Genomic DNA, 123,161 nt, shown 5'->3' with positions numbered 1-123,161 from the left:
AAGAGTACGCCCGATAAGTTTATTTAGATGCTGAATTCGCGCCTGAGGCTGGGGGAATGCGGTGTCGAGGAGCTTTTTGTTGTTTCTGGGGTGTTCTGTGAGGGGCTGGTGGGACTTGCGGGGAGTGCTGGTACCTGCGGTACAGCAGCGGCTGCCCACCCTCTCCGAGGGGGGAAAAGTGAAATCGGATCCCAGGCAGCTTTCAGGGGAAGGTATGGTCAGTAGCAAATGCAGTTTTAAAAGCCTCCCAAATTGAAAAGGAGACACTTTCATAGGATCAGCGGGGGTCTCTACCCAAATGGCCTTTTATCTTCTCTAAACTGGCTGCATTCTCTCACCTCTGGACCATCATTGTGCTGGGCGGCCTCCTAGGGCTCGTTTTGTCCTGGGAAACACTGAGCTGTCTCTTGTCCTTGATGCTAAGAAGACAGGGATTTAAATGACTTCACTTAACAAGGTACATTATTGATGTACTGAATTCAAGGAAGTCACTTTTTTCCCCCCTCTGCCGTGCATATACATGTATGTATTTCCTCTCAAAAGATATAAGCATAATCCTTTGCTTTGGTGGAGTCTCTGTTAATGCAAATCAAGTCAGTATAATTGCATTGCTAAATCTGTTTCTGGTGTTAAAAAAAAATCTAATATGATCATCTCAGCACATATTGTCTTTAAAAAAGCCACTTGTAAAAATATACCTTGTTACTGTGCTTTGATACACAAGCTGACTTTAGGATGAGCCAGGTTTTCTTTCCTAGAATTGTACCAGTGATCCAAGTTTGGGAACAATCTGGATGCCAGTGCACGGGGATGCAAATAATGTTAAAACTGTGTTTACCATTAGCTGGATATTTAGGGCCCCAAAGAAATTTCATGTGGTGAAACTGGTAGTTAAACCCCTTTTCATACTGAGCTCTATTTTTATGTGCTTCATATTTTGGCTGTCTGAACTCCCATCACGCTAATGCACAGCCTGTCCTTTGCTCCCCCCTGGAACATTATTACAGCTGTTTAAGATTAAAAACCAGTGGGAACAAATCTCCCCTGATTTTAGAAGCTTCTTTGCTGACCTCCTACAGTAGAACAAAAAATGTTATGATACGTGTCACTGCAGCCCTTAAAAGCACTGGATTTTAAGGCAGAAATTTCCTAAGCCTGCCCAGCAGGGCTAGGTGTAGCTAGCACAGATTTCCCCTTTTTCCCACTTGTTCAGGGCTGTTGGTGAGTGGTGGTGGCCTGGGGGGCACCTGGTGCCGGGTGGTGGGTTACCTGTGCTGCTGGCACAGTGGGGATGCTCAGCATGTCATGATGGGGCAGAAGGGAGGGGTGTGGGATTTTGGAAGGAGAGCAAGGGCACTTTTGGGCTTTACCTAGATGTAAATCCAAGGATGTTTTCCTAGGTTTAGGGGGTAACGTGGGGGCAGGGCCCAAATGAGGATCTAGTGAGAGGAAGTTGCAGTAGCGAGAGGGAGGGTTGGTGTCCAGCCATTAGTGAGCTGCGGTTTTATTTAGCTTCATAAATTGTAGAGGAGGAAGCAGCAGAATTTAATGCTTCCCTTTCGTGCTCTTTTCATGCTTTGGTCCTTGCCAGTTGTGGCTCCCACATCTGCACATCCTGGTAATAGGCAGGAGGTGGTGTCACCAACGTAACCGTGGGAAAGGGAAACGGAGGAAGGATAGGTCTGAGCCAGAGGTGGGCAGGAAGCATCCAATGAGTGCAGGAGCAGGTGGAAATGCTTAAATAGAGTGAAGGTGGGAGGTTGGTTGGGGTGTGTTTTGAATCTGGAAAAAGAGGGAAATGTGGACGGAGCCTCCAGAAGCGCAGGAAGGGAGGATGAGGTGGAGTTTCCAGTTTGGACACTAGAGGAGCAAGTGGAAGAGGTAAGAGGAGAACCATGGAATCTGTGAGCCTTAAATGCCTGTGAAATGGGGCAGGGAGTAATGACCATGGAAGTTGTGAGATAGAAAATAGATTAGATTTCTGCAGGAGCCGTCAGTGCTATAAATGAGATCCGTCCCCTCTGTGCAGTGTCTACTTCCTGCAATATATTCTTCTTTGACCAGTGCTTCATGTAATTAGTCCAACAGCAATAAGGACTTAGTGTTTCAAGTAAAATCTCATTATTTTTCATTGTTGGGAGGAGTGAAGTACATGTACATCTGTGCTGTAACAGGCTGAAGCTACAGGAAGACTGAGGATGAGAGAGGTTTCTGGTGCCCGCCAGCATCAGTCTGACAGTTGATTTTGGCACTCACACCACTGCTTTCTGTTTACAGGGACTTGCATGAGTGTGGTATCTGACTGTTACCTTTTAAGTAGTGCTTTGTTTTCTTGCCCACAGAAGTGCTCTGATTGAATTTATAAATTTGTTCCTTGAATGGTACTGCACAGAGCAGCTGGTAATGTCTAGGTGACAACTCATGAGTTACATCATTTGCTGAATGTGTTGTATAGCAACTTAACAGTTTCTTATTTAAATTTCCAATTAGAATATGCATATTTGTACCACACAGAGTCTTCACTTAGTGAGGACACATGTTGGGTGCTGCAGTGTGTGGTGGGTTCCTGGGTGTCTGTGTGTTACCATTCTGGGTGTTATTTCTCCAGGAGTAGTTAAACACAGAAAGTTTATTGATTGTCTGACTTCCTCTGTTGCAGTGATTAATCATTGTTCCCGCTCTGTTTGACAGTTCTACCAAGTCCGCAGTTAATGATATTTCTGTGTCTTAATATCACCAATTATTTCCTTTCATGCATCAGGGTACGTACACATGCTTGTGTGGGTTTTTGCCAGAAGCAGTCTCACCACAATCTCTTCCTCCTGTGGGACAGAGCATGCAGGAGAAGCTGCTGGTTCATGGGTTGTGCTGCACCTACAGCCACCTCTAACCGTTACCTTCTTTTTTCGGTAGCTAAAGCACTTGCTGACAGCATCCATATCATTCCAGGGAACACCTTCTGGCAGCAGGCTGCATCCTTGGGATGCAGCATGCAATCACATCTCCTCTTGCCAACCTGAGCTGCTGTATTCCTTGTCATTCCTCAGTAGGAATGTAGTCACATCTCAAATAGCCCATGGCATCACTTGCCAAGGGCTGGAGCTTGGTCAACGAGCAGCTCTAGTGACAGTCCTGGAATGTGTTCTCCTGGGCAGAGCTGACACACTGCACCAATTAAAAGTTAAGTGTCCTTTTATACTAAAATTATAACTAAATTGGTGGTTGTGGTGAGACCTGATCTGCCAGTGGAGTTTCACCATCCCTGTTACCTGTCTGATCCTGGCCTCTCTGACCTGGGTGGAATTACAGAGCAAGCTGTTGGTTGAAACAACTGAAATTCTTTAGTCGGGAGACAAAGGCAGGAAAAGAATAAATCAGAACTTTTGTGAGTGTTTTGTTTGGGTTTTGGCAAGGTTTACCCTCTAAATCTGCACGGGGTGCCCAAGGTGAGGACTGGTTTTGGATAGTGAGGGGCAGGGTAATGTTTCCATCTCCAAAACAGGGATATAATACTTGCAGCCAGAGTTGAAAGGATTAAGAAATGCTTTGAAGATGAAAAGCATTAAGTGCCTCTATAACTTTCAAAATGCTTGTTGATGTTTCTGTCCAGATAGTAACAAAAGTTGTAGGCCCAGAGGGCCTTGAATATTTTTGAAGGCAGCTCTGCCATCTTAATCCTTTACCGAGAAGGAAACATGTTTTCTCATTGTTACTGATCTTGGAGGTTGGAATAAAAAAAAGAAAAGGCATTTTAAATCTGAAAAACAGCAGTTTGCTGGTAATTTTTTCCCTGTATTTCTTAATATTAATACTTTGTATATTAATACTGTATATACTATAATAATACATCAGGTGACGTAGTGATGTGTAAAATAACAACCAGCTTAGTACAGACTTCTGGTTGATTGGCAAGCATATTATTTATTTATTTATCTTACTAACTGTTTGTCTGGCCATATGTTTTTCAAGAAGAACAGATTGTGCATGACAGGGAGATGGGGACATATCCAGAGGTTTATATGGGGTGAAAAATCCACGTTCTTTGAAGATTTCAGGGTGATGGCAAAGAGTTGCAGTCACCAGAACTGTCCATTTATTTAATCCCTTTGCAGATGAACACTGACAGAATACAGTGTTATTTATTTTTTCTAATGGGATGGTTTTCTGGCTAATGACAGTGGATTTAATACTTAGAAGAGTTAAATCCCACTTGAGTTAAATCCCATTGAAATGCCAGAACCATGGTTCTCCATCTCCAAAATCAAGGGTTTCACACAATTCCCCACTTATTTATATGGATATTTATAAATAAATCCGTTGGTGACTGTGAGGTACTTTCACAGCAAGTGATGTAAAGCACTGGGTATGAAACCTGGACCTTGTGCACCCTCAGCCAAATCACAGCACAAAAAAATATTTCCCTTCTTTTTCCCTATTATTTCCAGCTTGTTCCCAGCTTGTGAAGCTGAAATACAATAGAAAAATATAAGTAAAGAGTGCTGGTAAGTGTTTGGCTATACCTTTTTAGTTTTTTTAAATATTATTTGGCAGTAATATGTGCTTTAGTAATAATTACAGAGCAGGAACCAGCAGAGTAAAACCTCATCTGTTTTCCATGATTATGTCTTAGTTTGAATCCAGCTTCAGCAGCTTTATCCGAGGCCTTCTGAAAGCTCAAGACTGCAGCAGTTTTTCATCCTTTTCCACGTGGATTCCTTTTTTTTCTGGCATGAAACATTTCAAAGAGGCAGCGAGAGGTCCTGGTGGAAGGGCAGCAGGAATGGGAAAGCCAATCTGAATTTTTAATTAGGCTTTGAGCTGTTCCTTCAAAGTGTGAGGACATCCTTAGTAATGTACGTCTTGTTGCATCAGCAGAGCCTGACATTTCACTTCAAACAGGGAAAATGCAGCTGTCCTGGGCAGATAAAAGTTGCTGAGAGTGGAGCAGCAAGGTGGGTTGGCAGATAATTAGTTGTCCCTTGCTCTGCCTGTCCTAAGGATCCTGCCAGTCCTGGCGTGGGCTGGAGGGGTTTTAGCAGCAAGAAATCCAAGGACGCTGGGAAGTGATTGGGAATCTCTCAGCTGTGGCAGGGCTGATAACACGTGTGTTAAGAAGGCACAAAAGTAAATACAGCGTGTGTTAGCTCATTTTTCTTGGCTTAATTCAGCTGAGGAGGAATGGTTAGAGGGGATCTGAGCACAGCAGAGAAGCTGCTCTGCTGCCATTGCCTGGCAAGGGGAGAAAAAGCCTTGCTGTCAAATACTATCAAGAGCTTCATCTTTCAGACAGAAAGGCACAATGTGTTTGAGATGGAAAAAAATGTGAAGTAAAAGATTCGTGTGTGTGTTTCCCAGTGATTCTTTTATATCCATATAATAAAAGGGAGTATTAAGTATAAACAGATTTTTTTGTTGTTGTTTAACAGTTGGTGGGTTTTGCTTGTCAATTATGGGTGAAAAATTGGCCCAGAAATGCTTGGAGCCTTGGCAGTTCAGTACCCTCATGTGTGGAAATGCCCAGCTATAAGGAAATACCCCAAATTTTTGTATTTCCATTGTCAGGGCACTCCACAGATTGAACTGGGGTAGGGCTACCCAAGCATGAGCCTGGCTCTGTGTGAATCCTGGAATAGCTCTGAGCTTGTGGGGGCTTTGCTGGGAACTTTAACAAGGGTTGGATAATGTCCCAGGAATTATTTATTTGTATGTAGTTGAATGGAAAAATACTAATTTTTTTTTGTTTTTTTTTTTTGTTTTTTTCTGTACATGGATAATATAACAATAATTGAAATGTAAGTAACTTATCTGATGTGTCAGCCTTTGTTTTTTATGTCAAAAATTTTGCTGAGATTTTGACTACTACCTCCTGTATCATAGGCCTAATGCAGAATCAGTGTAAAACCATAAAGTACAGAGGGCCTGCATTCCCATCATTTTCCTGTACTTTATTGTTGTTCAATAACATGGTGTGTTAATGAAATCTGAAAAGATATCCTTGTACTCTCTTTTCCATGGAAAACAGAGTTTAATAACGTTAGTACTTACCCAGTATTTGTTGTGAAGACTTACCTTTCTGACATAAAATTAAGCCAAGTCATGGCCTGAATCTTGTGCTATGCATCCTTCCCTGTACAGAAATCTGTACAATTTCTGTACAATAGTTTGTCTAATTTAGCAGGGAAAATCTGTGTTGACTTTTGAAATAATCATGGTGCCACAAATCAGTAACACTCATTTCCAACCCCATGAAAAGTGTTAATGAAATCACTTTTATCAACGGCCTTTAAGGTCTCTGTAGAGTCTCCCAAGTGATTTTGCAAAAGTATATTTGAACAATTACAGTAATTAGTAAAAGCAAACTATTCCATCTCCCCTTACCAGCTTCCCAGCCAGAAGCAGCTGATAAAACCAGCTTTTCATGGTGCTGTTGCCCTTTGAGCCCATGGATTTGCACAACTTTGACTGTGTGATTTGAACCAGTAGAGCAGAACACCCCTAACACCTTTTTGATAAAAAACCTGTAATTTTCCTTTCAGCATGTCTGCAGAACTGTCTAGCCAATGCTCTCTGTCCAGTTTTGACCTTCCTTTGCACATATTCCTGCGATGCAGTAGGAATTTCTGGCTACACTTAGGATCGTCACAGGTGGGAATGAGGCCAGGGGAAAAAAAAAAAGCTTTAAAATAGACACATCTGGAAGTTGCCATAAAAAGTTTCTAGAAGCTGGAAAGCCTTAAGCAGAATTTCTTGTGTGTTCACCCTGGTGGGGTTATAAGAGTATTTGTTTGCCGTTTTTTGTGGATTTCAGACCAAATTACATGTGAAGATAAGTTCAGCTTGACAGAGATGATGTGATGGTACCACACCAAAGGGCTGAGGTGCTGCCACAACCTCTCTGACTCAGTCCCTGCTTCTCCTCCTTTCAGCTAAGGGAGAATTAGAAACATTTCCTCTTTGGCTGTGCTTTCACCTCAAAAGTGCTATCAAACAAAACCTGGGGAGGTGTTTGTGGTGATGGGGAGAAGGGACAGACTCCCAAAAATAGCTATGGTAGGAGCCTGTTGGCCTGACCAGGCTCTGAACCAAGGTCACAAAGGGCTTACCAGCCCTTGGGAAGACCATATGGAGAGCCAGGAGGTCTTTTATTTGCTGGAAAAAAAAGGAACCCCAAATTGTGTGGACCAGGAGCGCAAGGGTAGGATTTGACAGTGAAATGAATGGCAAGGTAGCAAGAGATCTTGGGTTTAACCAAATCAGAGCACTCTGCAGCAGCTCTTTCCCAGCAGCTGTGCCACCACGAGGATCGACTGTGTGATCCCTGGGTGCTGGTGGTTATTCTCTGTCCTTCCCCTGTGCCACGTAACGGTGGATGGATGCGAAAACTGGTTGGACAGTGCTACGGCCACAGGGAGAGGTTTCCAGCTGCATCCAGATGATGGTGTAGCCAGGGACCATTCCATGGCTGCTCTGTATCAGGTAGTACTGCAACATGGGATGGATCAGCTCCCTGATCCCAAAACCTGGCTGCTTTGTGAACAGGAAAAAGCCCAAGTCCTCAGCATGGACTGACCATGTTTGACTTGCTACTAGGAAGAGAAAAATGAGTTATGGGATGAATTTTGGGCTGAAGTGGATGCTGAAATGGTGTATGTGTTGGCAGGTGTCAGGTGAGGAGCCCTTTTTGGGAATACTCTACAACAGGCTCTGTGATATGACTACAGAATTGTGCACTTTGTTGGGGCAAAATCAAGTTTGCCTGAAGTGTGTTTGCTTTCAGTGGTAGCCTGTCCATTGCAAATCAACATGTGGGAAAATGCTGATGGAAGATTGGTAGAGAAGGAAATCACATCCAGGATATTTTTATTGCCTCCTTCATGGTCAGTGAACAAACATGTTATTTTTCGTCTTTTTTTTTTTCTGGTACGGGACTTTTAACTTTTGATTCTGGAGAAGTAAACACTGTTTGGAGGATAAGAAAGAAGCAGGATCTCTCATCATTGCAAGGAGTGTGAAAGGAAGGGGAAAAGTCACTTCAACTCCATGGATCCTAAATTGCATTTCATGTTTTGTTAGTGCTGGAGGCTGAAGCCAGTGTTTGATCTGCAGGTTCAGTTCCCAGTTGCCAACAGCTGATGTGGTCAAACCCTCATGGACCAGTGTATTCTAGAGAGGCCAAACCAACATCTTGGAGACACAATTTTTGTGTTGTATGGAAGGATAAAATAGAAGGATTTGTAATGTGGGAATAATACATTTAGCAGGTTTAACAATGAAAGGATATTTAATTTAAATATGGTGTAGGTGGTTCAACTTCCTTGGGCACATTTTTTCTGTAATATGAATTTCATAGTTCTCTTCCGTTCCTTTTGCCCGTGGCTCTCCAGCACTGCCAGGTGTGATGTGGGATTTATTCCCTTGGTCTGGCTTGGTAGAGTTCAGCTACAGAAAAAAGTTTACAGGGAAAACTGGTGCAGGCAGGAAGACAGGGATAAGTACTGGGGATGGTTGTGTGTCACATTATGCAGCAGTGGTCAGGAGTCTGTTTTTAAACCATAAATTCCAGTCTTTGATCTGTTCCATTAAAATTAGAAAATGTTATTCCTGGATACACAGTCTCTTGTGTCTTCCTTGTAGGAGGAAAAAAAAGGGAAAGAAATTAATACTCAAATATGTTGCAGGAGGAGGATGAAAATTGCAAACTTCTCGAATTTCTTTAGCTTTTGATGAACTTCATCAAGGTTGAGGTTGCAGATACAAAGCTAAGGGCACTTAAGTAACCAACCTTCTCTTGTGAGTAATTTGGGAAAACATGAAGTCTTATTTTGCATTTTTTTTATTTTTGACTGAAATGTAACTATAATTTTAAATTATAAAATTCTGGCTTTTCCTTTTGAATTCTGCTGCTGATCTATTTTGTGTAGTCCTAGATCATTTCAGTAGCTGTTCTGAGGGATGTGCTTGATGCTCTTAAAGTTGTTAAATTCAGTTAGTTGCTAATCCAGCTGTTCTTGGAAGAGGAAGCTCTGCTGTGCTGAACTCATGCTGGGAACAAGGATTTTATACCAAAAGTTGTGTTTGGTTTCTAAAATTTTATATACTGACATACTGATAATACTGTATTTTCATTAAAACTACTGGATGCAAAGCCAAAATTAAAATAACCCCAACATAATCATGATAAGAGATAAATGGCTGGTCATTTCTAATAAACAAGTTGTTTCTGTTTGGTAAGAAATTGAATCTAATGAATTTTAAAGTATTGATTCACCGTGACGTCCCGTAAATATAATTTTGCCTCTCCCTTTTTATTTATGTATTTATTCAGCAAGTGGTTGACTGTAAGTCTAGAAATACATTTTAAAAAAATATGTTCTGGTAATTGCAACCTCAGACTTTGAAATGCTGCTTTTTCCTACATATCCAAGAATAGAAACTCGGCCTCCAAAAATAAATGAAACCCAACATCCATTGCCATGGTTTTCAGTGCTTGAAATGGTGGATTTCTCTTTGAGGAGCAGAGGTGCAGCAGCTATTTTGGGAAGGGAAGATGTGGAGTCAGGATGAAATGAGTGTAGACCTGCTCTGTGAGGGCTCATCTGAAACATAAGACGTGCTGGGTGTGCTCTCTGCTCCGTGTGAGTCGTCTGGACGATTTAATAGAGCTGAAAATTCATGATAAAGAAGAGGAAAACATAAGTAGCTATAAAGAGATAATAGTAATTAAAAAAAATTAGTAAGAAATGCATTAATTTGGGATTCTTTGAAAATGTACTGAAAGCTGTTGTCCTTGATGTGCATTTAGTGTGGGTGAATACAGTGTAGGTCAGGCTCATTCCAGGCCCTTACCTGTTTTTTTTAATCCACAAAAAATGTTACTGCATGTTCAAGGCCTTTGACCCCAAACCTTGACTCGTTGGGAAGCACAGGGAATTCCTGTGAAGTTGTACTTCAAACTCTCTTGTGGAGACCAAAGGTGCAGCAGAGCTGGATTTCTGCTGCCTTCCCACGCCCCTCCACCATTTCCTGGCCTCTAGTTTGCTTGTTTTTTGTAATTTTTGCCATTCCCTGTCTCCTGGCTTTCCAGTACCATCAGTGTCCCGGAGACTATTTCAGCACTGGCTGAGCACTCGGTCCCACTCTGCATGACATGTGTGGGGCTGAGGTGGTTTGTTGGCAGCTCTGGTGTGGCAGGTGGCCACAACTCTCTGATCAGCACAAGAAATGGCATGGTTGTAACATCCCCTGAAATTTTGATGGAAGATATCCCAGAGAGACTTTTGTCAAGGACATGGAGTGATAGGAGAAGGGGGAATGGCTTTAAACTGATAGAGGGCAAGGTTAAATGGGATATTGGGAAGGAATTCTTGGCTGTGAGGGTGGTAAGGGCCTGGCACAGGTTGCCCAGAGAAGTTGTGGCTGCTCCATCCCTGGAAGTGTCTAAGACCAGGTTGGATGGGGCTTGGACCAAACTGGGATAATGAGAGGTGTCCCTGCCCATGGCAGGGTGAGGAATGAGATGAGCTTTAAGGTCCCTTCCAACCCAAACCATTCCATGATTCTCTGTGCCTGGCAGGGAGCTGGATGGGCTCCTAAGGCTGTGAGTGTGTAGACCTGAGAATCTGCAGAGCATGGTCTGCATGACAAAACCCAGCAGTTTTGCAACCTTCCACTCTTACTCTGTGTCCAGGAGGAACTGGATTGGAGTTTTGCCACTGCTGCTGGGAGACGACATTTCATTTTGATCCTGAAAATAGATTCGCAGCCTTTTTGGGATTCTTGCTCAGAAATGAAGTTAGAGCCAGTGTTAGCATCGGCCCCAAAGTCCAAAAATATATTTAAAGTATGGAAGGCTTGCTATAGCAAGTCTGTGGCTGCAGTGTGGCTTGATCCAGCCCCTGCAGAGGCCGGAATGCAAAGCTGGCCCACAGCCATACCGACGCCGGGGAGGATTGTCAACTTGTGGCCTTGCTTTGATGACGCAGAAAGAGAAAAGACAGATTCTTTTTTTTTTGCCTTTTGGTGGACAGAAAATAACTTTCACAGGGCTGGCAGGAATCTGTATCTACCTTAGTTATTCAAAATCTCAGGAGATGCTGAGCCCCTGTGGGCAAAAGAAAAGAGGGGGGAAAGATGGAGGAGGAGGATAAAGTGGCTATTTACTGCTTTGGTGTTGATAAGAGCAGGAGCAATGCTCAGGAATGGCAACTCACCTGTTCATCCTGATGCCACAGTGAAAGAGCAGGATCTGCTCTATTATTTTTATTTTTTTTTTTAACTTTCCCATTTCCAACCCACCAGAGCAGTGATGCCACTCTGCTCTGAGAGATGTTTGGTGCAGGAACACTGTCAGGGCTTGAATCATCCTTTCTGTTTATCCCTCTACAGTGCTGAAGGCAGACTGGTCATGGCCTGAGGTGCCTGTGTGTCACCAAATAAAGAAATTAAAGCATTAAAAAATAGAAAATACACCTTCAGCTGCTGTTGTGGGTACCAGGCCTTGGAGTGTTACTGCAGAGGAGCTGTGAAACATTCCCAGCTACTCATTTCGAACCCCAGTTTTCTAGTAATAGACTTAAAAATCTCATTGTGCAGTTGAGTTAGTGACTGAGTCTTCACTTTATAATCTCTTTATAAAATGTATGCACATTACCAGGACGTATTTAATAGACACACTGCCCCCATGAAAGGGAGCTTTGTGGGACGAGCCTTTTGTGCCTTTCTGGATCTCTCAGCAATTCCTGCGGAGCTTCCCAAGTCTGGCTGACACCGAGTGGCAGAGGAAAAGACCTTCTCCTTTCAGCTTGAGTGGAGAATAATGGGGAGCACGATGGGAGAGGGGGAGGGACCCTGCTCTGCTGTGGGCACACACCAGCCCAGCATTGAACACTCCAGTTCCTCCTGCCCCCAGCTGGGGCTTTGCATTTCCAATGACCTCGGGGCTTCTCAGGAAGCACAACTGGGTTTGTGGCAACAACAGGACCCCGAGACCACTCTTCTCAGCCCAGGTTGTAACTTTATTTCTAGTTTAGGCTGCAGATTTGTCTGTAGTGGCCGCTTACCACAGCAGCATTTTTTAATTTATTATTTTTTAAATTGAGATCTGATGTTGTCTTTCATCTTCTACTTAACCTCTCAGCTAGATTTTGGTGTGCTTTCTTCCTGTCTGTGGTTCTTAGTGGCAAAAAAGGTTTTCATTCTCAGAACTGAGGCTGCAAGGTCGTGGATGTGTTCAATTTGACCTGGCAATCATCTTCACAAGAACAAGAATCTAGAGGACATATATTTAATTTTCCATTAGCAAAAAGAGTTAAACCTCAAAAAAAAAAAAAAATCCCGGAGTTCTCTGATAAAGCCATCTTTTGCAGTTGCTGCTAATTCATCTTGTGCTCTGTGGGGTTACAAGCAGAAAGAGCTTCACCTCCTGCAAAGATGCCAGAAAATGTATTCCAGTTTGGAAACCGTGGAGTAAAGATGAAGTAAGGGAAGATTACTAATTAAAAAAAAAAAAACCACACATTTAATTAGGATTATAAATTGGATAGATGTGAGTCCTTTGGAGTAGGGTTTCTAATTTGGTCAGATCATAGAATCACTGAATCATTAAGGTTGGAAAAGCCCTCCCAGACCATCGAGTCCAACCTGTACCTGATCCCCACCGTGTCAGCCAGCCCAGAGCACTGAGTGCCACGTCCAGTCATTCCTTAGACACCTTCAGGGATGGGGACTCCACCACCTCCCTGGGCAGCCCTTTCCAATGTCTAATCACCCTTCCTGTGAAGAAAGTCCTCCTGATTTCCCGTCTAACCCCCCGGGTCTATCCCTGGTGGGAAAGGTGGTTGTGCTCTGTGTATTATTCCATGCTGGTTGCTGTGCAAATGCTGCTCACGTATTCCTAAGAAAGCATCCAGGTGAGGAAGAGCTGCTGGTGGTTGGGAACCTCCAGACAGATGTGTAGCTCACCTCTGCTCCTTGCCTTGGACACAGCTGCCTGTCTGATCCTGGGTGTGTGCTGATGGTTTTCCAGCTGCTGTCACAGCTGGAGACTCCACCATATCAAGAAAGAGCAAATCAATCTGTCTGGCTTGAGTGGAGCTTCTGCAGGTTCCCCAAGGGTAAAGCAGTTTGTTGTGGGGTGGCTGAGGGTGAAAGCTGAGGGCTGGGCTACACTCAGGTACCTTCAAAGGGGTGTGAAGGAAATTAAATTGGAAAATGCTGCCAGAGGAACATCATGCCCAAAGTTAGAGTGAAACAGGTGAAAGGCAGGGGTATGGGCTCTGTGTGCTTTTCTTGTTTCGGGATAAAACAAGATATTTTGCATAGATGTCATTAGTCTGATTAAGAATTTCAGCTTAAGAATTGAGAAAAGCTTTTTGAGCCAAATCAACACCATTTTGCCAACAGCCCCAGCATGAGCTTGTAGCATTTCTGTGTTTAAAACCAAATTAAGCCCTTTCTAGGTGTGCTTGTAAAGGGATGTGTTCGAGGTACTGCACATTTTCCTCCATCTCCCCTCAGCAAAAAGAAAGCTCTCACAGAAAGTGATATCCTTGATTTAATTCCTCTCGAATTGTATCTGTCTTTCCCTGTTTACCCCCCATTGCCTCTGTGTTTAATAAAATGGATTAGTTGGGTATATGTGCAGCCTTCTGGTATCTTTTCCCCTCCCTCTTTTTTTTCATCAAAACAGAAGAAAATCTGGCAAAGGACTAAGGCTTTCTTAAGTAATTGAGAGATTTTTATTTCTTTTTAATTACCTTTATTTATGACTCATGTTAAGGATAAAAGCTCCCTGGTTTGTGAACTTTCCCAGTTTCATTTGTTTTTAAAGTTTTGAGTACTATCTTTGGTTCATTAGCTAGAATGAACTTGGAAATTCTAAGAGGTAGAGGGTTAATTTAAAAGGAAGTAGGGATTTGTGTCCTGCAGGGTTCAGAAACGAGATGGCAGCACTGGAATCAGAAAATAGCCATTTTTTCCCATGATGTGGATCTACTGAAATTGGCAGTTTTCTAGCACAGAGTGTCCCTTTCCCACATTTCTCCTGATTACAGTTCCTCCAAGCCATGCTGTTAATAAAACGAGCAGTTGTAACTCATTTATTATATATCTAAATTAATAAAGTAGTCCATTTTATTGTTCCAGCACTGCAAATCCCACCTTTCAGTGACCTTTCCATGCCCACGGGCTCATGGCACCAACGTGATGTTTGTTACCTGTAACCTCAGGCAACTGGTTGAAATTTGTAATTTTTGTGCATTTGGTGTCTTTCATGAGGTTTTTAGTGGTTTTACAGGTGAAGTGCAACTCTTCTGTAACAGTGAAATTCAGTGAGCTTTGAACTGTGGACTTTGAGCTGTGAAAGCAAGAGGGAATTGAGGTTGCTGGTTTTTTAAAGGAGGTATTTGGGGTAGATAAAGCATCTGAAACTCAGTGGTTTGATAACAATCTCCTGTATAATTATCTAATGCTTTTGTATCCTACTTGCTTAGTGAAATACTTAGAGAAACACATCGTGGTAGTACTGTGCGCTGATTTTTTTTTTAATAATTCTTCATTATTTCACTGCATATTTGCTGCAGGTTTTGTGTTCTGCACATGATTTTGAGTTTTTTAGGAGAGAGTTAGTTGCACATTGAATTGATAGTCAGGTTCCTACTTGGTCAGATGAAGATTTCTCCTGAGGAATAATGTAATTTTCCTTTTCCCATAGCTATTGCGTGTTCTGCAGGCTGGGATAACAAATACTCATTTTTTTTTTCAAGAGAAAAAAACCTCACTATTATTGTTATTACTATTTTATTTTTGGTGACTGAAAAACTGAACCAGGAAATGACCCGAGACACAGTTTCCATGACACCCTCTCACTTGAATCCAGTTTTCAAGAAGATGAAAGGCCAAAGCAGTCTTTTGATAGTGAGCAGCTAATTGGGTGGCTGATAGAGGCAGGTTTTTCTCTGGGAAAAAAATAAAAGAGAAAAGAAGTGGAACAGCTGTGTTTTGGTACATGTGTATAATCCCAGATAAAACTCTCCAAGGGCAAGGAAATACAGTAATACCTCAGTGAAAAGAAAATTAAGAATTTTTGGAAGTATAAATGTGGCTTTTTTGGGAAGCTTATGTGTAAAATAAAAATCTACTGGAAGAGGTGCATTAATAAATGATGGATTTGTAAGAATATTTGGATATTTGTAATATATAATATTTGTTATATAATGTATGTGTAATCTCTGCAATGAACAGACTTCCCAGACATGGCAAAGGGGATAATTACTTAAATTAAGTAAAATACTTAGCACAAGGACTTTTTTTGATAACTTATTTGAATCTCAGGTCTGTTTGGGATTTGAGGGATAAATCCTGAAGGAATCCTATGAAGTTGAGCTGCAGACTGAGCTGTGACTGCTGAGGGTGCAGTTCCTGAGTTAAGTGGTGGTGTTTGCTTCTTCTCCTGGCTTCCTTAGGGTTTTTCTGTCCAGATGAGAAGACAATTGCCTTGTCTACTGTGCTTCTTGCCTCTATTCATGGGTTACCTTTGTTTTCCCCTGAAACTTTGAATACCTGGAAGGGAAAGCTGTAGCAACAGTTTGAGATCACTGCTGTCTTGGGACCTTGTATGCTTTCCATGACCTATTGGACCTGGAAGTGTTTTCAGCTGATTAGTGCTATTTCCATGCATTGTTTCTCCTTCTAAGGTTTTCGTGCAGAATATGCCATCTAGATTGGCATAATTCAAACTAAGTAAAATAGTTTGGTTTTTAGGTTTAGTAGAGTAGGTTTAGATTAGGTGTTGGGAAAAAATCCTTCCCTGTGAGGGTGGTGAGGCCCTGGCACAGGTTGCCCAGAGAAGCTGTGTCTGCCCCATCCCTGGAAGTGTCCAAGGCCAGGTTGGATAGGGCTTGGAGCGACCTGGGCTAGTGGAAGGTATCCCTGCCCATGGCAGGGAGTGGAATGAGGTGAGCTTGAAGGTCCCTTCCAACTCAAACCATTCTGAGATTCTATGAATATCAAAGCAAGCCTTTTTTTGGAATGCAAGAGATTAGGATCTCCCTAATGAAACCTAAGACAACAGTCCCTAAACTTTCACAAAGACTTTGGTGGTTTATGAACCTAAAAATTTGCTGCAGTGCTGCTAAACAACCAGTGGAGATGGGTCTGGAGGAGTTGAAAGACCTTTTCACCACACCATGCTGTGCTCATAGCTTCTGCAGTGGTAAGGGAGCAGCTTGTTGTCTGAAGGGCTACTTCAACCTGAGTAAATAAACCACTCTAAAACCAGCTTGGCTGCTGCTGTCAGGCAGCTCTGTTGGCTTCTCATACGGATATGTATGGACAGACTGGGGAATGAGCTGCTGGAAAGCAGTGCAGGAAGGGAGCTGGGAGTGCAGTTGTACGTGAGTCAGCAGTGCCCTGGCAGCCAGCAGGGCCAACTGTGTCCTGGGGGGCATCAGGCCCAGCATCAGTGGTCGGGTGAGGGAGGGGATTGTCCTGCTCTGCTCTGCTCTGCACTGGGGTGGCCACTTGGTCTGTTCAGCTGGAGGAGACTGAGGGGAGACCTCATTGCAGTTACAACTTCCTTGGGAGGGGAAGAGGAGGGGCAGGCACTGATCTCTGCTCTGTGGGGACCAGGGACAGGACCCCAGGGAATGTCCTGAAGTTGTGTCAGGGCAGGTTTAGGTTGGATCTCAGAAAAAGGTTCTTCCCCCAGAGGGTGGTTGGGCACTGAATAGGCTCCCCAGGGCAGTGGTCACAGCACCAAGGCTGCCAGAGCTCCAGGAGTGTTTGGATGATCCTCTGGGGCACCTGGTGTGACTCTTGGGGACGGTCGGGTGCAGTGCTAAGGGTGGAACTGGATGATCCTTGTGGGTCCCTTCCACCTCAGCATATTCTGTGATTCTGTGAAGATCTTGTTGGAAACAGCAGCATTCCCACTGCCAGTTTTCCCTGCAGACTGAGCCTGGGGGCTGCTCGCTAACTCCCTGATTGCGAGAGAGGAGCATGTAAAATTAATGCATGGAGACAGGGACACGGTCCAGCACTGTGGGAGTGCAGGTGGGATGGAGCAATGGGCGGGAATTTAATGGACATACTCCTTGGGAATTTAATGGACATCCTCCAGGAGCCTGGCTGTCCTGTGCAATTCCAGAGTTTTCTGCTGTAATGATCCCAGTGGGTTTTCACTGGCTCTCTCTGCTGAGAGAGCCTTTAATATTGTGAGAATTTTGGTGAGTGTCCTGTGTGAATTTTGAGAGAGGTGTTCCTTGCCTTCAGAAATTGGAAGATATTTCATTATTTATGACCAAAATGTGGTGTTTGCTGGTACTCCTGTGAGGCTGTGCAGTGTCAAGAGTGTCATTTCCCAGGAACAGTGCCTGCAGCTGCAGAAACTTCTGTGCACTTGGAAATTTTGAAATTTTCAAATCCAGTCTCATACCGGTGCTGTCAAAATGGAGCTTTCTTATGGCACTCCTTTTCTTTAAAGGCTGAAATTTTAATATTGATCCCAAAGTATGTTTGCTCCAAAAATAGTCATTCCATGTGCATTTTGAGATGCTGAAATAAAATAAAGTCAGTTTACTGGTGTGCGTGGGAGGCAGAGGGTGGAGTGTTCCTGTGCAGCTGTGACAGCCCTACAGGCTGTCCCTTTCTTGTAACAAATCTCTTTTATCTGAGATTAAATGAAGTCCACCTGACAGCAAAAAATAATAGCAAGGTGTCTAGAAGCAGTAATTTAATTCTAATTTTGAAATTCATGGCAGTTCTGGAATAGATGCTGTTGCCAGAGCCCTGCTGAAAATGCATTTATTCTCTTAAGTACTTTATATGGAAAATGTTTAGCAGGCAGGAAATATGGAAAAATTTTTTTTGGCACTTTTTTCCTGTTTATCTTCAGAACAGGCAGTACAATAACTGTTTAGTAAGGGTGTTTGTCTTAAATTGAGGTAAAGAAAAATGGTGTTTTAAAACTTGCCAGTTTTAAAGATGGTGATCATTGTGTGCAGTCTCAAAGAATTCATCCTTCAGTGCCTTCTCTCCTTCGAAACATGGAATAAATACTCAGAACTCTTTGGGTTTTTATAACCCAAATGTATGTTTTCATTAGGGCTTTGTCAGCAGTTGAATCTTTCAGGGTTGGGTTTTTTTGTTTTGCTTGGGTTTTGTTGTTTTGTTTGGGTTTGGTTTGTTTTCTTCCATCTTTCAGGCTTGTTTTAGTGCTTGAACTGGACATGCCAAACTCTTAAAGTAACTTTGTAAGTTGTAAACTTAAAATGCCACTGTCACTGTAATATTGAATGATAATATTATATGATTATATTATCATATATAATATGTGATAATTATATTATTACTGAAGCTGCTTATTTTGTCCACTCTTTTGACAAGGAACTCTTAGAAATCTAATTCAGGAACCTTCTTTCCCCCACTTTCTTTTACTCTTTATGCATTTTATAGCTCTATTTTGGGAGTCTCCTGCTCTTTTCTGGTTATTTAAGTGAGAGGATCACTGATAAAATAACAGATTAGAGTAGGAGACAGGTATTACAGCTGGAATTACCTTTTTAACTATTCAGGTGAAAGATGATTTGTGAATAATATCTTCAAAAATAAAAATGAAAGATGCAAGAGGTCAGTGTTACAGCATCTTTTTTTCATTGCTTTGAAGGAGGTGCATTTTATACAAGAAAAACTAAACCAGAAATTTTGCTGATAACTTTTTTGGGGCTGAGCAGGGAGGATTGTGTTGAGTGACGTGATTAGAGAGGGTAGTAGGAGGGTGCATATTTAATTTTGGTTTGGGAAAAGGGATCTTTGAGTTGTTGGCACTCTAAGATCAATCACCTAAACTTTTCAAAACCCTGTAGAGCTGACAAACCAAACCAAACTAGGACTCTGTCTGGAAACGCTTCATTCTCCGTCTGAACGCTTCATTCTCTGTTTTGCCAATGTAATGAAACAAGAAATTCCGACTCCTTTTAATTGTTAAATTTTGTCCTGTCAATGCATTCTAGACTTTGAAAAGGTTTTGCTCTGATTATCATGCTTTGAAGAAAACCTCTGTGCCCTTCCTTCTTTCAAATCACTTTTCAAACCACTTTTATATCAACGACAGTGGAAACGGGATGCAAATATATGAAAAAATACCAAATTAATATAAGCAATTAGTGATTGCTATGTTTATCAGTTAAAATACCTTCCTAAACTGCTGTAAAGTTCAGTAATTCTCATTTGTCTTTGATGATACATGGCTGACCTGGTTTATGCTGCATGTTTGAGGAGGATTTGGTTGGCATTCCACGTTTTTGTAGGATGATGCAGAGGTCTCCTCCTCGTAATTCTGAACATGTGGAGCAGAACACACATTTTTTAACTGGATAACTTATGTTTTCATTAGATAATGCTCAGACTGGAAACTTCACATTGTGAATAAGAGTGGGAGTGCAGTGGAGGAAGGAGCAGGAGGGAGCCATGTCTGGCACATGGAGACAAGGGGCGTCACAAGGGCAGGGGTGGCACCTGGAAATGTGAAAAAACCAGTGTGAACTGGTGGCAGTAGTTACTTCATACTTAGTGGTATTGTTCTAATTGCCACATCATGATTTGTACTTAATTTTTCTTCAAATTTGATTTCAATTCTTCCCACTTTTACTTACATACAGCAAGATACAGCAGCTGCTTCTTATTCTTATATTGCCACTTATTATTCAATTTGCAAGCACAGAGAGAAACAGGAGCTCATCGTATTATTTATAACCCTGATTTAATGTGCTATGAGACACTGGAGAAAGGGCTTTACCCTGCATGGAAAAAGGGCTCTCAGAACTTTCAGAACTTAGTTTTGAGAAATTCGACATTCTGTGACTTCTTCCTACCCCCGAAATTCATGCTCTTACTTTGTCTTATGGTGCTTTATCTCTGTTTGAGGATGAACATCACTTTTTGGGATCTTTTGAACTTTTATATTGCCTGATGATTTTGATTTTGGAACCTTGTCTTTGTGTCCTTGTTAGGAGTGAAAAGACATAGGAAGAATAAAAATCCAGCTGGAGAGGTGAGACAGGAGCTATTTTCAGTGTAAGTCTCTCAGTTCTCAGGGCTCCTATAGCAAAAACCATGTAGTGAAAACACACATGAAAAGCTTTTGGAAATTAAAATACAGATTTCATGCTGAAACAGAGAGTTTAAGTTAATTGGTGGGTATCAGCAATTTATTAAAGTTAAAATTTATTCATTAATTTGTTAAGATCAATTATCAGTATCAGCATAATAAACAATTTTCTGCCCTGTAAGTCTTTTTTTTCCCCCCTTCACTCCCTGACAGTCAAATACTGACACCAGTGTAGTAGTAACTGTGTGAGACAACAGGAATATTTATTCCCTGAGTAGCATTAATCTCCTTCAATTCTACATTAATGCCTTTATTTCTCCTTGGTGCTTGAACTCGCTAATCCTGATCCCAAAGTGGATTATGGGGTCGTTTCCACGTATTCAGAGGGACGTGCAACACACAGATAATTGCAGAGAAAAGCCAAAGAAAGGGAATTTATTGAGTTGTGGAGCTGGAGGTGGTCTCTACACAGCCTTAAATCCTTAATTCCATTGCAGCTTTGCCACTCGGTCCTGTTGGAATCGTGCACCAAATGATTTTTTAATTTGAAAACTGCTTTGACTGATCCATATTTTATGTGCACTGAATGGATGGTAGGAAACCTTGAAATACTATGAAACATCGAATTTCTAATTTCCAGTGCAAATATGTGCCTAGAGACTCTTGATTATTTTTAATGAAGATGACACTACACATGATCAGCACAAGAGCTTTTTAAATAAGAGAGTTCATCCAAGTGGGATCTTTTGAAGGAAATCACAGCAGAGGTTTATTTTGAGTAAAGGAGCAGCCTTTTCCCCAGAGGTTCCAAAATACTTTATTTAGACAAAGTTAAACACGACTCGAGATGAAAAAAGAGGTCAAATAATTCTCTTTGTTTTGAAACAGAAATTGGTTTAATTGTGTTCATTTACCAGGAGCAGTGGAGTTTGCTTCATAGTTTGTCAATATTTTGTGAAAAAACAGCTTGTAATAGTATTTATAGAAGGAATGAAAAATAGTAATTGCATCTGTCACTGTTTGAATTTTAATAATGTGTGTGCAGGAGTCCTTTTTGATCTTCTTAGTGGGTACCACCCAACTGTCAATGACATCACAGGAGGAAAGGAGTTAAAACTACCATTATCAATTTCCTGTTTTGTTTTGGTTTTTTTCCCCTGAAAAGCTGGTTCCCTCTAGTATAAATTCCTTTTCTTTATGTGTGGATGTTTTTGATTTTCTCATCAAATGATTAACCTTCTGTACTGAGTATATTTTGCAAAGGCTTCTTATAATAGGTGCTACCACATGGTAGTTAGTGCAGGTCTGCTGGGGCTGGACGTGGTGCATTTCTCTCTTAAAAACTCGAGAATAAATAGTGGGAGATGTGGGATAACCCCAGAAGAACACTCTTCCTGCAGTGACTCTGAGGGTGTATGGCTTGAATGGGAAGCCACAGGAATTTGGCCACATGGCCAAGAGTTTCTCTTACATTGAATTAGGTGGAAAAAGCTTTTCCGGTGGCCAAGGACACTGAAAAAACCCTGCATTGTAACATGAGGTGTCACCTTCAGACAGGTGATATGCCTTTAAACATTTTTTGAGAGGAATTCTTTCAAATTTCAGCTGCTAATTTGAGGCAAGCATTTCCAGTCACAGAAATCAGTCAGTGTTGTTAATCAGCAGCTCATCAGAAAGAGCACATACTCTGATTTTTAATTAGAGTTCAGTCTAATTTCTTGCCACTCAGTGCGTGAAAGATAAATATATTTATAATAATTTCAGCAAAGCTAATTTTTAGAAGGTTGGAATCTTTGTCTTTAACTAGTTAGGAAATACTCTTGGCTGTTTATTCAGTGATAGTGAATGATACTTGTTTCAATGGTGTGTATTTATTATATTTATTTAAGAAGACAAAAAAAGTAGCTAATATTCAAATAATTAGAGCAGTGATTAGAAATTCTGTTTTGTGATTTTTTTCACAAGACTTTAACGCTATTTAATCATCTTTCCTTGAAATATGATTTATGCCAAAGTTGCTGCTGTGGCAAGAGAACAAGCAGGGCCCGAGCCCTCTCCGTCCCAGCAGCCGCCTTGGTGGGACCATCCCATCTCACATGCAAGGACCTCAGAGCCCCCCCCCTTGGCTCTGCAGTTTGTAAAACAATGAGGGGCAAGATAAAGGACCCTGCTTTGCCCAACATCTGATGATTTTTTGCTCCTGAAGGCTGGATTTAAAATTCCTGTGCGATGGCTTGGCACGAGTGCTGCAGAAAGCACTGAGGCGAGTATTGCTCCTCTTCAGCGCCTTCCCTCATTAAATCTGGAGCTTTCTCTCCCTTTTTGGGGTTGGAATCTACTCTGTGCTTGATTAACACTGGAGGTTTTGTGAGAGTTTCGGTTGTTGGTTGCTTTTTGGTTTTTTTACTTGCTCCTCTTTCATGTAAATGATGTCTTGCTTTTTTTCCTTTTTTAATTAGAAGAATAAATGCTGGCATTCAAGCACAAATTGCTTTGAAGTGCTGCAGGAATTCAATACATGAGCTTCATCTAGTCTCAAATCTTTAATTTTTTTTTTTTTTACAAACTGATAACATCTAATGGCTCTGCTTATTCCAAAAGATTACATTTGTTTTCTGGGGCTGCCCTACCTCCTCCTGCCTCCTGAGATAACAAGTTAAACATGAGGAAGAGCAGTTAATCACCCAGCTCCCAGTTGAGTGTTTGACCAGGGGTGACTCATGCTGGACTACAGCTCCCTGAAAGGGCCAGGGAAGAATATTCCTGGGGACCAAGTGACTTCCTTCAGCAGGAGCCAAAGGTGGATCTCTGGATGCTGCGGAAAACTGGTTGAGCAGTTTCTTCTGGAGATTATTGCCTTAATTATTTGCTACTTTGCATCCTTACGTTACTTTTTGGGCTCCAGGATGCAGTGTTTGGTTGTGCTGGAGATACGTTTGTTGGTGTTGGTGGTGTCAGGTGGACTTCTGGCTCATGGAACATCACAGGGAGAAGCTTATCCATTGGTGTCCTCACTCCCTGAGTTCGTTCCACCCCTGGTTTGGTAGCAAGGGGAAAAATATCCTATTTCCAGCGCTGCTTGAGGGGTAGTTCTCTTTTCATTAGCACTGAAGTATAACAAAATGCTGTTTCCTAAAGCTCACAGAGACTCCCAGGGGATTTCACATTTCAAGGTCAAGAAGAGTGCAGATTAAACTGACTCTTCTCAGCTTTTCTAAGGGATTGGTGATTGACCCGCTGCTTAAATGTGGGGTCACAGCTCTGGCACTGGCATCGTGTCCTCAGGGAATTGGAGAGTGGCAGAGGTGGGACAGGACATCCTGAGGTCCTCAAGCTCTGCTCAGCCAGGACACTGCTCTTGTTATTTCTGGATCATTTTAAGCCTTGGGTCAGTTTGAGATGTAACAGTTATTTGAAAATAACTTCATATCCAGGTTGGAGGGAATGATTAAAATAATTAATGCAAAGTGTTTATCTTCTGGAGTTTATTTTTTTAACTTCGTTTAAAATTCAATTAAGAAATTAAACCTCATAAGAATTTAGGAGTGCACACAGAGTTGCTCCCACTTCCTTCTGCTTGGAAAAGGAAGTGTGGGGATTATATCAAAGAAAAATAATGCAAATAAGGTATGTAAACAAGTGACCTTAAAACTCTTCTACTTATTAATACAAATACTGTCATAGGAGAGTAACCTTGTACTTTTTATTACAGACACTGACTCACACAGGAAGGTAATTATGTCCCGACACTCTTTTTCAGGTTACTACTCATCTATTATTTTCTCTGATAAAAGTGTGTGTGTCTTGGTGGAAACACCTGCAAACTGTGTGTTAAAGCTTTAGACTTTGGTGTCAGTAGGTGCACTGTGAGACAGCTCCTGCTCTGAAGTGCTGCTGCAGTGCTTGTAGGGAAGGCTGATGGGGTATTTATCGTGTGTATGTTGATGGTTCCTGCTGAGAGATCCTGAAAAATGATCCTCTTGGACATTTAAAGAAAACAGTTCTGTGATTACATTACCATCAGCCCATTCATTTTATGCACAGACGTTTAGTGTTGTGATTTATGATCTACAAATCCCTGTATTTAAGATTGTCTTCTTGGATATTGTTTTTTCTGATTCAAGATCTCTTTATCTCAGTCCAGCCTTAGTGTTCCCGTGTTTCTCCAAATAAAACCCATCACCTTCTGCCTTGGTTGTGTTAAACTGATCAGGAAGTAAAATTAGTGTGTGTGTGTGTGTGTGTGTGTGTCCCTTTATGTTTTGGGTTTTGTTTTTTGACTTGACTGTAAAATTACACAATCCTAGCTGGATAAATTGATCCCTGTTTGTCCTGCATACTTGCATACTGAATTCATGACCAAATTGGACAAGCACAGTAATTTACACTGAAATGTTATCAAGGCCTTCTCACTCCAGGATTGCATCTATTTACAGGTCTTGGGCTGCTGCTTAAATGTTTCCCCCTTTTTAGTCATGAGCTTGAAAGCAAACCAGAAAAATGAAACCGAGAATTCTCCCAATAAATGCTCAGATTTCTGTTCTCTTTAAAGGGAAAACAACAAGATACAGTGACATGAAAACAGTTCAGTAATCAAAGAATTCTCCACCTGAAATAACCCATATAAATATTTTACGTTTCACATCCTAGAGGTTGGAATGAGGAGTAAGTGTAGGGAGAAAAAATCCAATTCCATTGAGAAGCCCATCTGCTTTGTATTTTAATGTTGGGTAGCATGACTTTCTTTTTTTCTGAAATGCTGCCATATACATTGTCATGAGAATAACCTTAGTCAAGTTACATTGGCTAAATGAATAATCTTTTTACCATGTGGAACTAATTTTCTTGGGGTATTTTCCCCTCTCGCTTTTTTTCCCTTCCTCTTCTCTGGACCCTTGAAAAAAGAAGACAAAAAAACCTGCCGGTTCTTGATTGCATTTTTGGCAGTTACTCAGTTTTCCATAGTTTTGTCTCTTTGCAAATGCCTGAAGTTTTCCAAGGGAACAAGTTTATAAGAATTGTGCTCTACTTTGCTCCTTTTCAAGCAGTGTCACACCTATTTATCATCTCCCCTTCTGAGTCGTGAAATGATCCCAAAGGCTTTTACCTCCCACAGTCTATATACAAATGCCAAATGTGATGTTTTTTACCATGAAAATTAAGATTAAACCTGAATCCCAGTTCTTCTGTTGTCCTCTGTGATGCACAAAACATCTTCCAGTGCTGCATGTGGCTGAAGGTGATGGCAGCTTGAGTCATAAAATAGGGAGTTGGTAAACAATCTCCATTAAGATAAAAATTGGGAAGAAAGATGGTGTTTTCCTGCTTAAAACCTCAAATATTGGGGAATGTGTGCACCCATAAAGGTGTGTATGAGCATGTGGAGATATATCTCTACAAATGTCTATGTCCTGAGTGCCAACAGGTTCTGTGCTCTGTTTATGGAAAAGTTGTGTCTGATGTCTCTGCTTTTTCTCACTATTGATTTTTTTCCGCATTCCAAGTAATCTTGTGTAAATTTTATATGTAAAATGAGCAGAATCCCTTAAATGAAGCTGCCAAAAGAGGCTTTCAAACGATGGTGTGGTTTAACAACACTCCCACAATGTGGATAACTGAGCACAGCCCAACTTTGCCCATTAGCAGTGACTGGAGATCTTCTCCCAGCACAATGAAGATGCCAGGAGAGGAACTGGGCCAGGACAGCAGAAATATAAGCTGTATGAGTTTTGGCATTTCCTCATTTTTTAATGGAAGCTGCTGCACGTGGTGCCTGACCCCTTTGAAAGCACTGACCTGAGCTCAGCCTGGGAGCCTGGCATCACATTTCTCCTCATCTGCCTCTGATACAGGTATCTGTTGCTGCTTGACAAATAATCTAAAGAAAAAAGCATTGATTAGTTAAATCCTTTCTGAAAACATGTTCTTTTTTGAAACCCACAGGAAGAGAAAGGCATTTGCAGTGTGGTGTTGGAATATTCCTTTTGTGCTCATCCCACTGAGTTTGCCTTTCACTATGTTTTCCTCCAATTTACTTCAGTTTCTTACATGGATAGTGTAAATTCTTGGAGAAAAACATGAAGCATGTCCTCGATCTCCTGGGAACCCACTATTTAATGTTTCTTGGTTTTAGGAAATGGTAACAAAACATAACACGATATGGCTTCAGACACTGTAAAAATAAACTCCAGACAGAAGCCACAGGTTTCCCTGAAAACAATCCCACTCGGTGAGTTTCATCAGAGAAAGGATTTGTTGGATATTTGTTTGCTCACCACTTTTGAAAACATTAACCTTTCAAATAGGAAACAGACCCTGGTTAGGAGCTGCCTGAAGTTTAAGAAAGATCCCAGCCCTGCTGAGCTAATGCTGTATTTTACACATGTATATTTTGCTACTGCACTTCTGTATAACTTTTTAAATATTATTGTTTTTTTCATCCTGTCACTACCTAAATATGACAGGTAACAGAAATCTATGCCCTAAACCTGCTGAAAGATGTTTTTTTTTTTCTTTTTTAAATCTCTTGTAGTATAGATGGTAAAGCAGCTTTGACATATTTACAGCTCAGTGGCTATTTTGCTAATCCTGGATTTGTTTTTCCTGGTTCACTTTGTCTCTAAAAATGTTATTTTTGTCGATGAGGAGATGGATTCATATCTCATCTGGCAAATAAAGTGATGTGCAAATGGTTGACTGCTCTGCAGAGCAGTTGGCACTTGTTTTTTGTTGGGGACCTTGGAGATTTGGGGCTGGTGGCTTTTTCTGTTTGTTTTGATGCTGTGCTGACAGGCAAAGTGGAGCTTTTTGAAGTGTTTTCTCACTGCAGTTCTTTGCTGCTGAGTTAATTTTAATCTCAAGCAACTGAGGGAGCAAGCCATTTAATATTTTACTTTTTACACTAAGCTTGGTTTAGAATCATCTCCCAGATCTCAAACTGAGTTGCCTTCAGCTTCAGATGATGAATAAAAGTCTCTTAAGCCTTGTTTTGGGACACCACAAAGCTAAGCCTGAGCTACCCCCTTATCTCTGGCTGGCTGGGAAACCTGACTCCATTCTACCGGGAGATGTGGGTTTGGGTGCTGGGCCCATCCATCACTGTCAGACCCCACCTGTGCAAGGCATTAGACCCTGATGGACCAAATCTTCCCTGTCCCAGCCCCCTGCCCTTGGATCCTCTCATTGCTTCCTGATGTATCTCACTTACCAAATATTTGTCTTGTTGTAAAAGCTAAAATTGAGGCTGGTGGCACCAAGAGCAATTACAGTCATTGAAGGGGATATCGAGGTACCACAGAAGAATATTTTCTAGGAAGTTGCAAGTGCTTTGACTCAGAGAAGTAATTAAGGAGCTTAGGAAAGCAAATGTTGGCAATGTGTGTTTGTAAAACAAACCCCCTGCTTTCTCAGGACTCCATGCAGGCTGTGATCATCCCCTGCAGGCTCACAGGGACACAGCTTGGCTCTCCTCTGTGTGTCCTGGAGCTGTCATGGATCACCAGGAATCCTGTGGCAGTCCCTGCAGATACCATGATTTTCTCTTTTTAGGCTTCTGTTTGTGTAGCTAAACACAAGTGTTGAATGAGGGAAGGGGAGGATTAAGAGCAGGAATGATGTGCCCAGCAAATATTCAGGTGTTGCCAGAGGCACAGAGGCCCTGGGGATGGTGCAGAGCTTTGTGCTCAGCCCCTGCCAGCACCACTGAGTTTAAACCTGATATAAAGCTGCAGGTGACAGGTACAGCCAGGAGACAAGTGTTATTTCTCTCCAGTGTTTGAATATTTTAAAAAGAATATTTGTAAAGTTATAATAAGCTTAAAAATGTTGTTGATAAAAAAATGAGGGGGGAAATGAAAAAAATAAAGTAAAATGTTGTTCAGGGTTTGAGGTGGTGTGTGATGAGATGTTGGGAGTGATGGTGGGGATGGGGGTGGCTCCGTGTCTGGTGGAGCACTAGCTTAGTGGGAAAGGCTGGATGCTGAGCCAGCACAGTGGTTGCAGCCTTTCTGCATTGAGAGAGCGAGTGGTGATGGGTTATGGCAAATAATCCTGGGAAGCATCTCATTAAACACGTGTGGAATTGTTCTGCTGGAGGGAGCTGATCCTGCTGCCATCTGCTCAGCAGAGCCAATTAAACAACGAGGGGTGGGGAGAATGAAGATGCTAATGGGCTGTGTAAATGCAACGGGCAAGATCTAAATATTTAGACTGTTGTAAGTTTGTGGAGCTGACTTTTGGGTCTGTGAAGTTGCTTCAGCTGAGGTTGCCACTGGTTTTCTGCTTAAAGTTACATCACTTTTTACCTTGGTGAAATTGCTTAAATACAACAGGGAGGTATTTTTTGTTTTGGGTGTAATTCTGCATTGGAATTCTTGAGTAGGGAGCAGATATCCTGAGTAGGGACTGTACCCAGGCAGAGCTGAGCTCGGGGACCTCAATGGGCGACAGATCACGTTTGTGTGGATTCCAAATCCTTAATTAATTTTAACTGTTGGTTTACTCATTATCTGTGCTGGCATTTTAACCAAGAGTCTCCTGTCCCGTCCCGTCCGTCCCCCCCCCCCCCCGACATGCACAGTGCTTTTAATTAAAAAAAATAGAAGATACTGCATTGTTTAAAATATATTAGTTGAATTCAAAATCAAGCACAAATAGGTTAAAAACCTTAGTCCAGTGGCCAAATAAATTCCTGCTGGCACTGGGACTCTTATATAATGTTCTCTGGCATGATTTTGCAAGTTCATAAACACAGCTACGTGTGAAAGGGGTGGAGGAAGGGTCAGCTTTGTGTTGAGGACAGAAAGCTCCATTCTCAGTAGCTGACAGTCTATTTCCTCCTCATTCCTTTTGATGTCTGGAGATTTAAATGCATGGAGAGAAAAATTCAATTCATTTAAAACATTTTGCATCAAAATGACATGCTTTAATGTATTTTCTTCTGATGTTTAAATTATCTTTTCATCTCATGAGGGAGAAAAAAAAAAGCCAACATGTTTGTAGTTAAAGTGCCCAAGCAGAACTTTAAACAAAGGTCTGGATGAAGAGGAAGTCTCAATGTACTAAGAGTAGATGCCTTTTTTTCCTCCCCTGCCCCCCCTTCTTGGCTCTCTGAGACTTGTAAACCAAGGAGATTTATTGCTGCCCTTCCAAAGGCTTCTTCAGAATTAAGAGTTCAAATTTTTGGAATTCCTCAAGTCCACAGGAGGGAGAGGGATAAAGGGAAAGTGATGATGGTAAGTGGGAGCAGAGCACACCAAAGGATTTTCCAGGCTGGTTTGGCCAGTTATAGCTTTAGTAGGAGGAAATCAGCTGAACCTGCTTCAAAAAAACCTCTTGGAGTCATGGAGCAGTGATGATTTCACAGCTAAGGGAGAGACTCAACAGGGCCTTTATGAATCACTGTCCTCCGCCACATGTGATGTCATGTGTTTGACTTAACACTAATAATCCATTCCATCAGTGAAATCCCAGCTCCCCTTGAGTCTGGTAGAGAAATGTCTCACAGCCTAAATAACCTCAGGATATTACTGTTGCATTTATTGATAGTGAATAACCAGTACTATTGTTGTTTTGCAAGATACTGTTCTCTGAAAACTCTGCTGTATTTTGCAGCTATTAAGACAGATGGCAAAGGAATATTTTAGGGACATTGTATGTTTACCAGTGGGGATAGCCCAAGCTGCCCTTGGAAATGAGAAATCTTGCAAGAGAAACTTGAATGTATCAGGCAAACTTTTCAGGGATTCCAATCTTATTTTTCAGTCTGGAAGCTGAATATTAACAAGATGTTGAGTATTTTTTCCTTCACATAACCAGTGCAAAGTGAACAGAGATGGCAGTGTGGCTGTCACCTGTGGAAGCACTCCTGTCCCTCTGGGAACTGATGGGGACCTTCCCCAGAGGAGGAAGCAGCTCTCACTTCTATCTTCTGATACATCCATTTTTGCCATTAGTGAGGTTGATCTGGTTATATTCAAAATCGGGTCTCATTTTCCTTTTTTCCAGATACCAAATATGTCTAAATTTGGCTCACAGCCTCTTGTGTTAGTTGGAAACAAGTACTTTTAAAAATAGTTGTCTTGGGTTAAATATTCAGCAAGAGAAGGGTCATAGTTTGCACAACAGTAGCTTTGTGATATTGTTTTTAGCACCTTATGTCAGTCTGATAATTAAATGGATGTTTTGGAAAAACCCTGTTATGTGCTTGCCTTCAAAACCAATGCAGATCCACAGATACAGACAGACATGATTCCCCTTGGGTAAACCTGGCATTGGAGACTCCCTAGGTCCTTCTCTGACCTGATTTCCTCCCTCATTTGCCTTTTGGAGCTTGTTTAATGTGGCATTTATAACAAAAAGTCTCTTACACATCCTTTCTGGTTTTTCTTGCAGAGGATATTCAACTCCTTTGTGTACACAGAGAAAATATCAAATGGAGAAAGTGAAGTTCAACAGGTGAGTCCAAAAGTCCCTTTCCAACTCTCACTGTGTCACCAAGGCAAAGTCAGCTTAGGGATTGCAGTTTTGCCTGGATTTGTGGCCCTTTCCTAACACTGAGCACATCAGATAACAGCCAATGGAATAAATATAAATGGAGATGGGCTGTATGGGCTGATGATGCATTTGAGAGTTTTGAATTGCCATGAAAAGGTTTTCCATCTGTTTTTTGTGGGGCTGTCCCTTGGAATCAAAAGGACCCTCATGTAGTATCTCCCATTAATTGACAGGCTTTCATGTTGAAATTGTCTCTTTTAAGATTGATGTAATTCAGAGCAAAACCACTAATGTCACTGTGAATGTGGAAATGATGGCGATTGCTTTTTGGAAATACGGGACAGCTACAGCCTTGTGCATAACAATTGTGGTTGTGGGGCTTTTTAATTTTGTGAGGGCTTATGAGTACACACTTGAGCATTGAACTCTTCAGTTTAACATTGAGGTAATACATCTCAGCACAGGCCTGCTTGCATTTTAATACATGTGTGTATTTTTAAAATTAATTTCAGATCCATTTAAAAAAAGATAAATAGATCATCTTATAGGCTTCAGGAAACTGAGGTACTAATTATGTTCACAAGTGCATCCCTTGTGGTAAAGGCGATAGGTTTTGGTCAAAGAGGTGGCTGCTGCCCTGGAACAAAAACCCAGCTTTTCCTTCCAGTTTAAGCCTAGACTCACTTGCACAACCTTCAGCAAGTAACCTGACCCTCCTGGACCCCTATCACACCAGTTTTAATGTTCAGTAAAAACAAAAGTGCCTCAGAGTGGGGCTTTCCCCAGGGAAAAGGGAATTACTCCTCAGCAGTGCAGACAGCCCGATTGTGCATGAGGGGTGTTGCTGGTTTCCAAGAGCAGATCAGTGCATGGCATGTTCATGGGCACTAAAACTGGTCATGTAAAATAGAAAAAAATTACACTCTAAGTTGTGCTTATTGTAAATGGTGAAATTTCCAGTCTTTTAAAATACTTTTACCAAGGAAAAGTCAAAGCAGAGCTGATTCAAATGGGATTGTGAGGGTGGGTTAGGTTGGAAAAGACCTTTAAGGTCATCAAGTCCAACCATTCCCCCAGCACTGCCAAGGCCACCACTGACCCACGTCCCCAAGTGCCACATCCACGTGGCTTTTAAATCTCTCCAGGGATGGGGACTCCACCACTGCCCAGGGCAACTGTGCCAGGGCTGGGAAGCCCTTTCAAGGAAGGAATTTTCCCAAATATCCAATCTAAATGTCCACTGATACAAGTTGAGGCTGTTTCCTCTCATCCTCTCCCTTGTTCCCTGGGAGCAGAGCCTGACCCCACCTGGCTCCACTCTGCTGTCAGGGAGTTGCAGAGAGCCAGAAGGTCCTTTCTGAGCCTCTTTTCTCCAGGCTGAGCCCCCCCAGCTCCCTCAGCCGCTCCTGGTGCTCCAGACCCTTCCCCAGCTCTGTTGCCCTTCGGCTTTGGCTTCCCTGTAATCATGCCCAGGTGGGTGCCAGCATACAAAGGGACCATGAGATTGTAATTGTCACCTGACTTTAAAAGTTTAAATCCCAAACCATCCTGACATCTTTAAGGAAGGGTTTCCTGGCTTTGTGTCGTGTAGGGCAGCATTTTTCTGGAGTAGTTCTGGGTGGTCTGAGCGCCGCAGAAGGGCCATGTGGGCTGGATTATACGTATCAGATGGCTTTTGAAAGCCAAAAGTGTTTTTGGGAAACCAAGAAACTGGATTAAAACTTCTTTGAAGTCCCAACTATCGATTCTCCACTTAGCAAAAGACTCTGCTTGTTCCCCAGTGCAGATGTCTGTATTCAGCCTAAGTAGATATAAATAGCTGTCTAAACACTGGAGGTTGTGTGATGGATTCGGAGCTGTCAGAGGAGAAAAATGAGGCCCTGGTGAAGCACAATTACTGTGGTTAAAAGCTCAGCAGTGAAATGGATAGAGGAATAATTGAGCACTTCTGTTTCATTAATAACCAGATCTTTTAGCCCTAATGAATCACCAGCAATATAACTGGAGTTTTATGAGTGAGGGTAGGACATGGAACAGGATCGTCTTGAGCGAAGGCAAACAAATGTAAGCAAATGAAATCCCCTGCCTCTCATTCCTGTTTTTGTAATTCATTAACATTTTCTTAGCAACTGATACCCAAAGGCAATTAATTATGGATTTATGTCAGCTGGGATCTTTTCTGGCAGACCAGTGGATTATTGTGGGGGTGGTGTTTTTTTTAATACCAAACTGTGTAAATAATGACTTTCAATTTGTTGAGAAAGTGAAAAACTCCAGCTGTTGGCCTTCAGGCCTAACTGTTCAATACCCTTGGCTTCCTTCGTGCCACACAAGAAGCAGTTTACCTGTTGACATTGAACTGGTTACACTTTTAAGGTCTGCAGTTATTACTATTGTACCTGACAGATAAAACCTTTTTTGCTTTGAATAGGTTATTAAAAATTGTGTGGCCATTGCCAAAAATAACTTGGATTCTTTCCCTGTAAGTTATTTCAATATCAGAGAACTCGCATATGATATGAAAATGTAGTGGTGTGAGTTAGTGATCTAAATAAAGTGGAAGAGGGGTAGTTTTCTTAGGGAAAATCTAGATTAGCTGATTTCAAGGAACTGTGTGTTCAGCATCCTGCCAGATGTCTGGTTTCTGTGGTGTGGAGAGTAGGAAATGGGGCTCCATGGAGGAGAAAGGACAGAGAAATGATCTCGAGCAGGAGTAGATTTCCCAGTTTTGGGGAGAGAAGTTGGAGCACAGCAGCAACAATCTCTCTGTGCAGAGAAAGATTTGTAATAACTTCTTGTATTTTTGTCTGTCCCAACAAGGTGCAGAGTGTTCAGACCTGGTTGGTGTGCATTGGGTTGGGTTGAATTTTTATTTAGTTTGTTTTGGGTTTGGCAAAGAGCTGTTGAACTCTTTGGAGAGGAAATATATCTGTAATATGCTGAAAAACCTCCATTTGGCTGTTGAGCACATCTTCCCTGGCTGTGAAAAGTGGGATGTTCACACCACGTTGAACTTTACATCGATGTAAAGTGATAAAAGGCAATTACACTGTGTTTAATGTACTTCCAGAATGAGTCAGGAATTTGGCCCTTTCTCTAGTTTCTGTTGTGTACCATGTTTGACATCCTCCTTGGAGTAAGTCTGGGGAAGCTTTGCCAAAGTTACTGGCCAGTAGAAAACCTCAAATGAGTCTTGGTCTCTTTGAGGAAATGCATACTGGAAAGTAGTTTCCTGTATCCTGATTAAGTATATTTTCAGTATCACTCAGAAAAGTAGGAATAGGGACTTTTCACAAGGGCATGCAGTGATGGGACAAGGGGGAATGGCTTCAAACTGAAAGAAGGCAGGTTTGGATTAGATGTTAGGGAGAAATTGTTCCCTTTGAGGGTGGTGAGGCCCTGGCACAGGTTGCCCAGAGAGGCTGTGGCTGCCCCATTCCTGGAAGTGTCCAAGGCCAGGTTGGACAGGGCTTGGAGCAACCTGGGCTAGTGGAAGGTGTCCCTGCCCATGGCAGGGGGTGGAACAAGATGATCCTTAATGTCCCTTCCAACCCAAACCATTTTAGGATTCTGTGAATGGTTTGAATCTGTTAAAGCAGAGGTGTGGGAAGAAACTGAAGGTGATTCTATGATCCTTTCTTGAATCACATTGCTGGTAACCTCCGTGCTCTTCAGGATTGGTACAGAAGCAGTGGTTTAAGAGCCTGGCACATTAGGAATAAATATATTAAGATTTTCTAAAAAAGAATCTATGGATGCACAGTTGTCATACAGCAGGAGGAGTGCCAGGTGGGTATTGGAGAGAGGAACTTTTTTCCAGATTTTTCTGGTTGACAGAGGGGATTTAAAACTAAAAATTATAACTAAACTCTTCCATTTATAAGCAATACTTTCTGAGGAACCTGACAGTGTTAAATCCCTGGCTGTGAGTCTGTTATGGCATCCGTGCCTGTCAACCCCACTGATGCATATTTTATATCCAGTCTTGAAAACATGAAAAATACCTTGGCTTTCAAGCTACAGCCAGAAATAAAACCTAACCTTGGAGCTCTGCTTTCCCTCAGAGCTCCCTGCAAAGGGAAGACTTCAGAGCTGTGGAGCTTTGAGGGGGGAAGAAGCTTTAAAAAAAAAAGCTTGAGGGAACTATGCAAATGAGGCAAATGTCTCTGGGAAAATTAGAGAACCTCAGTGATGTTGTGATGAAAGGTTGTCAGTGGAGATGGTGACAATTGAAGTGCATTACCCATGGGTGCTGCAGTAATAGAACCAGGTGTTACCGTCCAACCTGTCTGCAAAGCCAAAGGCTTTGGCTGCCTGCCAGCTGCCAAAGGAAAGATGGAAAAAAATAGGGCTAATGGCTGCATTGTTTGGAGCCAGCACTCATGGCTTATTGTTTTGTTTATTGAAATTAGGAAGAAAATACAGAAATCTGAAAAAAAAAGAGGAATGCCAAGTGAGGCTTCCCGTGCTTTTGTTTTTAAGGTGAGGTGAATCAACCGGAGATGATAACATTTTATGCCAATCTCAAGGTATCCAAATTTATTAAGTCTCCATTAAAATGCGTGAATTGGATCATTTTTGGGGGAGCAGGGAATGTTTGTCACACTTGGTACCCACCCAAGGGTGAGATATCAGCAACCTGCCCCTTGTGTGTGCCTGATTCAGGACACAGCTTTGCATTTTGCCTTAAAAATGTTTTAACAATTACTTTAGAATAGTTTAATAGTTCACTGCTCTGTCCTTTCATTATTTGTTATCTCTTTCTCTCTGCCCCTTTGAGGCTTTGTAACCAGAGTGGGTCTGGCATCCATCAGTATCCAGCAGCTCTTCAGCTCCAGGCAGTTTAAAAAAAGCAGAGTTTATGTTGGATAAAAAGTTAAAGGTTTTATTTAGAAAGAGGAGAAGGTGATTTAAGCCTGCAGCTTTTATTCTGACAGGCTCTAGTAATGAGTGCATCACTTTGCAAGCTGAATAAAGTTTGGGAGGGAATGATGTGAGTGTGCACATGTGCATGTGCAGCCGTGAGGAGCTGGGAAGGATGGATTGTTTTTTGCTGTTGTTTTAATCACTCAGGGCTGGAATGCCTGTTCACTGTCCTGGATTTTGTGCTCCACTGAAGCCCAACTATGGCAGAAAAATTAAGTTAGTTTCGTTAGGCTTCATCTGGATAGCACTTCTCAATTTGATGATTTAGAACCATTTGTTTTTAGTAATTTTAGTAATTTTGTCTGGTCGGTGTGTTACCTTTAGTTTCTTAACATAATTTATTCATTGTAAGCAATTTTCAGTAGAAAATTGTTTTTGGATCATCTCCCCATTGGTGACTTATTTGAGTTTGCTGTTTTTAAGGTTGTTTGGATTGTTGGGAGTATTGTCTTGCTGTCAGAGAACAGTATTTTTAGAGTTCTTTAGATTAAACAAACTGAATTCTTCCAACTGTGCTTCTGTCTGTGGGCAGGGAATGGATGTCTGTGGAGCTCTGGGAGGCTTCAGGTCCCTCGTTGCTGACATGCACTTGACTCTCTGCCCCGACCAGAGTGTTGGATCCCGTTTAATAAAAGTAACGTAACGACTTTGAGCCATTCAGAGGTTTTTCGGTGGGTGATGCAGTTTAGGAACAAAGCATTTGCTTCTTGTCAGCTTCTGAGGTACAGGATCTTCTGAAAAACAGATTTGTCAGATCCTTAGACTCGGCACAGCAGGGTGAAATTCAAAGGCTGGGGGGTGCTTTTATCGTTCAACCTCGAAGGTGAAAACTCATCAACACCGAAACCTCGTCTTGTACAGCCTTCATTTATCAGAGACCAGCCGTGATTCCCAACCAGAGGCCTTTTGTTCTGAGGCTCTGTGTTGGTTTTATTACTGCTAATGATGCTCATATGGACCTTTTCTCAGCAAAGTTAAGCTCTCTCCCCTTTTCATGATTTCAGGTAGAAAAACCAAGGAAAAAAAGTACAGATTCAAATATCTGGTTTACTTTGTGCTTAAGCACAGCCATTTCATTTGCCTAAACTTAGAGAGAGACTTTGTACCCACAAAACTAATGGAAATTTAGGAAATTTGGCTTGTGTATGTTTGAGACTCTGCAGAAGAATCTACACATTTGAGTACAGCCAGACAAAAAGAAAGTTTACTCTAAAACAGCTTATTATCTAACAACTGGGAGCAATTTAATAGTGTTAGATGTCTAACATGGAGCAGCCCATTAGTAGTCCTCTGGTGCCTTGGCAATAAATCATTCTACAAAGCTAATTAGGTATAATTCTGCAAGTCATTTGAGCAAGGTCCTATTAAAACCTGTGCTCCCAGGAGACCTGTCGTGGAGCTGCAGCATTCCCTGGGAACAATGCAGGCAAAGGCAATGCTGTATCAGAGTGGGCCTCGTTGTTCACATAACAAAGTAAATCATGACAAAATGTCCTGTTAGTAATAGTTAGGAAAGACATTTGTTAGTCCAGGGGATGTGGAAAAACCGACGGCATTTCTCGGCACTTGTAGTGGCTCCGTTAAATCATCCCTGCAGAGTTTGGGGTGTACAGGGAGCAGGAGAGGGGAGTAGTGTGGAGTAAGGAGCTGACTTAGCTCTGGAGAAGTTTGCAGAATTGCAAAATGCAGTGTTCTGAATATTCAACACCTCGGTATATTGCTCAGAGATTATTCTTTTTCATTTAGGATGTGTCTGGCTGATGATTAAATATAATAGAAGTATTGATGTGAAAAGGGTACAGAATGTGCAGAGCAAAAAAAAAATGCCTGATCTGTTTTATTAATTTCTCACTTTGATGAAAGACTAGGAGCACAAGTCTCAGTAAATGTTTCTTGTAAAATCTGACTCTGCCTCCTAACTGTGTTTACTGTCACGTTTGCTCAAGGAACAGCCGCAGATTTTTCCCTTCCAGTTTTCCCTGGCAGAGTCATTAGTCAGGCTCGTTGGGAAGGGCCTAATGAAGGAGACACCAGTGAGCTCTTATCTGACAGCACAGTGACTTCAATGGGCCTGTGATGTGTCCCAGCAGGCTCTGCCCTTGTTAACACCAGGAGCCTTCCCACTGCTTGGAGTCTGCCTGGCGTGGAGAGAGCTCTGCCTGAAGAAAGTCCTTCAAATCACGCACCAACCAGCTCTGATAAAGAGCTTGGAAATACTTGTTCGCAAAAATGTGTTGATTTATTTTTACTTTTATTTAAATTCTTTTAAGAAATATTAAAAAAAGGGTTGAAGTACCTAATTTTCTATTTCTAAAGTTTAATTCTTTTAAAAGGCCTGAGAATTGCTGGGGAGGGCCGACAGTGTTTGTTTTCACTTTCTGAAAGGAGAGGAATTGACTCTTACAATAGTGTAACCTCTAAACCTTATCCTTATTTATAAGTGGTTGCCTTCCTCAGAGGGAATTCTGACAGCAGAAGGCTTCAGGAGAAATTTCACTGGTGCAAGACAGTTGTCATTATTTTCTTTCTGTTATATTATAACATCAATTAGAGATTTTTCATTTTGTAGTTGAGGTTTGTAGTTGAAACTGTTGTAGCTTGTGATGAGGCTCACTGAGCTGAGAGATCGATGAGGAAAATCATTCAGGTGATGCTCAGCCAAGAGCCTGTGAAGCCTCCCAGGAGAGCAGCAGGGATTACAGCAGAAAAGCAAGAACTGGGATGGCTTATTTTGCCCAAATCTACATGAAAGGAGTAATGAAATACATCTGCACAGATCCACCTGATTGAGGAAGCTATTGATGGACAGAGAAATATTCATGGCAGTATTTGGGATTCCCTGGATCCTGAGGTTTCTCTGTAAACATATTCAGTGCAATGGGAGATTTACTGTTGTCTGCTCCTGAAGCAGCAGGAAAGTTCTGTGGAGGTGATGGCTTCTCTAACACTATTATTTGGGCTTTCCTAGAGCTTCATTAAGTTGACCTGTGGCCTGTTTTAGTCTCCATCACATCCTTGTCAGGCCTTGGAGCACTTCAGTGCTAAGCCAGTAGTACAGGCAGAGTCATCTCCGGGTGTCGGTTCTTAATGAAAGGGAAGTTTGATGCAATGGAAAGTACACTTTTCATACATGGAAAACTCTTTAAGTTCAAGCACCCACTTCTAGATAGTAAATGTATTTTATCTTTTTGCCTTTACTGCTTTCTGTGGCCAGTATTATTAGTTACTTGATTTGCAGTGCTTGAACCACTGAAATAAAAGTCCAATGAGCAAATCAGACAACTATTACATTTAACACATGCAGCTTTTACTTTCCATTGATGTTGGTTACCAAGAAATGGGTAATATAGAGAAAGTGACTTAATTTTAATATTTCTTTTTACTTCTTTTTGCAGTTGGCAAAAAAAATTCGAGAAAAATTTAACCGTTACTTGGATGTTGTGAATCGTAACAAGCAGGTAGTGGAAGCATCATACACTGCTCATCTCACATCACCCTTGACTGCCATCCAAGACTGCTGTACTATTCCACCATCTATGATGGAGTGAGTATTAAATTCTAAATTACTTATGCTGTCTCTTAAAAACGAAGAAAAATTATGATTTCTTTGCAAAATAGCCTGTATTTTCTGCTATTTTTGATAACTCTGAAAAAGGGAGAAGGCAGAACTCCAAAGGTGCCTCTTACCTTGTCCTCAGATTCTTTTACATTTCTACCACATCAGTGTTTAATGAGAAGCTTTAAAGAAGAACTGGGAGTCAGCTGGAAACAAAAAAAAAAAAAAGGAAAAAAATTTGTTCAACCCTTCACAGTCTTCTATACAAAATGAGTCTGTCTAAATCCAGGATACCATTTTTGCACTGAGACACTGCTTGCCTTGAATAATTCTTCTCAAGCTGGTCATGGGATCGTTTTTTTTCTCCTTTGAAGCATCCAAAATCATGAGTTGGTCACTACATCACATGCTAAAAATGCTGCTTTACAGTTAAACAAGTTGACATGCTGCTGTTTGATACAGAGGTTTACAGAAATTGAGCATATTGCTTGGAAACTGGATTTGTTCATGTTAAATTTGTTTTGTTTTTAGATACAGGGGTTTTGAATAGTCTAAATCTGGGCAGTTGGTTGTGTTTAATCATGTTTTATTATGCTACCTATTTGCAGAATAGGCACTTAGGTTTCCTAGTTGTAGGAAGGTGTGATAGAAGGTCTGATTTTTCCAGTAAAAGGGTAATAATTTTTTCAGTGTTCAACATTTTAAACATTTAGTTCCATATGCTCTTGAAAAGAACAAGAGTAACTTTCCATTTCATAGAATCCTTGAAACATTTGGGTTTGAAGGGACCTTAAAAATCATTTCATTCCAGACCTTCCACTTTCCCAGGTTGCTCCAAGCCCTGTCCAGCCTGGCTTTGGACACTTCCAGGGATGGGGCAGCCACAGCTTCTCAATTTATGGAAAGTTTATGCAAACTTGATTGTGGAGTTTTAAAAGCATCTCCCACCTGGATATTGTGATCATATTTTGAATTCTTCCACGTTTTAATTTGTGGACTAACTTGCTCTAGCTATGAGGAGGCCTGCACGTGTGGGATGTTAAATTGGACATGCTATTGCTGATAACAGCTTATCCTTGTTTAAAATGGGTGTTTTAGTTGGGCAGAAGAGTGCTGGCATTAGAGCAACGGTAATTATAATATTTTGCTTTGGAGCATTTATCAGCTGGTGCTACAGAAGAGGTCACATGGAAAAAGATTTGTCTGTGCTATTTGCTGTTTTCATGGGATACTTTGCTTTAGATTGTGCCTTGAAAATGTGTATGTCCTAAGGGCTGTGACTTTCCTTCAGGAGGGTTGTGAAATACTTGTGTTACAACTCCTTAACTGTGTGTTCTTTTTCTTGGTGCTTTGTCATGTGGCCTCTTCACTTGAGCAAACACTTGGGGCAAGAACAGTGTCAGGAGCACGTTGTCTTCAGGGTGTATTTTTAAGGTAGATTTGAGGGCCTATCCCACAGTGTTTAAGGCTGTTTTTCACATGGTGTTCAGCCTCTAAAAGAAACATTTGAAAATCTGATGGCACTTCATGCTGCCAGGTGATTGTTCCATCGGCCTTTTACATTGCTGTCCAACTTATTGACATTCCATAGGGAATGCTGCAAGTTTGGATTGGTTTTGGAAAAATTAACTTGTGAGGGAGATGCTGAACTATTCTGTAGAGAAAGGAATTTTTCTTCAGGTTTTTTTTTAATGGTTTGTTATCTTCAGTTTGTATTTGTTGTTACCATTAACAAAATTATCCATTTGTGGCCTTGTCTTTGCTTGTCTTTATCTTGAAAATCCAAGCATTGGCTTCAAAGAGGGTTTGCCTTGTTGCTTGAGATAAACTGTGAGACTTTGACACCTGGTGACTGTAAATAAATGATACAGAATAAGACCTAACAAAGCACCAACTGGGTTATAACATGAACCTGGTATTTGACTTGCTTGTTTAGTTGAGTAGTAAGATATGACATGGAAAGCAATATTTATGTTATTGCCATTATGTGGTGCTGGATTTACAGTGAAAAGCCCAAATAAATAAGTTTTCATGTGACTGCAGTCCACAGTGATTAGTTCTGGATTAAAATTACCAGCCTGACCGTGTTTTGGTTGCTATATTGTACCCAACATATATACTGGTTTATCTAGTGTAAGTTCAGCAGTTGTGTATTTGTTCCCCCACCAGGGCAGGTTTGTGCAATGAAACTGCCTTGTTTTGGACAGTGGTGAAAAGAAATAAATTAGAATATGCAACACCAACTAGATGAGGCAGTGCAGTTGGTGGCTGTTGAGTGGTTTTGGCAAGGGACTATTCCCTAGGCCGTAATTCCACAAACATTTAATCATACAATTATGCTCATCTGGTTTACCAAAGAGTCTGAATATGTGCTTGGGTAAAGGAAAATTAATCACACGCCTAAGTACATGTGCAGGGGAGGTCAACAGAGCAGGGACTGTGTGTTCCTCTCTAGATTTTGCTGATCCTTTCTTCAGATGTATCAGTTTGCATTTTCAGTTCTACTTAATCAAGGTTTGGGAATGGCAAACCGTGGTGACGTGGAGGGAGGGCAGAGCTTTGAGACATCTCAGAGTGGTTGGTTCAGAGATCTGGTACCTGGCAAAGCATCTGGGCCGTGTTTGTGTCCAGGTTGGAGCCTGGCTCCTTTTCCCAGGGAAGTGCTCAGAGCAGTTGGGAGGAGGCACTGCTCCAGCCAGCCAGACTTAATATGGATCAAGTGCTCCAGGCTCTTAGCAAAACTGATGGAAGATAAGGAAAATGGATGTCAAGTGACATGCATCTTCTAATCCTCCAAGAAATCCCTGCTGGAAAAATAAGGCTCTGTGTCTCCTCAGTAACAAAGGCTGCTGAAGGAGCCATGAGAAACGGATTTCATGCTGTCTCCAGACATTCCCTATCATGATTGAATTGGGTGGTCATTTACAAGACAATGTTTTAATTAAAGTGTCTTCCTCCTTAAGAGGATAAATACCTTTGTGCACAAGATGGTGTCTCCTGGTTTTCATGCCTAAAAGCCCTCAGTAGGTATTCAGGAAATCTTGGAACTGAGATGGGCTAATGTGCAGATGGGGCTGTGACAGAGTGTCAGCAAGAGGGCAGGGAAAAGAATAAAGAGTGTTTATTTATCAGAGGTCCTGAGCACCTGCAGCTTCCCTGCACCTGCAGTGGGAACTTATGGGATACATGTCAGTTGTGAGAAGTGTCTACATAAGGATTTAAGAAATGAGTTTTGGGAAACAAGTTTGGAAGCATTAGCTTTGCATGGTCTGACATGTGAGTGACAGCTGAAGTAGCTTTATTCTTAAATATGGTGTTGACCTGGATGACAACAAGTAGATAAATGGGTGTTGTATATCAAACATTTGCAGAAGAAATAAAATCAAACTCTTTCCACACAAAGGGTAAGTCTGACACGTGGGTAATGTTTGAGTCATCTACCTGTTACACAAAATGCCTTATTTAGGAAAATCTGTGATTGGTGCTAACTGACTCTTTTAGGAGGCTTCCAGAAGTAGCTTTATATAGTTCCAGTGTGTCAGGTTATAGTTCCAGTTTGCCAGGTAAGTCCAAGTTGTGTTTGCATCATAAGTACCTGTGAAGATACAGTTGCACATATGCACTTTACAGAACTGGGACCGTACAGGACAAACCAGTGGTTTCTCAGCATAGCAAAGCCCTGCATGGCTGCAGTGAAATTGCCTTCCCCCCAAAAAAAGAGGATTTAAGTTATTAATCAGATGCATTTGTAAGGAAACGCAGAGCTACCTATGCAGCTTTTCCAATAAAAAAACAGACAATGCTTTTAAAGGAAGACAAAACATTTTCCCTAACCCAACCTTGATCCTTCTCCTCTCCTGCCCAGTTTTGAGACCCATTGCTCTGATGTGCTTCAGCATTTCATGTCCTTGGTGTCCTTGGTGAGAGAAGGCAGGAAATCCAGTTTGCTTAAGTTGCCTTCAACTTGGATTTGAACGGGGAGAGAAGGACAGAGTGGCAGCTCTGGAAAGCCACCCCCTGTGTTGTCACTGCTGTGAGAGGGGGCTAATAAAGCTGTACCTCCACACTGGACATGGATACACCTTTGTACTGGTGGAAACATCCTCTGTACTCTCTGCTTCTACCCTGGAGGACAGAAATGAATTTCACTGCTGTTTTTTTATGGGAAGTTGTCACAGGTCTCCAAACCCCTCTATTTAGAGTCTCATTGGCATCATCAGTGTTCCTGCTCTTGCTCTAAACATCCATGTTTCAAGGCAGCTGGAAATCTATTTTTGCTTTTATTTAACTATGCTGATAAGAGCTCAGGGAATGCATTTATCTAAATTTCTGAAAGGAAATGGAATAGAGAAATGTTTGTTGGTAAAACAGGCTCCTTGGCAGTGTTGCATTGCAAACATTAATGGGGCTGTTTGAATAAGTGAGTTTACAAACCTATATTTGAAAATCATTTACTCCCTGACTGTGATACTGCCTTCAAAAGTGGTCTGGTTTTTTCTTTCTTTTTTTTTTTTTTTTAAACAGATGGTTAAATATTTGCTAATGCAGTTCAATTTTATCACAGCTCTTTCTGTGTTTATCTTTCCTCTCCCGAGCAGTTAAGTGGGAGATAACGGGAATCCCATTCAGTTCCTTCTGTTGCTGCAATATCTGAAGAGCTGCACTTCCAAAGGAGAAGTGGGTGGGCCACTCTGAATGAAATTTAAGATGTATTTGCTGTTCTTGCAGAGTATCAGGCTGCAGTAGAACATGTAGGGAGTGTACATAGTCTTGGCAGGACCTTGATTTGTCCATAAACTGCAACAGGTATTTAGGAAATTGCTCTTCTGGACTGTTGCTTTACTTCTAATGTAGCCAAAAGCCTCATGAAAAGGTGGGTTTTGGAATAGTTTCTGTTACTGGGTTGAATCCTTCTTCCAATAATACACTTTATTTACTCCTGAGAGCAAGAATGTTTGGAGTTTTTCAAGAATAGTTGAAATATTTGAAGCAACTTAATTGCCTTGCCAGAAGAAATTGGTTAACTGAACCATCAGTAGCTTTTTTGCCCAATTTATTAATAAAAACATTGTTTTCCAGCATTCTGTTTAGATGCAGTGGGGACCATATATTGAAGTATTTATGTAAAATAGGAGGTAAAATCTTACCCTGCAATCAAGCAAACAGGCCTAGTTGTGGATTTCAAAGGAACTGCTGAATTTTGAGCCAACTTACATAATTTCATTTGCATACTGATGGCAGCTTAAAGGGAAAAGGGAAAGGGGGGAAAGAAATGAGTGTTAAAACAACGTGAACCCCTCAGCAGCTGCTCAAGTGCCATTTTTATGCACAGCTCGCTAAACTGAAACTGTACAAAAGAGGCTGATTTACAGTGTAAATTCAGGCCGAGCACAATCCAATTGGAGCTCACTCGAGCCCTGGTTTGATGTGAGATTCAAAGCCCCTGCAAATTTATTTTATCTCCTCCACTTGCTGATCTCCTGCCCGTAAATCCTGTTGAAGGAGAATAAAAATGAGCGCGGCCTGATGGGAATTGAGTGTGTGAAGTTCAAAGCAGTTTGTACATCAGAGCCAACGTCAATCACATGAACATCTTGCGAGCCAGGCAGGGAGCGGGTTCTCCATGGGGAAGAGATCAAAGTGGGAGTCGCAGCTCTGTTTGCTCCCTCGGGATGCGCCTTCGATCGGGTCTTCATTAAAGCGAATCCAGAAGGAAGGGCTTGGAGAGAGGCAGGGAAAAGGGGGATGGGGTGAGCAGGCCTGGCTTGGAAGTGAATTTCAGCCAATGTCTTCTGCTTGGGTTTAAATAAGTACAAAATTATATATAAATGCAAGGGTTTGTTGCGTTTTCATTGGGAAGGATTCTGGAGGAGTTCCCAAGTGTTGGATGTGGTGTTCTCACCTAGAACATTTTGGGCCAAATCTCAGAGAAGACCTTGGTCAGCCATCGCTGTTTTCATCCACCTTGTAGTCGTGCTCCTTGCAAAAGTGGTGGACGCTGGTAAAATTTAGGGAGACACTGGTAAAAAATGAGGGAAGACACTGGTAAAAATTTACGGAGACATTGGTAAAAATGAGGGAAGACACTGGCAGAAATTTAGGGAAACACTGGTAAAAATTAAGGGAGACGCTGGTAAAAGTTTAGGGAGACAGTGATAAAAATTTAGGCAAACAGTGGTAAAAATTAAGACAGACAGGTGAAAAATGAGGGAAGACACTGGTAAAAATTGTCTCTGAGCAGAGAAAGGGTGCTGAGCAATGCTTTTCTTCAAATATTAAAATACATAAATTTATGGGCTTTTTAACTTCTTCCAAAGCTAGTGATGGGAAGGTTTGTATGGTTTGAAATTAGCGTGGAAAATGTGCAAGGTATGAATATGTTGTAAAGGTAAAATCGGTAGTTACAGCCAAAAATATAAACATTTGCTGTAAGTGCAACTTGGCAGTGCTGGGGCTTTAGTTTTAATTGTGGCTTTAATGGGGAAGATGCTCAAATATATTATTCTGAATTAAAACAATTTAGAAGCACCCAAAAGAAAAACATGGAAAATTCTCCAAAGTAATTAAAATGATGGCAAATATTACAATGTAAGCTTACCACAGTGCTGCCTCTGCCCAGTTCCTGGTCTTGTTTTTCTAAGGATGTGCACTTGTGATGGGAACTGATCTCCTCTCAAGGTCCAGTGGCAGTTTAAAAATACACTTCATTGCAAGGTGCAAAAAGTCAATTTTAAGGCAAACTGCACCTGAAAAGAGGTTTGAAGTAGATATCCCACCTTAGCTCAGTCTGGAGCAGCCCTTGCTCTTGGATGACAGGTCTGTCTGAGGGCTAGTCTTTAATTTATGTGGCTTAAAACAATTCTTCATATTTTATTTATACCACTTTCTCATTAACTGTATTTCCTTTTGCTACTCGTGTGCTGTAACAAGAAGGAGGAATGAGATGTGCTGCAATAATTTTCTACTCCCTTTTCCCAGCTCTGCTGCAGATTATTTAGGCATCCATGTCTTCATCTTCCTGAGGGGTAACACAAAACTTGCTTACTGAGAAAAGCTGAGGACTTTGTTGATTTTTGCATTAAAATGCTCCAATGAAGAAATGCAATGTAAATGGGGGGTTTATACTTAAAACTGTGATCCTCTTGGCCTGTGGTGAGGGGTTTGGGGCTGCAGGAGCTCCAATGGAAGGGAAGTTGGGGGTGATAACTTTATTTTTGCCTTCCTAGAAGGCATGGCAGAGTCAAACCTGATGATTTTGAATTCAACCCCAGTATTTACTGCCCATGCTCTGAGACGTGAATAATGTTAGTTGCTAACAAGGTATCGTGTTGCCATTGCTAATGGATTTTGATGGGAGCACTGGGACAATTTGCTTACATCCTGAAAAGTCATTATTTTTCCCTCAGAGTTTGTTCTTTAGTGTTGCTTGAAAATATTTCTTTAGCATGGAGATGTTTAATTCACAGTTTTTTTGGTTTTGCCCCAAGATAAACATGCTTTTTGTGAAACCCATCCATTATCAATCAATCTCAGGCTGGAGATTCTTTAGCCAACAAAAAATCAGCAGTTTTGCTCGCTTGGTAAGAACTGTGATTTTTTTGAAGTGGTTGCATTTTAATGGGGATGGGAAAAGCCACAACCTGGCTCTGAGCACTGCCTTCCTGCAAAATGTTGAGGCTTTTCCTCAATGGAGAGGACTTGGGAGAGCTGTCAGGGAGCAGGTGCCAATAATGTCAACAAGCAGTTCCCAGTGGAGTGATGAGCCCGTGCAGAGCTCAAAGGCATCACAGTTTGGCTGCTTTTGGTGTCTGACAGAGGATCATTCCTGGTCTCACATCCTGGGAGAGGGGGTGCTGGTCAGGAGGGTCCGTTTCTCACTCTCTCTTCCTTGCTGTGAAGAGCCAGGATAATGCAGAAGATGAAAAGGGACTATTTACAAGAGCATGCAGAACAAAGAGGAATGGCTTTAAGCTGAAGGAGGGCAGGGTTAGATGGGATATTAAGAAGTTGTTCCCTGTGAGGGTGGGGAGGCCCTGGCACAGGTTGCCCAGAGAAGCTGTGGCTGCCCCATCCCTGGGAGTGTCCAAGGCCAGGTTGGATGGGGCTTGGAGCAACCTGGGCTAGTGGAAGGTGTCCCTGCCTGTGGCGGGGGGTGGAACAAGATGAGCTTTAAAGAAGTCCTTTCCAACCCAAACTATTCTGTGATTCTTTGATTGTCCTACTCCAAAGGGGATGTTTCTTCAGGGGTCTCAGCTTGTTATCTCCTCTGTGCTGCCCTTCCCTGTACGGACATCTCTGTGTGTGCCATTGGGTGGGTTCAGCTTTGCCAGTTCCTTTCATTTATTTATTTATTGTCCATGTCTGTTGCGTGACAAACATTTCCTCAAGGCTCGTTGCTTGACACGAGGCCGAGCTGGTGTGGGGCTGCTCAGCCACGTCCCTGCAGAACGAAATGATTCTGAATTGGGCTGAAAGAAAGTCTTTTGAATTAGGAGAGGTTTAGTTTGCTTAAGAAGACTCTCTTCATGTGGTCACAACTTGAAATTTCCTTGTGGTAACCAGTTCCATCTGTCTGTGGGGTTTGTTCCTGCTAATTGTTGTTTCAAGGGGACGATTTAGAAGTGAATTGTTTTATTGTCTGTGACTACAAACCAGCCCTTACTACAAACACTCTAAGGGCAGAACTAGATAATCAGTGTCTTCCCATCCTTACCAGGCACCATATTGGTTGAAGTAGTTGGAACTCACTGGTTTTGTCTTGATGGTATTGAACAAACCCCTGCTCTGCCCAGTTTGTCTCCAAGACTTGTTTATTATCAGCTTTCACACCACAAAGGCTGGTTAGAACTCTTTGTCCAGAACAGGATGTTATGCAGACCTCAATTTGTTGTCATTTCATAGGAACAGAAAAAATGGCAGAAAAATTCTTAGTTTAGAAATAAAAAGGTTTTTTGAAGTACAAGAGTAATCACACTGTCTAATGTCATCAGAATATTCAAGGTCACAGAAATGTTATCAAATAAAATTTGCCTATGTAAATGACACAAAACTGCATTTAAGTCCTTGTAAGCTTTAGAGGTTTTCCCAGTTATAAATAACCCTTTTTATTTAAATTTTTTAAGGCATTGGTTTAATGATATTTTATAGTTTTCTTGTTAAAACTATGCACTAGAATACTTTTTGCATTAGAGTTATGAATGTATTGAATTATTTAACCAAAACAAAACTTCAGACTGTAAAATTCCTTCTGCTGTTTGGAATGTAAATCCTCAAGTTTTTGTACAGAAAACAGGTTTAAAATTGTTCTGTAGAATCCCAGACTGGTTTGGGTTGGGAGGGACCTTAATCTCATTCCACACCCTGCCATGGGCAAGGACACCTTCCACTAGACCAGGTTGCTCCAGCCTGGCCTTGAACTCTTCCGGGGATGGGGCTACCACAGTTTTTCCTGGACCCTTAAAATATACATAATGTTGGAGTTTCTGAAATACTTATTTTCATTAAAATATTAAAAATAAATGCTTCCTTTGTAAATACTGTGTAGGTTTAATAGCTAGAGTTCAGTTGGTAATCCTGTTGTTGTCTTTTCAGATTTGATGGAAATTTCAACACCAACGTTTCCAGGACCATCAGCTGTGACAGACTTTCAACCACTGTCAACAGTAGAGCCTTCAACCCTGGACGGGACTTAAATTCTGGTAAGTAGGAGACTTTGGGTTTTTTTCCTTCTGTTGTAAGGGGGTGTTTTTTTCCATTAGACTTGAACATTTCCTTGGCACAGAGAATTTGCATTGATTGCCATAGCAACAAGCTTTTATTTCCCCTTCAAACTGTCACCCTGCTCTTAATTTGAGATTTCATGATTGAAAGATGATACCTCAAGTAATGCCCTTAGTCTGAGTACTTGATAGAAATGTCATGAAGATTTGATTCCAGCCCACCATGGATAATTTTGTTGTGGTTTATGCACATTTTAGTTCTTCCTTCTTTTTTTTTTTCCAAGGCATTTTTCCTTCCTAGGCCTGTCTGCTTTGGCATCAGCAGTGTCAGCTGCTGGAGGGGCCATGCCAGGAAGTTTCTCTGATCTTCTTAGCTGAGTTCAGCTAATGTGAGGCTGCATTTGCAGTGATATGCAAAAACTACAAAATACAGGGACATCTTAAAATATTTCCTTTCTTTGTCTTGTCAGGGTGTTTCTTGACACATTTACAGAGTTAGAAATATGCTTAGACTCAAAATACCTATGACTTATCCCTGAAAAATTCAGCCTTTGGTCCTCTGGTGCAGCAAGGTTTGCTTTTTTTGCATCTTAATCAGCCTGGATTAATACAGGGATTTGAGTTGGTTTTAGTCATACTTTTGTCCAGCCTTTTCATCTTACTTTTCAACTTTTTATGGTGCCTAAGGGCTGTAAATTAGAGAACACTAATAGACTTTGGTTGTGGATTTAATTTTGGGAGGTTTTGTCTGTTAATTGTTGGGGGGGAAGTAATGCAGACTTGGGATGTTTTTATTTTATTTTAATTTTCATGCGTCTTTTGGAATAAACTTGACTGATGAAGTGGCAGAGCTGCCATTCCACCCTCACCAAGCACAGAGCATTTACATATTTTGCAACAAATTGGGTGAAAAAAACCCAAAATTTTATAACCTCCCTTACTGTGTCCCTTCTTATAGCTTTGCTTTTTGGATTTTTAATGAAATGTAAAAAGAAGTAAAAACCAAAAGCAAAATGAACAGATTCTTTTCCATCCCACCCACTGAATTCCACATCTTGGATGCAGGTGCTGGCCAGGCTGATTTCCTGACATGCATCTCATCCCCATGATTTGTGTGGTGTTTTCCACCCTAAAGACAGGCAGTCTTTGTTCACTCACTGTGATTTGCTGGGCTTTGTTTTACCCATCTCTTAATTAAAAAAACAAACCCAAACAACTTATTAAAATAATGTATAAAATCCCATGCAGTGATTAATCAAAATAATATCTGAAAGCAAGTTTACAGGCACTGTTGTAAAAGCAAAGCATTGAATGAATCACTTAATGTTTTTTATTAAATAAAAATCTTTTTCTACTGCAGGAGATGGATGTAAAAAAAATATTCAAGAAATATTTCTTATTTTTGAGTGGTGAAAAACAAATAAGTCACAGTTTCCTGTAACCATTTTTTACATTTCTGGTTTGAATTCTTACATAAATAGAGTATGTATTTAAGTTTCTTGCTGTCCTGGCTCTACAGTGAGACTCAAGTGCCTCCTCTTCCCTTGCCTCTGGCTTGAAAGCTTCCTGATGAAAGGAGAAGCTTCAAAAAATGGCATTGGCAGGAAAGGGCAACAGAAGAGAAGAGGGAATTGGAGGGAGAGTAAGAACAGGGAAGTGCTTCAGGATTTATTGACAGCAGACTTTCCTCCAGCTTTACTGTTACAGAAACACAGCCCTGGGGGGAGATTTTTATTAGTGAGAAAATGCCTGGGATGGAAGGAGTGGATTGATGCAGAAAAATGAGATGGAAACAGGGTTTTTTGAGAAACCAAAGTTGATCCTGGGTACACACTCAGTGAAATGAGAAGTGAAGTTTTCTGTAGGTGAGGTTCAATACCCTTAGGCCTCATCTCCTTATTGAAGGTGTTTGAAAGTCCGTGACATCATCACAGAGTCACAGACTGGTTTGGGTTGGGAGGGATCCTAAAGCTGATTCCACCCCTTGCCATGGACAGGGACACCTTCCACTAGCCCAGGTTGCTCTAAGCCCTGTCCAGCCTGACCGTGGACGCTACCACAGCCACTGCTGTGGTTGATGACAGTTCCCACCTTCCCTTCCCTGCTCCTCTGTTGAGAACATCTCAACCACGTGAGCTCCCCCAGCCTGTCCCAGAGCAGGGACTGGTGTGGCTTCAGAGGCAGCTGCTGCCAGGAGAGTCAAGCAGAATGAAGCTGGTGTGGAGCTGGACATTGCCCATATCCGGAGCACTGTCCCTGTGTGACTGCAGAAATATTTGGGGTTTGGGATAAACTGGATGTGGGAAGGTTTCGGGAAGTGAGGTTCAGTGTTTGTTTTGTGGGTCAAGGATATTTTGTTGGTTGTATCTGTAGCTCTTGCTTATGTAGCCATGGGCCAGGACCTGCTGTGCCAAAATATCAGTCTCTTCCCAAAGGAATTCTTGGTCTGAGATAACAGTTGGTTTGGGGCACACTGTGGATATAAACAGATGGGGGGGGCAGTTTTGGTTAGAAGGATGGAGTGCTGTCAGTGCAGCAGCATCCTCACAACTGGGGAGATGTTGCTAGGTTAGAAATGCTTTCAAAAGTACTTACTTAGTGTCATCTATCTCTTGAAACTCTTAATTTTATCTTAATTCATCAGTGCCCCAGTTCTGTGGAACCACTTACCTTTCAGGGTCCACTTGGGGCAGAGCCCTGGGTCTACACAGGACCTGTTTCTCAATAAATCTGTCAACATACACACATTAAACTAAAACAACCTTTGAAAGAAAATTACAATTAAACAGGAAAGAAGTTCCTCTAATCCCATATTTTTCTTTCTTCTCTTTAAAGTGTCGGCATGCAGAGCTGGTGAGGAATATTTTTATGCTCTAAAAAACCCAAGAGTTGTGGCACATCTGGGTGTTTTTATTGTGTATTTTTTCTCCTGCCTTGCTTCGCTTGTTTTGACTTAGAGGCAGGATGGGAAGCCACAACTTCCCCAAAATGATATCATACAGTCCTTCCCACTGGATGCAGCGTGGTGGGGAGGACCCCACATGCATCATCTCCTAAAGAAGGGGTTTGAAATCCTTCTGCTCCTCCAGCCCAGAAACAGAAGCTGCCATACTCTTCTCTAGCTTTCTTACAGTTTCCAAACCAGCCTGGCCTGCCCATCATCCAGGTTGTCTTCCTGAATGAGCTGATCACTTCATTCTTACTTCCTGAATGAGTTGATCACTTCATTCTTAACGGGAAAGAAAAAATTCCCAGGAGTCTCTCTCTCTTCCCACACAAGTTTTGCAGTTTAAATAATCCAGCCTCTAAAAAGCTCTGGGCAAAACATAAATTTAAACCCTGCTCTGCTCAACCTCCACCTCAATTCTTGAAATGTTAATCTTGGCTCACCCTGTGCTCACTGTAAGAAAGTGGGAGCAGAGTGGTGAAGTTGTAGGTGTTGGAAGGGAATGGAATTTGCACCGCAGACTCTGGGCAAGCCACAGGAGCAGAGCCTGGGAGAGCCCTTGGTGAGGACAGCAACCCCCAATTCTAGTCTGAACACTGTGTTAAGAAGGGTGAGTGGAGTTTATGAAACTTTCCAAGATCATTTTTTTTGCAGCACTGTTGTATTTATTATAATAAAAAGAAAATAAACACTTGTGGGTCTCTTCCAGCTCAGAATATTCTGTGACTTGGATTAATTTTAGGGAAGGGACAGAGAAGGAAGAAATAGATATATCTCTTTTCAACCTTTAAAAAATGCTTTTAACACTGTTTTTTCTTTATATTAGGTAGCTTTTTTTTTTAATGTCTCAGAAAGGTTTTATCTTGGTTTAAGTTCTACATTCGGATTACTTTTAGCCATTACAACAAAGTAGATAAGGGGAAAGTCTTTATTCTTCAGATGGAATCACAGGCTTTGGTTAGTTAAAGAGATCTGGGATGAATAGTCCTTTATTTATTAAGGGACAAAATCTTACCCAGAGCCCCAGTGTATTATGTTATCAGATTCCTTTGGAGTCTTTTTCTTTTTGAATGAACAAGAAACCAGTAAATCTTTCTCCTTCTCATCCTTAAGAGTGCTGATAGGTCTGTTCCAAGCCAGGCAGCTTCAGCAGTGTGCTCCTCCCCAGCAATATGCAGAGATGGCACCAAGTTGCCCAATAAATTTTGTCTGTGTTTTATTTGAGGTGTTGATCATTTAAAATCTTAGAATCATAAAATACCCAGAGATGGAAGGGATCCATAGGGATCATTGACTCCAGAACAAGCAAAGCCTTGGTCATGTTCCTTATATTGCTGTACTTAAAACTGATTTTGGGTGAGTTAAAATAGCTGGGAGGTTTTTGAGCAGAGGAGTTAATACCCTTCTTCCAAACCCTTTTAATCAAGGAATCTGGTCTCATTCCTTAAAATGAAAGGTTTTTTTACTACTTTTCCCTTCAGAGCTCCTAAGAATTGAGCTGGGCTCTGTCCTGGCTCATGCCATCAGCAGAATGTTAATTGTGTTCGAGCTGCAGAGCTTTTATTTCTGGTGAAAACATACGAGCTGGAATAAGGTTTGACTCGGAAAATCCTGGATGAGATTTGTAGGTCTGGAGAGTTAGAGAATGTCTTTACTTGTACAATAAACTGTTGTTTCTGGGGAGCACTGAAGTATGTTCATGATGATGGTTTTTAATGGAGATACTTGTCAGAGGAGAATGGACAATTAAACTTTCCTGGTTTTTGTGGGATGAGAACCGTGGGGTCAGCAGCTCATCAAATGTAATGCTGAAGAGGAGGGCTCTAAGAAACTCTTTTATAATGAGCAATTATGTTCAGTAGTTCCCTTTTTTTTTCCCCTGACTGTTTGTGCTGTTCTTTGAAGATTAATTAGTTAATGATTTGACTGTGCTTTGAAGATGTAAAGTGGTATCTAGAAGTGCTAAGTGTTATCATATCGCATTCCCTTTGAAGTTTTATAAACTCTATCACACAGAGCTTTCTTCCTAAAAGTCCTTTTCGCCTTGTGAGATATTTATAATTAGAGAGAATGATCTTTTCAACTGCTGTCATGTTAATACTTTCCAACTTTTCCAGTCTGCAGCAGGATTTGGGGTCAGATAGTGCTGCATTGGAAGTGGAGGGGACAGGTTTCTGAGTGACTTGGCAATGCCAGCTTATGGGCAGTCTGTATCCAGAACTGAGGAATTCCACTAAGATTTCTGTGTTTATAATGCTGGGACTCCTGGGTTCCTCCAGGTGGTGTGAGGTCAAGGCTGGGTCTTTATTTAGTGGTGATGCTTCACTTTAGAAAAGCAAAATGATCGTATGTGCTCAGTAATACAAAATCACAGAGTCATAACCACAGAATCCCAGACAGGTTTACGTTGGGAGGGACCTTAAAACTCATCTCATTCCCCCCCCTGCCATGGGCAGGGACACCTTCCACTAGCCCAGGTTGCTCCAAGCCCTGTTCAGCCTGGCCTTGGACACTTCCAGGGATGGGGCAGCCACAGCTTCTCTGGGCAACCTGTGCCAGGGCCTCACCACCCTCACAGCCAACAATTCCTTCCCAATATCTCACCTAACCCTGCCCTCTGGCAGTGGGAAGCCATTCCCCCTTGTTCTGTCCCTGCAGGCCCTTGTCCAAAGTCCCTCTCCAGCTTTCTTGGAGCCCCTTTAGGCACTGGAAGGGGCTCTAAGGTCCCCCTGGAGCCTTCTCTTCTCCAGGTGAACACCCCCAGCTCTCCCAACCTGTCTCCAGAGCAGAGGGGCTTCAACCCTTGGAGCATCTCTATGACCTCCTCTGGACTTGTTCCAATGTGTCCACATCTTTCCTGTGTTGGGGGCCCAAGATGTACTTTGGATTAGAATAGGGAGGTGGGTACCTTATCATACTTGCACAAATGAACCTGACCAGAAAATGAAAAATAAAATTACTCTTTGAGTTAAGATGAGAACTAAAGGTTTTTCAGCCATGGCTTATCTGCTGTGGTCATAGGAAAAAGAGAAAAAAGAGAAAAACAAGCAGAGTTAGGATAAAATTGGTGGTCTCTGGGGAGGGTGTTACTGAACTAACATACTCAGTGAAGGAAATATGAGCAGAACTGTGTGAAAAGGTAGAACAGCAGAGAGAGGCACTAAGGCTATAAAGAGTTTGAGTTTCAAATCCAGTTGTTTTATGGGGAAAATGAACACTTTTAAATCCAGATACTGTCGTGGGGAAATAATACAGATTGTGGCCTTGTGGGAATGACAAGTTTATCTTTAATATAGCAAGGATTAAAAAAAAACCCTAAACCTCTTAAATTATAAACTCCTTTATTTTAATACTGTTGGTAAAATTCCACTGGACAAGTTATTTCATCCAGGTTTTAACTGAGTGTTCACGTGTCAGATTCGAAAATACATTTTTCAAGTTCTGTAACTCATAACAAAAACTTAAATGCCAGAAATTCAGCCTCTTTATATAAAAACAACTGCCAGACTTCACCTCTAGAACTATGAAATCGTGGTGGCTGGACATAAAAAGGAGAATTTAAATGGTTTATAGTCTCATGGCCCTCCTGCCTGCAAGGCATTGCCATCCTGTGAACCAGCAGTTCAGACGAAAACAGGATGAGTGCTTTTAGGGGGGAAAAGTGGAGAGGAATCTCTGCTAGTCCTTGGTCTATCAAGGCACAAAATTCTTCAAAGCCACGCTCAAGTGAAGCTGCATTTTTGCACAGAACCCTACAGTCCCAGCCCAGGACTTCCACTGGGACTTGTAGGCACTGTGGGAATACAAAATTACTGTGGCAAAGAGGAGTGGGGAAACCCCAAGACAGTGGTTTTTCCAGGGCAATTCCCCTGAGCTGAATGTGGTGAGAACATCGTGGCCACAGCCAGTCTGGGAAACTTGAGTAAGTGCTAAACTGTTAGGGGTATTGAACTGAGACTGTACTCAGTGTGGATATTTTGTTGTAGAGTGTCTGGCTAAGGTTTGAAATGTGCCCTGCAGTCATTTCCAACCCAAATATTGGCATATTTGATAATGCAAGAGATCCAGGAGATGAAACTGGCCTATTTTCAGTGTAAGTCCCAAGGGGAATGCTCAGCAAAAGGTGAAGCGCTGGAAATCAGAGCCCCCCTCTGCCAGTTCTCTAGTTCTGTAATCAAAGAACATGAGAGGAGAAGTGGCAAGGAAATATTTTTTTTAAATGCATTTGAAGCTGATGGGATGATGATCCACTTTAACTGTTAGCTTAAAACTAAAAAATTCAAACATTTAGGCTTTATTTTCAGTTTGCTGCAAGCAGAGATGGTATTTTGCCCTGAGTGGAATATAATCCTGTTACTGCCGTGGTGGGAGAGGGTTTGTGCCTCCCATGCTAATGACTTCCCATTCCCTCTCTCCTGGATGTGTTTTTCCTTTTGTTTTAAGGGACTCAGCAAACCTAGTATCACTGGTGATCCTATGGGATGAACACCAATCCCTTCATGTCTCCAGATTGGCAGGGAGAGCAGACAAGGTCCATGCTCCAGGTGGCAGCTGGGACATTCCCATCACATTATGAGGCAGAAATCCCAGTGCCCATGGGATTTATTCCCTGAAAATGGCAGGGGAGTGGAACAAGATGGTCTTTATGGTCCTTCCCAACCCAAACCATTCTGGAATTTTCTGCCACCTCTGCCCCAAGTGATTCAAATGTGACTGACCCCATCTGGGCTGCAAGTGCTTGGGATTTTCGCAGTATCTGAACACTCTGTTGGCCTCATTTGGTGTATTAATTATTATCTTTTTAAGTTCTTAGTGCATGTGGTCTTGGCCCTGGGGTAGGTGCCTTATTTTGTTGTTGGGTTTGATGGTGTTTTGTGTTTTTACTAATCCAGTCAGTTTTGTCATATTACTAATATGTATTTTTTAATTGCTTTTATTGATTGTGTTGATTGGTGCTTCCTCAGAGATTATTTTAATAAGAAAGCACATTTTAAAGGTAATGAACGTGGCCTATAAACTATAGGAGTGTTTGAGATCTCCACCCTGTGGTTGTATTCTGAGCTTGGTTTCTACTTGACTGCACAACTTGGGAACATTTTTGCTAAGTGTCCATGTAGACGTTTTCAAACAGAACTCAGAATATATAATGTCAACAGGTTGGATTATGTTTTGGAGCTATTTCAGTATAAAGAACACATGATTTTTTTTAACATTAGGGCGGGGTTTTTTTCAGGGAAACTATATTGACAATGTATTTATCATTACATGTAGATGTAGGTATTTACACATGTTATGTATAATGGCCCTAATCTCTTCCTTCCTTGCGCTGGCCTTCTTGGAACACAGTTAAACTGCAGAGATTCAGGAACTGTCATCACATATTAAGCAAAATCTGTCAAATCCAGTGTTTAGTTTCCAAAAGCCTTTAACTGTTTGCAAATTGGATATGATGCTTTATCAGTCCTCAAGTAGAGCAACTTTTATTCCACGTTGTGATCCTGATTATCCTTTTCCAAGCACATACAAGAGAGGCCAGGAATAACAATAACAATACCTTCAAGTTTTGCCTTTGTCACTCTACTTAGTTTTTAATTTTTTCTCTCCAACCTCCAGTTCTTGCAGATAACCTGAAGTCTAACCCAGGAATTAAATGGCAGTATTTCAGCTCAGAAGAAGGGATTTTCACTGTTTTCCCAGCACACAAGTTCCGGTGCAAAGGCAATTACGAACACCGCAGCAGGTACGGTCTGTCTCCTTCCAATTTCCTGGGAAAAGCACTCAAATTGGATTCCTCAGGCACTGATTTCATTCCAGCATTGTGCTTTGCCAAGTTGACAACATTCATGAGTAACTTCTAATGGAGTCCCTTGGGTTTTCTTAGGTTTGTTTTTTAAAGCGCAAGTTTTCACTTCTAAGAAACTTTGAAGTAAAATAAAATTACGTACAGGTTCCTCACCTCTCCCAAATCAAATAAGCTGTAAATAGCAGTGACTTGGAAAATGTAGGTCAGCCTGTAGGGAAAATTTGACTTATATTTGACTCATACTTGACCCCTGATAATAAAGTAGCGAACATGTATTCTGCTGATTTGGCAGGTGCATCGCTTTGGGGAGGGGGGTAGAAGGATGAGAGACAGGAAAAGAGCATTTTTCCAGTCTCCACCCCAGGCTCAGGTGGCACATCATGGATAGCAGGGAAGCAGCAATATTGGAAACTTCCTTTTTCTACTAAAAAAATGTCAAAAAAAGGATGGCAGGGTTTTCCTGCTTGGGGGAATACTTCTGTTCTGTACACAGGATGCCAAGCAGTTGAGGTGCAGTATTTTTCCCTAGTTTTTGCTATCAGTACCATGGGACTGATAAAGGCTCAAGGCAGGAATCTTCTGAGAAGGTGAGGTGGTTTTAGTATCTCTGGTCACACATTAGCCAATTGTACTAGTTAATCAGTCTGTGCAGAGGAAGAATCAGGACATCCAGGGACATTTCCATATCAGGAGTGCACAGAGACTAAGGAGAATTTTGGTTACATGTCAGGGTTGAGCAGTCAAATGTTTACAGATGGTATTTTTATGTGCCATCAAAACTCAAAGTGTCTGAGCTTGATCAAGTTTTCTGTGGCCTTGGAAATGTGCAATCCTTTGATGTGAGAATGGAGGTGCCCCAGTCTTGGTCAGAATTTGGACACTAAAACCATTGGTGATTTTACCCAAGTCACTTAGTGTGGGTTGTAGTTTTTCCATAGCTAAATAAGGGATATCTTTTTGGTAATATTTACTTCAGAGGGTAGTTGGGGTGAATTAATTAGTTAATGCTCCACTGCTTTGAAGATCAAAGGCCCTGTTTCAGTTCTAGGTATGAATACAGTGTAGAGCTGCAGGCTGTTTTACAGTTAAGAACTGATTTGTGCCACTTGTTTGTAGCAGTGCCTTGTCTAAAGTCTTTTGCATTTCCTTGCCTCCTAATAAGATTTCTGTGGCTGCCTTTGATATAATAAAATTTAGATCCCCAAACTCGCACTTGGCTGTAACAAGTTTTGAGTCTGGACTAAAGAGGAAAGAGGCTCATCTTTCTTTGTGAATCCTTCCTCCGTGCTGAGGATCTTCCTAATTTATTCCCGGTTGGAAGCTTGGCATGAGAGCTTGCGAACGCTTTCACACATCTCTCAATATTGAACTGGATCTGAGCACCACTTCCCTGAAAACATGGGGTTTGATGTTAGCACAGACACGTGGCAGCACCAAGAGTTTTAACTCACATTGGCCATGGGGTGTAAAACTGGACAGATCCAAGGGGCTGTGGAGCATGACCTATGTAAGAGTCATTCCAGGGTACCAGGAGAAAACCCTTCCTTGGCCAGAGGCATTCCCTTGTTACAACAAACCAAACACCCTGGGCTAATGAACTCCTCACAGTTGCACAGGTTTTTACTTGTCATGGAACCAGCACATACCCACTATTGTACTTACTTTCACGTGTGAGTGAAGTTCCCAGCACCCAGGATTTATCAGGAGGCTTTTCTTCCTTGTCAAAGCTTAATTCAAAACTTGATGTGAACTGCTGCAAACAGTGATCCCAAACACTGCTGCTGCTTCAGCAAAATTGCTTATTCCTGGCTGAAAGCACTTGCTGTGACAAAGGGAGATGGACCTCATTTAGGTTAAAAAATCAGGAAGAAATCAGGAGGGTGAGAGCGAGGGCCATTTCTGTATGTTCATGTTCTCAGTTGGTTTCCCCATAGAAGTTTTCATAAAGGCAAAAATTCCTGTTCTAATTCATTGTTTCTTCATTGTTCTTTGTTTGTTTTTTTTTTAAATTCTTGACTGTTTTCACTTTAGTGGAAATGACAAGGTGTCTGATGACAGTGGTTTGGATTGTGTTCTCCCTCAGGCCCGTCTATGTCTCGACTGTCCGCCCTCAGTCCAAGCACATCGTTGTCATCGTGGACCACGGGGCCTCTGTCACAGAGACACAGCTCCAGATTGCCAAGGATGCTGCCCAGGTCATCCTGAGCTCCATAGATGAACATGACAAGGTGAGGCTTCTCCAGGCAAGGAATCTTCCTTGGTTTCAGCCATGCTCCGAGTTCTTGGTTGTCATCCAAAATGGTGATTTTAACTCTATGTCCATGGTCTCCTTGTGTCTGTGGTCTGCCTCTGATGGGTGATGGAGACTTGAGCTCACCTCTGGAAACCTGTCTACTGCAGGGGAAATACCTGAGGATCCACAGGGTGGGAAAAAGGTGAAAAGCCACTGATCTAAGGCAAAATCTTGTATCTGAGTAATCTTTAAAGGCTCCTTCATCCCAGCAGAGACTTTAGGTAACGGTCAGTGGTGTGATACTGTGAGGAGGACCATGCTCTGAGCCTGATGACTTGTGAAGTTCTAGATTGCTTTGAGCAACTCATTTTACCTCTGAACCTGTATTTTTTTTTTTTAAATTGAAATTATTTATTCTGCTGTGATAGTGGGGTGAGCTGAAACATAATTAGGGCCAAGAAATCTGGATTTTATTTCTTACTCTGCCACAGATACTCACTTGGCAATGAAAAAGTCACTTCACCTGTACTTTTTTTCAATACAAATTACAGCCAGGGGCCTAACTGGTGCTTCTGTAGGACCACAAGAAGTCTCCAGTTTAGTTTTACTTTTAGTAATTCTCTGCTGGTGGGACCTTGATCATTCTTTCTGCTTGGGTTTTCTTTTTGGAGTAGGAAGGGAGTTTCAGTCAAATCAAGTTGAAGAACAAGTGATGATAATCTTGGCCTTAAGTCTTCTCATTAACAGTATGGGAAAATCACTTGTAACTTGTGTGCTTTTTGAGGGATTTAATATTGTAAAATAATGCTTATGGTTCAGCAGAATTAATAGCACTTAAGTGTCAAAAGTGTTTGCCTTCATACAGACAATACACTTAAGACACAGATTACTGGGTCAGTAGCTCAGTGGTTATGAAACCTGTTACACAGGTATATAATTAATGCTTAATTCTGGGACTGTCTTGCATCAGTCATAATTTATAATGAATTATTCCACTGAATTAATAAGACTGGTGTGTTATATGTATATTAATGCAAGTGTTACCACTACATGCCTTAAATTATTTACAGGATAAAAACTGATGGCAGACTTGGCTTGCTTGGATTGAAATGTTAAAACAGCAAAATGCTTTGCCTGTGAAAAGTTCTTAAGGGGGTTGTTTATTTTTTTTTTCATCTTCTCTATGCACTCCACTTTTCTCCAGGCACTCCAGGCTTTCCTGAAAATAGCTTTCTGCTGGCTTTCCTTTCAGTTATCCCTGGCTCACTCAGGCTCCTGCCCAGAACAGTGTATTAACTATTGTGTAGGAGCAGAGCCAAGCTGACTTCACCGGAGAAACAAAGAGCAAAGTCTCTTTTCCTTGAATCCACCATAAGTCTAATCCTTTTCAAATTTGACGGATTTATGCCTCAAGCATTTATTTCCTAACAATTGGGTTTTAAACCCACGGAATCTCTTCAGTTGGCTTATCATTGTGTTCTCTATATCAGTGCTTTAAGAATCCTAAAAGGAAGGTAATCCCATCGAGTCTCTTCTCTTTCAAGATCTCCGTGTTGACCGTGGCAGACACAGTCAGGACCTGCTCCCTGGATCAGTGCTATAAGACATTCCTGTCTCCTGCCACCAGTGAGACAAAGAGGAAGATGTCCACCTTCGTTAGCAGTATAAAGTCATCTGACAGCTCCACACAGCACGCTGTGGGATTCCAGAAGGCTTTCCAGTTGATTCGGAACACGAACAATGGCACAAAACTCCAAGGAAGTAAGTCCCTTGTTGTGCAATCCTGATTATTTCTGAGGCTTGCAAATATCACATTCTCACTTTGACTGAGGCCAAAGGAGTGTAGTGTGCTGAATATTAAAATAAAAAGGGGAGGGAAGCACGTGTTTTTGTTAAGTGGCATTTCCTTGATCTGGAATCCGCATGAGCTGAATGTGGCCATTCCCTTTTCATGTGTGCCACTTGCTGACTCTCTTTTCCTTTGAACTGAAATATGGAAATGCAGGATTGAATTGTCTGACAGCTGAATTATTTCCCAAATGTGTATTTTGGGGGGTCAGGGGTCATTTCTGCTTCTGCAGATTCATTTAATTATTGCTGGAACGTATGTCTATAGATAATGTGCTTAACTGGAATCCTATGGAAGTGGCCCTTTCTTCTCAGGGAAATGGGGTTTTTTTGAGGATATCAACTATGGGGTTTATTTTATGGAATACCAAGTTGTCCTGGCTAAATTTTCCTTCATCACAGAATACCCTCGTGAACTTTGTGTGCTCATTATGAGCTTTCTCCTTCCCATTCCCAAGATGGGGTTTTTCTGTGTGTTTTTTGTAATGGGGATGTGGTGAAAGATGTGGAAAAGATGGATGTGGAATTGAGTGCCACATATGCTTGCCAGGAAGCTGTGGAAGGCAAATTCTGTGCTCCAAGTGCTCCTTGGAACTGAGTAACATTAGCAGTGCCACAGTGGGGTGGGGGAAGCAGCCAGATCTCCATGGGGATAGTCAGTTTAGATCCCACAGCCTGGTGTTGTGCCTGCTCCAGTGAGTACAGATCCTTCAGTTTCCCAGAGGACACCAGCCCAGATGCTGTACAGAACAGGAGAAAGAGGAAAAGTCCAGGAATTAAAGTGCTTTGGAAAGAATGAGGAAATGCACTCCCAATCCATGTGATTTTCTTTCTGTTTGTGAAACAGTGTTTTTGCTACAGTTCAGCCAAATGCTGAACTTCAGGCCATTGGTACAGTGACACCTTTATCTCACTGGGCACTACTTTTAGCTGAAGGGTAGGGCTGGCAAGGGTAGGATTTTACCATCCTCTGGGAAAATAGTGAAAGGGGAGCAACTCTGTCAAATAAAAAATAAACAATCTGAAGCTGGCTGGGATAGGATGCCTTAGTCAGCAGGAGTTATTCCAAGAACGTCAACTGTAGAGTCTTGCAGCATCCTCCTACATATCTACATATCTCCTACATATCCCCCCATCCCTGAAAGTGTTGCCCCACTCCTGGAAGTGTCCAAGGCCAGGTTGGACAGGGCAACCTGGTCTCGTGGAAGGTGTCCCTGCCCATGGCAGGGAGTGGCACAACATGAACTCTCTCCCAGCCCTCTTCCATGTTTGTCACTGTTTATATATTATGATTAGAAGGTTTTGGCATATTCTTCATTAATGTGAAAACACACATATCAAACAATTATTCTGGGGCACAAGTACAGAAAGTTAAATGCAAATGATTTGGATTTAGGTTTTCTCTACATGTGAAAGATTGTGAAGACCTAATATGCATATAGCATGTTTCAGAATTCCTAGGGTGAGGCACAATAGGTTTGAGAAGAGGATGTTTATAAAACATGTCTCATTTTCTTGTAAATAATCTTTACATCTTTTTTAAAAAAGAAAAATAAACCCAGAAAAAAAAATATCATTCATTTGCCCGCTAATTTTCTAACATCCTGTTCCCAGAGAACAATGTGTGGGTGTGTCAGGGAAGCTGTTGAGATACAGCCTCAATCCCAAATTCACACTGGAAAAGTTAGAAGGGAACAACTAGTGTGAGATGGGAGAATTGTGCTGTTGAACACGTCTGGATTTCTTGCGTTATTCCAGTTCCTATTGCAGTCCTGCTCAGCCAACCCTCATCCCAAACTGTGAGAAAATGCTCTGCCATGAGTGCCAGCATTCCCTGAAAACTAAGTAAATGAGATGTGTGTCTGTTGCATATGTATGTGTATATATATTTAATTACATTTTATATACAATATATATATTTATATAAAATATACAAAGACATGCTATAGATAAATGCAGTAATGGTGCTCTGAATATAAGGGCCTTTTCCAGCTCTCAGAAGTGCAGTGTATCAAATAGCACAAGATGATCAACTGTGGAATGATAAGATGCCCAGTTGACTCTGGTCCCTAATGCAGACTTAGGACTGGTTTATGTTACTCCTCCTAGCAGAGCTTTGAGACTGCGGCATCATGCCTGACTGCAGATCCAATATCTATGTTGTAGCCTAGGAAACACAGCAACAATTTTCCTTAAACTCCAGGCAAAGCTGTTTTAATACCTGGCTTTTCTTTTTTTCTCTAGTTATAGCCCTTAAAAAATTAAGGTAGAAATTCCCCCAAATTAATGGCACCTCTTGTTTATATCAGAATCCAGTTCTGGCTGAAATTCTTTTGAAGTCATGACGACAAAATACGCAAGTCAAAGCATTCTTACCTATTTAAAAACCAACACAGCAAACCCACCAAAGAACCCAGATGAGACAACAAAGTTGGGATATGACCAACTAACCCAGTGCTTTGGATTATATGTGGTGCATGATCCCTACCATTAATTATATGCACAAACCACTTTTAATCCTGAGATGTATGTGATGAAACAGGTTGGGGTGTAAGCAGGGATTTGAATTGACGTGTTCAAAGGCTCTGAGGCAGGACTTTGGCCAAGAACATCCTCAGCCTGAAAAACGTGTTCCAGTTCATGTGCAAGGAGCCAGGTCACATTCCCAAGTGTTCCGCTCTAACCTACTCCATAGGAAGGCACTGGGTGAGCAGCTCCAGGCTTTAGGATTGCAGGGTGGAAGGAGAAAAGGGGGCAGGAGAGGAAAGTTGCAGGTTTTTTGCTTTTGTGAAGCTGGACTTGCACACTCCTGCCTGGTGGCAGCCAGGCTGTCCAACCTGGAGAAGAGAAGGCTCCAGGGATACCTTAGAGCCCCTTCCAGTGCCTAAAGGGGCTCCAGGAGAACTGGAGAGGGACTTTGGACAAGGGCCTGGAGGGACAGGACAAAGGGGAATGACTTTCCATTGCCAGAGGGCAGAGTTAGATGGGATATTGGGAAAAAATTCTTCCCCTGTGAGGGTGGTGAGGCCCTGGCACCAGTTGCCCAGAGAAGCTCTGGCTGCTCCACCCCTGAAAGTGTCCAAGACCAGGTTGGACGAGGCTTGGAGCAACCTGGGCTAGTGAAAGGTGTCCCTGTCCATGGCAGGGCATGGAACTGGATGATCTTTAAGGCCCCTCCCAGCCCAAACCATTCTATGACTCTAAGCCAGAAGGTGCCTGTGGGGTCTGCTCAGGAGAAACAAACCCCAGTGCTCCTGGGTGGCTGGAAGGCACCAAACCAAACAGATGTTTGGTAAGTGCTAAGAATGAAAGTTTTAATAATTAATGCTGTAATTCATAAGGCTGCTGGGTGTTTATCCACTGTAGATCGCTGTGACTCTCACACATGAAGCTGTTGGCAGTGTGTGGCTGGGAGCAGATTAAGGGCTCTTAGCACATGTCTTGCCTGAGTTAAAAACCTAATGCACTTTCTGCTGTATCTGTGATTCTCTTTTAGATACTGACATGGTCATCATTTATCTCTCAGCTGGGATTACATCAAAAGACTCCTCTGAAGATGATAAAAAAGCTACTCTACGTGTCATCAATGAAGAGAACAGTTTCCTCAATAACTCAGTCATGATTCTTACTTATGCTCTTATGAATGGTGAGAGATGGTTGTGATTTCCAGTGGATGAACATTCCCTGTCCTTGCACAGCTTGTTTATGAAGCTCATTCAAATGTAATTCCAGGCCTTATTGGGAGCAGTTTGTTATGGATTTTGGCACTTAGAATCTAGAGGCTGAATCCAGATGTTCCTACTTTGGTATATATATATGTGCCACTATATGCTTATGTATCCCAGTGCAGCTGCTCAGGATATAAAATATGGTTGCCTGAATTGTCTGGTGGCAACCAGACTGAGTTAAATTTGATAATTATTGCAACTGTAAACCTTCCTGCCACTGCCCTGGTTCCTGGTGCAGCAGAACGGAAATACTTGTGACTTCTGTTTAAGTCCTTAGCCAGGGAGCATAAATGTGACATCAGACATAATCTGAAATGCTTTAATAACCTGGGACCCAATTTAAGAGTGAAGTTAAGTATGAAAATCACATTCCCAGTAGTTTGGCATCCTGTGCTTCTTCCAGGAAAGCATTTTCAGCACAAAGGCTGTTTGTTATATTTGCACATGGACTCTAACCAAGGAAACTAAAGCTTAAGCTAATGTATGATTTGATTGTAAATTTAAATACTCATTTGAGACTCCTACGTGCAAAAGGCTTTGATTTGTGCAGGAATTGAACCTGGGACTTGTGTAAAATGCGAAACTTTAATGTTTAAGCTGAAGAACAAAGCCTGTTATCTCCAAGGGTGGGTGAGACGCTCCTGGTCCTTTCTGTGGGTGAGCCACCGGTGGAGAACAAAGAGCTGTCCTGTGGATTTATGTGGCACATAAGTCTTTGTTAAAAGATCTTTGTTTAAAGTGGGGATGTGAACAGCATGGTAAATTTTTTCACTGTGCAACAGCATGTGAGAGGCAATCTTATTTAATTTTGTGTTATCTAATTACTCTTCCTAAAACCAGTCTTTAGGCACTTTACCTTATCACTTAAATAGTGATTATGTAGTATTTTCAGTCCTACAGGATGTATAATTTTGCTTTTATTTACAGTTATTTGGAGTAAGATACAGAAGCCTTGATGGAAATTCTTTTGTCTGCTTCCTTCTGTTTCTTGCATCTGTGTTTCAGAGGGGGTGACAGGGTTGAAGGAACTGGCCTTTCTGAGGGACCTGGCAGAGCAGAACTCGGTGAAATATGGGGTGCCAGACAGAACAGCCCTTCCTGTGACCAAGGGCAGCATGATGGTCCTGAACCAGCTGAGCAATCTGGAGACCACAGTTGGGAGGTTCTACACCAACCTCCCCAACCGGATGATCGACGAGGCCGTTTTCAGTCTGCCCTTCTCGGATGAAATGGGAGATGGTGAGTGCTGACATTGGATTTGGGTATAAAAACAGAAGGGATCAGCTTCCCTTGGCTTACATATTCCCAAATAGTGTCACCAAGTGATGTGCTCAGGTGTGTTTCCAAGCCTTTTTCCAGTAGGATTTTCATCTGCAGAAGGTCTAGTTATGAAAAAAATTTTTGGATTCTCAGGGTGAAATTTGTTCTTATGTATGTGTACATACACAGCATTAGTAATTTAATTTGTGGAGAGAAATTCTTTGTATTTGAAGGAAACAGTCTTATGACATTGAAATTACATCCATCACACCCTGTACCATTGCAGGGTTCAATATTTCAGTACTTGTGTATGGCTTGGGGTCTCACAGGTAGATTTAGGGGATTGCACAAATCCCCATAGTGGAAGAGACAAAATGTTGTTACTGTTGGAGCTTCCCTTTCCTATGGAGCCATCAACATGACTTTGGAGTCACCCTTCCTGCTGGAGTTCCCTTTATTCTGTCTTTGCACCCCAAGCAGTGGCTCTTCACAACCAATTTATCATCCATTCCCTGTGTCCAGGCTGTGGAGATGGGAATGCTGGGTACTGGCTGTCACATTATGTAAGAGTGGGATGGAAACCAGCTTAGCGAATGGCACAAGGAGAGATTATTAATTATTGTCCAAAACTGGCCATCCCTAGCCCTTCCTTTAGCTCCAGCACACTTGGTCTACCCCCAGCTCTGGGCAGAGGAGGAAGCCCGAGCTGGCTGGTGCTATCATGGCATCTAATTTTCAAGTAAAAGGAAAGATCCATACCTTAAAATTAGATGCCATGATAACAAAAACTGTGTGTTCCACCACTCATCCAGTGATCTCACCACTACATCCAGTAATGGAGAGACTGAAGGTGTAGATAATTGCAGAGACTTCTGGGAGTGGACCAGCATGTCGGGGGTGACGTGTAGAAACGCAGAAATTAGACAGTTTAATTAATGCTGAGGGTTAGCCTGCACTGCAGGGTGATCCTTTTTGGGTTCAGGAGGTTCAGCAGCTCCCATGGTGCTGGCAGAGCTCCCTTGACTGTACACACCCCCAGCCATGGGTCCCACTGCCTGAGCTAATACCTGCTGAATTGCCATCCCTTTCCCTTTGGGACTGGTGCCCTTCCTGCAGCTCAGTGGAAGGTCAGAGTTTTAGGGTGTACCCCTGCTAGTTCTAGGGCAGCTCACCTGACCCTTCTCTAGCACTGCTCCAGTGCTCTGGGAAGAGATGTGACATCACAGGGATGTCTGGAAATCCATCAGTGATTTTATATTGCTTTGACAATTGAACAAATTCAGTATTTCTTCATTCAGGACTTTGTATATACTTAGTCTTGTCTTGTATTTAGGATTAGTTGAGGTTATGCTGAATAGTTTTCAAGGGCTGCTGAGTTTAGGTTCTGTTGAGTCCCAAAACAGACTTAAGACTATTCTTCTGAGTCAGAACTCCTGCTCCTTCCTGCATTTCCTGAGTTATTAAGCTGTATTGTTGCCCTCTCCCAAAGCCATATCCAAGCATAATTGAAAATTTGAGCAACCGAAGGATTAGAAATGGTGCAACAGAGAAGGTTCATCTTGCAAAGATTTCCAACTTAAAAGCTTATACATGCAAATGAATTTTATATTGGGTTGAGGGAAGAGTTGCTGAGTTTCCAAACAGCAGTGGTGTAGAAAAGAAGAGTAGTAAGGTATTGCAAAGAGTTCTTACCTCAGCCATGAGATACATCCCAAAACATTGTGTAATTATGGGTATGATTCCCAGTACAATGGTGATACTGGAATTTAGTTAAGCAGAGCAGGTTTAATATTCTGAATATGCAATTAGATGAGCAATAATTCATTCCTAGTGTTGCTTTACAAGCACAGATTCTCTTCCTTCCTCCTCCCCCTATTTTTTAAATTACTTTAAATGATGTTAAAGGAACAAAATGCCATCTTGGCTTTTCATGTAAATGCATCTTATCTGTAAGGAATCCACTTGTAATCCGCTGTCAAAGCCCCCCAAACATTAATTGTGGTGTGTGTTTTAATAAATTGATTAAATGTACTTTAGGTCACTATCAGAAACACAGAAATTAACTAATTAAGGAGAGTGATTATCAACAGCCAGACATGACAGACAACCTGCTGAGCTTCCCTGTCCATATTCCAGCAAGGAATACCACATCAAATTTAATTGTGTAACGTTTGGAAATTTTAAAGTCCCTGCTCTGTTCCCTCTAAAAATAATTAACTAGATAATATTGCTGATGGTTTTATGTTGTTTCTGTCATTCCAAGGCTTGATAATGACTGTCAGCAAACCGTGTTACTTTGGGAACCTGCTGCTGGGGATTGTTGGAGTGGATGTTAATCTTGCCTATATCTTGGAAGACGTCACCTATTACCAAGATTCCTTGGGTTCCTACACATTCCTCATTGATAATAAAGGTAATTTGGCTCAGATAATCCCTTCTAGTCCCACTGAGGTCATTAACCACTGAAAGGAAACTCTGAATCCTCATGTCTCCAAATAGTCTATAAGTAATGAATGATAATACTTATTGACAGATTAATTGTATGTTGTTGGTTAGTTTTGCCTGAGAGTTGCTGGAGACTTTAGGTGGTTTCACGACTTGAAATGTCTGTCCTGGAGTTTGATGCGGAAACACTTGATGAGATTTTCTACATGTGTGACATCCAAGTTTTTCTGTATGTGCAGGGAAGGAGGAAGAACTGGTGTATATGTGTGTTCAGCTCATTTCCTCTCATCCAACCTCATTTTATGGCTTAGTTCTTTGAGCTGTGTTTCGTTTGCAACTTCTTTGATGATAACATTGCTTGGCCACTGACATTTGTTAAATGCAAAACCTCTGTGTAGTTACTGTATATTCTTTTTTTTCCCCCCTACAAATACCCATCCTGGGCTTAGTTGTTTTACTGCATTCAACATTTGGGTTTGTATCTTTATTTTTTAGGCTACACTCTGATGCACCCATCCCTGACCAGGCCATACCTGCTCTCCGAGCCTCCTCTCCACACGGATATTATCCATTATGAGAACATCCCCAAATTTGAGCTGGTGCGCCAGAACATCCTCAGGTGAGGAACTGGGATGCAAATGCAAACATGAGCAGTGCTCAGAAGTATTGCTGGAGGAATTTTAAGAGAATGGAGGGCAGAGTTCCTTTTCCTACAGTATCTGAATACTTGGATGGAATTTTTTTGTTCCCCAATAGTTCTGGTTTGGTTTTTCCTCCAACTTTTTCATTTATCTTTGGGTGTGTAGGCAGTGATTCCCACATCTGATCTGGGGGATACTCCTTCTAATCTCTCCCTTCCATGTCAGGAAGATTTTTCACTGTTTTATCCAGGTTTTTCTTTATCCTTTGCCTGATCTGAGTATGTGTGAGCTCAGAATGTGGGGGTACACGAGTGCATTTTCAGCACACATACACTTTTCTTCACCAAGGACAAATGACAGTTAATTCCTTCAATTCTTATGATATTTTTATAAATATACAGCTGAAGGGTTTTCCTTAAGTGGTAACAATTTTGCTCAGTGTTTAATAATAAAATGCTGAATGTTTTATCTCCCACTGCAGCATTCCCCTGGGCAGCCAGATCATCACAGTTCCTGTGAACTCCTCACTGTCTTGGCATGTCAACAAGCTGAGAGAGATTGGAAAAGAAGCCTATAATGTCAGCTATGCCTGGAAAATGGTAAGGGAAAAAAACTAGGATGGCACAGAGTCAGTTTATAGCTCTATTACCAGTTGTAAGAGCTTTAGGAGAGCTCCTAGCCTTCCTTTCTTCAGCTTAGAACATATCTGAACACTAATCTTGACCTTGGGATTAAAATGGAATCTTAAGGTTAAATATAATCCAGGTGAATTTCACTGATGCCAGAAATAATTGGCTGTTTCTTTGTGCCAACAAACTCAAGAGAGTACTTGTGGATCATTTCACAGCATTAAGTAAAATCCAACCTAAAAGATTAGGCTGAGCAGTTTTAAGAGATTAAATCTGTCATTGTTTAACAGAAATTCACACAGGAGGGTATCTGGACCTGATTTTCTAATATTGTAATGCTGCATTTAATATCAAACACCCTTTGCAGAGCAGCTGGAACACTCCAGGCTTTGCTAGTCTGGTTATCGTAGGGTCCTTAAAATATGCAAACCAGTAAAACATGTGGCACATGAGACACATGGAGTGGAAAGGATAAAATCTTACTTTTGGGAGTTCATTTGTCTGTACTGTCCATAAAGGGAATACCAGTGTGTGTTTATCCACTGTGAACCTGCAGTCTCTCCTCTGTTAATGATACTTCAAAAAATATCCATAAAACAGTGCTACAAATTATTCATTGAGCAACAAAAGGAAGGTCTTATTTAGTTTTCTGGGGAAAAAAGAGATTACAGTATTTTTATTTGGTGTGTTAACTATGGCAAAGTGGGTTTTGTACAACTTAGTGGCTCCAATACATACAAGTTCTGTACATCCTCCACATTTTGTTTCTGTTTGATGACTTGCTCATGTTTTCCAGGTCCAGGACACGTCCTTTATCCTATGTGTGGTGGTGATACAGCCAGAAATCCCTGTTAAGCAGCTGAAGAACCTCAACACAGTGCCCAGCAGCAAACTGCTCTATCACCGGCTGGACCTGCTGGGCCAGCCCAACGCCTGCCTGCACTTCAAGCAGCTGGCCACCCTAGGTAAGGCTCTTCAAGTGGTCTTGACCACCTCAGAATCCCAGAGTTTAGGAAAACACCTGCAAGATCAAGTCCAACCTGTGCCCGATCCCCTCCTTGTCACCCAACCCAGGGCACTGAGTGCCACGTCCAGTCATTCCTTGGACACCTCCAGGGATGGGGACTCCACCACCGACCTGGACAGCCCCTTCCAGTGCCTGACCGTCCTTTCCAGGAAGAAATTCCTCCTGATGTCCAACCTGACCCTCCCCTGGCACAAATGGAGGCCGTGTCCTCTTGTCTTATCACACATGCATGTTTCTGCAGAGTGTGGCAGCAGAAAGTAAAACTCTTCTCACAAAACACTGGAAATACTCTCCTCTTGAGAGGCTTTTATTTCCAAGGCTGGCTGTCCAATCAGCTGGTACCTTCTTATAGCTCTTCCTTGATCATAGTTGCCTGCTCAATGCTGAGCACTTACATGGATGAATGAGTGGGGCAGATCATCAGAGTATGAGATAAATGCACTGTGAGTTTTGCTCAGAGTTCCCAGAAATTGGAGTGGGGACAGTGAGAGATGTCTCACCAAGCTTAAACTAAGTCCCCTTCTCTTGGCTGTAAAGCACCTTACTGACAAGTAACGTAGGATGAAGCCCTGGCCTGTTGTGCGGGACTGACATTCTTTTGACTTTGGATTTATTGAGGTTTTTCACTGCCAAAAGCATTTAATGCCATTGAAGTCAGAAGTTAAGCCTGTTGGGGGAAATGAGAACTTCAGTGGTGTGATGGATTCCAGACCCTCCTTACCTGCTTAAAAATTCCCAGGTTACTGGAACATTCCTGCTTTTGATAAGCTAAAGTGGTTCTGCTCTACCTGAGTCATTTCATTGCTGGAAAGAGGGAGGGTCTCCATGGCAGTTCTAATGTCTGGGAAGGATAGAGAAATTAAAAACCAGAATTTATATTAAGAACATAGAGGGTTTTTTATATAAACATCCTAAGTTGCAAACTTTAATATTTAGGTATTAATCTTGGGAGGTTTGCTAAAATCTGTGCTGTATTATAAGAAATTCTGAATTAAGTGCTTTTGTTTGTAGCAGGGTTTGAAGGTCTCCTGGTGGATTAGTGGCACAGTTGTGAGACTTTCCTTAGCTATTTGTGGCCCTGCAGTATAACTGAGATTAGACTGGAGGAGTTATGGAGGGACTTGACAAACCTATGGAAATTGCTTTGCCACTTGTTTAAAATGCAGGGATTTCTTTTTCTTTAATGTGGTGCCTAGTCTTGATTATCTTATATCCAGAAAGATATAAATGGAAAATCTCCAAAAAATGCAGTACTAAGCTGTCAAGTGGAAAAACTTCATGCAAGCAAAATGCAACCCCATCAGAATATTTGGTCTGGGAAGCAGATGAAGGAGCAAAGCAGAAGTTTGTAAGTGATGGCTGCAGCACACATGGCTGCTGGATGGGGCTATGTTTTAGAGGAATGTGACTAAAAGCAGAACATTTCACTGGCTGCACTGAAATTTTTCCTCTAGATACCATTCCTCACAGGGAATTCGGGTTCCATGGGTCAAATATTCAGGTTCCATGGGTCAAATATTCAGAAAAGACCTTCTTCTCAACCTTCAGCTCTGCATTGTCATGACCATTTCTCCTTTTAAAAAGAAAAAGCTGCCTAATTTTGCAGATTTTGTGCAATGAAAGTTTGCCTTCTAGTTTGTTCTGAAAATCACTTCAGGCAGCTGCACTTTTATTGGGGAGCTGCCTCTTCTGCACTTGTAATTCTCCAATTGTTCATTGTCTGGGACTGAAAATGCTCATTTTCATTTTCCTCTGCTATATGTAACCTAAACACAGATAATTACTGTCTTCTTCTTTAGCATAAAATCTTTCCTTAAGGGAAAGATTACAGCTTCTGTAATCTTTCCAAAAGTAGGAATTCAGAAGTTGTTTAGACTTTGAGAACAAGGGCACTGAAATACCAGATAACACACGGAGATCAGAGTAAGTGGACTAATGTTGTGACTTCTGTATTTTGAAGCAGGAAAGTTAGTTAGCAACTCAAGTGACTGGGGAGACAACTGTGCTAGGAAGTGCTCTGGTTTGGGTGGAAAACTTCACATTTCCTGCCTTCCCTCACAGTCCACAATGACCTGAGAGTGGAGGAGCAGGCGGAGGAGTGGACAGTGCATCAGTATAACTGCTCCCACACATCCTCAGCTGGGACACCACATCAGAGACTCTTTTGTGGTACCAATGTCTTCACTATGCAACATGTGTAATGCATCATCCTTAAATTTCTCATGCTTTGGTGTTTTTAGAAAGCCCTACAGTGATGCTCTCTGCAGGCAGCTTCTCCTCCCCCTACGAGCACCTGAGCCAGCCTGAGACGAAGCGGATGGTGGAGCACTACACGGCCTATCTGAGCGACAACACGCGGCTCATCGCCAACCCCGGCCTCAAGGTACGGCCTCGGGGTCACCACCCTGGGCAGACCTGGGTCACCATGTCCCACACCTTTATATAATCACAGAATCTCAGACTGGGTTGGGTTGAAAGGGACCTTAAAGCCCATCCCATTCCACCCCTTGCCGTGGGCAGGGACACTTCCACTAGACCAGGTTGCTCCAACCTGGCCTTGGACACTTCCAGGGATGGGGCAGCCACAGCTTCTCTGGGCAACCTGTGCCAGAGCCTTACCACCCTCACAGGGAAGAATTTCTTCCCAGTATCCCATCTGCCAGGGCCTCACCACCCTCACAGGGAGGAATTTATTTCCAACATCTCATCTAAGAATAGAGAGAGGAGGGAGAGGGCTTATTCCCCAGGAGGAGCGAGTGTGAAAATTTGATAAGCAGCTCTTGAAACAAACCCTAGAAAAACTAAAGTCACAGTAAATTTTTAGCAGAAATATCTTTGTATTCTTAAGCGTATAAATGAGAAGTTCCTATTTTATGTGCAAGCAGAGCATTATTTATATTTACTTGAAGTGAGAAAACAAACTCTGAAAGCCACAGAGATAACAACAACAATATTTCATAATAACAAGCTTTTCCTTTGCTTGGAATGTGCCGGATCCGTGCGGTGTGAGAAGACTTTAACCAAGTAATTGAGTTTAGATGATCTCCGATGGCTCTTGGGGAAGCCCCGCCAGCAGCTTATTATCTTTTCATGCAAGTCTTGGAGGAACCCCGCCAGCTCTCCTTTGTTTTGCAGTTCTCTGTCAGGAATGAAGTAATGGCAACCAGTCACGGCACCGATGAATGGATGACACAGATGGAGATCAGTGGCCTCAACAGTTACATTGTGCGCCGTTACATAGCAACCCCCAATGGGGTGCTCCGCATTTACCCCGGCTCCCTCATGGACAAAGCATTTGATCCCACCAGGAGACAATGGTGAGTTTTTAGGGTCCCTTTATCAAAGCTTTGCAGGGCAATAACGAAAATATTTGGAATTGATTTCGTAGCCTGAGGTTTTTTTTTTTTTTTTCATTTCACTCGAAATGTTTCCATCGTGTACTTAAGCACTTTGCTTAAGTGCAGCCAGTTAAAACATTTATTGGTTCTAATTTCAACCCTTTTTATTTTAGGTGGTAGTTTGTGTTGCAGATCCCAGCTATGGCAGATGGGAACATAAATATTCAGCAAATGAGCAACCCCTTCAGGGATTAGCTGATTCGGGAGCGTTTTCGGCTCCTTGGGCCATTTTTGGTTGTAAATATTTTAGTCTTTTTGTTTGTTTATAGTGGGTTTCCTCACTGATTTAAAGGAGGGATTTGCTCTGGGTGTTAATTATGCACCAGCATCTGATTAGGGCAAATAGTTGTGTACATTGGGATGGGAACCTGAGACCGGAGAGGGCTTGGAGAGTGTTCCACCATGTGGGATTTGTGGGAAAGACCTGGCCAGGTGCTGCCACAGTGTGACACTAGGAAAACACGAGCCACCACCAAGTCCCAACCCTCTGGCAGCTCTCCTGACCCATATTTTCCCTGAAATAATCCTGCCCATAGTTCCTGATGAGCTTTTCTTCAGGTTATTTACCTTTGCAATCCCTTGTCTCCATTTTAAAAGCTCCCAAATTATTTTCATTATTGTTTTGGGGTTTGGTTTGAATTGGATTTTCTTTTACATTTCACTGACTTTCTTAATCCATGGTTTGAAAAAACTCTGTCTGCAGCATGAAATGGTGTCTTGGGTTTTATATAAAGCCAAATTTGTAGTGTTTTGGAAAGAAGATGCAAGGAAAACACTGGGAATAAAGTAGAAGTGAGTTAAGCTGCTCATGGATTGATGCACTAGGGTAGAGAAAAGCTAAGTAATCACTTTTTCATACACAAAAGTGTTTCCAGCAGTTGTATAAACTTTCTTATGACAGTAGGAAGATATTTGATGTGATTGTGGCTTATTTTATGCTGACAGTGAGTTTTAAAAGAGATTGTAATTTGTAATCACTGTCTGACATATTTCTGCATTTTCTTGCATCAATTCTGTCATTTCTCTTCAGTTTGCAATATAATTTTACCAGTGTTTGCTTTGAGTGTGAGACTGCTGGCACTAAGTCAGATGTTGTTCTGGGGAACAAATGTCTAAAATTACATTAATATTTGTATGCAGAACTAAATTGAGCTTTTTTTAATGCAGTTGGATGTACTGGGGAACCATTTGGTCTGGTTTAGGTACTAATTGTGCTTAAATACTTATTTAATATTAAGAAACATTAATTTGGTGGGACATTGTTCACAGTGTGAAGAATCCAGTGTCTGTTTACTTTGGCAAAATAAAAGATACTGTCCTAAAGTTACAGTAATAATTTTTCACTAATTATGAACATTTCTTTTGGCTTCTCTTAGGTACTTGCATGCAGTGGCTAATCCAGGACTGATTACCTTTACTGGGCCCTACTTGGATGTTGGAGGGGCTGGTTATGTTGTTACCATCAGCCACACAGTCCATTCCTCCAGGTAAATGGTGTTGGAGGTTTTGTAAGGCAAGAAGATTCCCAATTATCAAGATTTGATTTGGGTAGGAGAGAAGAATACTGGGTGACTCCTGTGTGTTCAAGAACTGAATAAAGGGCTTTTGGTGCAATATAGTCTGACCTTGTATAGATTCAGTGGCAATAGTATATTGAAATACTGTGAAAAATACATCCTATATGAATATATAAATTCTGTAGCTTTATTGATATACATATAATATACAGCATAATACAGAATAATAACAGCCTATAGAAAAAAGGGATTGATTAGTGAGAACATGCTCCTGGATGAACATGAGATAAGATGCCACGTGTGCATGACCAAGAATTGGGAGGAGAAGAAGGATTGCTTTCCTTAGGCAGTTTGGAATGTGTTCCCTCTCTGCTGGTAGTTAAATGCTTCTCCATCAGGGCTGCTAATCTCTAAATTTCCTGAAGTTGCTCACACTTACACTTACACTTCTGAAGTTGTAAATACCACGGTGATGTTTGGAAAGGAATAAGAAGTGAAAGCAGATCCAAAAGCAAAGAGAAGTCAGGCCACAAATGGGCTTAATTAAAGAGCTATCCATACTCCAGAAATTGGGGAGCTCTACCTGGGCTGTTTAAATCCAGCACTTTCTGAACAGGGTGCCTTTGGGGTCAAACCCCACATACAGCTGAAGGACCATCACAACAGATGTTGATAAGTTAATTTTGGCAGGAGAAGTGGGGTCAGTCCAGGAGTTGGACTGGAGGGTCCTTGTGGGTCCCTCTCAACTCAGGATACTCTGTGATTCTCTGAAATGACCTTTTCCTGGAGGACCAGACTGGTTTTGTCCCAGTTCCCTCCTGGCCCTAAGGCTGAGGTTTGGGATGTAGGATGTTTAAAGGAGGCCAGTTTACAGAACGTGTAGCAAACATTTCTTTCATAAACTCTGCCAAGTTTCAGGAAGAGTAGTTAATTTTGATTTTTACACGTTGTTTCTTGTAAGACTTTCACTGTGGCTTCTGCACAGACCCCATCCAACAGCCCACAAGTACAAAGTACTTCTAATGTACTGGTAAACACAGATCTCAAAGCCAGCAGAGTATGGGACATTGCCTCTCTACTCTTCCCAGAGATTCCTCTGCCCTCTGTGGGATTTCCCACCATGGGACATCTGCCTGTGTGTTTTGGCAGGAGCATTATCAACTCCAAAGCCCTCGTGGTGCTTCTCACCGAGGAATTTACTGAGGGGAAATAAGCACTTTTGGAAGTAGAGAAATGCAATTAATCACAATTCTGATTTTTATCTAACAGGAGATGGTTTACTTGGCTTTAAGAACTTAAAGCTCATGTGGGTTATTAGAACATGATTAAAGAACGGTTAAACAAAGTTTGGCAGATGTGAGTGTGATTCCTGGGTAAATATGACCTCTGAAGCTTATAGTCACATGCAGTTCTAATCCCCAAAGAGGCCTGAGTTAAAAATCCAGAGGGGTGGGGGAGAAATCCATGGCGTTAACAGGCATTTTGGCATGAGAGACTGCTGGGAGGGTTTAAATACCAACATCAGTGTGTCTGGAGCTGACACTTACCTCTCATTCCCGTGTCATGTATATCTTACTTCTTTTTTTAGAGGCTTGGAATAGAAGATTCATGTAAGAAGTTGTTTAATACAGTTGGTATCAGCAAACCAGAAGGATTTAATGCTTAAAAATGAAGCTCAAATATTTACAACCTTCCTTATGGCTTTATGTCTGTTAGGACAGAGCAGGAACTTGAGAGCTTGATGCCCTGTCACATACAGTTAAATGTATCTGTGCTGCTTCCTGTCATCCTTTTCCCTTTCCTTCTCCACGAAATGGGTTACATTAACAATAAATTAAATGCAGGTTTTTAAAATCTATGTTTATATACCTACAAATTAGATCTGACTACATCTCCACTGTACTTCTTGAAAAGCAAACAAACTCCAGTCCAGTAAACAGAGCTGGGTTTACATGGATAAGGAGTTGCCAGAACTCTGCTTTGTGTAGTCCAGCAGTGCCTTTCAACATCATCTTTTTCAGAACGTTTTTATTCCTGTCTTCAGAGATAAAATTATGTAGAAAAGGAAATTTTGAAAAGTAACAAGTCAAAGGTGTCTCCTTGGTCATCAGTGTAAGGTCCACAGAGGTGCAAATATTATGCCCTGAGATTTGAGGAGGAGCTGATCCTTTTGTGTCCTTCAGGGATGAGAGGGGACTTGGTCTGGCTGTGTCCTCTGAGTCCTGCAGGGAGAAAACTTGGAGAATTTGGGTGTTGAAAATGGAGGAGAGAGAAATTCCCTCCTCACTCAGTCCAGCTGCAGGTTGCTGCACATCACCCCATTGTATGATCATTTTCATAACCTGCCCTAATAAGTATTATTTATTTATTTATTTATTTATTTATTTTATGCCTAAGATTCATAATCCCTCTTACACTTTGGAGTTTTAGGGATTTAGCACAATGTCTATGGCAGCTTCACGTTCAGGTCCTCACCTGGGGGCTGAGTAGAGAGGAGGGTGCAGGTAACCCCCCCAGCTGGTGGGGATTTGGGTACTGGGAATGCAGGAACTGTGTCCTGCCTTCATTTGTGAGGGTGGGCAATTTTTATTCCTAATTTATGTTCCTAAATATTAAATGTCTGTAGGTGGTAGGGGGTGTATGTTGAGTGGAGGGAGAACAGCCTGTGGGGAGAAGGGTGTGGTCCAGTCCCGGGCTGTCTCCTGCCTACTCCATGTGCTGGTTGTGTGAAGAGGAATTTATGTGGAGAAACTTGAGGATTTGCAGCAAATTCCCAGATTCTCACTGTTCCCTCCTTCACAGCTGCTCCAACTGTCCATTCCAACATGAGCAGGGTGAGCTGAGCTCCCATGGAGGTGTGGATGTGCTAGGGAAGCCAGTCCCCTTTCAAGCAGAGCACTAATTAATTAAAACATTAATTAATACAGCCCTGAAAGCCTTTCCCTCTTTTTTCCTCCCCTCTCTGCAGTGCACAGATGTCCTCAGGACATTCAGTGGCAGTGATGGGCATTGACTTCACCCTGAGATACTTCTACAAAGTTCTCATGGACCTGCTGCCTGTTTGTAACCAAGACGGGGGGAACAAAATCAGGTAAAGCTGTTCCTGCAGGCAGGAAATATCTAAAGTATTCATTTTCTTTTTCTTTAACCAGATGACCCAGAGGTTCTTTCCGACTTAATTTATTCAAGGATTCTGTTACTTTCAGTATGTGTTCTCTGATTTTGAGTAAAACTTGTACTTGTCCTTCTCATAAAGATTACATGGATGCTTTTGTTATTCAAGATCAAACTGCCATCAGCTAAGTAAACAGTCTGCAGGATTATAAAAGCAGAAGATAACTGATTTTATTTTTTTTTTTGTTATATTTAGACTTCACTGAAATTCTGGGGGAAAAAAAAACATTCTTTATTAAATGAACACACTTCCCAGTTCTTCTGTTTGTTTTAATTTTACCTATTTAGTTACTGTGAGCATGTAATAATGATACAGTATCTTTAGTTATTTTAACTGTGGTTATTAAAATATACTTTTGTTAGCTTTTTCTCAGAAATACATAGCACAGCACTAGTCAGAAGAGGTCTGATTTCATCTGGAGTATCTAATTTCATTCAGATCCCTGTGTATCTTAGTTGTTCCTTTCTATCCTTTTTTGAAAAATCACGTGGGGGGGTGGGGTAGACTCTGGTTTGGCTCTGGAGTGATTTGATAACATGGTTTGGACATTGTTGTTGGTTCTTTGTTTGCTTTTAAACCTTAAATTTGGGAAGGGAAGTGGTTTTCTGTCATCCTCCCAGTTCTTTTCTGGTTTGGGTATTTTTTTATATACTTTATGGTGTATAAGAAAAATAAACCAGGATTTCTGGTTTGGCATTCCTCCCTCCCAGTAAAAAACAACTGGTAATCAACAAGATCAGATCTTTATTCTGTTCCTACATTCCCTAAATGAGGAATTTCGAGCATATTGTTCAATGTTAGACCATCCTAATACAGATCTAATGCTTCTGGCCTCTGGGTGAATGCAGGTGTTTGGGGTTTTTAGAGTATCTCTACTAAACTTTTTCTCTCTGCAGAGTTCTGGGGTCACCATGAGCCCAGTCATTCTCCTGTTTCCTACAGCATCTTCCAGGAAAAAGGGAAAACACACCATTACTATGTGCATTTCTAATGCAAAACCCCCCCAAAAAGCCCAACTCCAAGTTTTCCTGACTGCTCTGTACACTTAAGGAGTCCAGATGGCTTTCAGTGCTCTCTGCTCTCCCTCCTGGCTGTAGGGATCTAACACACACCACAGGAATCACAGCCCTGGAAGTCACAGGGCCAGGATCCAGCCAGATTCCTGCTGTGCCGAGGACGTGGCTGCCACCACGGGAACATTTGGGAGCATCCAGTGGGGCATTTACTTTCCCTGTGTCCCTTCTGTGGCCACCAAGTCTCTTGATGTTGGTGCCGTCCCAGTGCTGTGGCTGTGGAAACAGGAGAGGGGGAAAACAGGGTGGATTCAACCTCCCAGCACACTGGTTTCTGGAGTGGGACACAGATCCAACATTGCTTCCCTAAGATCACACAGGAAACTAATGGGAAGAGTGAAAACAGAGAGGAAAAGTTGGGAAGGCTGAGAGTGAAGCAGGAGTGATTTATCTCCCCCTTAAATTGAATTCTGAAGCAGGAGGTCATTAAAGGGGAGTGTGAAAGCTCTGTTTAATTAGTCACATAGTAGATTAATAAACTATTAAAACTTTCCAAGTTCGTTATGCTTCATTTCTTTCTGGATCTTCCCCAATCAGACAATCCACTGATGGGGTTTCCTTTCTGGTTTTAATCAGCTCCATTTCCAGGTGTGATGGTCCAGGCTCGCTGGAACAGTAACAGATGGAAAAGCTTCAGGAAAATACTCAACACGTTCTTTAGAGACACTTTGCAGTGAATTTGTTTGATGACCCTGTTCTTTTCATACATGGAAGCCTTTAAAAGTTCCTCCTCTAGCTGTAAATTGAGGATCATGTTTTATTTCACCCTGTTTCTCTGAAGGCCTCACGAGGGGCTCTCACTGTGTTCATTGTGGACAGGTGCTTCATCATGGAGGACAGGGGGTACCTCGTGGCACATCCCACCCTCATCGATCCCAAAGGACATGCGCCTGTGGAGCAGCAGCACATCACACACAAGGTCTGGCTCCTTTTCCTCGGTTTATTCCCATAATTTCTAATTTCTGAGCTGCAGAGCAGTTGCTGTTTGTGTCTGATTCCAAAGGCATAAAGTCCCACATTTCCCTCTTAGGAGCCTCTGGTAGCAAACGACATCCTGAACCACCCAAACTTCGTCAAGAAAAACCTCTGCAACAGCTTCAGTGACAGGACAGTTCAGCGGTTTTATAAATTCAATACCAGCTTAGTGGTAAGTGTGTTTTTCTATTTTATTTTGCTTTTGAATGTACTTTGGTTGGGTTGGGTTTCTTTTGGTGGAAACAAAGCCTTGCCAGGATCAGCAGGCGGGGCCGGGAGCCAGCCTTCCGTGTGGATTGGCCTCTGCTCCCCTCTCCAAACACAAACCCAGCGCAACTGTGCTCACATGAGGAGCCTGTTGACACACAGGGCTTATGGATGTGATCCTTGGCCAGCTGTGGTTGGTGTCTGCACAATCTCAGCCAGCATCATGAAAATAAGGGCAATTCTCTGTTGCTGGGTGAGGATTTCCACCAATAATTAGGATTTGTTTGCTTTGCATCCTCTGACTTGACCTCTGGCTTCCAGCTCTGACCAGTGTCACATCCTCCTGTGAGGTCTTTATTAACTTATCTTTTTGTTATGGGTCCAAATAAATCCATTTACTGGTGCAATGTAGGTAAGCATTCACAGAGTATCATTTATGAGTCTGAATCCTGAATGTTTTGTGGTCCCTGCGAGTTGTGTGTGAGCTTTCTCTTGTACTCAGCCACACTGAGGGGTCTAAACCAGGGTCTGTCATCCCTCACAGCACCACAGATCCATGCTGGCAAAGTCACTCCAGAATTATTCCAAAGATGTTAAGCTCTGTGGGAGAACCTGCTCTTGAAATAATGCCTTTCAGTTGTTACTGAGAGAAGGTGGTGGGAAATAAGTGTCAAAAATATTTGAAAATCATGTCAAATACACTGATTTATGTCAGCTAGGCTTAAACATTTTCAGATAGGCTTAAATGTTTTCCCCACACTTGAAATGCAAAGTAGGAAGTGTGTTATTGTGAAGGAAATTGTGGAGGTTGGTGCAAAAACTTCAGACAGTGGCATGGAAAAAGGAATCAGGAATGAGTCTGATCCCAGCAGGACAGTGCTAGGGTGTAGTTTTTATGGCACACGTGCCAGGAAGTTTTCAGCATGTGGTGGTGGTACCTCCCTGTCACAGCAGAGCCTCTGTGGAGGTCACCCAGCCATGGCTGGTGCAGTGGGGACAGGTTGGCAAACGATGGGAGGGAGTGAAATGTCACCTGCTGATGCCATATCTTGTAATCTTCACAAGGAAATCATATTCTTTTCTATCTTCAGCAAAGTCTTTTCACCCAGTAGTACCTTGGAAGCAAAACTCAACAGGTTGATGAACACTTTTATGAAGGTGACACTCCCACACATTTGTGTTTCCTTGGAAGAGGGAGAGTCTTCAGCTCCCTAAACCAACGTTTTACACCACTGACACTCTTTGTTTTTCCCCAGGGTGACCTGACAAACCTTGTGCACGGCAGTCACTGCTCCAAGTACAGGCTGACGAGGATCCCAGGCACCAATGCCTTCGTGGGAATCGTCAATGAGACCTGTGACTCTCTGGCTTTCTGTGCCTGCAGCATGGTGGACAGGCTCTGCCTCAACTGTCACAGGTGAGCAGGGCATGGACAAGGAACGGGCTGGTCCAGGAATTCACTTCTTCCCTCCTCCTTGATTCAAAGTTTACAAAAACTCATTTTTTTTATAAGCTAAATTGGTGCAAAACTGAAGGCAAAATGAAATAGTTGCTTTGCCTGTGCTCTTTGTAAGAGGCACAAGGACTTGGGGTACCTCTAATCCTTGCCAGGTTGTCAGAGTATTTAAACCAGAGTAGTTTGTTCTTGAGATCACAGAATATATGAGTTTGAAGGGACCCATAAGGACCATCGAGTCCAACCCTCAGCCCTGCACAGGACCATCCCCAAGTCACACCACGTGCCCCAGAGGATCATCCAAACACTCCTTGAGCTCTGTCAGCCTTGGTGCTGTGACCACTGCCCTGGGGAGCCTGTTCAGTGCCCAACCACCCTCTGGGGGAAGAACCTTTTTCTGAGATCCAACCTAAACCTGTCCTGACACAACTTCAGACCATTCCCTGGGGTCCTGTCCCTGGTCCCCACAGAGCAGAGATCAGTGCCTGCCCCTTCTCTTCCCTTCACGAGGAATTTGGGATGTTTGGGTAGATGATGTTAAAAGACCTTGAGAAATTCAGTGGCTCAGAGGCAGTTTCCTGTGGGCCAGGCCCTTTCTTCTGGCATATTAATGTCCATGATTTTATGTGGACTGACATAGTTTTTCATTAAGGGGATCCAGAAGATTTTGCCTACACCATCATTACATGTTTGTCGCACTGGCAAGAAGGATCTTTCCATCTAGATCTGAGGCTTGGCCAGGGGTTTCCTGCTTTTGGAATTCCAGAGGCAACTGTCATGACGTTGTCCTCAGTCCCAGTGCAGAACAGAGCAATCCCTGTTCCTGGGGAAGGAGAAGGGTTACTTTAACAGCCTTCTCCATGGGAACTGCTGTTCCAGAGCTGTGCCGTGGGGTTAAAATCCTGGTGCAGTGTCTGATGGGGTTTCTGTGTGTTTTCTGCCCCTGAAGGATGGAGCAGAATGAGTGTGAGTGTCCCTGTGAGTGCCCACTGGAGGTGAACGAGTGCACCGGCAACCTGACCAACGCCGAGAGCAGGTGAGAGCAGATCCCCAACCATGGACAGCAGGGGCACCTTAATTAACAAATCACTGCCGTGTCCTGCTGACTTACAGGTGACACAGCATCTAACAGGCAGTATTTTTAGTATAATTAAGCAGATGATATGCAACTGGAAAAGGAGGTGTTTTTAACTGATTATGCTTTGCCTGCTTTTGTGATACCTGGCTTTGCTTCTTGCCCCACTCCAGGAACCCGAGCTGTGAAGTCCATCAGGAGCCCATGACGTTCACAGCCATCGACCCGAGCCTGCAGGATGCCCTCCCACAGTGTATCAACACCCAGTGCAACCAGAGGACAGAGAGTGGGTAAGCTGGCCTTCTCCATCCCTCAAAACACACTGCTGTGGAAATAATCCAGTGGAAATAGCTCTTCCTCACATGTTTTAAAGAAAACAAAAAGAGAAAGTGTCCTGGTTCTAGCCAGGTAGAGTTAATTTCTCCTCAGTAGCTGTTCCAGTGCTGTGTGGATTTGGAATGAGAATGGTGTTGATAAGACTGATGGTTTGGGTTTTGCTAAGTTGTGTTTACCCCAAGTCAAGGAACTTTTTCTTGTCTCATGCCCTGCCAGTGGGAGGGGGCATAGCTGGGACAGGTGACCTGAGCTGACCACAGGGATATTCCACACCATGGAACTTCCTGCCCTGGAAGGCACCGAGCTGGGTTGGGAAAGGGAGGGGTCTGGTGTCAGTCAGCGGGTGGTGAGCAATTGCAATGCACATCACCTCTTTCCTTTTTATTATCATTATTATTAGTTACCATAATGATTGTATTTGACTTTATTTTCAATTATTAAACTGTTCTTATCTCAACATACAAGTTTTACTTTGATTCTCCTCCCCATTCCACTGCAGGGGGGGCTGAGGGGGCAGCTGCATCGAGATTAATTTCCTTCTGAGCTTAAACCATGACAGAAGGAAATAAAAAGTAGGATGGCAGAATGAGGTTCTGCTCCTGGCATTGTGTGGAGAAGTTTGAGGGCTTATTTTTGCTACTTCTGAGCAGTCTCCAGGCACCTGAGATGGCCAGAACACATCATGCTCTGACCAGACTTCCCAAATCCTTTCTTCCATCCTCCAAAGGCTGCAGAAAAAAATTGGCCAGACTTCACCACACTGAGAAATGTTTTATTGGAGGAGTTACAAGGAGGAGTTCTCCCTTTGCTCAGGCTGAGTGATGGAAGAAAAAAACAAAGCAGACAGACTTGAAGGTGCATGTTGGAGATGCAGCTTCCCTGGGTAACTTCCCTTGTGATACTTGAGCATTTCCATGGAAGTTTTTTCTGGCTAAACATTACGTACATGAGGGTTTTGGGGTGATTTTGGTCTCCCTCTGCCTCGTGATTCCCAGACAGGCTGACCTTTGCAAACAAGAGGCGTTGGATTGGAAAGTAACTGTCTCTTCTTTGGTTTCTAATGCTCAGGGATTGCTTTGGAGTGTTGGACTGCGAGTGGTGTATGGTGGACAGCGATGGGAAGACCCACCTGGACAAGTCCTACTGTGCCCCTCAGAAGGAGTGTTTTGGTGGCATTGTGGGAGCCAAGAGCCCGTACGTGGATGACTTGGGAGCAATAGGTAACTTGGCCTTTCTGAGCAGGTGCTGCCTTTAACTGCTTGTATTCCATAACATGCACTGTCAGTACAGAACATGCTTCACATGACATTTATATCTTAGGCCAGTGATAAATCAGCATAAAAAATGCCTCAAGCAGTAAAGAAGCAGCAATCAGGCCTGTTGTTAGTATTACATTTTTGAAAATACTGATGTGTAGCTACAGGTGCCTGTCTTTAGGATGTATCCTTTAAGATGTATCCTCTCTGAATTTCTTCTCCTATTCCAAGTGTGTGCAGTCGAGCACCCAGAAGCCCTTTCAGAGCTTCTCTAAACTTTCATGCTGTTGATTTAAACCTTTGTGCAGAGCATTTATGGTGGGGGGGGTTCTCTGTTTTGTCCCTTTTGCTTTAGGAGATGAAGTCATCACTCTGAACATGATCAAGAGTGCCCCAGTGGGCCCAGTGGCTGGGGGCATTATGGGCTGCATCATGGTGCTTGTCCTGGCCGTGTACGCGTACCGGCACCAGATCCACCGCCGGAGCCACCAGCACATGTCCCCGCTGGCTGCCCAGGGTGAGCACTCAGGAGACACAAATAGCAGGCTGGGAATTGAAAAAAAAACAACACAACAAAAACCCATCCAAAAAAGCAATCCCCGAGCTCTTCCCTTGGTTTTGGTTTGATGTTTCACCCTGTTTTGTTTCACTTTTGGAGCCCTTGGAGAAGCCAGGCCTGGCCCTGGGTGCTGTGTATTGCTGCCCTCTCCTGGGTGCAGCCAGACCTGCTGCTGCCCAAGGAGTGCTCAAAGCCCTCAACATGCAGTTCTGCTCAGGGAGATAAATTAAGCTTCTTCCAGAGCTCAAATGCTAATCCCGCCTTCCCAACTCTCTGCCCCTTGTCACAGCAGACCCATTGCACATATTTAGTTCTGCCCAACAGTGCTGCTTTTGGAAGTGATACAGTTTTCACACCCTTTTGCTTGGTCTGTTTGGGATGTATCTTTTTTCACTTGTGTCTCCTGCTTCTGGTCTGTGTGATGCTCATGGAATGTCTGTGCATAGATAGATAAAACCACTGAAGTCTGAGAGAAAACTGTGCTGGGAGAAGGGATACTGGTGGAAAGATAAAGATATAAGGGTGAGAACACCTCCCTGGAAGTGTCCAAGGCCAGGTTGGATGGGGCTTGGAGCAACCTGGTTAAGTGGAAGGTGTCCCTGCCTATGGCAGGGCATTGGAAGGAGGTGATCTTTAAGGTCACTCCCAACCCAAACCATTTTGTGATTCTAAGTGTGATCAGGGCTCATTACCTCTGTATTTGATTATGCCCCAGCTCTGTTTTAAATCAGACAACTTTCTTCAGAACTTCAAAGCTGGTTCCTCTCAGGGGGAGGTGGGGTGTGGCATTTTCCTGGTATTCCCAGCCCCATCTGTATTGGAAGAAGAGCACCCCCAGCTCAGACCATCTCTTCACACACAAAGTGCTCCCACTCTGTTGCCAGGGTGACAGTTGGTAGTAAGATGATCCAAAATTTTTCTCTTAACAGTTGCATTTTTCTGTTTGTAATGGTGTGTAGAAATGTCAGTGCGTATGTCCAACCTGGAAAATGATAGGGACGAGAGGGACGATGACAGCCATGAAGACAGAGGAATCAGTAAGTACCAAACCACTCTGCTGTAAAAAAATGTTAAACTAAAGGAGCCATTTGTTTTTTAACACTCTAGAATTAAAAATATATGAGGAAGCCCTGTGCTGAGCCACAGTAGTAATGACAGAACAGTGTTTTAACTCAAACTGTAACATCCAGTGCACCTTTAGTCTCTTGCTGAAAAATTACATTTTTCACTTTTAAAAGATTATTCTCCATTATGTGTGGAGGAGCTTTGCCCCTTACACCCCCTGGTCATGACCACTTCCAGAAGTAACTCTGATCAGCTTAAAAATTGCCATTGTGACAGCACAGGGCATGGAAAACTCCTCTCCTTGTTCAGCCTTGGAAAGCAGAAGCCAAGTCTGGCAAGTATGGCCAACAAACCTGGCAGTAAATCTTTGCATTAATTTCGATGCCCAAAGTTCTTTGCCATTCAATCAAAACGGCACTTTACATGATCCTGGTATGCTGTAAGCTGAGCTGGTCCACCTAAACTCCAGGAGAGCTCCAAGGTCAGACCAGATTTCTCTCTCTGGGCCCTCACTAAAACAATACTCAAGATTTGAAACTGTGTCAACACTCAAAGATGGAAAAATAAGGATTCTGAGCTTCATGGCTTGCATCTACTGCTTCTCCACGTCCCTTTTAGTTTTGTTTTGAGTCAGCTTTCAGTGCTGTCACAGGTTCTGAAGCATTGGCACAGTAATTCTCTAAATTCTGTTAATCCAAGGTGAATGAGTTTGGCTAGATCTTGATCTATTCCACATTTAAACACCACTCTTTACTCCTCCTCTGTCAGTGACCAGTGACCGGACCAAAGGGAATGGCCTGAAGCTGTGTCAGGGCAGGTTTAGGTTGGATCTCAGAAAAAGGTTCTTCCCCCAGAGGGTGACTGGGCACTGAACAGTCTCCCCAGGGCAGTGGTCACAGCACCAAGGCTGCCAGAGCTCCAGGAGTGTTTGGATGATCCTCTGGGGCACCTGGTGTGACTCTTGGGGATGGTCCTGTGCAGGGCTGAGGGTTGGACTGGATGATCCATATGGGTCCCTTCCAGCTCAGCAGATTCTGTGATTCTTTTAAGAAGTACTGCAGAAGAATTAGTTACAGAAAGTAAGAATTAGTTACTGTTCAGTGAGACCCTTGGTTTACGCCCGGCTGTGTCTGTGTGTCCGCAGTCAGCAACACGCGGTTCATCGCGGCGGTGATCGAGCGCCACGCGCACAGCCCCGAGCGCCGGCGACGCTACTGGGGCCGATCCGGCACCGAGAGCGACCACGGTAAGGCCTTGGATCACTGCCCCGGCCCCACAGAAATCACTGGGGTGACCTGGGTTCCTTCAGGTGTCTGGCACATTGCAGATAAGGCAGCCAAAACTCAAACCAACCAAAAAACATTCTGCTGTGTTGCTTCACGGTTAAACAGTTCTGACACTTGGTCTGTTCAGCCCAGGGAAGAGAAGGTTCTGTGGAGATCTCACAGCACCTTCCAGTATCTGAAGGGGCTACAGGGAAGCTGGAGAGGGAACCTTTATCAGGAACTGTAGTGACAGGACAAGGGGAATGGCTTAGATGGGATATTAGAGAGAAATCGTTTCCTATGAGGGTGGTGAGGCCCTGGCACCGGTTGCCCAAAGAAGCTGTGGCTGCCCCATCCCTGGAAATGTCCAAGGCCAGGTTGGACAGGGCTTGGAGTAACCTGGGATAGTGGAAGGTGTCCCTGCCCATGTCAGGGAATTGGAACAAGATGAGCTTTAAGGTCCTTCCAACCCAAATCATTCCATAATTCTAAGATCTTCCAGCACCTTTAAGCAAATACTGATCACCATTAGGTTCAGGGAGTTTGGGTATGTCCCTGCTGCCCTGAGACTAAGTCTCTTTAAATCTGGAAAGCTGTTAGAAGGGTGTAATGCTGTTGACTCATGAGGAGGCTTAACAGAAATTAAGAGGAGGGTTAGACAAGTCTGCACAGCTGTCACCTCTAGCTGGGAGCCATAGTGGCTGGGTATGTGACAGCAGACCTGTTCCAGTATTAAACAGTGGTTGCACTAATGGAATTGCTGAGGGACAGGAAATCCAAAGGCCAAAGCCTTGGAATGTGGATGAACAGATGTCTGTGAGCCAATCTTGCTGTAGGAGGAATTACCCTGGATTTGGGGCCAGATTACCTGTGCTGAGGCAGATTTGCCAGATTAATGCTCCCTTTGCTCCATTTCTTGCAGCCCTAGGAAATCCTTCCCATCTTTTAGTCCTCCTGTCAGGGTCAGCAGGGGAACTGTCCTACCTCCATCTGAAATGTGTGCCACTATTTTTAGTTCCTGTAATTCCATCTTCTTCAAAGGGCTGCCCAGTCTCCTTCCCCAATTCCTCCCTGCCAGTTAGAAGCCATGACTCAGAGCATGGGAAATGAGAGCCAGCTTTGGGTGCTCAGCCTGCTATTTTTAACACTCTTCTTTTAGGTGTCTCCAGCTGAAAACCTGACCAAGATGCTCAGAAGCACCAGTGGTTCCTCAGTTTTTGAGAAGGATTATTTTTCTGTTTAAAGCAAGATATATTTCCGTTTAAATTGCACTTGTGTTTCTCCATTTAGAGATACTGAGATGGATTTGTTTGTACTGCAGGCTGGAAATAGCTGGTTTCAGTGATAAATCCAAATCTCCCAGTAACTTGAAGCACCTGTTTCAAAGGAAAGGGACCTGTTAGGAAACAGTTTTCTGGCTGAGCCTGCGAGGGTTAGCTGTTAGCTGCCTTTCTAGTGACATCATTTCCTTAGGATATCCCAGGGAATGGATGTCTCACCACTCCTGATCTGTTTCTTTTAACTTTTTAGACTCCAGTAGCAGATATTTTAGCCAAAAGAGAGCCCTGAGTTAATTGCACCACATGTATGAGTTCAGTGGGAAGTGTCAGTACAGTTTGGCTTAATGGACTTGCTGTTTGAAACCCTTCCCAGGAGGATTCCATAGATTTCCTTAAGTATGGAAAGCTCCCCAGCTTTAAACACACGTGCTTGGATTTTGCCAACAGACCCTCACAAGTGAAAGGTGCTCTCACCCTTCTAAAAATTAAATACTAAGATTATAAAACACAATGATGTGAAGAGATTCTGCTGCTTCCAGATACAGTAACTGGCAATCCAGGAAAGGTGTAGATGGTAGGAACAGAGGTATGTGGGAGTGGATCCCACTTATTTCTTGTCTGTTTAAAAATCCAGGTAATATCTAACAGATTTTTTTGGGGTGGTATCTTATGTTTTGGTTTTGAAATCGGTGCCAACAATTCTGCTGTAACAAATTGCTGAACACATGGTTCTTGTTACTGTTTGGGGTGGTACAGACCCAAAGTTTATAACCAAAGATGGTGGCAGGGAAAGGGACCCATTACAGACTTACAGGAGGGGAAGGTTTTCTTTTTGTTTTTCTGTTTATTAAGGAAAGTAGTTTTATTCTCTCTGTAAAGCACTCTGTGTCTGGTTCCATGAAGGGTGCAGCAAGACCTTTTAGTCTTGCTTTTAACCCTCCGTGCTGCCGATTCATTTCCTTAGGCTACAGCACGATGAGCCCTCAGGAGGACAGCGAGAACCCTCCGTGCAACAACGACCCGCTGTCGGCCGGCGTTGACGTCGGGAACCACGACGAAGACCTGGACCTGGACACCCCCCCTCAGACAGCCGCCCTGCTGAGCCACAAGTTCCACCACTACCGGTTGCACCACCCAACCCTCCACCACAGCCACCACCTGCAGGCTGCGGTCACGGTACACACTGTGGATGCCGAGTGCTGATGGCCGACGGTGCGAGGGACAGGACCGCTGAGCAGCTCAGGGGCTGCGCTGCTCCCCTGGGACAACTTCACTGACTTCCCCAGTAAACTTAGGCATCAAAGCTTTACATTTTTATAAATGTAAGGTCGGCTCTGAACTGGAGACGTGCTTGATGAATGGACCTGCCAAAACATTGAATGGAATGGAGCAGGAGGCACGTTAGACCTCCAGGAGCGGGGCCGTGAGTTTATACAGCAGCTGGAGCTTTGTGCTGAGCCAAGAGGAGAGAGAGAGAGCGCTTAAAAGAGCCAGAGATGATTTGGTTTCCTTAACTGGAAGAGCAGAAATCTGTGCAGCTGAAGGCTACAGAAGTGCCAGACAGAGCAGGGGGAGGGCTGTTGGTTTCTCTGCGCGTGGAAAGTTCCCTGCTCCGACATTGCTGTATGGAACCTGGGACAATGCATCTCAAGATTTTTAAGTAAAGGATTATTTTTCTACTATTTATTGAACTTCAAACTTTGGGGGGAGGGAGGGAGAAAATGTGTTAGCAATTCTCAACAAGCACCACATGCATCCTGTGATGGTGAAGTGGTTCTTCTAAAGGAGACACATCTGTTCCTTATTAGCTGATGTTCATCCAGTGCCCCACTCTGCAATGGGAAAATGAAGAAGTCCTTTCTGACTCGGTGTTTACATTAGGAATGCTTTCTTTTCCACAATGGTTTTCTGTAAATATTCCAACCTGATTCTTATTACAGTATTGTCTTCCGATTTGCAGAGGAGAAATCCTGTACTCCATAACTAAAATTCTGAAAGTTCTGCCCATAAATCTCTCCAGCTTTACCTCTTTGATCATCCTTAAAGGATTCCTGTGTGGAAGTAATAAAGAATTTATTTAGCATTAGTTGCCAGATAATCCCAGATGGAATCTGTGCCATTCTCCTGTTTCTTTAGGACACTGTTGAGACCAGAAGTAGGGATAAACCAGTGTTTTGTAAAACTTGGGTTACTGTGGAAGAAATCTTGAAATCATCATGAGAAGCTGCTGCTGTTTGTCTGGAATTTTAACATTGCTTGGTAATTCAAACAAAGATTAATCAATGTCTACAACACAGGGCATCGTAATTATGAATTAGTTTGAAATCAGTGTTGTATTTTAGGTTCACATTTTGTGATTATGAGGATATAAAAACACTCTTGCACTGTGCATATGATAAACATCCATTTATATGTAGGTTTTTTTTTAAAAATCACTTGTTTTAATTAATATGGTACTTAATACTGTATTATGTAAAAATTGGTTCTTAAACAGTACAGTAAAATAACTATATGTGTGATACCAGGATACCCCTTTATACTATGTATAAAATTAAAATCTCTAGTGAAATAAACTGTATATAAAGTATAGATCTGTGAATAGTGGCTACATGGAAATGATTCTGTCTCAGTTTCCTTTTCTGGCTGAAAAAGTGCTGTAACAGGACTGAAAATTCACTCAGGTTCCTCTACTTTTACCAACAGCCTTGAGAGATCCAAACTTTACATATAAATGACAGTATCGATGTAAGTTTTAAAGCCTTTTTTTTAGCTTGTTGGTCATTATTTAGGAAGCGAACATTTCTGGAAGTGGTCAGCCACTGCACAGACTCACCAAAGCCAAGAATTTCAGGGTTTTCTTTTCTTATCTGCTCCTGAAAACTCCGTGGCTCTGGATTTGCCATTCTGTGTTTGTATAGGATTAGGTGGAGGCTTTTTGCTGACCAGGCAGCTGCAGAAATCTATTGAGCTCTGCTTTGTGCTCTCAGAGCTCTGCATCTGATGCCCTGTGTGTCAGTCTCTAGACCCAACTTGCTAGAATTTCTAATTTTATGTCCAAAATCATCCTGGATGGTGGATAGTGAACAAAGTGGCTGTTTTGTCAGGTTTGTCTTCAGAAGAAAATGCATGATTTTAATCTTGCTGCTAGACAAAGAACAACACAGCCAGGATGCAGAATGTTTAAGCATGAAGGGAAAATTGCTTTCAGCACAGAAACTGTTCACCTCTGAGTTTTAATAAGAGTTTGAGTGAAACATCAAACAAGATGTTTTGTGGATTCTTTTTGTCTTGTAGAACTCATAAAGTTGTTCTCTCTAAAATTCAGGCATAAATCAGGGAAGTTCTAGCAAGGACATTATTTGTTCAGCTCTGTGAACCACAGGAGGTGGAATTCAGCCCAAAGCTGTTCCCACACCACAGAAGTGTCTGTGGCAGGTGAAGCCCAATTTAAGTTATATTTTGCCCATCTACAGACAGATGAAGGAGTTTCACTCTGCAGATGAAGTTCTTCAACTTAAGTATTTGCTCCCCAGTTGCAATTTATGTCATGCACAGAAAATACAAACTGAGAGAAAGAAGAACACACCTTTGGCTTGGTCTGTTCCAGTGCTGATGTTGATTCCAACCAGGTAAGTCTGTGGAGCACATTCATAGTGAGAAGCAGGTCGTTAAGTCCAGCTCTAATTAAACTGCACTGTTAAATGTATATGTACAACCTGTGTTTGTTCATCCACACTGGCATATTCTCTGCTATGTTTTCTAGTGGGACAAATAATTTTTGACCGAAATGTATCAGAAATATTATCAATAAGGATGGACTTGGTGATCCTTGTGGGTCCCTTCCAATTCAGAATATTCTGTGACTCTGTACATTGGAAAATGGCATAATATTAATTACTTTAGCTACAATACTGTATCAGTAGAGATATTTTTTTGTGGTTCTTCACATTCCATGCCAGCAGAAGGTGCTTGCAGAGTTCTGTTGCAGCTCTGCCAGAAATGCAGCAGGTTGCAGAACCTCTTGGAAGTCACAGCAATAAATCCCCCCTTTTCCCTTAAAAGCTTTTCTGGAGCTGCTCCTCGCTGCTCTTTGGTCACTTTTCCTCTAGGACATACAAACTTGATCTGAGGGGTCTGACAACTCTGCTTAAACTTGAAGGTCATGAGAAGAGCCAAGGCTCTTGCTGTTAAAGAGTAATTACAGGGAAAACTGATTTAGAGGTGTGCCAAATCCCATCTCCAAATGCTGACAGCTGACCTTGTCCCAGCAGGAATGCTGGGAAAGATATGATTGTTCATTTAAACCAAAACCTGATTATGGGTGTAATTAGCGTTATAAGAAGCTGCATGATAGCTCTTCATTTTTATTGCCTGTGTTGCTGCCATGGCCTTCCCTCCCCATCATTATTTTACTGTGTTGACTGAGGAGCAAGATCATAAAACAAGCAGTTAAACCCTGAATCCTCCTTCCCTATAACTGTTCAGATTTTATAACCATTAATTTTCCACTTATTTCATTTTTGCAGCATAGATGTATTAATTTCCTGTACGTTTTCTCTTATTCTTGGTGAAAAAAAGGTTCTTTTGAAATGAAAACAAGAATTGCCTTTGATTCGTGATCATTAATGTTAAATTGACTCGATGCTTTCAGTATTTGAGCACTGAAAGTGTATTGATTTTTCCCATATCCAAGTAACCTGCTGCCTGCCCATGGAGAAGCTGTTTATATGGGCTTTATACATTGCTTGGAAATGGATTGAGAGGATTTGATCATTTGAGATGATTTTTTATTTGTTTATGCCCTTGCCTGGATAAAAAGTGTGATTTGGAACGATGAGTCTGTTACAAATTGCCCATGAACATTTTATAAGGCCACGTAAGCCATGAAATATTATCTTTACCCTTGCCCTTGGCAAGGAGAGAGAAGATGGATAAGAATTCAGGAGAGGTTCACATGCAGCAAGAGTTGTGACTATAACTGGTCAAAAGGAGACCTCGGGCTTTCAAAGGCTTTATTCTGTAAAGTGACCCAGAAATGGGGATGAGGAGAGAAAGTGCATTTGTCAGAGGACAAATTATGAGAGTAAACTGGCAGCAAATATGGAAAAGGGAGAAAAAAATAGGATGCAAAAGTCCTGGATCAAGTTAAGAGAGTGCAGGTATTCCAAAAGGCTGTTTGCAAGTGCAAAGATTAATTTGCAGTGTTCATAGCTCTTGGCTACCCATTTAATTTGTTTTTAAAAGAGAATTCCAGCTATGGCTGGGATTTTCAAAGGAGCCTGCACTGGGCTGTCAGTGATGTTTGGAATATTAATTCCCACAGCAGTTAACTCGGTAACTGTTGCATTGTTTTGCTGTACAGCCCCCACCCCCCTTTGCCAGGCACCCAAACTGTGAGAAGGGAACATAAGTGCCATGGAATATTTCATATTCCCTATTTGCAGCCCTCTGGCGCGATGAGAGGTAATTATTTTCTCTGCTTTGTGCTTGAACTGAGTCACGGAAGGACCTTGGCCCAGAAGGGCTGGTGTTCCTGAAGCCAAGGCTGCAGTGGAATTTCGACACTCAAGTCCAAGAGTGAAGTCCTCCAAGCCCTGCCTCGTTAGTGAGGTGCCAAACACAACTGCTGTGGGTGCCAGAGCCTGCGCAGAACCGGTTCCACCTCGGGAGCAGAGCCCCATGGAACAGTGGATACCACTTTGGATACCACTTTGACTTGAGCAGAACAGAAGCAGGAATTTGATGGCAAAAGTGGAACGTCTTAGATCTGGAAGTTTCTGCCTTCAGCTCAGAGTGGCCTCATCTAAATGCTGTGGGAAAATTCACTGTTATCTCTGGGCTGGTTTCCTTGGTGGCAGCAGTGGATGGGATCGCTCTGGGAACTGGGAGCCATCAGGAACAATCCTGCTTGGCTCTGATTTATTGTCAATTTTTATAGCTGACACTGGCAATTGCACCAGGTTCCTGGAGCAAGTGCTCTCCGCTGTGATTGTCTCTGATGGAACAACAGGATTGATAGCAGGGAAGAGAAACTGCTGACAAAAAAGCCAGGGCAGGAACCTTATACCTCACCCCTCACCTGGCAGGAGTGCAACAGCTGCTCCACGGACAAAGGGAACCTTGGCCTCCAAAAATGTTGAGTCAGGAGTTTTCACCAGTAGTTTGCATGAAAAAAGGTATAGAATCACAGGAGATGCTGAGTTGGAAGGGACCCACAAGGATCATCCAGTCCAACCCTCAGCCCTGCACAGGACCATCCCCAAGAGTCACACCAGCTGCCCCAGTGTATCATCCAAACACTCCTTGAGCTCTGTCAGCCTTGGTGCTGTGACCACTGCCCTGGGGAGCCTGTTCAGTGCCCAACCACCCTCTGGGGGAAGAACCTTTTTCTAAGATGCAACCTAAACCTGCCCTGACACAACTTCAGGCCATTCCCTGGGGTCCTGTCCCTGGTCCCCACAGAGAACACAGAAAGGGGTTTGCCTTATAAAGCTGATGGTCTGTCTCTCCTCTAAACCCAGGCACTGTTGCACCACTTGAACAACTGGCTCAGACTGCCAAGTATTTCCAGTTTGGCCAACACTGATGGATTTTGCTAATTTTAAAACTCTTCCACTGCACTCAGAGGTAATGAAACCAGGCAGACACCCCAAGATGAGCTGGCAGCGAGAACAGGAAACTGGGAATGCAGTCAAATAGTTTTAATACACTTATTTTCACTTTTCCAGCATTCTGACACTTCGATTCCTTTGCTCCCAATATCAGTTCTCTTGGCATAATGTATGCAAATCACATGCAACTGGGTGAGATTAAGGGTTGAGTAATTAAACAGCATTATCTAATTGCTGCAAATAATAATAACCTCGTTAAGTGTGTTTATTTCCATTGCAGCAGAACCAAGGAAATCTCCAAAAACAAGGCAAAATGGGTTGCTGCTGTAACCTCAGCCAGGGAACCTGGAAAACAGGAAGGGGATGGATTTATTTTGCTCCCATGAACATGGAGAAGTCAGACACTTCAGTGAGTGTGTTTATGGCAAAAAGGCATATTGGATGACAGTCTCTATGGAAACCTTTTTATAACTGAACATTTGAAAATCTCATATTTTTTGGGAAGGTTTCACTTGCGTTCCCTCCTTTAGGCCAGTTTTCCATATTTAACAAGTTTTTCCGTATTTAATAAGTTACAGCATTTTTAAGGACAAAATATTGTGGGGGTGTTTGAAATTCCAACCTCTGCTGGCAGGGATAAGTCATGTACTGGTTTATCTTATCCAAACTAATTGCTGCTCACTCCCAGGACATCCCAGCTACTCAGTTTTCACAGCAAATTTTCTCCAAGTTTATAATTAGCCAGATCCAAGGACTTGTAAATGAGATAGTAATTGAGATGTATTTATTTACCCTAAGGAATGCTTTAACCCATTATTATAGTTTCCCTATATTTTAATGTGAAATGATTTTACAACTCCCTGTGAACTATCACTATCAGTTTCCATTTCCTAGAAAACTGGCCCTTTTAGGGAATTTGAGACAGAATGGTTTGAAACTACCCTTTGCAGCACATTATTGGGCTGGCCAATAAAAATACTTTGGGTAGGAATGTGGGGCTGTACTTGCTTTTGCCAGAAATCCAAGGAACATTTTAATTTTTTTGAAATAGCAAAATTGCCAAAGTGCACTTTGTGCCAATAAGTTATGACTAAATTTGAAGTTGAATGAAGAAAAATAAAGCCTATGAGGGAAGAATGGTGATTTAAAGCAGGGAGGGCATTGATTTAGGAGAAAGAACCCAGAGGTTCCCTTAGGCCATTCATTGAAGAGAACTGTACTTAAAATATTTGTTTGATCTCCTTTTCCTTTGTTCTCAGTTGTTATTCAAGAATTTGGCTTCGATTTGTGGTGGTTTGCTTTAATATTTACTCTCATTTTGCTGCCTTTAAATACAACCACAGAGATTTGCTAATGATGCCTTAGGCAACAAAGGTCATAAATTGTACTGCAAAGACCACGAGTCCCAAAATAGCCCATTACAGTATGGCCCAGTGTAATTTCCTTGGAATAGTTACTCACTTTGCAAGTTATAGCTCTTACCTCCTCCATCTCTTTATTATTTACTCACAGACCACTGAGTTACAGGATGGAACCTGAGAAGAAGTTCCCAACCAGGCTGTTCCTGAGATAATCCATCATTCCTGACACTTAGGAGCAGTGTTATGGCGAATTAAAAGCCGTCAGGTTCCACTTTAAAAGAAAATGTTTGGCTCTGGGCACAGTCACTTGAAGTGTTTTTGTGCCTGTATGGAGGAAAACCGCAGGAGTAAAGAAGCATCCCATGTTTGGGCATGTTACTGCAACTATGGAATGGTGCACTGAGATGTCAAATGTATTGAAATTTGTTGGGAAAATGGGCAAAGGAACTTGTTTTGGCACCTCTGGTGTATGCATTTGTGAGATGATTGAGCATCTGGAGGATCATCACCCAACTAATTACTGGTGTTGACAACTGAATCTACATCTGTTGGGTTCAAAATTTCAGTGTCTTTATGAAACAAAAGGAGCAGCTGGAGCAGGAAACAGTGGGCACAGTATAAAGAGAATGGGATTGTTTATGTTTTGTTGACATGAAGTGGTGCTGGTAATCCATGATTTTTATGGAATATACAGCAACCGATGGATTCCACACCCTCACTGCAGGAAACACCAATCCATGTGGTTTCAGATTATATAAAATTGTTTAATTTCTCTTTCATATAAGCAATCACTTACCTAAAGAGCCCACAGATACATTCCCTGTACCTCAAATACATGGGAACATCAGGCTGGGTCTTAGATCCAGCAGATGTTCTCAATTTTTGGCTTTTATTTTATCTGTACAGATCTGAACTTGTTTGTACTTTTGAAGACAGAATCATAGAATCCCAGACTGGTTTGAGTTGGGAGGGTCCTTAAAGCTCATCTCGTTCCACCCCCTGCCATGGGCAGGAACATCTTCCACTAGACCAACCTGGACAATGATGCCTGACTGCACCTTTAATTCCAAAAGAACATTTGTGACACAATTCTAACATACTCATTCCATAAAAAATTTTTTATATATATATATATACGGCTTTTATGACTTCAAGGCTGCAGAAGCAGGAGGAAATTAATCTTGAGCTTAGAAGAGCTGCAAGAGCAACTGCTGTGGTTAATTAACAAGGAATTTAGTGAATTGAATTAAATTAAATTAAATTACTACAAAGTGGCTTATCTGTGTAACAGCATCAGGTCAGTAGCACAACTAAAGTTACATTTGCTGTTCTGCTGGAGTGTTCTGCTATTTTTTCAATAGTGCTTTTTTGCTTTTGCTCTCTCCAGGTACAGCTCTTTTTTTTGGAGACCTGCATTTCATCCTGAGTCCCACCATCTCAGCATCTTCCTGAAGGTGTTTCCCACTCCTGCAGGTGTAGCAGCACATGGGTGTGTGTGAGAGGTTCCCTAACCTGTGTCAGTTCTCACAGCATGGGTTAGCAAGGACTCTTTAACCTTACCAATTTAATTGTGTATATAGTATTTAATTGTGTATAAAGTATTTTACTTTATGGTTTCCTAATTTTGATTGTTCTTATATTCAGGTAGCTACTTGAGGGTAGTGCAGGTCAAAACAGGGCTGATATTTGGGTTCAAGAGGGAATATTTCCTCAGGCCAGTTGGGTATTGGTGCCTGATATGGGGTGCCATGAGGTGGTGGTGGCTCACCTCCTTCTCCATCTTCATGAGTTACCTCCATGGACAGTGGGAATATCCTGAGTATTTCCTGGTCTCTTCACACAGCACTTTGTAGCTGCCTTTTAGTGCAGGCAATTCCTTTATTGACTTGTGGAATGTCAACCACCTGTAAACAGAACAGAACGTGAACATTAGGAGGAGAAACAAATTAATACTTTGACCTACCAAATACAATCTTTTTAAGTATGTATCTCTAAGCAAAAAAAAAATTACATTTCTTTGAGTATATTCTTATTTTCTATAGTTTCTCTGGAACTCTTTACAAATCATATTGCACGAGTTTTAGTTTTGCCATTAATATCAAACTATTCATTTCTGAACTATTTTTTTTTAGCAACACACTTTATCTTTGCTGGCTTTCATTTAGGACCTGCAGCCCATAAAAAAAGACCAAAAAAGGCAGTTTTTGAGAGGGTAATTGCTGTGGGTAGGATTAATGATCAGTGGTATACAGGTGAAGCAGTGTCCACCTTCAAACTGGAAAAATTAATGGTAAAATTAATTATTCTGCTTTAATTCCTTCATTAGCTTAACTAAATTTGATGATGTTTGAGTAGATTTGTTATTTGCACTGGAATAGCTTAGTCTGATTACTGTTTCTGAGGAGATAGTTACATGCTTCAGTATTTCTAGGAGAGGAGTATTCCTTTTTTGTGATCCCAGAATAATTTACATCACGTAATTGATGATAAGCTTCAGACAAGTTTTGAGGAAACAGTTTATAGCATCTCTACTTCAATTTCATCGCTTGACCTGAAAATCAGTTTGTAAAGTTACTAGCAGGTATGTCCTAGTTTTAAAATGCATATCTTCACCTGAAATTTTTAAAAACAGCAGGTATATACATATTTTTCAGTCAGATTTCTCAAAGAATGGTGACCTACAAAAATCTTGGTTTTCTAAAAATACAAAATTATCTTTATAACAGATCTCACACTAATAATTTGTGATTATAACTTTTTCTGGTTTTGGTTTAATTTTGAAGGTGAAGCTGATATTGTTCAGGACAGGCTGAATTTAGCAGTTTTCAAATTCTCCTGTGACAAACACATGAACTCTTTACAAATGTCCTGCACACCTCTGATTTCCAAAAATTCATTAAAAAGAATGCAAATATTGAAGGAGGAGGGACATAACCTGTTAAAAAATCACAGAAGAGGAATCCCTTGATTAGAAGCTTGTCAGCTGACAATTTTTTAAATAATACACCAAAAAGTACTTTGATTATTGTTTGCTCAGTAGTTTTAAATTAATTTTAGAACTAATGAAGGTCCAAGATACTTCGTGGTCTTAACTTGCTTTGTTTTGGGCTAAAGCAATTTCTAAAACCACTTAGTTGGTGGAGTTTTTTAATCTGCAACTGATAATTATGTCTTTGAAATGGCACTTTAAACCTAATCAAGAATTATCCTTTGGGGAATTAGATTTTCGTGATAAGAACTCAGTCACATGCACTCAATTTAACTCCGCATTTTTTTCCAATTTCCTTTATCAGACATTATTTTTCAGGTCTGGATTCTCTTTTGCCTGTTCTTTGTGCTCGGCCTCGTGTCTAAAAATGGATACAAGTATTTAAATTATTTTTTATTCCTTTATAGCAATGATGACAATGTTAAGAGCTAAATTTACTGTATTGTAAATGACAAACGAGTAACTGTGCTAAAGGAGAAATGGATTTTCCAACAGGACAACCTATTTTATTTTTTAAAGGGAGTGCTGACTAATGTACTGAAATGTTTCTACAGACGTAGATGGGAAAACTTATTTTATAGTGATTCCCAGAAATATTGCCCTTCTCTTGGGACGTTGGGCTCCTTTTCATCACAGGTCACAGCCCTGTGCCTGCCCAGCCACCAGGACGTCGGGCTGTGCCACACAAGGGGGACTTGGGCCACCAGGTGTTGGTTTACTCATTTTGATGGTTTTTAATTAGTTTGGTACGTTTCTGATGAAGAATAAAATTAGGACAAGATCATCTTGGGCCATTGTGCCTCCTGACCTCTGATGGAGCACTTGGGTTCATTTGGGATTAGAAGTTGGACTAGATCTCAGAGGTCTTCTCCGGCCTAACTGATTTTGTAGGATCTGCTCAATTTTGTTGTAAATCCATATTTCAGTCCTTCAGGTGGATCAGTACCTAAGGAAGGTGTCAGTGATGGGGATTTGGGAATGATTCCTGCTGGGTGAGGTGACCCAGATCGAGCCTCAGTGAAGGAGAGGGACAGTGCCCTGGTCTTGGCCTCCATCAGGATGGATCTTAGGGCAATTCCTTTCATAACAGAGCCCCAACATTCCTCCAGAGCACTCGAGTTGTTCCCTAAAATCCATCTGAAGATGTGTTACTGTGGGGGTGGAATGAAGAGAAGGTCCTGGTGGACAACCAGCTGCCCCTGAGCCAGCAGTGTGTCCTGGGGGCCAAGGAGGGCAACAGAATCCTGGAGTGCATTAGGAAGAGCATTGCCAGCAGGTCAGGGAGGTGATCCTGCCCTCTGCTCAGTGCTGTGAGGCACATCTGGAGTGCTGTGTCCAGTTCTGGGCTACTCAGGACAGTGGGGATGTGGAGCTCCTGGAGCAGATCCAGTGGAGGCTGTGGAGATGAAGGGACTGGAGCATGTCTGTGACGAGGAAAGGCTGAGGGAGCTGGGGCTGCTCAGCCTCGAGAGCAGCCACTGAGAGGGGACCTCATTAACGTGTATAAATATCTAAAGGGAAGTGTCAGAAGATGGACCAGGCTCTGCTCGGCGGTGCCCAGCAACAGGACAAAGGGCAGGAACTGATGCCCAGGAAGTTCCACCTGGACATGAGGAAGAACTTCTTTGCTGTGCAGTGACTGAGCACTGAACAAACAGTCCAGAGAGGGTGTGGAGTCTCCCTTAGTGGAGATATTCCAGAACCCTCTGGACACAGTCCTGTGCCATGTGCTCTGGGATGACCCTGCTGGAGCAGGGAGGTGGGACCAGACGAGTCACTGTGGTCACTTTCAACCTGACGCATCCTGTGCTTCTGTGAAATTCCCGTTTATCCGCATACACCCCCGGGAGCTCCGTTACAGACAGCGCCAAGCTCGCCCGGAGCCTCCCCCCGCTGCCCCGCTTCCCCTCCCTCCTCAGGGGGGCCCCGCCGGCCCCCGGCGGGGGTGCGGGCGGCCCCTGCCGGGGTGGGCGGCGGGCCCTCAGGGCTCCGGGGCGGGCAGGGCGAGGGCGGCTCCGGCCCCGCGCTTCCCCCCGCTCGCTGCAAGATGGCGGGGGAAGCCGAGCCGGCCGCGGGGTTGCCCGCGGACGGCCGCTCGCCGGGCTGTGCCCCCGAGGGAAGGTGGCGAGGCGGTGGAGAGCACCCGCGCGAGTTCAGCAACCGCCGCAAGATCCTGCTTGAAGGGAAACCTGGCCGCCGAGAGGCAGCAGCAGGTACGGCCGGGGCTCCCCGCAAGCCGGACCGCGGCGCGGCGCGGCGCGGGGAGGAGCCGCGGGGCTGTGCCGCTTTGGTCCCGCGGGTCTCGTGGTTTGCGGGTCGCGGCCAGCGCTTCCGCGGCCGCTGTGCCGGGGCTTTGTTACCGGCCCGTGTGCGGGGAGCGGCTTGGGTCGGGGATTGCCGCCGCCAAAAACCGGAGGGCGACGCCGGGCTGGCCGGGCGCGACCCGCCGGGTGAGAGCGGGATCGCGCCCCGGGGCTAAGGGAGCGGACCCGCGGGGCTCGGTGTTGTGGCGAGGCCGGGTTTGACGGAGCACTGCCGCCGGCAGGTAGGGGCACTGCAGCAACGGGGCCGCTCGCTGTTGCCAAAGCGATGCTCAAAAACATTCAAGTCTGGGGCTTTTTTTTTTTTCTTTCTTTCTTTTTTCTTTTTTTTTTTCTTCCATTGTGGGGTGAGCCATGTGTAGTCAGGGAAAGCGGCTTTCCGCAGTCTGATGGTGGTTTAGGAAAATTCCGCTCGAATTACTGCTGTCCGTAGGACAAGATCGCTGAACTCTTCAACCGAGTGCTGTGAGTCAGATGTTGAGGTGATTTAGCTGCACAGTCACTTTACTAGTTCCAAATACACAACTTGATGCACAAGTATATAAAAAAAAAAGTAAGTGCAGCTTTTGTTCTGTCTGCTCCTCGTGTCTCTCCCTGCTCTCTAAAGCACAGGTGGTTTTCCTACCTGCGGGTAAGAGCAGCACGTGCAGACTATCGGTTTCTCCATAACTCCGGGAGAAAGGGACTATTCATCTGGGAGAGAATCTTTCAGCAGTCGGTGTAATCCAACCCGCAGTACCCAGCTTGCACTTAATGATGTTTAGTTCTCTGGCTGTGCTGTAGTGTGGTGGCAGGCGTTGAGAGCTTTAGGTTATGACAGTTTTGTTAGGATGTTTTAGGCACCTCTATTTATAGCAACCTAATGACCTGATCAATAGCAAACTCACAATGTGGAGAACCCTGATAATCTTCATCGTCTCTGCAAGAAGCCATTGCGTGTCATGGTGTTGACAGAGAGGACTTACTGATGTGTCACCAGATGCTTGCTGTGGATATTCAGGGCAGGATCACTCTGTGACACTCCAGAAGTTCTCTTACTTGCTCCCGTTGCACACAGAAGGTACTTCATGGGTTGGTTAAAGGCACATCTCACCTGTATGAAAGTCGCTGAGTTTGGCATTGCTTGGTCAGACAAAAAAACCCCAACATTAAGATCAAATTTGCCAGCCACATGGTTTTCTGGAAGTTTCCCATTTTGTTTTGGTGACTTAAAAGCAGCACTTAGATGTCTTTTTCTACAAATGTAAGGTTCTAATGTTGCCTTGTAGAACAGTACCACCATGTAGAGATCCTGAAAAACAGTTTAAAAGATGTAATTTTAATTTTTACCATTGTTGAGCGACTGGTGTTGGCACGTAAAGGCAGAAGAGTTGTGCTGTAGCGAGAAAGTTTCTGTCCTGGAGCAGTTTTGGGAATGAGAGGTATGTTTGTGGTCAGGCACGTTAAGTCTACCTGTGTATTTGGCTGTCATGCATTTCCAAAAATTACCATGAAATTTAACACTTGTTGCAAATTAACACCCTTGGTAAACACTGTTTTGTCTTCTGTTTTCTTCTGGAAATGATTGGTGAGCCAAGTGAAATCAGTGAAACTATTTCTGACCTGGCCAGTTTATTCACCGTCAGGAGGGAGATGAACATGGTTGAAATGCAGCCAAGTCTCCCAGAATAGGTTTTCATAAATGTAGCTATTCATCTCTAATCCTTGGGGTGTTGGCTTTGCTGCCATTCGTTGTTGTTATGTGAAAAGTAAGGCCAAGATTTACCATAATACTTTTCAAGTGAGAAATTACTGTTCTGCTCATAGAGATTGGTGTAGATACTCAGTTTTGCAAGAAAAACCCCATGCTTTTTATCATATAAAATTATATAACAAATAAACTCCTCTGCCAGTTGTAGCTACATATTAACTTTATTTATTACTGTACTTGCAATCTTCAATTACCTTTGGAGTTCTGCCCGTGTTAAACTGAATTAAAAAAAATCTTAAGGCCACGGAAGAAATGTACCTTAGCAGTGAAGTTTCTGACCCAGAAACAGGGTTCCACAGGTTTGTAATCTTAGAAACCAAAGAGAGAGATCTCGAAGTGTCAGAAGTGTTCAGTGCTTTACGTGCAGGTGACTTGTTGAGGGACAGAGGTTGCCCATGTTTGAGTCTTGGCAAGTGGGATTTCTCCCTAAATGCATTTGGCAACATGTATGTTCCTAAGAAAATCCTGAGGAAGGACAGCCTGAAGAAAGCACTTTGCAGTCTGTCACACTACTAAGTCAGTCAATGTTCCCTTAGGAGCTGTTTTCCCTCAGGAGCTATGAGTGTCAGTATGGAACAAATCCAAAGGGAGAACAAATTAAGTCTAACTATGTCAAGAGCATTCTTCATTGGGCTTTATAGATCAACCTGCAAATATGAGTTGCAGGATTAGTGTTTGTTGAGGCATTTCTCTCACTACAACCCTGGAAAGGTTCTTTTGTGACAAATCTGTGGTAGACATTGTTACATCTTCATTGTTATTGAAGGCAAAGTCTCCATTTGCTGTTTAGTTGGCAAGTCAATCGATTTTGTACTGAGCTATTATAGTGACATCTTCAGAGTTTCTAGTTATTTCCCCAGACTCACCCTCATGAGATTCTCCAGCACAGTACCTGAACTGTGTGGTGTGATAATGATCTGAGAATGCTCATAGGCTGGTGCTGACCTCCCTAAATCTCGAGATGAAGCCCTGTTGGTGTCTGTAGCAGTGACTACTGTCTTAAAACCAGAGTTCAGTACTGAGTGTGGAGTAGGCTGTGTGGAGGGTCACAACAGGCTTTCCTGTTTCTCCATGGAGCTTCAAGAACGTTGCTTTGCATTCCAGCCTTCACACTCTGGAGCAATGATCCTCTCTCCTCCCACAGCCTTTCCACAACACGCTCCTCCAATTTGCAGTTCTTCTGGCGAGGGTGGGGAAGTGTCTTGTGCTCTCACCAGTCATTGTTTTATGGCTTCATTAGGGCAGGGCAGTGATATGTGATGTTTTACAGTTAGACAGACGTTGTCCTGTTGGTGTTAGTCTTTTTGAAAATATCAGATAGTGGGTCTGTTCTTGTTAACATTAATATCCTCTGATGTGGTGTTGTGGTAAGGCTGATGTTTGTATCAGGAATCTTTGCCAAGAGACTTAAAAGTAAGCATGGTTGTAGTAGTTCCTTTTATTCTGATCAGCGCTTGGCAATGAATCAGCAAACTCTTGGTTGGGAGTCTCTTGGATTCCCTTGTTGTGTGAGCATCTCCCTGAGCCATCATCTCTGATCAATCATCTAATCCATTCCAATAGCGAAGCAGTCACATATGATGTTGAAAGTGCAGAAATTGCAAACAGAAGGTCCTTGGAACAGTTCAACTATTGAAGTAAAATAAAACATAATATATATAAAATTAATCTAAGACTAATAATCAGCTTCTGTTTCTTTTGGTTTGTTTGTTTTTTTTTTTTTTTAATTACCCCAGTGGGTTAGAAGAATTGTTTTTGGTTTTCCCCAAGTAATTTTTTTTCAGTGTTGGTGGTTCCTTATTTGTGGCTGATGAACTTCATAGGGGCAGTGGCTCATCCCTGCGGTGCAATCAGCAGAGTGGTACCTTGGCGTACCAGTTCCTATCCCATGGACTTCCTGTTAGGAAAACTAGACCTTGGGGATATCTGTTTTGCTTGTCATTACTGAGATTTATATCAAAATCACCAGTGTTCTCTGCTAAGGGCTGTTTGCTTTTTGCTTCCCCTTTTTGCAACTGAGAAGCCAGCAAAAGATGCACTTGCTCCCAACCTTTTTTTCTGTGCTTGATTATCCCTAAATGCCACTGTGTTACATTTGTTCTTTAAGCTGAGGCTAGAAAATAAATCTTATGGGGGGGATGCTCTACTTTAATGTAGGACATGAAGCAAAATAGGGCTGGTTAATTATTTAATACCCTGTGGTTCTCCTTGGGCATGACAGAATCTATAGAATGAGGGAATACTGAGGTGTTGATAGGAAATTGGTGCAGTCCACCTGGGATAGGGATTTATTTTGTGTTTTGGAACCTGATGTACCCATCCAGTGTTTTCATGGGTGTCTGTTCCTGATCAAAAGACAAATCACCACTTAGAATGACGCTATTTCTGCTGGGGCTTTGGGTTTTTTTCTCGCTTTCTCCCTGGATTAACCATGATTTTTCCTTGTTCCGTTTTGATGGAAAGCCTTTAATGAAGTGTGATGATTTGAGGAAGTGCTGTCTCCCAACCTGTTGTAAGCCAGACCCTTGAGCAGAAGGAGCCTTTGTGTTTTCGTTACTCCTCCGTCACACTGACTGAACATGAAAGGCACACTTGGTGCAGAGTGAGCAGCTCTCCTGCCTTAGGATGTACATACTTTTTGATTTTCTTGCTTGCTTTGCTTTGCTTTGCTTTGAGCCCTTGCTGTCTCATGTTACCTCTTTCATTATCTTTTTCCTTTTTCATTTAGCTCAGTATACCCAGGATAATAGAATTAATTTCCAGTCCCATAGTGTTCCTCTTACCAACACTAATATGTCTCTGGAAGATCAGAGAAATAAGTTTTTCATTCCACGTCCATCATAAGTTTATTGAGAAACTGTTGATCTTCTGTCCTAATGTTTTCTTCTCTTACTTTACTGAAGATCTTTGAGGGTTATGATCTTACAAAAGTCAAATCAATTCTCAAACAAAAAGTTTTACCTTAAAGGCAGTTTATGGCCTGGAATTCCAAGCTTGAACTTATTTCAGGTTTCATATTTTGGGACTGTGAAAATAGAGGGGGAATGTGCTGAGGTGGAACTGGGTGCCTGGGCAGGTTGACATCTGCTGCACCTCTTAGACTTGATCCTACAGCCACTGCTCCTCTGAGAACTTCAACAGTGAAAAACATTTGACGATTTGTGAAGGAACAAAGTATACTGTATGGTTTGGTGAGCCCAATCTTTGAAAGGTTTCTTCTTAGGAGCAAGAGAGGGTTTATCCAGCAGTTGATGCCTTGGTGAAATTTTGAGACCTTCCTCTGCGGTCAAGAGATGGTTAAAACTGCTCTTTATATCCATCCTTCTGCCTCGTTATGAACCCTCTTGGTGCTGTGTGCTCCACTTCTTGTCTCCAACAGAGTCTCTGAGTTTTCCCCGCAGTAACAGATTATTATTTTAAACTGTGTTGATGTTCTCACGCTTGCTACCTATTTTTTATTTTATATTTTTATATCTGCAGTAAAATCCATGTGTCATGTCCTGGACTCAAGATTTTGTGGTCTAAAATTTGAATTAAATGAACACCCCATTATATCATTTGTAAATGTAAAGCTTTTTTTTTTTTTTCCTGAGAACTTCTCCTTTCCTGCCCTGCCTGCACAAATGAAAACAAAGTCTTTTTCAGTTCTGAGATGATTTAAAACTTCTTGGTTGGCCAAATAGCTACTTAAAACTTAATTGATTCCCATTTCAAGAATATGCGTGTGAAGTTTAGGCCTGCAGCTACTTAGTGAGAGCCAAGTTATAGACCAGGCTTGTCCAGTGTTTATATTGGAAACTTCCCTAAAGTTCACTGCACAAATCTGGCTAGGCACCCTTAGAATTGTTAAATATTTTGTTGCCAGAATAACACAATTATTACATTTAGTATTACATATAGTTTTACATCTAGAGAGAGAAAAATGCTTGGCTTTAGGGTGCTGTAGGCTTTATATAATGGTTTATTGTTCCAGGTGAGGACCGAGAATTTCTGGAATATTTTCCTCTTGCACTGTGAGATCCTGGGTAGGAAAAGCTGGTTTTATTAGAAATAATACACTGAGCTTTGCTAATTTGATAAATAGGGCACATGTGCTTGTGAATGACTCCCTTTCTCATTTGTGTTTAGAACAATGCAGGTCCTAAAGCACAAAGATCCTCTCTAAGGAAGGAATTCTTTCCATTTCAGAGATGAAAGTTTCAAATTGGTAGTATGTGGTGAAAACTCACATTGCCAGTTTTTCTGTCCAAGACAAGACAGGACAGGCCAAGAACTGAAGTGTTTCAGGATCACATTTGCAGTAGTAAATAATTAATTTTTTTAAAGTATGTTCATCTTATATTTGCTAGTCATTTCTCTTAAACTCCCTTTAATATATTTGGGTTTGCTTTTTCTGCTAATTTTAATGTATGAACTGAATATATTTTCTGGTTAGGATTTTAATTTTTGCTGATTATAAGATTATCTGCTTTTAAGAACTGTAAAGTTTTAAGGGGCTGTATAGTAGTTAAGCATTATTGGTTATATTTCTGTTCCACAGTCACAGAATCCCAGACTGGTTTGGGTTGGGAGAAACTTTAAAGCCCGTCTCATTCCACCCCCTGCCATGGGCAGGGACACCTTCCACTATCCCAGGTTGCTCCAAGCCCTGTGTAAACTGGCCTTATTTGTTGTAGAAACTCCACAGGATCTGTGACTGCAGTATATCTGCCAGATAGCTTAACATTTTTGCTGTCAAATTATTATATATTATATATATATTTTGTATAATATATATATATGTCCAGTGTGTGGCACCCAGGGCAGCTGAGCCTTCAGCCCATCGTAGGCTTCAGCCCAACGTGTTGGTAGATGTTTTGATTAGACTTAATAAGATGCAGTTAAATCAGTGTTATTGTGGCAGTTATCAGTCAGTTTTTGTAGATTGGTAGATTCATTCATTTATTGAAGAGGAAAAAATCCTTTAGGAGAAGCAGTTTTGCAAACAGAAGGTTCAGATGTGGGCACTGCGAGCGTGGACAAGGTGGTGGCACTGGGGATGGCTCACTTGTGGTACCACCACTGGTATCACTCCTGCTTTCCTAAACCTCAGGAGTTAAGGCAAGGCAAGTGCTCCCTGTTGTTTCCTGGGGGTGTGGAGCCAGGATCCCCAGAGGAGAAGGTAGGAGCTGCCGGGAGGTTGGGAACGGGGAACCGTGGCTGTTTGTTTGTGCTGTTCTCAGGGAAACAGCCCTGTGCTTACATTCCTTGCAAGTTAATAGGGTCGCACCAGAGAGTACACCTGACTTGGATGACCCTTTTCTCCTCCCAGAGTAAACATTCCCTCCTAGCCCAAGTTTGGATCAGAGGGATCAGCTGTGTTGAGTACTGAACCTGGATTGGAGCAGGGTGAAGTGTTCCTGTTCCTTTCCCTGACAGTACTCTGAGCTGTGGGGAACAGGACCTGAGAACATCTACCAGACCTGAGTGTTGGGAGATATTGGGGTTTAAGTTTACAGAAATGCCTGAGCTCAAAAGCCAGCTCAGTGAGTAGAAGGACCTCAGTCTAACACAGATATTTACATCTGTTTAATTTAAGGAGTACACATTTGCCTAAGAGCTGGCAATGATGTGTTTTACTTCTGTAAATTGTCACAAACGGTGTTTATGTGAAAAATACTTTCACTGAAGCACTGCACAAACCCAGTTCCACAGGTGAAGGTCTGAGCCCTGCCAAGGGCCCAGGAAAGAACAGGAACAAGAACCTTCCTGGGAGAGCCCTTTGCACAAACCTGGCAGTGTTTGCAACTACCTGTGGAAAATGCTGTTGAAATCTTTACTGAAATCTGTTTGCTTAAATTAGGTTTTCATTTTAAATCTTCCTTATGTTCTCATCATTTTTTACATGAAACCTCATAATTATCCCCAAAGAAATGTTCAATACAGACTTTTCTTCCTCTCAAAGTTTCAGGCAGTAACTGGGAAATCATGTGGAATCATCTGATTCACAGATGACTTTCAAAACAGTGTTCAGAGCTGTTTGAAATAGTATTTCCTGCTACCTAATCATCATAAAAAACTACCAGTGTTACTCTTGTAAAATAATACAGGAAATGCAAAAGGCAAAATATGTTCCTCTTCTAAGTAGGACAGAAATAACTTTTTTTGAGTCTTCAGTGCCACAGTACAGCTGAGCTGCACAAAACAGCGCAGAAAGTGTCTTCTTAGTTTCTCATGACCGAGAATGAACCATCTAATTCTCTTTAGGGAAATGTCCACAGTCAAATCCCCTACCTGGCTTGAATCTTTGGCATATTTTGCTTTTCAGAAACCACATCTTTATCACACCTGATTAGAGGAGGTCTGGTAGCTGGAGAAGTGCTGCCATATTTTATTAATGTAGTATTTGACAGCTGTTAACTAGTGAAACCAGAGATAGGTGCTCGCTTGACTAAAAGGTGTGCACCTGATACCCGTCACAGAGAACCCAATTAACCTTTAGGCTCCATATATTGAATTACCAACCTGGCTGCTGGAAATTGGCTGCAAATAAACTTTCAGGCAAAGCTGGTTTTGCTTGCTCAAATGGTCTTTTGCTATTGTGTGTGGAATTTATCAAATTAAATATATATATAAATATGTAAATATATATCTCCAGGTTACTCCTCATGGTTTGTCCTTGGGGGTAAAGAATGTTCATCTCTGCTTTCTCACCACTAAACTGACAATCATTTGTGAGTTTTGTGGGGCATGTACACCTTGGTTTTGTTGGGATTAGCTGTAGCAAGCTGGTACACACCTCTTACACTTGCTTTACCCATCCCTCCCACTCCTCTCTCCCCATTAAATAGTGGGAGCAAATAACACTCTTGGGATCGATTCTCCATTGAGCATCTGCACAGTAACTGATAGAGGATACTCTCCAGGGGGTATTCTGGGCACAATTATCTGCTGGGTGAAAGAATATCTATTATTAAAAGAGTGAAAATCTGTTGAAGTGAACTTGAGCAGTCACAGGAAACTAAAGCAACTGTTGGATTTTGGGCCAGTGTTGCCAACCTTCAGTAAACCGTGTGATGTGATGCTGCCGGTATTTCTTGTCCGTGTGGTATTTTAGCTATGCCAGTTGTACTTCAGAGAAACTGAGGGGGTTTTGCTATTTAATGAACTGTGATGTTATTTGTCTTTAGCAAAAGACAGTTGACTGGACGCCCTTTTGTGTTTATGTGACCTCACAGAGTGAAAAGTAAATTAATCAAATTCAGTAAGCCAGTTTTTTATGGGAGATAAAAACATTGCTGCAGTAGTATAACCAGCTCTTCTAGAAACAAATATTTGATAGTGTTTCTATGGTGAGATTTTCTGTTTGTTGGGAAAGTTTTTGATTTTGTTTGAAATTCAGATGAATTTATACACTTGTTTGGTCTGGTGACTTGTTTACCTGATGCCACTTGTACTTTTCTCTTGCAGGAAATCCACGACTTGTTTAAAGATTATGAAATCAAGTATTGTTATGTGGACAGAAATAAAAGAACAGGTAAGAACTTAAAAACTTCCAATGATAGATGCTTAAATTCTGTGAGGAACATCATCTACAGGGTATGAAGTCATCAGCTTCTTTCCTGTCAATCACTTGGGCTCTTTGTCCCTCAGGGCCTCTGTTGGTGGCTCAGTTTGTCACCTTTCACTGAAGGCTGTGGGAAGTTGGAAATTTAGTGATGTTGGCCAGAAGTGAGTTGGTTCACTATGGTCTCCCCTAGTGAGTGTCTCTTTGGGACAAAACTAGCGCCAGCTGTGTCTGAATTCCCTTGGAACACTGATCCTGAGGCTTCTCTTAGGACAAACCATGTGTGCCTGAGGGGAAAATATACCCAGATGCTTTTCCAATTTGCTCGTGTCAGAAAACACTTTTTCCCTGTGAGGGTCACCAGGTTGCCCAGAGAGGTAGTGGAGTCTCCATCCTTTGAGATAACAAGAACCCATCTGGACATGGTCTTTTGGTGGGTGATCCTCTTTGAGGAAGGGGTTGGACAAGATGACCCTGCCAACCTCATCCAGTCTGTGATTGTGTGAAGTGTTTTATGGGCTGAAAACCCAAAAAGGATCTAATAACCTCAAAGTGAGAACTGGAGGATGTTGTCAGCAAAGATATTCAGTAGTATCTGTAATGTACTGACTTCAGTAGAATATTTAGTAGTAAATAATAGCAAATAACAGTCTAATAGTAGAATAGTAAATAATAGACTAATAGTAGAACATCTAATTTAGTTCCCCAAGTATAAAATTTTGTTGGGTTACATGTAGTGGTGTTTGTGTTTCTGTAGCCACTTTTTGAGTTAATTGCTCATGATGTTCAATTGATAATTCCAGCCTTTAGACAGATATGCTGTAATATATATTTATCTATTGCATCTTTGGGGTAAACCTCAAACTCATTCCTTTTGGGGCTTTCAGGGGGAGGGAGAGGTGTAGTAAGTGCCTCTAAAGCTATGGGAGGTATAACCTGTGTTGGTCTCTTGCAGCATTCGTTACTCTGTTGAATGGAGAGCAGGCTCAGAGCGCCATTCGGAAATTCCACCAGTATTCCCTGCGTGGAAAAGAGATATCTGTGCAGCTCCAACCCACGGATGCCTTGCTGTGCATCACTAATTTGCCCATTTCATTCACCTTGGAAGAGTTTGAAGAACTTGTGCGTGCCTATGGCAACGTGGAGAGGTGTTTCTTGGTGTACAGTGAGGTCACTGGCCATTCCAAGGGCTATGGCTTTGTGGAATACATGAAGAAGGACTCTGCTGCAAAGGCCAGGCTGGAACTTCTGGGGAAGCAGTTAGAGGAGAGCACTCTGTTTGCACAGTGGATGGATGTGAACCAGCTGACCACAAACCTTATTCACTCCAAGTGCCTTTGTGTAGATAAATTACAAAAAGACTGTGCTGACTCAAAAGAACTGATTCAAGCTTTCTCCCTGAAGTACAAACCTGTGTTCTGCCAGGTGGGTTGGGTTTCTGTCTTATGCAAAATCAAGGTTTCACTCTTGCTGTCTTTGGCTTTTGTTTTTCATAGAACTAGTGAATAGCTGTGCATCTGCAATGTGAGATGTGATACAAATGCTTTACCGGTATGGGTTTGCAGTGATGTATATTTGGGAATTCTGCAGGATACCACTCCCATGAAGTGCCAGTAAAATGTTAGTAAGACATTCCCTCCTCATGTAATTTATTGAAAATAATTTTATTTTTGAGAGCTTTAAAAGTGATGGTTTTATTGCTTTTTAAAGCCAGAGTGTATGAAATAGTTTACCTGATGAAATATATATATGTATATATGGATTTAATGAATATATTAAGAAACGTCCGCAGATATTTAACCTGTGTTTTCCCTAACTGAGGAGGATACAGACTTGGCACCTCATAGTGCTGGACTTGCCAGGTGTGGAAGTGGTACATGTGTAGGAAAGTTTGCAGGTACAGAAGAGGTAGATCCTTACAGGCCTTTGTAGTGTAAATACTTCCTTCTTATCCTCATGGTTTGCGAGATACAAGACCACAAATAAATGTGGTGCAGACAGAGTACCAGAAACAGGTAGTGGAAAGAAAGCTTTCCTTGTAGTCACACAGTTGTGATTTCCATTACTGGGTTGCTTTTGTTGGTTTTTTTTTTTTCCTTAAGTCTCTCAGAAGGCTGCTCAGGGATTGGGAGGTTGCTCGGGAATTAAGGGATAAGAACCCAGAGATTCCCAGTCTGAGAACAGAAGGACCATCAGGCTGTCTGGCCTGACCACCTGCAGGCCACCACATCCTCCTTAGTGCTCTTTTCGAGCCCCAGTAATTTGTAGTTGGCCAGAGTAAATATCCTTAGACTTGCTCGATCCAAATATACCAGGAGATCAATAAATTGAAGGTAACTCTTTCCAGAAACTGCCCATCCTGTGCTATTTTGAACTCATGTCTCTTTTCTCAGTTGGATGTATCTGGCTTCAGCTTCACCTCACTGATAACTAAATTGAGGAGCTTTTACTCCCTATTATTTTCTTCCTGTAAGAAGGTATTAAATGCTGCAATCAAGTCTCTTGCTCAATCTTTGTTTAATTAGCTAAACAGATTGATCTCTTTAAGTCTTTTACTTCAGGGCTTTTTTTCCAGCTGTCAGATAATCTGTTATCAGCTCCTCCAACAAATTTCCAACATCCTTTTAAAAATTCTGAATTTCAGAGAATACCAGGCTTCTCTGATAAAGGTGGGTTTCACTAAGAGGATTCTGCTGTGCAGTTAGAGGCACTTAAAAATTGATTTTTACCTCCATAGTAATACTTGGGTCACACCTGCAGTAGGTAAGAAGAGTCAGTTTGTGTCTGCATCAATAAATGGCACTAAATACTATTTGTGTAAAATCAGGAGGGAGGAGATAGGTAAACAATAGTTCAAATTTGATAGATGCAAAAGGGAAGAGGGTGGATGAATTCTCATCACCGGTGCTAATTAATTATGAGTGAGGTGACCCAGAAATTAAGGACAAAGAAAAGAGGAGGAGGAAGACTCAAGAAAGTGTGAAAAAAGCAAGGAGGGGGATGTAACATAAAGGATAGAGATATAAGGGGAAAATCAGGAGAGGACAGAGCAGCAGAAACCTTGGTGGGGAGGGAATTTCAATAGACAATGACTGGGAGAAGTGTTTTTGTCTGGAAAACTCCTTAGCATACCTCTTGTGCTGCTTTCATGGCTTAGTTCTGCTCGTAACTCTGATCAGTATTTCATCATGTAAATACAGTCTTTTACCTGAAATATTTAGCTGACCTCACAAAATAAACTCTGGTTTATTTAATTTTATTTCATCTTATTCATTTTATTTCATAAACTGGTTTATTTCATCTTATTCCACAGTTACCGTTTATTTCTAAATCGGTTTGATTTTTCCTCTGTTGACAATAGAAATATTCAGTCAGGAAGAGCTGAAGCCAGACACTTACATGTGGATATTAGGGAAAATGGCTTTTCCTAAGACTTACAGGAAAGTGTTTTGTCCTTTGCTTCAGCAAAATGGACCAGAAAACCTTTCAAGAAGGTCTCCACTGTTATCTGATAGGGGCAGAGGGTTTTTTCTTCAGTCCTGTTTGCTTGGGAAGTTTAAAAATTCCTGAATTCTTTGCAAGAATATTGGTAGCTGCAGTTCCACATGTTAAGGGAGTTTTTAACTGTGTTTCAGTTTCACTAAAAGTAAAATATGTATGTTCTGTAGCTTCAAACCTGTCTTTTCACAAGTACCTCAGGTCTTTACCAGTACACCTAAACTGATATTGAAGTAAAATACAAATATAAAATATAGACACACACACATATATTTAGCATAAACACATCTGTGTGTGTATTTATGTATCAATATGTGTATTCTCCAGAGCTCTGGCTTTAACAGTGCCAATAAACATCTGACCACCCCCTTTTTCTTCAAAAGCTTTGAAATTTAATTTTCAACTCTTAGTGTAAGTTTGTAGGGCTTCACAACTGGGAACAGGTTGTTTTCATCCAATGAAATCTAGAGATTTCCTCTCTTCCCCATCAGAGCTGGTGTCAGGGTATCATTTCTATTTATTTTGGGACCGGAGATTTTGGCCTAAGCTTCATCCCTCCCTTGTCACCCTCTTTTTTTGTTGAATTTAAATCTGCTCATTCTGCTATAAAACTCTACAAACAAAGGCCAGAGCACTGTGTGACACGTAAGCCTGTTTCCAGTCTGCTTGATTGATCAGTCTGGCATCTTCTCTTGGCAGTAGACACAACCACAGACTTCATATTCTCCTAAAAGGCACCAGATACTGGTGGAATTTGCATTGTTGCATGTTTCAGCAGCTGCCCCGGAGCTTGATGAATGACATTTTGATTATTGCAGGCTTCAAAACTGAAGAATAAAAATTGGTGCAGCATCCAGCTGTATTTACAGTTTGCTTCTGATTCCTCCTTTGTTCTCTATATATGTGTTAAATACATTTTGTAGCTGAGGTTCTCCATGAGACCACAGAATCAGCTAGGTTGGAAAAGACCCCTGAGATCATCAAGTCCAACCTTTGACATGACACCACCTTGTCAACTAGACCATGGCACCGAGTGGCACATCCAGTCTCTTCTTAAACACCTCCAGGGACAGGGACTCCACCACCTCCCTGGGCAGCCCCTTCCAACATCTGATCACTCTCTCTGTAGAGAATTTCTTGCTAATGTCTAACCTAAATCTCCCCTGGCACAGGTTAAGACTGTGCCATTTAGATTGGAGCGGAGGTGGGAATTGAAGTAGATAAGTATGAATGCCAAATGTCCTATGAAAACATGGAATTCAACTTACAGGAAAGACTTTTGAGACAGGAAAGTCCTGGTTTGGGTGGGCATTGATCTCGGTATCAGCTGGGAAAGGTTTTGGAAGAGATAAGTGGAAATGCTGCAGGGCAGTCCCTGGAATTGGCCCTTTTGCTCTGTTGTTGCAGTTTGCCCAGGATGAGGACGGTGGCACCGGGGACTTTGCCGTGGTCGAGTACGAGAGCGCGGAGCAGGCGGAGAAGGTCCGGGAGCTCACGGATGGAATGACCCTCAAAGGGAGGAGAGTCCAGGTGTCCTACTGTGCCCCCGGAGCGCCGGGAAGGAGCACCTTGGCAGCACTTATAGCAGCCCAGAGGATGGTGAGATACCTGCACACCTCTCCTCAGGATGGGTTGGACACCGGGTTTGGGACACGGGGATTCAGCTGCTTTGCTTTAGGAAAAGGAGCCAAGCTTTCAGAAGCATCAACATTTTGAGTTGCTTGGAGCAACCTGGTCTAGTGGAAGGTGTCCCTGCCAATGCAAAGGAGTAAAATGAGATGATCTTTAAGGTCTCTCCCAACCCAAATCATTCCCTGATTCCATAATTCTGTATAGTCAGTCCAGTTCAGGCTCTTTCCAGGGCAAAGCATGGACACATAGTGCCAGGAAGAAGGACAAAATATGGCCATAAGATATCACAAAGTTACACCTACATGTCTCTGGGATTTTAGTAAATTTAATTTTCTGTGAGAGGAATCTTTCCAGTTCAAAACAAAACTAACTGGAAGTGCAGTTGTTTGACAAGCTAAAACTTGGTTTAAAACAGAGAGGAAGAATTTGTCAGTTTTAAGATAAATTTCAAGGTAGGAGAAGAAATAGTTTAATTTCATGCTCAGTATAAAAGAAAGCTTTTTGCACCCACGTCTTATCAAATTATTTCCTAGAGAATTGACTGTGATAAGTGTTACATGGAAGTGTCTTAAATGCAGAGACACAGTTTCATCACTTCAACCAAGTCTAAACCACGTCTTTATAAGGAGAGGAGTAGTCTGTTATAAGTGAGTATATGATATTCATGCCAACAGTGCCTCTCTTACTCTCCTTTGTTGATAACTCCATTTCGGTTTAAGGAAAAAAAAATGTATGTCAGGAGAAATAATATGCTTGAAGTTCTCTTGAAATAGTTTGTTAGGTGTTTCACTGGAAGGAAAAAGAGCAGGAAATAGGGAAAGAAATGTTTTTTTCTGTGTCAAATGAAATGTGTACACTGACATCACAAAAGTTTGAGGGATTTACATGTATTCTTTGTTTTCTCCTGCTTCTAACATTTTTGTATCTCTCTTCATTGGAGATGAGGAACAATAGGAAAGGCTTGCTCCCAGAGCCAAATCCAGTGCAGATCATGAAGAGTTTTAATAATCCAGCAATGTTGCAGATGCTGCTGCAGCCCCAATTGCGTGGCCACGCTGTTAAACCTGGTGAGTTGTTTTAAAACAGAATTCAAAAAAGAAACCCTGTTCTTAGTGGTACAAGGCTTTCAGCAGAGAAGTAGAAATTCTGTTTAAAACCTGTGCAGACTGTTTCAATGTGTTTGAATAGACAGTTTCACATTTTATGAAAGCAAAAGCAAGAGGTGGTTTGCTACACTCTTGTGTTTGGGGAGAATTTAGTGTTACCTACAGATGTCTTCGTGTTAAATCTGTGACCTCTGAATGTTTATAGCAGAAATGGGCTTAGAAAGGAATATCCTCTGCAAGACTTTGGGGAGTTGAAATCTGATTCTAGATTGAATTTTGCAGCCCGAGTCTTTCTGCTGTTATTCCCAACGTAAATCTTTATTCACCTGGATGGTACCATAGCTGTGCAGAGCATTTCATAACAGCATTAGCCAAAAACATTTCTGTCTTCTCATTAGAGGGGTGTGAATAAACACATAAACCCCAATATAATTACATTTCAAATGGTGAAAATATTAGAAACAGGACCAGGTAATTAGGAGAGTCAAGTGGGGGTCAGCTAAGAGTGTGTGACACAATCTACTGACAGAAGATACACAGAAAGGGTGTGTGAAGTGACCACTTTAGTGAAGGAACAGTTCAGCTAATGCTGAATTTCAGAGCACTTCAGATAATGCTGTGGCCCTGCAATGAGCTCAGACCTTGCTGCATCTTCCAGGGAAACTCAGCTCTGGAGGAGCACCTGGAGAGCACCTTTGAGCTCTCAAATGCTGGGAATTGCAGATCAAAGCTGGGGGTATTGAAAAGTTTTGTAACCCTTTCCAGCCTAAATGAGTCTGTGATTCTATTATAGTGACCTTTGGTACACAGGAAAATTTCATGGAAACCAAATTTAAAATTACAGAATAACTCTTACAAAGATTTTTCTTGGCTAACTTGTAAAATACTGCAATTTTTTTGTGTGTTTGTGAAACAGTTCTTGGAGCATCTGCAGCTTTACCTCACCTTATAAATTCAGCAGTTGGCCCCCCTTTTTTGCAGCTGAACAAAGTTCATCAGGTATGTGACAAAAGAACTTTCATCCAAATAGGTATTTGGGAAGATCTCAGCATGAAAAATCCTCTGCAAGTTGTAAGAACTTACACCTAAACTCAGGTGTTCTCATCAAAGCTGTAAGGAAAGCTCTGTGTTTTGAGGTGGGCGTGTAAGAGCAGGCTGTGCTTACTATCCACAAGTGAGTTATTTAGTCCTAACTGAGCTTCTGATTTATTAACACCTGCAGAGGAAGAGAAAATTTGTCATTAGTGACAAAAACTCCTCTTTAAATTTGATCTCGAGGAGCTTGGCACATCCCTTTCTTTTGCAACTGCTCATACATCCTTCCTGTAGAGACTTGATTATTTTATCTTATTCAAACCAGCAAGTTTATCTTCATTTTAAAACTTGCAGGGGCCAAAATGTGGTACATATGCCATAAAAATAGTGAATTGCAGATGTTGCTTCTTAGTCATAACCCTCCCCAACGTTATAAGCTGTTTAAAGTGTTCTCAGAGTGCCTGGAATTCCAGATGGACACCAGAATTTCTGAAAGATGCTGTGAAGGATATTTGGGATGAGTTTGCCCTGGAAATTGGAGATGGGAATATGCACCCACACCAGAACTCCTCCTTGCTGGGTGCACTTGGCCTTGAGCTGAGGTTCTGTCAGGGATTTCTCCAGCTCTGCCAGAAGCCAAAATTCAAATTTAATATTCATGGCAGGGATTTTCATAAATGTCTATAAGGGGTTGGAGTTCAATTGCTTTGACTTACTATTTCTGATGTTTCAGAAGTTCACATTTAAAAACTAGAATCCCCACAAACATTAGTTATTTCTGCTGTTTTTTTGGCAAACACAGACTTACAGATCTTAAAAAGACCAAACTAAAATGCAGAGATATTCCTTATATTAAGTATATTTAGCCTTTCTGTTTTTTCTGCTAAAAGCTGGTAGGTGAGTATATTACTTCTGAATAAATGCTACTTAATTTTGCTCCATCAGCTGAGCTGCTTTTGTGCATATTAAAAATACATAATTTTTTCAGGTTTTTTTTTTATTAAAATGACATTTTCAGATGGTGTGTTTAGTTACTGCTGCTCTGTCTTCAGCCTTGGAGAGTCTGTGCTTCCTTGGAAGGCAATGTGAGTGTTTGCTGCTCACAGCTGGAGACAGGCCTGTTTTACACAGTTAACAGTGGGATTGATGATGATCCAGTGGTTTTTGGCTCTGGAGTTGTGCAGCCAAACAACTCAGTATTTTCTCTGTACAGAGACTTACAAGTCTAATTCTCATCCCGGGAGCTTCCTGTCATTTAATCAGCTCCAAACCTGCTCTGGTAGCCTGAGTTTTATTGTCAGTGGTTTGATTATCCCAGTTTCTTCTATTAGGCACATTTTTCTGGTTTTAGGTGGACTTATTTGGACTATTCTCTAAAGCCAGAGAACCAGGTCACTGTTTTTATTGTCTTTAAATGTTGTCACAAACTAGAGGAACAGGCACCTTTCCAGTCACACTGATTCAGCTTCCTGCATGCCTTGGGTTTGTATTTTGTATTCGAGGTTTTGTAAAGAAGAAACAGTAATTTAGGATGATTATGCCAAAACATTTAAAAAATAATTAATAAAAATGATTCAGCAGAGGGAATTTGAAGGTTATTCATCCAGTAATCTTTCGACTCAAGGTAGCCTTTCAACTTATTTAATTTGTCTTAGTTATAAATTATCATGTGCCAAAATAATACATTTTAAGCTTTCTCAATGGTGTTTTCCTCAGTCATCCAGCAGTTTTTAAATCTTTGTTAACCCAGAGACTTTCCTTTGAGGATTCTGACCAAACTGATTTTTCCACTCTTGTGTTTCTCAGAGTTTTACAATTGGACTGATACATTTTCTTTGTTATGTAGCCAAGTTTAGAAGGAACAGTCACTGGCATTGGAGACAATAAGCAGCCCTGGATAATTCCTACTGGAATTCACTAAGACAATTAAAATAGCAGCTGCATAACTAATCTAGATATGGCACATCTTTTTTTTAAAAGGCACATTTCTGAGTCCAGACGACCATATTAAGGGTTTTTCCCAAGGGATTTAACCCTTCCATACAGAGACACAACCTAGGATTGAAAATACTGGTGAGGTGTTATGCAGGAGCTGCCTTCTTTTGGGGTTCCACCTTCATTCCCTGGTTTTGGTGATCTTTCCTATGTAGGAGACTTGATAAAAAATGAGGGAAGCTGTGCTTGTCCTGGTTTGACACAGTCAGTGTCCCATAAATCTATTTTTACACCACTGTACAAAAAGGTTTGTAGAACAACCTATATTTTACCTGGCAAATCATACTCAGGAGCTGTTGCCAGGAGGACAATTTCAATAAAAAGCATACATCATTTTGTCTTTTCAGGTTTATTTTAAGCCACTGTGCTGGTCAGGGCACATAATGCTGAATATATCAGTAGCAGAGTCTAAACGTGATGCCACAAAATTATTAATTAAGTGGGTCAGTTCTGGTGAGAAACTGACCCAGAATATTTTGAATTAAAAATATTGCTATTTTATGGAGTTGCCAATCTGTAAGCACTGTGATTTGTAAGCTTTCTAATAGCTTTGGAGCGGGATTTCATGTAGAGAGTTGCCAGTAAAAAAGGGAGGGGGAGAAAGGTATCTGGATATTCCTCTTTGGAGGTAAAGATACTGTGAAGCAGGGGGTGAAAGTCACTCCCAGTCGCAGCAGAGGCCTGTGAAGGTGGAGGTTGTGGATTAGAATTGCAGTGCAGGGCACAAAGCAAATGTAACAGACAATGAAGCCCTTTTTCACAGAGCTCAGAACTCCCTGAGCTCCTCCAGGCTCATCTTACTGGCACTGGAGGTAACTCCAGTCCATCCAGTCGGGCTGTGGGGGCTTCAGACACACTGAGCCCTCCCTGTTGGCTTTCCCAGGGGCTGCAGTGGGGTCTGGGCTGTGTTTGGAGATACTTTGAGCCTTTAGAAGCCATCCAGTGGTTGTGAGGTGAAAAAAAAGGCTGGGTGGTCGAGAGCTTAAACCAACTTGAAATAACTTTCTATGAGTGAAGCAAAACTAGTTGTGTGGAGGGAATTGTTATTTTCCTTTGCTGAATTAACTCAAAACTTAAATTCCTTCAAGTGGTAACATCTGAAAATGTTTCAAGAGCGTTCTGTTCTCCATGACTGTCATCTAACACTTGTTTTAATCATTTCTCAGAGCTCAGTTCTGGGGAGCACATCCAACCTGCTGCTGCAGAGCCCTGCCCACCTGCCACTGCCCCAGCAGCAGCTCCTGAAGATGGAAAACATCCAGGCTAACAGTGTAAGGTCATCACTGGAACTTTGACTCTTTGGACAGTCTTAAAACTGCT

At 42.2% G+C, this 123,161-nt stretch overlaps 2 protein-coding genes across 5 annotated transcripts in view; both read left to right on the top strand.

Annotated features, from left to right (window-relative positions):
• The first annotated feature begins 1,833 nt into the window (after window positions 1–1,833).
• On the top strand, window positions 1,834–92,584 carry CACHD1 (cache domain containing 1). 4 transcript variants are annotated; one of them, XM_018072348.2, is made up of 27 exons: window positions 1,834–1,881; window positions 30,497–30,559; window positions 38,920–39,068; window positions 48,672–48,778; window positions 57,360–57,486; window positions 59,633–59,777; window positions 61,327–61,543; window positions 65,127–65,276; window positions 66,364–66,597; window positions 68,882–69,031; window positions 69,559–69,682; window positions 70,186–70,303; window positions 71,130–71,298; window positions 73,601–73,743; window positions 74,496–74,677; window positions 76,135–76,245; window positions 79,244–79,366; window positions 81,343–81,442; window positions 81,554–81,670; window positions 82,962–83,122; window positions 84,111–84,197; window positions 84,410–84,526; window positions 85,641–85,792; window positions 86,184–86,345; window positions 87,347–87,424; window positions 88,597–88,698; window positions 90,962–92,584. In XM_018072348.2, the coding sequence occupies exons 3-27, from the start codon at window positions 39,061–39,063 to the stop codon at window positions 91,198–91,200; spliced, it is 3,423 nt and encodes a 1,140-aa protein (XP_017927837.1). In that variant the 5' UTR covers window positions 1,834–1,881; window positions 30,497–30,559; window positions 38,920–39,060; the 3' UTR covers window positions 91,201–92,584. The 4 variants fall into 4 exon arrangements, with proteins under 4 accessions (XP_017927837.1, XP_017927838.1, XP_029815570.1 ...); XM_018072349.2 differs by lacking the exon at window positions 1,834–1,881 and adding an exon at window positions 11,972–12,005; XM_029959710.1 differs by lacking the exons at window positions 1,834–1,881; window positions 30,497–30,559; window positions 87,347–87,424 and having other exon boundaries at window positions 38,963–39,068.
• A 17,483-nt stretch (window positions 92,585–110,067) lies between these two features.
• The window catches only part of RAVER2 (ribonucleoprotein, PTB binding 2), a 20,921-nt gene continuing 7,827 nt past the window's right edge, over window positions 110,068–123,161 (top strand). The window contains exons 1-7 of the mRNA XM_029959740.1: window positions 110,068–110,190; window positions 112,479–112,545; window positions 113,531–114,000; window positions 117,481–117,672; window positions 118,646–118,772; window positions 119,728–119,810; window positions 123,008–123,112. Of these exons, the coding sequence (XP_029815600.1) occupies window positions 110,068–110,190; window positions 112,479–112,545; window positions 113,531–114,000; window positions 117,481–117,672; window positions 118,646–118,772; window positions 119,728–119,810; window positions 123,008–123,112 (1,167 nt within the window). The remainder of the gene's footprint in view (window positions 110,191–112,478; window positions 112,546–113,530; window positions 114,001–117,480; window positions 117,673–118,645; window positions 118,773–119,727; window positions 119,811–123,007; window positions 123,113–123,161) is intronic.

The sequence above is a fragment of the Manacus vitellinus genome, unplaced genomic scaffold, assembly GCF_001715985.3.
Source record: "Manacus vitellinus isolate BGI_N305 unplaced genomic scaffold, ASM171598v3 scaffold_21_pilon, whole genome shotgun sequence".
NCBI classification, from domain to species: Eukaryota; Metazoa; Chordata; class Aves; order Passeriformes; family Pipridae; genus Manacus; species Manacus vitellinus.
Note: the sequence above shows the minus strand (reverse complement) of the source record. Positions and strands in the feature narration are given on the sequence as shown.

Bases quoted from the DNA above. Each gene is read 5' to 3' on its own strand.
- CACHD1 (XM_018072348.2), top strand. The intron at 59,778-61,326 runs GTGAGGCTTCTC...TTCTCTTTCAAG, and splicing joins CCATAGATGAACATGACAAG to ATCTCCGTGTTGACCGTGGC. The intron at 85,793-86,183 runs GTAACTTGGCCT...CTTTTGCTTTAG, and splicing joins GGATGACTTGGGAGCAATAG to GAGATGAAGTCATCACTCTG.